We start from the raw sequence: 140061 nt of genomic DNA, 5'->3' as shown, positions 1-140061 counted from the left end.
GGCCAGGGATACGGAAGCGGGGCGCCCAAAGAGTAAGCTACTGGGCTGAAACGAAATCAAGATTTCCCTCCTGGAGGAAGATGATTGTCGGAATCCTTCTAAGTGTGTGACATGTATCTTGGCATTTGGCCTGCCTTCCGGCCTTGCCCGCTGGAGATTCGCTGGGGGGCTTCCAAGTTCAGCACACAGATGCGGGCTGGGGAGGAATTCCGTGGGCTCACCATTCAGATCCTAACACACTTGTGGAAACACATGTCCGCCCACCTACCCGCTCCCCTTTACCGGTCATCCCCACCACAGACCGCTGCCTGAGGACAACCCCTCCCTGGACAACACTAAACCCTTGCCTCAACTTGGCTCTCGAGAGAGGGCCACTCCATGTTCTATGGTTTCTCACTCGCCACTCTTCTAGCGTTCAGGGTCCTAGCACCAAAAGATGCCGGGAGTCTGGCACATACGTTTTCCTCCCTTCAGGGCCGTGGGTCACGACCCAAAGCGAGCTCATTTACAAAGGCATGGGCTTGCTGCAACTTTGGATTCCTTTCTTCAGCTCCTTTTCTCTCTCCGTGGCCTTTTTTGCTTCCTTTTCCTCCTTCCATTTTGTGGGGGGTTTTCGTTTGGTTGGTTGGTTGGTTGGTTTTGGTTTTTTCGGGTTTTTTTTTTTTTTCCGTTTTTCCCTTTCTCTTTTAATTTTTTTCCTGGGTTTTGTGTTCATTTTATTATCTTTTTGTTGCTTTCATTCTCTTTCCCTGTTTTAAATACACTAGCTGCCTCGTAGAGTCGTCTCTCCAATTCAGGGGCTCCAAACGCTCTATAACTCAAGGTAAACAAAAGGTTTCCGTCCTGGGGGAGGATGACTTGTTGGTTTCCTTCTTGGTGTGTGACACGTGTGTTTGTTTGCTCTCCCGTCCTGGACGTTATGCTTGCCTTCCGGGCCTCTGTGGGTTCCACAGTCCACGGGTTTACCACAGCTGAAGTGTTGATTCCGTTGGTCCTTACTAGGAAAGGACGGCCCTGACCCCGCTTTCCTCCTCAGCCTATTGCACCCCTCCCACCTCCCGCTCCCCCACCCCCTCCCAGGACCCTACGGCTTTGTGCCTTATCATCCAAGCGCTCACACCCTTGCTGCCCTTTTGCCTCCTTCCCATGGCACAGAGAAGCCAGATCAGCCGGGCTTTTTCTCTCTTTTGCGCGGATTTCCCCACCTTCCCATGCCCTTGGCCACGCCGCTCCAATCGCCAGTCTTCTCCTTTCTCTTCTTCTTCTTCAGAGGGTGTGGATGGGGCAAGCAGTAAGTCCATTTGAGGCGCTGGGGCGGAGGAAGACGGGTGGTGACGAGGGGGGCGGGCTGCGGGTGGCTCCACTTCCTCGTCCAGGGCACGCTTGCTCGTGTCCTTGGGGCAAGAGACTGCCCCGGCATTCTTCTTCCTCTCCGCTTGGTGCGGTGCAGGTAACCGTGCGGGGGAAACAAGCCATCGGAACGTTCTCCGATCCTCGCCAAGCCGACCAGCGCAGTCAGCAGCCACAGTTGTCCCTCGAGGTCTGAGAGGCTAAATCGCAAATTCCCCGAGCTGCCGTTTGATGGAGGGTTTGGGGGTTTGAAGCCAACAGCCAGGAAAAAGAAATGAAACGCAAGAGGTGACCGGTAAGGGTGCTCGGGCGCCCCTCCACCGGGTCACGGGATCATGAGGCAGTCGAGAAAGCAGCTAGGGGAGGACAGTGTCGCCACCGCCCCGGACACTTTGGAGGCCGGCCGCGTCTCCTCGCGTCCAGCGGCGTTTGTCCGGGGCCAAGCTGGACGAGACAACTGACTGACACACAGGACGGGCAGGGTCGGAAGTCCAGTTGACTTGCTCTCCCTGTCTTGGCCGGGCTTGGGTCTTTCCCCAGGGCGGCGCGGAGGACCTTTGCCTTCGGAAATGCAGGCCGCACGACGTGCCTCCGCTCGGGCACCAGTGCAGTGCTGGTGGAGAGGTTTCTCCGGGACCCGCCGGGTGACCCTTCTCCCCTTGGCCTGCGTGGCGGTGCCGGTAGCGCCCGTGGGGGCGCCCGTGGCACTGTGGGTCGCTGCTCCCGTTCGGCACTTGGAGCGTCTCCAGCATGCTCCGTGCACCGGAAATGGAGCCCCAGGGATCTTTGCTGCCAAGCGTCCTGCCGGTGACGCACGGACGCCCGAGTCATTCGTGCCGCACCCTTTCCCAAAGGAGCCCTGGGCCTCCCAAGGACGGCCACCCGTAAAGACTGCTTGCCCATCTTCTCCCCGGACGCTGCTCGACGTGTGGGGCGTTTCCGAGGGCCTGACCGGCCGGAAGAAGACGATTCACGGACCTGCACCCGCTCCTCCCTGCCCCCCGAAGGGCTCTGGAGATCGTCTCCTGTAAGAATAGGTTAGCATAAGAACGGCCATCTTAGAGGCCGGAAAAACCGTCTTTACTGAGTACGTGACTTGAGGGAGGAAGAACTAGATAAAACCTGGGAGACAAGTTAATCTTAAGTATCAGGAAGGCAAGTTAATCTTAAACACCAAGGATGTGGGCGGCTTCGACACTGAAAATTAGGTAAACAGGTCTGATAAACTTATCTCCTTAAGACCCCAGGAGAGAGATAGGCACAGCTGTGTGTGTGTGTAATAAAAATTCCTGTGAGTTATGTAATTTAGAAATATCATGATTTGAAAATACTATATAACCCCTTGGCTCTGAGTGCTCGGGGTCCTTGTTGAAACCCGCTGCGTCGGGCGGACACTTGGACCCCAGCTATCTGGAAATAAACCTCGCTGTGTGTCTTGCATTATCGTGAGTGTCCTCTGTTCCTTTGAGGAAAGGGTGATTCCGGACTCTAACACTCCGTGCTCGGCTGGCTGACTGTGAGCGTTCTGGCAGGCGTCTCCGGGCCGCGTCCCTCACTCACCAGAGGCCAGCGGTGCGGCCAGTGAGTGGAGACGGGGAAAGAGAGGCAAACCCACACAGGCCCCAGCCAGAGAGGACTCTCCCGCCACCCCCGCAGAAGTGGGAAGGCCCTCGGACCGGGCTCGGGCCTGGTCGTGCACCCCCATCCTCTCCAGCGACTTCCCCTCAGAGCCAGCGCTCCAGAGCTCAGCCGCTCAGGCATGAACACGTTCCAAGCTGAACACCGAGGCCCCGGGAGGCTGCCTCACCCACGCCGCCGCCGAGAGGAACTGGCTCCTCCTGGGAACTCTCGGTGCGTCCCTCATGGCGTGCTGTGATGTGTGCAAGCGTTGCACAGATGGTACAGTTTCAGAAATAATCGTGTTAACTCCTCTCTAATTTTTAGGATTCACCTGTGATACCATCTTTTCCTCGGCTTTTACATTTGAGGGGCTTTTAAAATTACAGATTCAATTTCTTTGCTCTTATTTGTCTATTCACATTTTCTTATTCTTACTGGTTTATTGTTCGGAGATTGTACTTTTTATGGAGTATATCTATTTCTTTTTGGCTCTCCATTTGATTGGAATGAGTTATTTGTAGTAATCGCATACTCCACTGTATTTTCGTGACAGTTCTTGTACTTTCTCCTTTTTCATTTCTGACATTATTCAAGGGGCCCTCCTACAGTTTTTTCTTCATTACTCAGGCTTAAGGTTTGTCAGTTTTCTGTACCTTTTGAAAGGACCACCTTTTAATTCCTAGGCATTTCAAAAAAAAATAAGTTAAGTGCTTTGGTGCACAGAAGGTAATTTTCTGTTTCCAGACAACATTCACTAGATGATTTTAAAGTTTATATATTTCTTCTCACTGTAGCCCACTTTTCTCCATTTTTGTGTGTTGAACTTACAGAAACTGACATGTTTATTTGACAATGAATAACTCTAATGACCATTATATCTACTACTGTGGGCAGGAATCCCTTAGAAGAAATGGAATAACCATCATAGTCAACAAAAGGGTCAAAATGCAGTACTTGGTTTCAATCTCAAAAAAAACAGAATGATGACTGTTCATTTCCAAGCAGGCCTTCCAGTATCATGGTAATCCAAGTCTTTGCCCTGACCAGTAACGCTGAAGAAGCTAAAGTTGAATGGTTCTATGGAGACCTACGAGACCTTCTAGAACTAACACTCAAAAAAGATGTCCTTTTCATTATAGGGGACTGGAATGCAATAGTAGGGAGTCAAGAAACACCTGGAGTAACAGGCAAATTTGGCCTTGGATTACAGAATGAAAGAGTGTAAAGGCTAACAGAGTTTTCCCAAGAGAATACACTGGTCATAGCAAACACCCTCTTCCAACAACACAAGAGAAGACTCTACACATGGACATCACCAGATGGTCAACACCGAAATCAGATTGAGTATATTCTTTGCAGCCAAAGATGGAGAAGCTGTATACAGTCAGCAAAAACAAGACCAGGAGCTGACTGTGGCTCAGATCATGAACTCCTTATTGCCAAATTCAGACTTAAATTGAAGAAAGTAGGGAAAACCACTAGACCATTCAGATATGACCTAAATCAAATCCCTTATGATTATACAGTGGAAGTGAGAAATAGATTTAAGGGACTAGATCTGATAGATAGAGTGCCTGATGAACTCTGGATGGAGGTTCATGACATTGTACAGGAGACAGGGACCAAGACCATCCCCATGGAAAAGAAATGCAAAAAAGCAAAATGGCTGTCTGAGGAGGCCTCACAAATAGCTGTGAAAAGAAGAGAAGCGAAAAGCAAAGGAGAAAAGGAAAGATATAAGCATCTGAATGCAGAGTTCCAAAGAAGAGCAAGGAGAGATAAGAAAGACTTCCTCAGTGATCAATGCAAAGAAATAGAGGAAAACAACAGAATAGGAAAAACAAGAGATCTCTTCAAGAAAATTAGAGATTCCAAGGGAACATTTCATGCAAAGATGGGCTCAATAAAGGACAGAAATGGTATGGACCTAACAGAAGCAGAAGATATTGAGAAGAGGTGGTGAGAATACATAGAAAAGCTGTACGAAAGGGATCTTCACGACCCAGATAATCGTGATGGTGTGATCACTGACCTAGAGCCAGACATTCTGGAATGTGAAGTCAAGTGGGCCTTAGGAAACATCACTACGAACAAAGCTAGTGGAGGTGATGGAATTCCAGTTGAGGTATTTCAAACCCTGAAAGATGATGCTGTGAAAGTGCTGAACTCAATATGCCAGCAAATTTGGAAAACTCAGCAGTGGCCACAGAACTGGAAAAGGTCAGTCTTCATTCCAATCCCAAAGAAAAGCAATGCAAAAGAATATTTAAACTACTACACAATTGCACTCATCTCACACACTAGAAAAGTAATGCTCAAAGTTCTCCAAACCAGTCTTCAACAGTACTTGAACCGTGAACTTCCAGATGTTCAAGCTGGTTTTAGAAAAGGCAGAGGCACCAGAGATCAAATTGCCAACATCTGCTGGATCATCGAAAAAGCAAGACAGTTCCAGAAAAACATCTATTTCTGCTTTATTGACTATGCCAAAGCCTTTGACTGTGTGGATCACAATAAACTGTGGAAAATTCTGAAAGAGACGGGAATACCAGGCCACCTGACCTGCCTCTTGAGAAACCTGTATGCAGGTCAGGAAGCAACAGTTAGAACTGGACATGGAACAACAGACTGGTTCCAAATAGGAAAAGGAGTACGTCAAGACTGTATATTGTCACCCTGCTTATTTAACTTCTCTGCAGTGTACATCATGAGAAACGCTGGGCTGGAAGAAGCACAAGCTGGAATCAAGATTGCCAGGAGAAATATCAATAACCTCAGATATGCAGACGACACCACCCTTATGGCAGAAAGTGAAGAAGAACCAGAGAGCTTCTTGATCAAAGTGAAAGAGGAGAGTGAAAAAGTTGGCTTAAAACTCAACATTTAGAAAACGAAGATCATGGCATCTGGTCCTGTCACTTCATGGCAAATAGATGGGGAAACAGTGGAAACAGTGGCTGACATTATTTTTCTGGACTTCAAAATCACTGCAGATGGTGACTGCAGCCATGAAATTAAAAGACGCTTGAACCTTGGAAGAAAAGTTATGACAAACTTGGCGTATTAAAAAGCAGAGACATTACTTTGCCAACAAAGGCCCTACTTGTCAAAGCTATGATTTTTCCAGTGGTCATGGACGGATGTGAGAGTTGGACTATAAAGAAATCTGAGCACCGAGGAACTGATGCTTTTGAATGTGATGTTGGTGAAGACTCTTGAGAGTCCCTTAGACTACAAGGAGATGCAACCAGTCCATCCTGAAGGAAATCAGTCCTGAAATTCATTGGAAAGACTGATGCTGAAGCTGAAACTCCAATACTTTGGCCACCTGATGTGAAGAACAGACTCCTTGGAAAACACCTGGATGCTGGGAAAGTATGAAGTCAGGAGAAGGGGAGGACAGAGGATGAAACGGCTGGATGGGATCACCGACTGAATGCACATGAGTTTTAGTAAACTCCGGAAGTTGTTGATGGACAGGGAGGCCTGGCATGCTGTAGTCCATGGGGTCACAGAGTCGGACACGACTGAGCAACTGAACTGAAATGATGAAGAAATGCTGCCTCTCTGTGGCCGTTTTCCATAACAACGTTAAAAGCTGCACTGATGGATACTTAATACCAAGAAGGCCTGTGGGGTTGTCAACTGCCCTCAAGAAATGTTCTAGGAGGGTTCATCAAAAAACAGGGCAGACATTCAAGAGGTCAGTTGCAAGAGGATTCACTCATCAGTTCAGTTCAGTTCAGTCGCTCAGTCGAGTCCGACTCTCCGCGACCCCATGAATCACAGCACGCCAGGCCTCCCTGTGCATCACCAACTCCCGGAGTTCACTCAAACTCGTGTCCACAGAGTTGGTGATGCCATCCAGCCATCTCATTCTCTGTCGTCCCCGTCTCCTCCTGCCCCCAACCTTTCCTAGCATCAGAATCTTTTCCAGTGAGTCAACACTTCGCATGAGGTGGCCAAAGTATTGCAGTTTCAGCTTTAGCATCAGTCCTTCCAATGAACACCCAGGACTGATCTCCTTTAGAATGGACTGGTTGGATCTCCTTGCAGTCGAAGGGACTCTCAAGAGTCTTCTCCAACACCACAGTTCAAAAGCATCAATTCTTCGGCGATCAGCTTTCTTCACAGTCCAACTCTCACATCCATACATGGCCACTGGAAAAACCATAGCCTTGACTAGACAGACCTTTGTTGGCAAAGTAATGTCTCTGCTTTTTAATATACTATCAAGGTTGGTCATAACTTTCCTTCCAAGGAGTAAGCGTCTTTTAATTTCATGGCTGCAATCAGCATCCGAAGTGATTTTGGAGCCCCAAAAAATAAAGTCTGACACTGTTTCCACTATATTTCCATCTATTTCCCATGAAGTGATGGGACCAGATGCCATGATCTTTGTTTTCTGAATGTTGAGCTTCAAGCCAACCTTTTCACTCTCCTCTTTCACTTTCATCAAGAGGCTTTTGAGTTCCTCTTCACTTTCTGCCATAAGGGTAGTGTTATCTGCATATCTGAGGTTATTGATATTTCTCCTGGCAATCTTGATTCCAGTTTGTGCTTCTTCCAGCCCAGCGTTCCTCATGATGTACTCTGCATATCAGTTAAATAAGCAGGGTGACAATATACAACCTTGATGTACTCCTTTTCCTATGTGGAACCAGTCTGTTGTTCCATGTACATTTCTGACTGTTGCTTCCTGACCTGCATACAGGGTTCTCAAGAGGCAGGTCAGGTGGTCTGGTATTCCCATCTCTTTCAGAATTTTCCACAGTTTATTGTGATCCACACAGTCAAAGGCTTTGGCATAGTCAATGAAGAAGAAATAGATGTTTTTCTGGAACTCTCTTGCTTTCTCCATGATCCAGCGGATGTTGGCAATTTGATCTCTGGTGCCTCTGCCTTTTCTAAAACCTGCTTGAACATCTGGGAGTTCACGGTTCACATATTGCTGAAGCCTGGTTTGGAGAATTTTGAGCATGACTTTACTAGCATGTGAGATGAGTGCAATTGTGCGGTAGTTTGAGCATTCTTTGGCATTGCCCCTCTTTGGGATTGGAATGAAGACTGACCTTTTCCAGTCCTGTGGCCACTGCTGAGTTTTCCAAATTTGCTGGCATATTGAGTTCAGCACTTTCACAGCATCATCTTTCAGGATTTGAAATAGCTCAACTGGAATTCCATCACCTCCACTAGCTTTGTTCATAGTGATGCTTTCTAAGGTGTACTTGACTTCACATTCCAAGATGTCTGGCTCTAGGTCAGTGATCACGTTATCGTGACTATCTTGGTCGTGAAGATCTTTTTGTACAGTTCTTCTGTGTATTCTTGCCACTTCTTCTTAATATCTTCTGCTTCTGTTAGGTCCATACCATTTCTGTCCTTTATTGAGCCCATCTTTGCATGAAATGTTCCCTTGGAATCTCTAATTTTCTTGAAGAGATCTCTTGTTTTTCCTATTCTGTTGTTTTCCTCTATTTCTTTGCATTGATCACTGAGGAAGTCTTTCTTATCTCTCCTTGCTCTTCTTTGGAACTCTGCATTCAGATGCTTATATCTTTCCTTTTCTCCTTTGCTTTTCGCTTCTCTTCTTTTCACAGCTATTTGTGAGGCCTCCTCAGACAGCCATTTTGCTTTTTTGCATTTCTTTTCCATGGGGATGGTCTTGGTCCCTGTCTCCTGTACAATGTCATGAACCTCCATCCAGAGTTCATCAGGCACTCTATCTATCAGATCTAGTCCCTTAAATCTATTTCTCACTTCCACTGTATAATCATAAGGGATTTGATTTAGGTCATATCTGAATGGTCTAGTGGTTTTCCCTACTTTCTTCAATTTAAGTCTGAATTTGGCAATAAGGAGTTCATGATCTGAGCCACAGTCAGCTCCTGGTCTTGTTTTTGCTGACTGTATACAGCTTCTCCATCTTTGGCTGCAAAGAATATACTCAATCTGATTTCGGTGTTGACCATCTGGTGATGTCCATGTGTAGAGTCTTCTCTTGTGTTGTTGGAAGAGGGTGTTTGCTATGACCAGTGCGTTCTCTTGACAAAACTCTATTAGCATTTGCCCTGCTTCATTCCGTGCTCCAAGGCCAAATTTGCCTGTTACTCCAGGTGTTTCTTGACTTCCTACTTTTGCATTCCAGTCCCCTATAATGAAAAGGACATCTTTTTTGGGTGTTAGTTCTAAAAGGTCTTGTAGGTCTTCATAGAACCGTTCCACTTTGGCTTCTTCAGCGTTACTGGTTGGGGCATAGGCCTGGATTACTGTAATATTGAATGGTTTGCCTTGGAAACGAAAAGAAATCATTCTGTCGTTTTTAAGACTGCATCTAAGTACTGCATTTCGGACTCTTTTGTTGAACATGATGGATACTCCATTTCTTCTAAGGGATTCCTGCCCACAGTAGTAGATATAATGGTCATCTGAGTTAAATTCACCCATTCCAGTCCATTTTAATTCATTGATTCCTAGAATGTCAACGTTCACTCTTGCCATCTCCTGTTTGACCACTTCCAGTTTGCCTTGATTCATGGACCTAACATTCCAGGTTCCTATGCAATATTGCTCTTTACAGCATCGGACCTTGCTTCTATCACTGGTCACATCCACAACTGGGTATTGGTTTTGCTTTGGCTCCATCCCTTCATTCCTTCTAGAGTTATTTCTCCACTGATCTCCAGTAGCATACTGGGCATCTACCGACCTGGGGAATTCCTCATTCAGTATCCTATCATTTTGCCCTTTGATACTGTTCATGGGGTTCTCAAGGCAAGTATACTGAAGTGGTTTGCCATTCCCTTCTCCAGTGGATCACATTCGGCTGTGGTCCATGTGATCAGATCAACTAGTTTCCTGTGATTATGATTTCAGTGTGTCTGCCCTCTGATGCCCCCTCGCAATACCTACCGTCTTATTTGAGTTTCTCTTACCTTGGGCGTGGGATATCTCTTCACACCTGCTCCAAGAAAGCGCAGCCGCTGCACCTTACCTTGGATGAGGGGTATCTCCTCAAGGCCGCCCCTCCTGACCTTGAACGTGGAGTAGCTCCTCTCGGCCCTCCTGCGCCTGCGCAGCCACCGCCTATTGGATGTGGGGTAGCTCCTCTCCGCCGTGCCTCTTCGTGTGGTCGGTTGCGCCGGTGTCTCTCGCGTCTGCGCACAGGAAATGATGTCAATCCCGCTAAATACTAGAGAAATCCAAATCAAAACTACAGGAGGTATCACCTCACACCGGTCAGAATGGCCATTGTCAAACACTTCTACAAAGAACCAAGGCTGGAGAGGGTGGGGAGAAATGAGAACCCTCCTCCATCGATGCTGCAATGTCGACTGGGAACAGCCACTATGGAGACAGCGTGAGTGCTAAATCACTTCGGTTGTCTTTGGCTCTTCTCAACCCCGTGGACTGTAGCCTACCAGGCTCCTCTGTCCATGGGATTCTCCAGGCAAGAATACCGGAGTGGGTTACCATGCCCTCCTCCAGGGGATCTTCCCGACCCAAGGATCGAAGCCAGGTCTACTGCTCTGCAGGTGGATTTTTTACCATCTGAGCCACCAGGGAAGCCTGAACAGGCCTGTTTCCATAGATTAAAGATTCCCCAACTTTGCAGTCTGGAGAGACAATGCTCTGGAAAGCTCCCTGGTATTCTCCGTACTTTGCCAAGTAATACACCTTTCCTTCCCATAAGCTTTGGGTGGGTTGTATCTTCTGGTTCAACACCCCACAAGAGGCAAACCCACTTTTCTGTTAACATCGGTCCATCCAGACTCCCAACCAGCACTCCTGGCCCGCCTTGATAATAATTCTACAGTCATTTGTCTTGCTTTCAATACATGGAAATCATGTTATTTTTTCTGCGAGCAAAGCTAGGTAAGGGTCAGAAACAGTGTCCCTATTTTACCTTGTGGAGCCAGTGAGTGTCAAGCAAACTCTCCTCTGTGGATCCATTGTCCTCCAATTTGATGCCTCCTTTTATGGAAAACACTTGCAGGGCTTTGGGGTTTTATTTACAGTTCATTTCTGCAGCCTTTTAATACCTACATTGTGCTTAGTCGCTCAGTCATCTCTCTTTGCAAACCCATGAACTGTAGCCGGCCAGGCTTCTCTGTCCATGGTGATTCTCCAGGCAAGAATAGTGGAGTGGGTCGCCATGCCTTCCTCCAGGGGATCGTCCCAACCCAGGGATCGAACCCAGGTCTCCCGCATTGAAGAAGGATTTTTGACCGTCTCAGCCACCAGGGAAGCCCATACCTACATTAAATATACAGATTACTCATCAGTACTGCTTCTACTTTGAGGTTAAAAATCCTCCACGTTTTTCCTAATATACTTATTATTCCATTCGTTGCGTTTAAATCTTTGACCATATGCTGTTTAGCTTGTGTCTCGTCAGAATTTAGTTAATTACACAGTTTCCCTAATACTCATCACATATAGTTCTTGCCAAAACTGGGTTTGACAAGGTAGGGCACAGGTGGGCCCAGGAGAAAGTTCAGAAGCAGGACTACAAGTCTGGTGTCGCCCAGATTCTAGTTCAGGGAACTGGAAGGAAACATCCAGCCTCAGGACCCACTGCCCACGCACATGAGGCTCCAGGAGTAAGACGCGACGCCTGGAAACAGGCGATCAAACGGCCAACATGCGCCTGCTCACTGAAGGCCTCTTGACAGACACGCGTGGAACGCAGAGCAGCCAATCCCCGAGTGGTGGGGCGGGGCCTTCTGCGCGCTCCCCACTCTCCCGGCGCCTATTGGCCAGGCTGCTTCGGTGGCAACGCCGATTGGAGGCTCGTGCCTGCCAGACCTGTAGAAGCCGGCCGCTCGCCCTTGGCGTCGCCTCAGCCGCAGAGGATGGGACGAGGCTGGGCTAAAGGCCGCCCAGCTCCGGGCGCCGGAGGACAGCGGGGAGACTGACGGGAACGCACCCTGCGAAACCCTCCTAAACCCTTAGCCTGACGGCTTCAAATTCCAGCCTGGGAAGCCCCAAGCACCGGCAACTTTGAGGAACCCGGGTCCTACCTGAAGGAAGCTCGTGTATAGCCAGCCTAGGGACTACAAGTCCCTTCACCCACAGAAACACCGAATCCCCTAGTGCTGCGATCCGCAAGTATCTCGAGGAACCCCAGTTCCCTTCAGCCTGAGGCACCCTAAAAATAGCACCTGCAGAGAAACCAAATTTCCTTAACCTCAGAGACCCTGAATACCTCAGCCTGGGAACTCTTAGTCCCGTCCTCCTCAAGACCCCAACTGTCCTGCATGTTGGAAACCTAAAGCCCCTTAATGAGACCCCCCCAATTTCCTCAGCCTCAAAGATCCCACGTTCTCTCAACCTGCGCATTCTACATCAGCCAAATGACCCCCCCAATCCCCTCTTTCTGAGGAACCCCAGTTCCTTCAGCCCTTGTGACCCAGATCTCCTCAAGATGAGGGGCTTGTCCCTTAGACGTGGAACCCATGTTATGCCCAGATTTTCCCAGAATATCCAGGCAGAGATCCCCAAAATGCTTTTTGGAGATATCTTCCCTCCCCTACACTGGAACAGAGCCCTGATTTCAGCCTGACCCCAGTCCAGCAGTTAGAGGCTTCCAGGTCTCCTCTGGACTCCCTCCGTCACCCACAGAGACGACTCTCCCACTGCCTTTCCTCAGAGGGGCCAAATTGTAGGGTAATCAAATAAGCCAAATCTAGTTCACATTAGGCTGGTCTGTGATAGATGGTCATCCCGTCCATCCCACCAATACCCCCACCCTGACTTTCTCCACACCTTCCTGCCCTGGACACTCCACCCAAGAAAGACAGACCTGGCTCTGGACAGTGCTGTGGGCTATCTCAGCATCTTCTTCTTCCACAGGCACCTTGGCCTTGAGGTGGTTCAATGGCCATGAGCTCCAACAGATCCCCTGAGGAGAGCACTGAGGGTGATACTGGGAGAACAGAGTGGAAGCCCATGGTGAGAGGCAGAGACACGGAGCTGGTCCCTGAAGGACTACAGACTGCTTGCCTGTGCCACTGAGTAATCTCTGTGACGTACACAGCATGGGCGTGCCTGGTCCTGTCTGAGACGGTGGGGAGTGGGGTGGAACCAGACACTAGCATCGTCAACTGCTCTGTGTCCAGGGAGAGTTAGGAAAAGGCTCAGTGTTTGATCAAAATTCTCCAAGCCAGGCTTCAACAATATGTGAACCATGAACTTCCAGGTGTTCAAGCTGGTTTTAGAACAGGCAGAGGAACCAGAGATCAAATTGCCAACATCTGCTGGATCATCGAAAAAGCAAGACAGTTCCAGAAAAACATCTATTTCTGCTTTATTGACTATGCCAAAGCCTCTGACTGTGTGGATCACAATAAACGGTGGAAAATTCTTCAAGAGATGGGAATCCCAGACCACCTGACCTGCCTCTTGAGAAACCTGTATGCAGGTCAGGAAGCAACAGTTAGAACTGGACATGGAACAACAGACTGGTTCCAAATAGGAAAAGGAGTACGTCAAGGCTGTATATTGTCACCTTGCTTATTTAACTTCTATGCAGAGTACATCATGAGAAATGCTGGACTGGATGAAGCACAAGCTGGAATCAAGATTGCCGGAAGAAATATCAATAACCTCAGATATGCAGATGACACCACCCTTATGGCAGAAAGTGAAGAACTAAAGCCTCCTGATGAAAGAGAAGAGTGAAAAAGTTGGCTCAACATTCAGAAAACTAAGATCATGGCATCTGGTCCCATACCTTCATGGCAAATAGGTGGGGGAACAATGGAAACAGTGGCTGACTTTATTTTGGGGGGCCCCATAATCACTGCAGATGGTGACTGCAGCCATGAAATTAAAAGACGCTTATTCCTTGGAAGAAAAGTTATGACCAACCTAGATAGCATATTAAAAAGCTGAGACATTACTTTGTCAGCAAAGGTCTGTCTAGTCAAAGCTATGGTTTTTCCAGTAGTCACATATGGATGTGAGAGTTGGACCATAAAGAAAGCTGAGGGCCGAAGAACTGCTGCTTTTGAACTCTGGTGTTGGAGAAGACTCTTGAGAGTCCCTTGGACTGCAAGGAAAACAACCCTGAATGTTCATTGGAAGGGCTGATGCTGAAGCTGAAACTCCAGTTCTTTGGCCACATGACGCGAAGAGCTGACTCATTGGAAAAGACCCTGATGCTAGGAAAGATTGAGTGCAGAAGAAGGGGACAACAGAGGGTGAGATGGTTGGATGGCATCACCAACTCGATGGACATGAGTTTGAGTAAACTCTGGGAGTTGGTGATGGACAGGGAAGCCTGGCGTGCTGCAGTCCATGGGGTCACAAAGAGTTGCACACAACTGAGTGACTGAACAGCCACACAGTCAATGGTATTTTGTTACAGCAGCCTCAACAGTCTCTGACAGCCAAAAGAATTGAAAACTGCTCATATAAGCACCAGTGAGCATATATGCACAGGTATAAGCATGTTCGTAGCAGCATTATACACAATAGCTGAAAGACGGACACCACAAATGTCCATCAACGGACGAATGGACAAACAACCTTTGTTATATAATACAACGGAGCATTATTCTGCCATAAAAAAGAGTGAAAGAATAAGAGATACAAAAGGTCACATCATGTTTTATTCCATTTATATAAAATATCCAGAACAGATAAAATCCATAGAGACGGAATGTAGATCAGTATCTGCAAGGGGCTGAGGGGAGGGAATATTGGAAAGAAACCACTTAATGAGGAAGGTGTTTTACTTCAGTGATGGAAATGTTCTAAAACTAGAGAGAAGTGATGGTTACCCAACAATGTGACTGTTCTAAAGGGCACGGCCTTGTGTATTTTACCATGGATAACTTTGGTATGTAAGTTTCACTTCAGTAATATACTACAGAAGATTCAAGGGTGGTGTTCCTGTGTGTCATAATGAAATGACATTTCAGAAGCAGGTGGATCTGAGCAATGTAGAGCTATGTGGCCATGGATGTTGCTGACACCCCACCTGAACACTTTTCCCCCATGCTTTTGAGTGTTGGAACTCATAGCTGCCTTTTCCCCAGAGACCTGCCTTTGCTAAAACAGGAGCCACTTTGAGCTAGACACTACACATCATCCCTTCCACCTCTTCCTCTTCACACTTTGCTAACTGGCACAAAAATCCCCCTGGTCTCAAAGCGGAATCAACCCTGCGGGACAATCTGCCCTCCAGAGCTCCCTTAGGGAGAGGCAGGCTGAAGCTGGTCCCTAGCAGAGACAGAGAACTGCCCTAATATTTCACCTAACCAAGATTTGTTGTCTTCTCAGGCTTTGCTCTTATGACAACTGATGCAAAATGGTTCTGTAAGCCCAATACTTATGGTGAATTTTATGGTATTTGAATCATATCTCAACGAAGCCATTATTTTCTAAATACATTATTCGTCTATAATAAAGGTGTGTTCTTTTTTTTTTCAAAAGCCCATCTCACCAGGGTAACACATTCCTGAATTCAGGTTACGTTTCTTAAGTTGAAATTGTAAGCATCAATAACTTAAAGGGTAAAAATGTTTGTTCTTGATTCCCAAATACCCATTCTTTTAAAACCCTAAATCCCACTGAAATGGTCTCTGTTAAGCAAAGCTAACCTGGTCACCCCTGCTTGACGATCACAGCCACGCCCCCATTAACGCAGCTTTTTTGACTTTGTGACTTTTAGTATAAAAAAAATCCATACCCACAAGGCAGGCACACAGACTCAATGTTTATGTAATTCAATCTTTATTGTAAAAAAAATTTTAATGGAAACGACGTACAAGACGATCATAAAAGTATTCTAGTGAGCAACAAGTCCTGGAGATAAATGGAAAAGGCAGCAGGACAGTTCTCAGCAGCCCGTGCCACCCAAGGAGGTTCAGTGTCCACCTTAGTCCTCAGAAAAATGAAGAAAAGCCTCCTGTTGAAATATGGATTTTAAAAGACACTTCCTAACATCAATTTCACATCATGCCTTATGGTGTGGCTATATGGCCTTTGGTGCTCACACAGTGATGTTTGTCTATTAGTCTGTGGCCAGACCAGTCACCTGCTTTCACTTGATGTTACAGCAAACTTGGGCCTGTGATCTTGGCCTCGCTGTTCATCAAAGCATTGGCTGTATCCAGAAGAGCTCTAAAAAAACACGGAACAAACAGCTCTCTGCTCAAGATCATTCTTAAAATGACTGGTTTAGTTGGGAGCCTAAAGAGGAGAAAAGTCAGGAATTAGAAATCATCCTCTTGGTGGAAATGCAATGAATAGGCCCTGACATCAGCTCTTGGGGAGGGGGTGGGGGGAGACACCTAAATATCCTTGATGAGACACACAGAGAATATTCCGATTCTCTTTACTGTCCCAAATGACCTGGAGGGTCCATCCCTAATTTGGCTTCAGGGTCTGCTACGGGCCTTACACCTGTTAGTAGCATGTACTGAAGGCTCAGGTTTCCCGGGCCATGGAAGTCGGGGTGGGGGTGCAAATGGGACAGCTGGGTTTGTAGGCAGTGTAGCAGGGACGGCCTGGGACAGTGCCTCCACTGAGAGCTGAAGGGCTGCTGAGGGAAGTGAGCCATGGAGAGGCCTCCTGTGGTCACGAGGGAGACGGGCTCTGGATGCGGCCCGGCTGCTCTTTGTCCGGCATCTGCTCCTCCTCCTCCCGCTTCAAGTTGATGTTCTGTGAACAAGGCAGCAGGTGAGGCTCGGACGCCTCTAGGGGCCATGCCCATGAGCATGTGCTGCTTGCCAAGCCAGGTCTGCGGGGCTAGCTCCGCAACCCTATGGAGAGAAGCCGATCTCTCAGTGCCGCCCGACATTTGTGCTGGACCTACCTCCAACTCCTGCAAAACCTCGTCCATGAAGTCCCGGGAGTTCTGTTTGTAAGACACAGCTAGTCGAATTGCATCATTGAAGAGCTGGGGTGGTGGGAGGGAAACAAGGCTGTGGGCACCACTGGCCGGGACTCTGCCTGCCCTGCACCCGCTGGCCCGTCGTCATCATGCGTCCACACAATAATCAGCACCTTTTCCCCGGCCCCTGACCCCATGATGGTCAATACGCCTTTTCTTCACCAGACCCAAACCATCACCTCCCCTTCTGTCAAACACTCACAACGACCCCTTCCTGTCGCTACCTGCTCACCAGGGCCCCCAGCAATGCCGTCCTCATCAACAGCCCTGAAGCCAGCCCTTCTCTTCACCACGTCCCTGGAAACATCAGGCCTTCCCCACCTCACCAGACCGTCTCTGCGGTCTCCTATTACCTTCACAACGTTGGTACCATCAGCAGCTGAGACAAAGTACAGGGGCAAGGAGAACTTTCTGGCAAAATTGAAACTTCTTTGGGTCATCTTCATGTCTGCTGTAGAGAGAAGGTAGGACATTGGCCTGTCTACCAAGGGAAAAGGAAAGCGTTTTGAAGGGTAGGTCACTGGAGGTCCCCATTCCAGGAAGTGGGACAAGCAGGGACAATCAGCAGACATGTCATAGAAAGAGCTCATTCAACTGGGATCTGTGTCTCAAAGAGGCAGGTTGGTTCACGTGGATATTACTGGAAGGGGAGTGATGGCAAGTAGCCAAGAGATCTATATTGCGAGGAACAGACCACTGGTGGTTTGATGGCCCAGGAAAGGAGGGTGAAACGTGTGATGGTGGGTTCCCCCACGAATTGTTGGCGCCCAGGTGTAGGGGTGGCCTCACCATCAATTTTATTGGCCACCACAATGCACGGAATCTCCGGCCTGAACTCTCGCAGCTCTGCATACCAGGTGCTGAGGTTCCTGTATGTGATTTTCCTCTGTACATCAAACACCTGAATCAGCAGAGGAAAGAAGATGGCCCAGGTGCATCACCGTCTCTGCACATACCCCCAGGTGACACACACAAGCAAGCAGACTCGGGCTAGGGGCTCAGACCACAGACCATTCTGAGCTGCGGCTCCTCTGACCACAAGCCTCGCTCACAGTTTGCAGAGAATCCCTCCAGAACCTTCATCTCATCACCTAATTTACCTATTTTAACCAAATAGTATCATTTTACTTATTGTACCATTGATAAGTCTGTGAACATTGAAAGTTTTTGTTTTTTTCTTAGTCTAAGTACTCCCTATCCATTTTTTTAAAACTCCTTTATGATAATCTCAAATGTTTGTGGAATACCCTTTCAGTTGTTTTACCTTTAATAATAAACTTTTAATTTTATACTTTAAACTTTTACAAAGTAACTTTTATCTTTGATTATTTTGCAGCTTATCATTTTATGAACTGTTTATAATTTATACTGTTTACCTATTTAAAACTATCAGCAAAAAGCATGAACACTGACTAGCTCTAAGGGCGAGGAGGCCAGAAGTCCTACGACGCTTGAAGTGGCCGCTACAAGGATCCTTCCAACTCCTCAGAGGAACTCCCCAAAGGTCAGCTGCTTGCCACCAAGCCATCTCCCAGAACAGACTCTCAGGTCCATCTGCCCCAGCACAACCGTGGGTTGAGAGGGACGGCCCTGTACCCTGCTGGAGCAGCAAGTCTTACTTCGAGAGGACACAGCCCTTTGCGGAAGCAGCCGTGCCCAGGGTCGGGGCTACCCTTGCATGGCCGCAGGCTCCAGACAGCAGCAGGCCTACTGACAGGCTCTTGTGTGGTGTTCCCAGGCCCAGCTTCAATAAATGACCGTGTTTTACTGAATTCCCAAAAAAGACTACTTCTAAAATATGCTTGGAGTGAAACATTTGGGATCTCCTTCACTCCTGCCATGATCACCATCATACCATTAGCCCAGGTCTAGTTTCCTGAGCTTCCTTTCCTTGTTTTGAGCTGAGGAGGCGCTGGTTAGGCTGAGCAGCACAGCCTTCACTGCTTCAAAGTGGCGGGCAGAAGCCCACCTCCCTCCAGGGTGATGAGGCCCCCACATGGCCAAGGCCCCTCCAGCAGGCTGGGGCTGTGAGAGGTGCGGGCAGACACGCAGGCAGGCTGGCAGGACAGAAGAGGGCCACAGGGGCGGACAGACACGCGTCATGGGCACGAGGCCACGACTGTCGGCCCCCGCCTGCCTCACCCTCGCCCTGCTCCTCTCGTTCTATCCGTGCACAGGTTGCTGCTGTTTAGTCACGAAATCATGTCTGACTCCTTTGCCACCCCGTGGACTGTAGTCCACCAGGAACCTCTGTCCATGGGATTTCCCAAGCAAAAAGACTGGATTAGGTTGCCATTTCCCTCTCCAGGGAACCTTTCCAACCCAGGGACCAAACCTGCGTCTCTTGCACCGCTGCGGAGCCACCAGGGAAGCCCCCGGTATAGGGACTAGCATTACATTCTGGAGAACGCCAAGAGACTTCGTACCGTAAGCACACAGGCAGGACAGGAGCCCCTGAGAAAGGAGTCTGTGGGCTCCCCAGGGGTGCTGACTCGGAGATGACTGATGGGCAGGAAGCTGCCGACGACGAAGCCCTGACTCTGCTCCTCCTGATGGAAGGGCCGCTCCACACACCCCCTTCCCCCTCACCCCAGACAAGACGCTGGCCCGGGCAGGCTCTCACCCAGAACCTCTGCAGTCTGAAGCCTGCCTTGATCCTTCCCCCGGCACCCAGCCCTGGTGAGGAGGGCTCAGGCCCTCATCCCTTCACCCCTCAGGCCAGACCTGCCCAGAGCCTCTGCCTCCCAGCTGGCTTCATACCATGATGCAGGCGTGGGCCTTGTGGTAGTAGGAGGCGTGCATGCTCTGGAACCGCTCTTGGCCTGCTGTGTCCCAAAAGTCTGCAACAGGAACACAGCTCTGACTGCCCGACGGGGGCGGAGAGGCAGAGAACATGGGCACTGGGCATCTCTGCAGCGGCAGGGAGGGCGGGCAAGCACACCGCTCACAGGTGTGTGGTCAGCACGTGATGCGCCCGGCAGCACGGAGGGGCAGCCGAGGGAGACGGGGGCCAGGAGAAAGGAGAACGCAGACAGGAGACCCCACGAGGGGAAGGCTCAGCGCCTGCCCGCCCCACCCAATAAGATGCAGGGCCCTCCAAGGTCAAAACTAGACCCAATTCCCGCGAACGCTCATCACAGAGGCCAGACGTGTGGCCTGGCCAAGGGGAAGGCTGTAACCCCACTGAAAGCCAAACCTTTGTGGAAGACAACACTCGGGCAACACCTATCACTTTCCTGACTGAAGAGAACTGGAATAGAGCCCTGTGTGCTTCTTTCCACCTGCCCTGGCACCTACCGCCCCCCATCTGAGCCTGGGCTCTCGGTTCCCCCGCCCGACTCTCTCCCCTCCCGACTCTCCCTCTGGAGAGCCGCTGCGGCTCAGCGTTGTTCTGCTCACCCACAAGGACGGTCTTGCCATCTACCGTGGCCGTGTGCTTGTACAGGGTCAGGGCGTATGTGGACAGCTGCTGGGGCTGACTGCATTTAGGTTAGGGAAAACAACGAATAAAGAGAGACATAAGAAAGGTGCTGGGGGGTGGTTGCCGGTGTAACGGAATGCAGCCTCTCTCTCCTTTTTTAGAAAGTTATTCAGATTTTATATTGAATGAGTGTTGCAATCAGAGGACCAACCTCAACCCTCAAACATCACAGGCACAATCTCCATGAAAAATGAGGGGCAGGAGAGGCTGGGATTATGTCCTGGCCACCTGAGTACAAGGGAAAACACGGAATGGACTTCTACAGAGCAGCTGTCCAAAGTGGCATCACGTAGTTGGCAAATGCCACTGTGGATGCCCCAGCTCTTTATGGATGGGGCTCTTGCAGGCAGAGAGCAAACCCAGCCATAAGAAGCAACATAACAGTTCCAGGGAAAACAAGCCTCCTCCTTAAGCCAGACAGCTAGCTGACAAGATGCTTATGAACTGCAGTCTGTGTATGAAGCCCTATCAAAAAGTATGGGGAATACGACTTTCTGAAGTTGCAAGATGCTGTGTGATTTAACTGTCAAAGAGTTGAGACAACAGAGGTTGGGTGAGCGCAAAGAACTTAGGAGAAGGTGAAGTAAGATATACTTAGACTCTGCCTTAGGAGGCTGAGGCCCAGGGCAGGGAGCAGGATGCTCTAGGGCACTTTTTACCAATAGTTCTCAATGAACTCACTTGGGACAATTTTTACAAATCATCCCAGTTGCCTCATTACAAACCTGCGTAATAACAATTCAGGAAAGGAGGGTGGGGCTGGCAGATCCTTCTTCAGAAAGTTGACTCACAGCAGAGAATTTTTAAATTGTAGAGAGCTCAAGCTCCGAGGTCAGAGATTTTAAGTGACTCAGCCACCGCCAAAGCTACTGAGGAGCAGGCGGGGTGTCAGGCCAGGCGTCAGGCAAGGTCCGGTTAGCCACTCCACTGCCTTCCTAATACAAAGCACCTCCAGCTGCGAGTAAACTGCAGAACACACCGCAGCACGCCACGTAGGCCAGCTGGCAAGAGGCCAGCATGAATGAGCCGTCTGCACTCGCTCCCTTGCCCTCCCTGGACCCCTAGAGCAAAGCGGGGGCACGGCGCAGGGGGCTGAGTTGGCATGGGAGTGGAAACGGCCACAAGGAGCATTTCAAACTTGAAGGATACAATGCGTCCATGAGGAACCTCTCCATGAGTCTGCAGGGAGAACGTGCGAGGTGGTCAGCCGCGTCCCTCGGCGCTCCTGCCTCCTCCTCGCGCTGCTGCACCACCCAGGGGTGACACCTGGAAGCCAGCTGTGGCTCCCCCCCAGTTCCTTCCTCAGCCACAAGCTCCCTTTCAAGGACAATGCCCAGGGCCCACCCATCCACCCTCTTCCTGACTCGGGCTAAGTTCTTGACACCCTTTGGCTGTAACACTGAGCAGCACCCACAGGTGCTTCTCCTGTGAGCAGGGACCCCAGTTTACTCCTTACAGGGAGTAAACAAACTGTGGTACATCTACAACAGGGACTACCACCCAGCAATAACAAGGAACAAATTACTGACCTGCCCAACAATTTAAATGAATCACGGGGGTATTTATTATGCTGAGTGAGAAAGGTCACATGTTCTATGACTCCTGTTAGACAATGTTGCCAAGATGACACCACTATAGAGACTGGAGTGTGTTAGCGGGGGCAGGGCTGGGCTGGCAGAGGCTACAAACGCGCAGCGGGACCGCGCCTCCACTGTGCTGGCATAGCGGGTGTCTCGACTCCAGGCATGCTACACAGATCCACACGTGATGAAACGACACGGAATTATGCACAGGCACTGAACGAACGCTGATCTCCTGCACCTGATCTTGTACTCTGGCTACTTAAGAGCTAGCCGATGGGGGCAGTGGGTGAGGGATACGCAGGCCCTCTCTGCCTTCTCTTTGCAACAGCCTGTAAATCTGTTATTTCAAAATGAAAAGTGAAAGAAAAAACAAACAAACATCCCCTCACGGACTGGGAGAAGACACGTGCGATGCCAGTCACTGACAGAGTCAGTAAACTGAGATCATGAACAGCTCTGATGCCCAAGAGACACGCAGACAACCTGGTCCTAAGACTATGAATAGGCGATTCAGATGAACAGCTAACGAACATATGAAAAGATGCTCAATCTTTTAATGATTTTATGCAAATTAAATAAAATGAAGTAGCACACTCATCCATTAGAGTAACAAAATTGAAAAAGTCGAAGGATAGTCACAAAGTTAGGGACTTTATGAAACAACAGAAACTCCTATACTGTGCTGCAGGAGTGAGAATCTACTATACTATTTTGCAGAGAAAACGGGATAACTCAAAATTTGAGCTAATGCTAAAACTGGGCAGTTTCACCCCAGCTCTAATAGAATTTGTGCCCAAGATGATAGGCATAAAATATTCAACTCCGGGAGCTGGTGATGGACAGGGAGGCCTGGTGTGCTGTGATTCATGGGGTCGCAGAGAGTCGGACACTACTGAGCGACTGAACTGAACTGAACTGTATCTAATATCATAAAAATGATAATTTTTCATAACTACTCTTCAACAGAACAGACAGATACAGTTTAGTACAAAAAAGTAAAAAAAAAAATACTGAGTGCTTGCCATATGCTGGATGCTAGGCTAGGCACCAGGCTATAACACTGAACAAACAGATGAAAATTCCTGTCTTTGTGAAGCTTACATTCTAGGGGGGAAGACAGGCAGACAAGAAACACACTCTTAAAATATGTATAGCCATGTGTTTGGTCAATGGATTTAGAACAAAAGCATTACTGCAATTAAGTGGGGCAAAGGACTGTTTCTGGGGAAGGAAATGGCAACCCACTCCAGTATTCCTCTCTGAGTAATTCCATGGACAGAGGAGCCCAGTGAGCTACAGTCCGTGGAGTTGCACAGGTGGACATGGCTGAGCGACTGAGTTCATGCACCCACACAAAGGACTGCTGTATCAACAAATGGTGGAGAAACAACTGAACACCTGTGTATGAAAAAAATGAACCTTGAGGGCATTACACAAAATGGTGGGGTAGGAAGTTCAAGGGGTCACTCCCTCAACTGGTAACTAGAAAAGGTGATCAGAATCAACCATTTCAGAGCTCTGGAACCTGACTGGACTCAAGAACCAGGAGCGTGCTAGAAGAAAGGAGACCGTTGGCCTCGTGCAGAAGAACACCGCGCACAGACCAGCAACAGCTGTGCTCACTGCAGGCCCACTGAAGCCACGCAGTGACCGGTGCCCCACGTGCCCGGCTGGCAGTGGAGACACTGTCCTCAGAGAGTCTGTCTTGCATGTTGTGATCAGTTGGTAGATCCCTAAGGAGCCAGATCTGAGCTCTCTCAGGCTTCAGAGGCTTTCCCTGCAACTACCTGAAATTTAACAGGACAGGACTATCCCTTTTTTTCTTTCCCATTTTGGAGCCAAATATTTAAGGAAATTTTTATCCGATCACTGTCTGACCACAGATAATGGAATGGAAATATCAATGACTACACACAAAAAAGAAAAAACACTTTGCAAAAAGTATGAAAAAGTTACAAGTACACACTCCAGCCCTAAACAAGCAGAAATCAGCCATACCTGAGGAATGGGAATATCTGAGTTCCAAAGTCACCACTGGAGAAGGAAATGGCAACCCACTCCATTGTTCTTGCCTGGAGAATCCCACAGACAGAAGAGCCTGGAGGGCTCCAGTCCACGGGGTTGCAAAAAGTTGGACATGACTGAGCGACTAACACACACAAAGACACCACAGTAAAATACTCAGAATGTCTAATTCTAAACCAGAAAATCACAAAGCATACAAAGAAACAGGAAGGAATAGCCTATTCACATGATAAAAAGAATCTGACAGAAATAATACCTGAGGAAATCCAGATATTGACTAGTCAAAGATGTTAGATCAATTGTCTTAAATAGCTCAAAAAGCTAAGGGAGACCATGGACAAAGGACTAAAGGAGATGAGAAAGCAACACGCAGACAGGATGAGAGCACTGACGAGGAGACAGGGACACGGAAAGCAGCGGCCGTTCCGGAGCCGAAAAGCAGTGACTCAGGGGAAAACGCGCTAGAGGGTTTCACACCACTGGAGAAGGCAAGGACAGTTTCTCTTCAGCAAACCTGAAGTTAACGAAACCAAAATCATCCAGTCTGAGAAGCAGAAAGGAAAACAAGTGAAAACGACCAGTGCCTAAGGATCCACGGGACAGCATTAATCATCCTGACACAGGCACCACAGACAGCAGACAGGACGGGGCAGAGAGGTTATTTGAAGTAATAATGGCTAAAAACTTCCCAAACCTGATGCAAGGCATGAATATACACACCTAGGAAACTGAACAAACTCCAAGCAGGATAAATTCACACTGTTCCACATTACAGGCAAACTGTAGGAACTGAAAGACAAAATCCTCAATAAAATAAACAGCCAATTTCTCATCAGATGCCACTGAGATCAGAAGGCAGTGGAAACATATTTGAAGTCCTGAGGGGGAAAAAAAACTGTCCAGAAAGAATTCTATGCACAGCAAACTATCCTTCCAGAATGAAGGCAAAATTGGGACAACTCCCAGATAAATATAAGCTGATGTGGCTCATAAGCAGTAAATCTGTCCTAGAAGAAACAGTGCAATGAGTCCTCCAGGTTGAAATGAAAGGACTAAACAGTAATTTGAAGCCATATAAAGAAATAAAGATCTTCGGTAGAGGTATCTACACAGGCAAATATAAAAACAGTACTCTCATACTTTCAGTTTATAACTCCTCTTTTTTCTCCTATATGATTTAAAAGACAAACACATAAAATTATAGTTATAAGTCTATGTTAATGAACAATTAATGTATAAAGATGTAATGTGTGACAAAACAATATAAAGGGAAGGGACAGAGTGTATACTATTATAATTAAATTGATATGCAAATATGCTGCTATAAATTTTAGATATTAATTATAATCTTCAAGGTAGCTATTAATACAAAATTTTTAAAATTATACATGAAAGGAAGAGACTCAAAACAGTATACTACCAAAAAATCAACTTAAAGTGTAGTGGAGTAATTGAGAAATAAAACAGGAGACATACAACAAACAGTTAAATGGCAGAAGTAAATTCTTCTTTATCGGTAATAACTTTAATTACTGTTGTTGTAAATGGGAATAGATAAAACTCTCCAATTAAAAGTGAGAGATTGGCAGAGTATACTTAAAAAATATGTACCAAGTATGTGCTAACTGTAACATACTTGCTTTAGATACAAGGTCAAAAAGAGGCAGAAAACAAAAGGATGATAAAAGATATTCCATGCAAACAGTATTCAAGAGAGAACTAGAATGGCTATACTACAGCCAGACAAAACAAACGTTTAAGTGACAAATGTTACAAGAGATGAAGGACATTATATATCGATGAAAAGTTCAATCTGTCAAGAAAATAGAAAAGTTATAAACATATATGTAAAGAACAACAGAGTTGTTCCAAAATATATGAAGTCAACATTGACACAACTAAAGGAAGAAATAAACAGTTGCACAATAATACATTAAGATTTCAACATCCCACTTTCAATAATGAATAGAACAATGAAACAGAGGACTTGAACTACACTATAAACCAAAGAGACCTAACAAACATATACAGAATACTCTAACAACAGTAGAATATATATTCTTCTCAAGTAAACTCAGCTTAGGCTACAAAAAAGTCAATAAAATTTAAAAGACTGAGATTATACAAAGTATCTTTACAAATAAAATGGAATGCAACTAGAATAACAGAAGGAAAACCAGAACATTCACAAAACAATGCAAATGAAATCAACAAGATAACTGCACATTTTAAGGTAGTAGATATGAAAGACCAAACTAAACTCACAGCTAGCAGAAGGAAAGAAATACTACAGATTAGAGCAGAGACTCGCAGAATACCAAACAGAAAGACAACAGAGAGTACCAGGGTGACCAGAAATTAGCTCTTTGAAGAGACCGACAACATCAACAAACCTTTAGCTAGACTAAGAAAAGAGAGAGAGGACACAAATGATTAAAATCAGAACTGAGAGCTGGAGAGTAACGTTTCTTATAGAAGCAAAACAACTACAAGTGAACACCATGAGCTACTGCATACCAATAAGCTGGATAACCCAGGGGAAGTGCACACACTCCTACAAACACATGAACTACCACATTCAAAATGAAACAGAAAACCTGAGTAGACCTACACCAAGTAAGGAGATTATATCAGCATTCAAACACTCCCTGTAACTAAAGGTCCGGGACTGAATTACTTCCCTAATGAATTCTACCAACCATTTCATGAACAAACACCAGTTCTTCTCAAACTTTTCCCAAAAACTGTGGAGGGAACACTTTCTCATTCTTTCTATGAGGCCAGTGGTATCCTGATTCCAAGACCAGATGACACTATTAGAAGAGAAAACTACAGGCCAATATTCCTCATGACCTTAGTTGTAAAAATCCCCCCAAAATCCACTAGCAGACTTCCGTGGCGGTCCAGTGGTTCAGAATCCACCTGCCAATGCAGAGAACACAGGTTTGATCCCTGGTCCGGGAAGATCCCACATGCTGTGGGACAACTAAGCCCATGTACCACAATGAGCCTGCATTCTAGACCCTGTGCTCCATAACAAGAGAAGCCAGTGCAAGCAGAAGCCTGTATACCTCAACTAGAGAGGAGCCCCTGCTCGCTTCACTAGAGGAAGCCCCCGAACAGCAACTAAGACCCAGAACAGCGCAAAAAAAAAGAAAAAAAACAACCCACTAGCAAACCAATTCATATTAAAGGGATTATACATCATCACCAGGGGAGATTTATTCTCAGAATATAAAGGTGGTACAACTTAAGAAAATTAACCAAACATATATAAATAGAATGAAGGGAAAATCCCACATATTCATCACAATAAATGCAAACAAAGCAACAGACAAAAACCAAACACCATCTCATGACAAAAACACTCTATAAACTAAGAGAAGGCAATCACCTCTAGGATAAAGGGCACATATGGAAACCCCAATGCTGTAAAGAACAATACTGCATAGGAACCTGGAATGTCAGGTCAATGAATCAAGGTAAACTGGAAGTGGTCAAAAAGGAGATGGCAAGAGTGAACATCGACATTTTAGGAATAAGTGGATTAAAATGGGACTGCAATGGGCAAATTTTATTCAGATGACCATTATATCTACTACTGTGGGCAAAATTCCTTAGAAGAAATGGCGTAGCCATCATAGTCAACAAAAGAGTCCAAAATGCAGTACTTGGGTGCAATCTCAAAACCGACAGAAAGATCTCTGTTCATTCCCAAGGCAAACCACTATCACAGTAATCCAAGTCTATGCCCTGACCAGAAATGCCAAAAAAGCTGAAGTTGAATGATTCTGTGAAGACCTACAAGTCCTTCTAGAACTAACACCAAAAAAGGAAGTCCTTTTCGTCATAGGGGACTGGAATGCAAAAGTAGGAAGTCAAGAAACACCTGGAGTAACAGGCAAGTTTGACCTTGGAGCACAGAATGAAGCAGGGCAAAGGCTAACAGAGTTTTGCCAAGAGAATGCACTTGTCATAGCAAACACCCTCTTCCAAAAACACAAGAGATGACTCTACACATGGACATCACCAGATGGTCAATATCGAAATCAGATTGATTATATTCTTTGCAGCCAAAAATGGAGAAGCTCTATACGGTAGCTGACTGTGGCTCAGATCATGAACTCCTTATTGTTAAATTCAGACTTAAATTGAAGAAAGTAGGAAAACCACTAGACCATTCAGGTATGACCTAAATCAAATCCCTTACGATTATACAGCAGAAGTTACAAATAGATTCAAGGGATTAGATCTGAGAGAGTGCCTGAAGAACTACGGACAGGGGTTCAGTGACATTAGACAGAAGGCAGTGATCAATACCATCCCCAAGAAAAACAAATGCAAAAAAGGCGAATGGTTGTCTGAGGAGGCCTTACAAACAGCTATGAAAAGAAGAGAAGTGAAAGACAAAGGAGAAAAGGAAAGATATTTCCATTTGAATGCAGAGTTCCAAAGAATAGCACAGAGAGATAAGAAAGTCTTTCTCAATGATCAATACAAAGAAAAAGAGGAAAACAATAGAATGGGGAAAACTAAGATCTCTTCAAGAAAATTAGAGACACCAAAGGAACATTTCATGAAAAGATGGGCTCAAAAAAGTACAGAATTGGTATGGACCTAACAGAAGATATTAAGAAGAGGTGGCAAGAATACATAGAAGAACTACACAAAAAAGATCTTCAGGACCCAGATAATCACGATGGTATGATCACTCACCTAGAGCCAGACATCTTGGAATGTGAAGTCAAGTGGGCCTTAGGAAGCATCACTATGAACAAAGCTAGTGGAGGTGATGGAATTCCCATTGAGATATTTCAAATCCTGAAAGATGATGCTGTGAAAGTGCTGCACTCAATATGCCAGCAAATTTGGAAAACTCAACAGTGGCCACAGGACTGGAAAAGGTCAGTTTTCATTCCAATCCCAAAGAAAGGCAATGCCAAAGAATGCTCACACTACTGCACAATTTGCATTCATCTCATATGCTAGCAAAGTAATGCTCAAAATTCTCCAAGCCAGGCTTCAACAGTACATGAACAGTGAACTTCCAGATGTTCAAGCTGGATTTAGAAATGGCAGAGGAACCAGAGATCAAATTGCCAATGTCCACTGGATCACTGAAAAAGCAAGAGAGTTCCAGAAAAACATCTATTTCTGCTTTATAGACTATGCCAAAGCCTTTGACTGTGTGCATCACAACAAACTGTAGAAAATTCTTAGAGATAAGAATACCAGACCACCTCACCTGCCTCCTGAGAAATCTGTATGCAGGTCAAGTAGCAACAATTAGAACCAGACATGGAACAACAGACTGGTTCCAAATTGGGAAAGGAGTATGTCAAGGCTGTATATTGTCACCCTGATTATCTAACTTCTATACAGAGTACGTCATGCGAAATGCTTGGCTGGATGAAGCACAAGCTGGATTCAAGACTGCCTGAAGAAATATCAATAACCTCAGATCCGCAGATAACACACCCTTATGGCAGAAAGCAAAGAGGAACTAAAGAGCCTCTTGATGAAAATGAAAGAGGGGAGTGAAAATGTGGCTTAAAGCACAACATTCAGAGAATTAAGATCATGGCATCCAGTCCCATCACTTCATGGCAAATAGATGGGGAAACAATGGAAACAGTGAGAGACTTTATTTTCTTGGGCTCCAAAATCACTGCAGATGGTGACTGCAGCCATGAAATTAAAAGATGCTTGTTCCTTGGAAGAAAAGCTATGATCAACCTAGACAGCATGTTAAAAACCAGAGAGACATTACTTTGCTGACAAAGGTCCATCTGGTCAAAGCTAGCTGGACCATAAAGAAAGTTGAACGCCGAAGAATTGGTGCTTTTGAACTATGGTGTTGGAGAAGACTCTTGAGAGTCCCTTGGACTGCAAGATCAAACCAGTCCATCCTAAAGGAAATCAGTCCTGAATATTCATTGGAAGGATGGATGCTGAAGCTGAAACTCCAATACTTTGGCCACCTGATGCAAAGAACTGACTCACTGGAAAAGACCCTGATGCTGGGAAAGATTGAAGACAGGAGGAGAAGGGGATGACAGAGGATGAGATGGTTGGATGGCATCCCCGACTCAATGGCCGTGAGTTTGAGCAAGCTCCAGGAGTTGGTGATGGACAGGGAAGCCTGGCGTGCTGCAGTCCGTGGGGTCGCAAAACGTCGGACATGACTGAGTGATTGAACTGAACTGAACTGATGAAAACCCCAGAGTTAGCACCACACTCAGTTGTGAAAGACTAAAAGCTTCACCTCAAGGTGAGAAATAAGAAGATGCCTGCTCTTGCCACTTCTATTCAACACAGCACTGAGAGTTCCAGCCAGAGCCCTGTGATGAGAAAATCGTTAGTTTGAGTTCCTTCCTAGGCATTTTACAGTGACAGCCCTGCTCCCACCTAAAGTCTGGGCATTGAGATGAAGGCTTAAGTTTAGGACTCCTGCTACAAGTTCCTGCTTTGCTTTTCCCAGGGCATCTTTTAAAATAAACAGAGTTGAGGTTGAGAAAAGTTAAGTTACCACTGTGCCAACCAGCAAAGCCCCTAGGGAACTATTCACAGCTTCCTGATTCCAAGGATATGTTAATAAAAGTGGAAAACAAGGTGGAACTGGGGCTCCTGGAATATAAAACTAAACAAGGTATCTGCTCAGGGGCAGAAATGGGTGTGTGCCCCACAGCCCCAGAAACTGACAGACAGGCTCACAGCTGTGGAGACAGGCTGCTACACTGCAGAGCCTCCCTCAGAGTCTCAGGGGAGTGTGCACAGAGGCACTGCAGTTATGATCGAGCCAATCTTTATGCTGACTACAGTCAGTCATCATTTCCAGAAACTGACAGACAGGCTCAGAGCTGTGGAGACAGGCTGCTGCACTGCAGAGCCTCCCTCAGAGGCTCAGGGGAGTGTGCAGAGAGGCACTGAAGTTATGATCGAGCCGATCCTTATGCTGACTACAGTCAGTCACCATTTCTATCCACTCTTCTCAGTGAGTTCTTTCAAGAAAGTTTCCTCACCACCTTTCTTCAACCTGCTGCTGGTTATGCTAATCACACTTGTCACACTTTCCTCTCCCCGTTCCCACTGTCTGCACCTTGAAATCTCTCAGCCCACACACCACACACAGGAAAACCCCAGTGCTCACCTCACCAGAACTGCTCCAGCAATCTCTGCCAGGACTCACGGGTAAAGCTCACTTCTCAGTTCTGATTCAGCCCTCTCCGGCCCTCCTCCCCAGACACACACAGCTGCTGATGAGAGGCTCCCTTGTTCCCCCACGCCTGGGCTCCCTCACCACACCCACAGAAGCCACGCTCCTCTGTGCCTCTAGAGGGTTTTTCTAAAAACCCAGATTTGTTCTGGGCCTGGCTTTGCTCCCCCAATCCTTCAACATACTTGGACTTGCCCACAGCGCTGTCTCCCAAGCAGATGATTTTCACATTGTCATCAGCATCGTATTTCTCCTGGTCCAGCTCACAGGGTTTGGCTTTGTCCCTAGCCATTGGCTTCTGGCTGTAGAAAGGGCATCAGCTCAGGGGAGGGGGATCTTGTCACTGGAAAGATCAAGAAGAGTCTGTTGGTAAAGAGATGAGAAGTCCCCTCAACCAAATTCCCTTCCTCTTCCTGGACAGGGGAGACAATGACCTGATGAGAGCGGACACTATTCTACTCTATTCACTACCAACCTGGCTAGCACTTGCTGAACCATGGCGTTGCAATCGTGTCCCCAACAAGATCTTCTTAGAGTGGTTTACCCTGTGTCATCTCTTTACTACAGCTATGCTCAGGACCACAACTCCCACTCCCACCTGGAGAGACTATTCTAAAACCATGTTGAAGTTTTACAAGTTTTATGTACAAATATTTGCTCACTTGTAAAGCAGGGGCAAAAATCAGTGCTTACATCACATAATCAATTTGAGACATTGTGTGGGCCTGAATTCTCATCGCTGAATGACAGACCACACAGCCAAAGATGTCTCTACCCAATCCTCTACCTCATGCTTCTCACCTCCACCTCATTTTCCATCCTACTGAAATCAGTAGCTGTTTTTTCCTTTCCCAAACCTGGCATTCCCAGGCCCTCTTCTCTAGGGTTATTTCAAACTCTACTAGTTTCAAGGATTTCCTAAATGCTGATGATGCCAAATCTGCATCTCCACAGAGACAGCGTGCTCCTCAGTGCCAGACTCAAGTATGCAACTGCCTACCAGGTTTTGACTAGCAAACTACTGCACACAGGCAAAAATGACCTGTGACACCTAAGCCCCACCCACCCCAAACTCACTCTTCACATCCCTTGTCTGTACAAGACATCACCAGACACCCAGTGCCAACACCGAAGTGTAACATAATCTCTAGCTCTATTCCACTATCCTCCGTCATCACACCCAAATATATTAATAACTTCACAAACATTACTGAGAATGTTCCACTGTCCACACTCTGAGCTCAACGACGCAACAATGCAGCAGCAGCGCCCGCACTTACTGAGCCTTAAATACGGGCACATCTTGCACAAGACACGAAGGAAAACTCTACTGTGGCAAGAGCTATGACAGAGGCGCACACAGGCTGGAAAATACCAGCAGGACCCCTGAGTTTCCCTGACAGCAACGCTTTGCTTCTGCTCAGGTAGGGAGTCAGCCTTGTTCACCGAGGCACCCTCGGCCTCAAGAGCAGTGACTGGGAAGTGGCAGATACTTAATAAACATAATTAAGGGGCTTCCCTTTCCACCTCCACCCTGCAGCTGGAGCCAAACGCAGCCAGATCTATTCTCGAAGAACTTCAAAGCTCGTCGATATTCTCGCGACCCACTGGATAAGCTCTCTCACTCAAGTAGTGGTCGAGCACCTCAGCCTCTTGGCCAGAATGGGCTGCCTTCGCCCCCCTCCTCCCACCGTTGCCAGAAACACTGTGCCGTTCTTTCCCCCCACCGGGCCCTCCGTCCAGCTGAGGGCCCGAGGACGGCCTTGAAGGGGCGCTTCCCACAGGCGAGGCCGCCACTCGCGCGGTTTCGTCATCTCTGCTGTTCCCGAGCGAGGACTGGAGACTAGCGGCGCCGCAGGTCTGTCCGGCCACGGCCAGCCGCCCTCAGGGCCCCCAGTCGCCCTCAGGGGCCCCAGCCGCCCTCGGAACCCGCCCGTCCCGGTTCCCACTAGTGTCGGACCCCAACAGGCAGCCCAAGGCCCACCGCCCGTCACTCGGCGTCCAGCTTTGCCCGCGTCCCCGCAGCTGCTACGCAACCGTTCAAGGACCTCAGGAGGGCTGCCCGGCCGAAGGCCTGAAGGACCCCGGAGGCTGGCTCGTGCGATGCCGGGCCGGAGTACCGCCGGCGAACGAGCATCCGGATCAGGCCGGCCTGGGGTTTCCAACTGCCAGAGTCTGGGTGCGCTTCACCTGAGGACTGAGCCAGAATCCAGGCGGCTTTAGGTCTCGGGGAGTGACTGGAAAGCGGGAGTCCGGAGTCTAGGGAAGTGGGCCTGAGGCGCGGGGCGGGGCATGCGGGGCGGGGCCTGGGGCGCGGGGCGGGGCCTGCGGGGCGGGGCCTGGGGCGGGGCGGGGCATGCGGGGCATGCGGGGCGGGGCCTGAGGCACGGCGCGGGGCGGGGCATGCGGGGCGGGGCATGCGGGGCGGGGCATGCGGGGCGGGGCATGCGGGGCGGGGCATGCGGGGCGGGGCATGCGGGGCGGGGCATGCGGGGCGGGGCATGCGGGGCGGGGCATGCGGGGCGGGGCCTGAGGCGCGGCCCGGGAGCCAGGCGTTGGCCCCTGGTAGGCGGCTGAGGTTAAGAACCCGAGTCTCCTGCATTGCAGGAGGACTCTACCAACTGAGTTATCAGGGAAGCCCTGAACAACCCTAGAATCTCTATATCCGTGTAGAGACGATATCTCATATACATAGAGGACTGATTATACGATGGATAATGCAAGAGACAATCTTTTTAAATGGGCAAAATAAATGTACAGATCAAAACAATGATTAGTATAGCTAGTTGTCATCCGGTCGAAATAAACCATCAAGTCCACGGGAGAGCCAACTGGAGAATCCAAATTCTGGAAGGATCAGTTCAGTTCAGTTCAGTCGCTCAGTCGTGTCTGACTCCTTGTGACCCCATGAATCACAGCACGCCAGGCCTCCCTGTCCATCAACAACTCCCGGAGTTCACTCAAACTCATGTCCATCGAGTCGGTGATGCCATCCAGCCATCTCATTCTCGGTCGTCCCCTTCTCCTCCTGCCCCCAATCCCTCCCAGCATCAGAGTCTTTTCCAGTGAGTCAACTCGTCGCATGAGGTGGCCAAAGTATTGGGGTTTCAGCTTTAGCCTCAGTCCTTCCAGTGAACACCCAGGATTGATATCCTTTAGAATGGACTGGTTGGATCTCCTTGCAGTACAAGGGACTCTCAAGAGTTCTCCAGCACCACAGTTCAAAAGCATCAATTCTTCAGCAATCAGCTTTCTTCACAGTCCAACTCTCACATCCATACATGACCACGGGAAAAACCATAGCTTTGACTAGACGGACCTTTGTTGGCAAAGTAATGTCTCTGCTTTTTAATATGCTATCTAGGTTGGTCATAACTTTCCTTCCAAGGAGCAAGCGTCTTTTAATTTCATGGCTGCAATCAGCATCTGCAGTGATTTTGGAGCCCAAAAAAATAAAGTCTGACACTGTTTCCACTGTTTCCCCATCGATTTCCCATGAAGTGATGGGACCAGATGCCATGATCTTTGTTTTCTGAATGTTGAGCTTCAAGCCAACCTTTTCACGCTCCTCTTTCACTTTCATCAAGAGGCTTTTTAGTTCCTCTTCACTTTCTGCCATAAGGGTGGTGTCATCTCTGGAAGGATCAGGTAGTGAGAAAACATGTTTCATCTTTGTTTTCGAAGATACAATGTAGCGATTTGTTAATACCTACTTAAGTATGTATCAGCCTATACATACTCCTGTGCACTGGTCTAGCCTATTTCAAGTCCAATCATTCCAAGCATAACCCTCCAATTTGTCACAATTCTATCTAGTCATTTGTCTCCATTTTATAGCAAAAGGACAGAAACCCTAGTGCATTCATATAGGCCAGTCAAAGATGCTAGGATGGCTCAGTCTAATGGGTTGAAAGTACATATTTTGTCCAAATTTCACAAAATTTTATTCCAGTGTCCATTATTTTTTTTCATATCTTATTCAAGATTCCATATTGTATTTAGTTGCATTCAGTAGCATCAGCTGCATGCAACAAGTTCTGATAAATTCTTTTTTCATTTTTATTGTTACAAATATTTTCCAATTTTCCTCGTTATGGCATCTTAGCTACACCCATCATTTAACAGTGGACATTTAATTTCCAATACATATGTTTAAAGTATCTTTTATATTAATTTCTCATTTTGGTATTTATTTATCATTTAACTGCTTTCTCCTCTGCAGTCACTCTCTGTGTTTTTTCAGTCTTTTAACTTCATTGAGACTTTCGATGGCTAAGTCAAAGATCTCTCTTGGTAAATGTCACCTTGCACTTGAAAATATGTGGGTTGTTTTCAAATATCTTTTGACATTAATTTCTAACATGATTGCACAGTGATAACAGAACAGACGTTGTGTGATTTCAATACCTTTATACCATGAGATTTTTGCACCCAACTTTATGTCCCTGTGCGTTCCAGTGTCTCCTGGTTTATAGTCTTTGGGAACTTGAATAGAGTTTATATCCTGCTGTTGTATGCATGCATGCTAAGTCGCTTCAGTCATGTCCAACTCTTTGCATCCCTATGGACTGTAGTCTGGCAGGCTCCTCTGTCCATGGGATTCTCCAGGCAAGAATATTGGAGTGGGTTGCCATGCCCTCCTCCAGGGGATCTTCCTGACTCAGGGATCAAACTCTTGCATTTGGTAGACAGATTCTTTACCACTCGCACCACCTGGAAAGCCTGAAAATTTATCTGTCTGAGTGCGTCAGGTCTTAGACACAACATGTAGGATCTTTAGTTGCAGCATGCGAACTTTTAATTGCAGCATGTGGGATCTAGTTCCCTGACTAAGGATTGAACCCAGCACCCTGCATTGAAATCAAGGAGTCTTACCACTGGACTTATAAATCTTAACTATGTTGAATTGGTTCATAGTGCTTTTCAGGTCTATTGTATCCTTCTACTTTTCTGTCCATGCATTCTGTTAAATTTTGAGAGTTTGATATTGAAACTCCAACTAATTACTTAAAAAATAATTTTAATATACAGTGGAATTGTGTGTAACTTTGTTCTGTATTTTCCAAGTCTTCTGTAAATATGTTATCGTACTTTCATAATTTAAAACATTTAAAAACACATTTACCAAAAAAAACCAATTGAAAAGTGAGCAGAAGAACTCAATAGACATTTTTCCAAGGACAAAAGGCACATTAAAAAAATCACCATCAGGCATGTAAAAAGATGTTCAACATCACTAATCATGAGGGAAATGCAAATCAAAACCAGAGTGAGAAATCACCTCACACAAATCGGAATGACTATCATCAAAAAGAACACAAATAACAAATGTTGGTGAGAATGTGGAGAAAAGGGAACTCTTGTACACATAGGTGGGAATGTAAAATTGGTGCAGCCACTATGGAAGACAGTATAGATCTAAAAAACCAAAAATAAACCATATGACCTAATGTTTTTTCTTGTATGAGCCTTCTGTGTTTAGCAGCACAGTTTATGCAGGTACATACAGTCTTGGTTTTACTGTGAGAATTGTAGGTCTCATCTCAAATTAGTGACTTGCCTTTACAACTATACTTATATTTATTTTATTTCCATATAAGGCACTTTAAAAATGACCTTTCTAGTGGTCTATTATAGAAAATTTTGAAAGAGATTTTAATATAATGCACTAAAACATTTTTTATTTTTAAAGATAAAGCCTTTTTAATAATATCTCATGATGAATATAACTTGACAGTTGAAGCATGATGTGGTAACTATGTTATGCTGTTTAATTCACAGATGTAGGCAAGTGTTTGATTTAAAAAAATATAACTAAGATGAAAATAAAATTAAAAATAACCAGGTGAGATTGCATAGTTATGAGCAGTGAAATACTAGGAAGCAGTGGCTGAAAATATAAAACGATCTCTCACCAGTGGTCATTCATTATTTTGCTTTCAGAAGCCTAGAGGAAATTGTCTTCATTGTTTCACATCTAGTCTGGTAAATCTAGGCATTTCTTAGCTTACTCAGGATAAGCTTGAATTGCTGAAAGAAGTGACTCTAAAGAGCCAAAGGTTTTTTCCTGTCTGAGACAGTCGAAGATGAGCATATTGAGGATTTCCCCATAGAAGTCTACCTCAATAGACTATCAGGTATGCCTGAAATCAGTTTCCACAGGCATTTCATATTCTTGTAGTATGGGTTCCAACCTATGCTCGCCACTGTCTAATGGACATCTCCACTTCCAGCACTGGTCCAGTACTGGCCAATGTCAGTGGATACGTAAGTAGAAAGAATGCTGCTTGTTCAGGAAAGTTAACTGTGGAGAGGCCTAGCTGCTTGGGGCTGCAACCAAAGTGCCACACTACGTAACCATGGCAGAAATATGGCAAGTACCTCAGAAAGCCTCCCGCTCAGTGCTGTGGCCCTGTCCCAAGTTCAGACTAACCCGGGACACACTGTGTGGAGCTTGTCCAAGCCAGCAGTGCCGGTAACAAGCCGATCTTGTACTTTTCTGCCCCTGCTCTTCTCCATTCCTGCATTCTTTTGGATTTAGTTGATTTTTTGTACTATAACTTTTTTTCACTTTTTAAATGTTAAAATGTGTATAACAAAATTAAACATTTTAACTCATTTCTAAATGTACAATTCAGTGACATTAAGAACATTCATATGTAACCTTCACCACTGTCAATTCCAGATTTTTTTGTGATCCCAAATAGAAACTCTAACCATCAAGCAATTGTTCCCCATTCTGCCCTCCCCTAAGCACTGGTAATGCTAGAAAAGTAATGCTCAAAATCCTTCAAGCTAGGCTTCAGCAGTGTGTGAACAGGGAACTCCCAGATGTACAGGCTGGATTTAGAAAAGGCAGGCAATCAAAGATCAAATTGCCAATTTGATCAACTGGACCATAGAAAAAGATAGAGAATACCAGAAAAACATCTACTTCTGCCTCACTGACTACACTAAAGCCTTTGCGTAGATCACAACAAACTGTGGGAAATTCTTGAAGAGACCATCCTACCTGCCTCTTAAGAAAGCTGTATGCAGGTCAAGAAGCAAGAGTTAAAACTGGACATGGAACAATAGACTGCTTTCAAATTGGGAAAGGAGTATGTCACCCTGCTTATTTAACTTCTAGGCAGAGTACATCATGCCAAATGGTGGGCTGGATAAAGCACAAACAGGAATCAAGATTGCCAGGAGAAATATCAATAACCTCAGATATGCAGATGACATTATTTTAAGGCAGAAAGCGAAGAACTAAAGCGCCTCTTGATGAAGGTAAAAGAGGAGAATGAAAAAGCTGGCTTGAAACTCAACATTCAAAAAACAAAGATCATGGCATCTGGTCCCATCACTTCATGGCAAATAGATGGGGAAAAAATGGAAACAGTGACAGACTTTATTTTCTTGGACTCCAAAATCACTGCAGATGGTGATTGCAACCATGAAAATAAAAGACTTGCTACTTGGAAGAAAAGCTATGACAAACATAGACAGTGTATTAAAAAGCAGAGACATTGCTTTGCCTACAAAGGTCCATGCAGTCAAAGCTATGGTTTCTCCAATCAGTTCAGTTCAGTCGCTCAGCCGTCTCCAACTCTTTGCGACACCGTGGACTGTAGCATGCCAGGCCTCCCTGTCCATTACCCACTCCTGGAGTTTACTCAAACTCATGTCCCTCGAGATGGTGATGCCATCCCACCATCTCATCCTCTGTCATCCCCTTCTCCCCCTGCCTTCAATCTTTTCCCAGCATCAGGGTCTTTTCCAATGAGTCAGTTCTTTGCATCAGATGGTCAAAGTGTTGAAGTTTCAGCTTCAGCATCAGTTCTTCAATGAATATTCAGGACTGATTTCCTTTAGGATGGACTGGTTGGATCTCCCTGATGTACAAGGGACTCTCAAGAGTCTTCTCCAACACCACAGTTCAAAAGCATCAATTCCTCAGCCCTCAGATTTCTTTATAGTCCAACTCTCACATCCATACATGACCACTGAAAAAACTATAGCTTTGACTAGACGGACCTTTGTTGGCAAAGTAATGTCTCTGCTTTTAAATATGCTGTCTAGGTCATAACTTTTCTTCCAAGGAGCCAGTGTCTTTAAATTTCATGGCTGCAGTTACCATCTGCAGTGATTTTGGAGCCCAGAAAAATAAAGTCAGCCACTGTTTCCACTGTTTCCCCATCTATTTGCCATGAAGTGATGGGACCAGATGCCATGATCTTAGTTTTCTGAATGTTGAGTTTTAAGCCAACTTTTTCACTCTCCTCTTTCACTTTCATCAAGAGGCCCTTTAGTTCTTTGCTTTCTGCCATAAGGGTGGTATCATCTGTGTATCTGAGGTTATTGATATTTCTCCCAGCAATCTTGATTCCAGTTTGTGCTTCATCCAGTCCAGCATTTTTCATGAGGTACTCTGCATAGAAGTTAAATAAACAGGGTGACAATATACAGACTTGACGTACTCCTTTTCCTATTTGGAACCAGTCTGTTGTTCCATGTCCAGCTCTAACTGTTGCTTCTTGACCTGCATACAGGTTTCTCGGGAGACAGGTCAGGTGGTCTGGTATTCCCATCTCTTGAAGAATTTTCCACAGTTTGTTGTGATCCACACAGCCAAAGGCTTTGGCGTAGTCAGTGAAGCAGAAGTAGATGTTCTTCTGGAACTCTCTTGCTTTTTCAGTGATGCAACGGATGTTGGCAATTTGCTCTCTCATTCCTCTGCCTTTTCTAAATCCAGCTTGAACAACTGGAAGATATCAGTTCACGTACTGTTGAAGCCTGGCTTGGAGAATTTTGAGCATTACTTTGCTAGTGTGTGAGATGAGTGCAGTTGTGTAGTAGTTTGAACATTCTTTGGCATTGCTTTTCTTTGGGATTGGAATGAAAGCTGACCTTTTCCAGTCCTGTGGTCACTGCTGAGTTTTCCAAATTTGCTGGCATACTGAGTGCAGCATTTTCACAGCATCATCTTTTAGGATTTGAAATAGCTCAATGGGAATTCCATCACCTCCACTAGCTTTGTTCGTAGTGATGCTTCCTAAGGCCCACTTGACTTCGTATTCCAGGATTTCTGGTTCTAGATGAGTGATCACACCATCGTGGTTATCTGGGTTGTGGAGATCTTTTTTGTACAGTTCTTCTGCATATTCTTGCCACCTCTTCTTAATATCTTCTGCTTCTGTTAGGTCCATACCATTTCTGTCCTTTATTGTGCCCATGAAATGTTTGCATGAAATGTTCCCTTGCTGTCTCTAATTTTCTTGAAGAGATCTCTAGTCTTTCCCATTCTATTGTTTTCCTCTGTTCTTTGCATTGATCACTGAGGAAGGTTTTCTTATCTCTCCTTGCTATTCTTTGGAACACTGCATTCAAATGGGTATATCTTTCCTTTTCTCCTTTGCCTTTCATTTCTCTTCTTTTCATAGCTGTTTGTAAGGCCTCCTCAGACAACCATTTTGCCTTTTTGCATTTCTTTTTTTAGGGATGGTCTTGATCACTGGCTTCTGTACAATGTCACAAACCCCTGTCCCTGGTTCTTCAGGAACTTTGTCTGTCAGATCTAATCCCTTGAATCTATTTGTCACTTCCAGTGTATAGTCCTAAGGCAATTGATTTAGGTCATACCTGAATGGGCAGGTGGTTTTCCCTACTTTCTTCCATTTAAGTGTGAATTTCTCCAACAGTCACATATGAATGTAAGAGCTGGACAATAAAAAATGTTGCGAGCCGAAGAATTGATGCTTTTGAACTGTGGTGCTGGAGAAGACTCTTGAGAGTCCCTTGGACAGCAAGGAGATGAAACCAGTCAATCCTAAAGGAGATCAACCTGAAATATTCATTGGAAGGACTGATGTTGAAGCTGAAGCTCCTATACTTTAGCTACCTGATGGGAAGAGCCAACTCATTCAAAAAAATTCAGTTCATTAGAAAAGACTCTGATGCTTGGAGAGATTGCAGGCAGGAGAAGAAGGGGACGGCGGAGGACGAGATGGTTGGACGGTATCACCAACACAATGGACATGAGTTTGAGCAAGCTCCGGGAGTTGGTGATGGACAGGGAAGCCTGGCATGCTGCAGTCATGGGGTCACAAAGAGTCGGAGATGACTGAGTGATTGGACAAGAACTTCAAATACTGCTAAAAGGGTTACCCAGGTTGCGCTAGTAATAAAGAACCTGCCTGCCAATGCAGGAGACATAAGAGACACGGGTTCAATCCCTAGATCAGCAAGATGCCCTGGAGGAGGGCATGGCAACCCACTCCCATATTCTGCCTGGAGAATCCCATGGACAGAGGAGTCTGGCGGGCTATGGTCCATCGGGTTGCACAGAGTTGGACACGACTGAAGTGAGTTAGCATGCACACACGTACCATTAGAATAATAAGGAGACGGAAAAGAGAGAATTCTTCCCTGCAGAGGAGTTTCAAATAGTGTAAGTGTGGATCCCACACCGTGTAAGAGCTGATGCTTCACCACCAGAACCACAGAGCGTGGGTCACACTGAAAATGCACTTCCGAAGAATAGACCAGAGAAAGGGGATAGTGAAAAAACTGGGAAAACATTGCCTCAACCAAGGTTAGCATCACCAGTGGTGTCATGTGTCATCATGGCCCAGAAACAGGAGTTGATGTGCAGACTTCATCTCTGTGAGGATGTTTCCAAAATCTTATAATCTCAACAAATCATGAGAAAAACATCAGACAACTCAAACTGAGAGGCATTCCATAAAATATCTGCCCGGCATCCCTCAAGACTGCCGCGGTCACGCAGAGGTAAAGAAGCACTGTGTAACAGTCACCAGGACAAGGAGACCAAGGAGGCCTCACGAGAGAGAAGAATCGCGGCTCCCTGGACCAGGTTTCGGAACAGAAAAAGAAAAGTAATGGAGAAACTGGTGAAATCCGATAAAGTCTGGGATTTGGCTACTAGTGATGTACTAATGTTGCTAACTTGATTTTAACAGATGTGCCATTGTAACGTAAGATGTTAACAGTCGGGGAAACTAAACCTGGGGGAGGGGCGTGTGAGTCCCCTGTCCTACTCTGCACCTTTTTTGTAAATCTGAAATTACTCTGGGGCTTCCCTGGTGGCTCAGTGACAAAGAATCCACATGCCTGTGCAGGAGACAGGGGTTCCATCCCTGGTCAGGGAAGATCCCACATGCCGTGGAGCTGCTAAGCCCCTGCGCCACAACTGAGCCTGCGCTCTGCTGCTGCTGCTGCTAAGTCGCTTCAGTCGTGTCCGACTCTGTGCGACCCCACAGACGGAAGCCCACCAGGCTCCCCTGTCCCTGGGATTCTCCAGGCAAGAACACTGGAGTGGGCTGCCATTTCCTTCTCCAGTGTGTGAAAGTGAAGTCGCTCAGTCGTGTCCGACCCTTAGCGACCCCACGGACTGCAGCCCACCAGACTCCTCCATCGATGGGATTTTCTAGGCAAGAATACTGGAGTGGCTTGCCATTTCCTTCTCTGCACAGAAAGGGTTATGTTATGTTATGTTATGTTATGTTATGTTATGTTATGTTATGTTATGTTAGTCACTCAGTCGTGTCCGACTCTTTGTGACCCCACAGACTGTAACCCACCAGGCTCCTCTGTCCATGGGATTCTCCAGGCAAGAATACTGGAGTGGGTTGCCATTTCCTTCTCCAGGGTTACTGAAGCTTAAAACTGAAAAAAGTTCACAAAACCAGGAGACAAACATGTCTCTGACCCAAGATTAAGAGAGAAATCCTTTGGAAAGATTATGTTATTTTAAATCTATTTAAAAATTCATTTTAAAAGGGCACAACACTACTCAAAATTTTGGACGATTTTTTAAGCTAAATTTCATTCTACAAAATCCTACTGTTCAAAGTTTAACAAAATCAAATTCAAAACAAAGATTTGCATTGAATGAGAGACCAGTAACTGCAACCCCTAAAGCCCGTTTGCCCTAGAGCCTGTGCTCAGCATCAAAAGAAGCCGCCAGAATGAGAAGCCCTCACACTTCAACTAGAGTGCAGCCCCCTCTTGCCTCACCTGGAGAAAAGCCCATTCAGCAATGAAGGCCCAGCACAGTCAGCAAATAAATAAAATTGTTAAAATAAATAAATTGCTCTGAAATAAAAAAGGTCTTTTGAAAAAGAGAAAGCAATATAATTCACCAGATTAACAAAGTGACCCAGGAAAATTATAGGACTACCTCAATGGACACAGAAAAAACTTTAGACAAACTCCAACACTTATTCTTTACAGTAGAAATAAAAGGCTCTTAGCAAAGTAGGTAGAGAAGGCAACATCCTCAACCTAATAAAGGCTATTTGTGAAAAATATTGTACTTAACAGTTAACTTCACTGTTAACATCGCACTTAATGGTGAAAGATAGTTTTGCACCCCTAACATGAGGCCTAAGACAAGGGTGCCCACTCTCACCATTTGCATCCAACATCGTGCTGAAGGTTCTGGGCAACACAGTAAGGCAAGAAAAAGAAATAAAGACATCTGGATTTGAAAAAAGTAAATGAAACTGTTTTTATTCACAAATGACTTGCTTATATACATAGAAACCCAATGGAATCTACAAAAAACTGCTAGAATTGATAAGTGAGTTCAACAAGGTTTCAGGATTAATACACACACACACAAATTGTTTTTCTATATACTAACAGTGAACATTTGGAATTTGGAATTTTAAATCAAAATACGATTTACAATAGTATAAAAATATGTGAAAGACCTGCACATTCAATTCATAAAGCATTGTTGAGGAAAATTAAGTGCTAAGTAAATTTTATTGGTGAGATATACTGTGTTCGTATGCAGAAGACTCAATACTCTTAAGATGTCCTGTCTCTTAGACTGATGTACAGATTCAGCAATCACAATAAAAACTGCAGCAAGAATGTTTTATTATAAATTAATTAGCTGATTCTAAAATTTATGTGGAAATGCTAATAAACAAAACAGCTTTGAAGAAGAAAAGCAAAGTTGGAAGATGTACATTTCCTAGTTTCAAGACTTACTGTAAAGCTGTATATAGTAAGTGTGGCATCTGTGTTGAGGTAAACAGATCAAAGGAACAAAACAGAGCTCAAAAGTAGAACCATACCTATAGGAACAATTGACTTTCTTCAGGTGTGCAAAGGCAATTTACTGGAGAAGGCAGAGGTTCTTCAATATACAGTGTTAAAGTAATTGGATATCCATATATAAAAAATGAACTTCAATTCATAGCTATGCCATATACAATAATTATTTCAAAATGGATCCTAGACCTAAGTGTAAAACCTAAAACTCAAACTTCCAGAAGAAAGCAAAAATATTTGTAGCCTTGGGTTAAGTCATTTCTTAATTGGTGTCACTTCTTAGCTATGGATTAACACATAGATTAATTTTACTTCATCAGATTTAAAACTCTGTCCTGCAAAAGAAAACACTATTTAAAGAACTAAAAGACAACTGTCTGACTAGGAGAAATTATTTATAAAGCATGTATCTGAAAAAGGCAGAGCACCAAAGAATCGATGCTTTCAAACTATGGTGCTGAAGAAAACCCTTGAGAGTCCCTTGGGAAGCAAGAGATCAAGCCAGTCCACCCTAAAGAAATCAACACTGAACGCTCTGTAAAGGGCTGATGCTGAAGCTGAAGCGCCGATACTTTGGCCACCTGATGCAAACAGCAGACTCACTGGAAAAGACCTTGATGCTGGGAAAGATCGAGGGCAGGAAGAGAAGAGGATGAGATGGTTGGATGGCGTCGCTGATTATGGACATGAACTTGGGCAAACTCTGGCAGATGGTGAGGGACAGGGAGGCCTGGTGTGCTGCAGTCCATAGGGTTGCGAACAGTCGGACACGACTTGGTGACTGAACAACAACAACAATATATCTGATGAAGGACTTATGTTTAACATACGAAAATGCTCTCAAACTCTTTAAAATGACAATAAAAATTTTAAGGAGTGCAAAAAAGGTGAACAGACCACCTAAGATGTATGGATGGCAAATAGCACATGAAAAAATACTTATCATCACTACTCACTAGGCAAATGTAAGTTAAGACCACTAGAGTCCTGATTGGTGTACTCATAGAAGTATTGGGAGGGTGGTGGGCTCAGAGAGGGCTTGGAAACTCCACATCCCAGTGCCCTGCACACCTGTCCTATTCATCTTTTCCTTTTGGTTGTTTTTGAAAGCTATCTTTTATAATAAACCAGTTCAGTTCAGTTCAGTCACTCAGTCGTGTCTGACTCTTTGTGACACCATGGACCGCAGGGTACCAGGCCTCCCTGTCCATCACCTACTCCCGGAGTTCACTCAAACTCATGTCCATCACGTCGGTGATGCCGTCCAACCATCTCATCCTCTGTCGTCCCCTTCTCCTCCCGCCCTCAATCTTTCCCAGCATCAGGGTTTTTTCAAATGAGTCAGTTCTTCGCATCAGGTAGCCAAAGTATTGGACTTTCAGCTTCAACATCAGTCCTTCAGTGAATATGAAGGACTAATTTCCTTTATGATGGATTGGCTGGATCTCCTTGAAGTTCAAGGGACTCTCAAGAGTCTCCTCCAACACCACAGTTCAAAAGCATCAATTCTTCGGCGCTCAGCTTTCTTTATGGTCCAACTCTCACATCCATACATAACCACTAGAAAAATCATAGCCTTGACTAGATGGACCTTTGTTGGCTAAGTAATGTCTTTGATTTTTAATATGCTGCCTAGGTTGTTCATAAATTTTCTTCCAAGGAGTAAGCGTCTTTTAATTTCATGGCTGCAGTCACCACCTGTAGTGATTTTGGAGCCCAAAAAAATAAAGTCTGTCACTGTTTCCCCATCTATTTCCCATGAAGGGATGGGACCAGATGCCATGATCTTAGTTTTCTGAATGTTGAGCTTTAAGCTGATTTTTTCACTCTCCTCTTTCACTTTCATCAAGAGGCTCTTTAGTTCTTTGCTTTCTGCCATAAGGGTGGTATCATCTGTGTATCTGAGGTTATTGATATTTCTCCTGGCAATCTTGATTCCAGTTTGTGCTTTATCCAGTCCAGCATTTCTCATGATGTATTCTGCATATAAGTTAAATAAGCAGGGTGACAATATACAGACTTGACATACTCCTTTTCCTATTTGAAATCAGTCTGTTGTTCCATGTCCAGTTCTAACTTGCTTCCTGATCTGCATACAGATTTCTCAAGAGGCAGGTCAGGTGGTCTGGTGTTCCCATCTCTTGAAGAATTTTCCACAGTTTGTTGTGATCCACACAGTCAGAGGCTTTGGCATAGTCAATAAAGCAGAAGTAGATGTTTTTCTGGAACTCTCTTGCTTTTTTGATGATCCAACGGATGTTGGCAATTTGCTCTCTCATTCCTCTGCCTTTTCTAAATCCAGCTTGAACATTTGGAAGTTCACAGTTCACATACTGTTGAAGCCTGGCTTGGAGAATTTTGAGCATTACTTTGCTAGTGTGTGAGACGAGTGCAATTGTGTAGTAGTTTGAACATTCTTTGGCATTGCCTTTCTTTGGGATTGGAATGAAAACTGACCTTTTCCAGTCCTGTGGCCACTGCTGAGTTTTCCAAATTTGCTGGCATATTGAGTGCAGCATTTTCTTTTAGGATCTGAAATATCTCAATGGGAATTCCATCACCTCCACTAGCTTTGTTCATAGTGATGCTTCTCTAAGGCCCACTTGACTTCGCACTCCAGGATGTCTGGCTCTAGGTGAGTGATCACACCATCGTGGTTATCTGGGTTGTGAAGATCTTTTTTGTACAGTTCTTCTGCGTATTATTGCCACCTCTTTTTAATATCTCTGCTTCTGTTGGGTCCATACCATTTGCGTCCTTTATTGAGCCCAGCTTTCCATGAAATGTTCCCTTGTATCTCTAATTTTATTGAAGAGATCTCAAGAAAATGACCTTAAAGTAAAACAATCAACACAGAGATGCACAAATACCTTGAGAGATGCTGAGAAACTTTGTCTTCGGTTTGACTATTGGAGTCAAGTAACTAGCAGTTGCAGCAATCAGAGACTTCCTAAACCCACTGCTGAAGTCTTGCTTGCTAAAGATGTTCCTGTGTAGCTTTTTTCAAAATAACTTCCTACACCTCTTATATACCACATGTGGTCCAGGAGCTCAGAGCAGTTGGAGGTGTGATGATTACTGCGTTTCACAACAGCAAGGAAGACAACAGACAAAGGGTATTGGGAGATGGGGGTTTAGATCACATCTCACGATGGTGCGTGTGATGTGGACCCCATGGACTGGAGCCTGGCAGGCCCCTCCATCTGTGGATTTTTCCAGGCAAGAATACTGGAGTGGGCTGTCATTTCCTTGTCCACCTCATGATAAAGAAATCCAAAATGTATAGGGGATTGTGTGGAGCCCTGGAATGGTTCCTGGAATGATAATTTAGTGGATGCCAGCTTACTGGAGAGAGACCCTCTACAAGACATTTATAAGAGACAAATGGGAGATCTGAAAAACAATGATTTTCACAGGGAATCAAACTCAAAGACTACCTTGAAATTTGTACATATATCATTTCATCGGTCAGACATGACTATATGCAGTTGACTTTGCAAGTGTTTGGTTTAAAGTCTCCAGTTCCATGACCAGAACAAAAGATCCTGATTCTAAATTTTCTACCACTTAATGCCCAAATAGGAAGAAGGAGAATCTGTGCTGGAAAATTCTCTGAGACTGGCAGAGAAAGAAAATGCTCAGATATGCTATCCACAGCTTCTAATGCAGACCAGCTGGCAGAGGCAGAACTTCGGGAGGATGGTCAATGGAAAGTTATCACAGGAAAATTTTTGTTAGCAACTTTGTGTTAGAAAGTTGAGTTAGCAACTTTCTTTGCGGGGAGGGGTGAATATTTGGTTGCTGGAGGAAAAAATCAATCAAGAAGTTCTGATGTGAATAATTATATATTAGCCACCACAGTCTCCTCCAAAATTTTTAATTCAATTGCACTTTTTAAAAAATTTATTTTGAAAAAAGATTACCAGATTTTAAATGGATTAGAAGTAGGATAAATGACCTAGAAAATGAGAAAGAAATCATTTTTGAACTTTAAGAGTCTTTTGGTTCTCTGTGGAACTTCGGTTTTCAATAAAAATGGGGTGAGTACAGCTGCTGTTGTTGCTGAGATGTGATATTAACTGGGAGCCATAACCATAACAGTGAGCAAGCAACCCATTAAGATTCGTGACAGACAGTCATGTTTCCAAACTTCATATTTCTTGTGTTATGCTCTGACTACCAACAAAAGTATATTTGAAAGTCTTCACAATATTGATTCTCCAAAAGAATATCTACTATATTGCATCCATGGGACATTATTTCTTAATATGACAGCAGCCTAATAAGAAATCTGTGCTGCCTGGGAATAAAAATAACCAAATGTTTACATTTGTTACCAAACTCAGGTTCAGCTGTTCAGTGTTCAAAAGACAATAATCAAGAAACAAGTGTCAGCAGACAAGACAGGTGTTTTAATTAGAAAAGCCATCAGTTGTGGAGAAGATCTGCAGAGTAGACTCATGCCCAAGACCAAAGCCAAGATTCTACTTGGCCATGACAGTTTCAAAGGGAAAGGATGATCTTTGCTGAAGGGGGATAACCTCAGTGGCTCACAAGGCAGGAGGCTGGGCTCCGCAGCAGGCGGAGCCTGTGTGCGGGCTGACTCTCCCTGCAGCTCTTGTCTCGCCTACCTGACCTCCCTGCAGGATTGCTAGCGGAGTTTTTGGAGGTAGAGAGTTAGTCATTCTGTAACTACTCAATTATTTATTCTTACTTCTCTTTATCTAGGAAAAGAATAAACAGGTTAATTAAGTTCTTTACAGGTTAGAGGGGAGCAGAAATGGGCAAAAGAACTGCTTCCACATTTGTTTTTCAAATGTCTTCAGACAAGCAGGACAAAACCAAAGGTTTCTGTGCAGAGACGTGCACATCACCCAACCAGAGTGATGCTGCCTACTGAAAGAAGTATCGGAGAAACTCACTGGGGCTCTTTAATTAATCAAGTAATCAATAGTCGATCTAAGAAAGAAAGGGGCAATTTTACTTGGGCCAATTTCAGGATTATAACCCAGGAGAGAGTCTTTCAGAAAACTCTGAAAGCTGTTCTGCCTACTAGAGGTCAAAGAACAGTTATATACATTTTTGAGACTAAGGGTTATATATCAGGTGACATGTTCATAGTTTACACAATCCAGATCTGCCTGTACCAGGCAGTAGTGGGTCAGCGTGACTCTTTACAAGATTAAGAAAGAAGGTTCTCACCAAGGAGGCCTGGCTAATGCAGCACACACCAAAGGGGAGGGAGATGCCCAGACTGGGGGAAAGTTTAATCTTCTTTCTTGTCTTACAACAAAATGTGAATTTTATTTCATCACTCTGATTAAAGATGTATTGAGCCCAGTAAGAATAAACCGGCCTGGCACCCCTTTTAGGTGTGAACCAGTTAGTCGCTGCTTTCACTGGCACAGGGGACAGAGCAACAGGGACGCCTGGACCTCGGGTCAGCATCCTGTCTCTTATCTCATCTGACTGAGTGTCTCCTTTCATGTTATTTTATTCAGTTTTGGCCAACTAACTAAACTGTGTAAATTTGAAATGAAATGATCTGGAGGGAAATTATTTAAACTTTTCATAATCTTGAACAAAAGTCACTACATTTGAAGTATCATAATAACATGTTGTTCTTCCTTTAATAAAAACATAACAATACAAAAGTGAGTTTCCTAACTAAAGTATGATTAAGCTTACTTTCAGTCTTGTAATTGTGTATAGCACACTTTAAAAGAGGTATGTGTTATGTGTAATTGCAGAGTTAGTTAAGGAAATTAATCCAGTTAGCAATTGATGCTTTTGAACTATGGTGTTGGAGAAGACTTTTGAGAGTCACTTGGACTGCAAGGAGATCCAACCAGTCCATCCTTAAGGAAATCAGTCCTGAATATTCATTGGAAGGACTTGATGCTAAAGCTGAAGCACCAAAACTTTGGCCACCTGATGCGAAGAGCTGACTTATTGGTAAAAATCCTAATACTGGGAAAACTGAAGGCAGGAGGAGAAGGGGACGACAGAGGATGAGATGGCTGGATGGCATCACCAACTCATTTGACATGACTTAGAGCAAGCTCCGGAATTTGGTGACGGACAGGGAAGCCTGGCATGCTGCAGTCCTTGGGGTCACAAAGAATCAAACAAGACTGAGCAACTGAACTAACTGATTGGCAAGAAAATAGCACTGTTCCAGGATCACTGTGGAAACGTGTTAATGTTGCATCACAGGTATTTATTTACAACTGAGGATGTCCACAGTAGGGCATTCAGCATGTCTCTGTGTGGTTCAGCACCATATAGCACCAATGCAAAGCTGCATATGGTCACCCCGCTTATTTAACTCACATGCAGAGTACAGCATGAGGAACGCTGGGCTGGATGAAGCACAAGCTGGAATCAAGATTGCCGGAAGAAATATCAATAACCTCAGACATGCAGATGACACTACCCTTATGGCAGAAAGTGAAGAGGAAATAAAAAGCCTCTTGATGAAAGTGAAAGAGGAAAGTGAAAAAGTTGGCTTGAAACTCAACATTCAGAAAACAAAGATCATGGCATCTGGTCCCATCACTTCATGGCAACTAGATGGGGAAACAGTGGAAACAGTGAGAGACTTTATTTTTTCAGGCTCCAAAATCACTGCAGATGGTGACTGCAGCCATGAAATTAAAAGATCCTTCTTGAAAGAAAAGTTATGACCAACCTAGACCACATATTAAAAAGCAGAGACATTACTTTGCCAACAAAGTTCCGTCTAGTCAAGGCTATGGTTTTTCCAGTAGTCATGGATGGATGTAAGAGTTGGACTGTGAAGAAAGGTGAGCCCCAAAGAATTGATGCTTTTGAAGTGGTGTTGGAGAAGACTCCTGAGAGTCCCTTGGACTGCAAGGAGATCCAACCAGCCCATCCTAAAGGAAATCAGTCCTGAATATTCACTGGAAGGACTGATGCTGAAGCTGAAACTGCAATACTTTGACCTGATGCGAAGAACTGCCTCACTGGAAAAGACCCTGATGCTGGGAAAGATTGAAGGCAGGAGGAGAAAGGGTCAACAGAGGATGAGATGGCTGGATGGCATCACTGACTCGATGGACATGAGTTTGAGCAAGCTCTGGGAGCTGGTGATGGACAGGGAGGCCTGGCGTGCTGCAGTCCATGGGGTCACAAAGAGTCGGACACGACTGAGCGACTGAACTGAACTGAACTGACATAAGTGCTCAACACTTGGCTCACAGGACAAATTCAATACCCAGGCCAGCCAGGATAGACAAGCTGTAGCTAGCAAGTCCAAGCCTTGTTTTGTTTATATTTTTCTCTAGGAATGACACCACGGGAATGAATGTGTTCTCCTTGATTGTGCACATCAGAACTCAACTTTCTGGAATTTGGGGAAAAGGAATAATGAATGGGGCAAGATCGAAGCATACCTTAGAAAGGAACAGTGAAAACAAACAACAGAAAGGTCAGTAAGGCCATACAGGATATGCTTCTTGAGAAGGGTAAACCTACAACCACCCAAAGGCAGGGACAGGCAGACTGTGGGCAAGTTGTTGACTTGTGCTTATTTGTTACTATAAGAGCAGGTAGTGAGTCAGTTGTTGTCCTTTGTTAGCAATCATTAGAGAGAGACCTAGCTTTAGGAGGTGGTGTTTTTGTAGCTCGGTCGCATAGCCGTGTTCGACTCTCGGCCGCCTCGTGGACGGCAGCGTGCCAGGCTTCCCTGTCCTTCGCCATCTCCCAGAGTTCCCACGGTCGGCGATGCCGTCCAGCCATCTCATTCTCTGTCATCCCCTTCTCCTCCTGCCCCCAGTCGTTCCCAGGATCTTTTCTAGTGTGTCAGCTCTTCGCATCACTTGGGCAAATGATTGGACCTTCAGCATCAGCAACGGTCCTTCCAATGACTATTCAGGGTGGGGTGGGTCTCCTCTGGGAGGTCGGGAATTACGAATCCAGTCCCTGCTGGCATGTCGTCTCTTAGGGTCCTATAGGAGCTCGGAAGGAGATTTAGGAGAAATAAAAAGGAATGAACTACAGATTGTAAAATAAGATCTCTGAGAAAAAGATAAAAAAGTTAGACCATTTTGCTGTGGAGAGGAAAAAGCTGTAGATGTGGTTTCATGTCTTGTTATTGAGACTTCTATTAAAGGACTCAAAGTAAGAAATAATTTAAGCTGTGCTCTATCTCCATTGAGGACAGAAAATGAGGGAATCAGTATCTATTTTACTGGGGGAGAAAAAAAGCGTGAAAATTTGAGATTTAACAAGCGGGAATTGCCATGAAGTCTTCTATTTGAAGTCTTTTTTATTTTAAAGACAATAAAAAATTAAGAACTTTCCTGGTTGTCCAGTGGTTAGGAATCCGGCTTCCAATACAGGGGACACAGGTTCAATCCCTGGCTGGGAAGCTGGGACCCCACAGGCCCCAGGGCGACGAAGCCTGCCTGCCGCAACTGCTGAGCCCGCGCGCCACAGCTGAGCGCTGACGGAGTCAGAAACAAATGAATAATTTTTTAAAACAGCAAGCAGAGCATTTTAAACCTTAAGAAACATCCGGATGACTTTTGAAGGTCCCTTCAACACTTGCTTTTTTAAAACTCATGTGGGAACAAAGATGTTATAAAGAGCACTGGACGTATGAATAAACTTTTAGCTCCATACCTAGAAGAATTAACCCATAAAACAGGTGTGTGTAGTTTGTGTAGTAAACGCATGAGCGTAGGGAATTGAGACCTGCTTGGATATTATTTTTAATTTAACGTGGCAAATTGAGACCTGAACGCCATTTTCCTCACCTTGAAAAATGTAGAGCACTGGAAGGACACCTGAGGATTTAGTTTTAAATATAAAGTGTTATTTGGATGTAGTAACATCCACAGACAGAGGTTCCAAGAGGTTGGATATTTTGGAATAAGAAATGGACTTCTCATTTCTTAAGCAGGTTGCTTCTGAAATTAGTGTTGTACTATGAACTGTTCCTAACATTATTTCTTTCCGTTTTCCATTGATGTCTGTAAAGCTTGAAAAATCCGAATTCTGCTTGGATATATTTATTTTATGCCTTTTTCTACCTACCTCTTTCCCTAGGAGTCCTTCCATATTTTGCTCTAGTATCAAGAGTTATTGCCCTATTACATTACTGATAACAAATCTTAGCTGTGATCCTTTAGAATGCTTTAAACTTATTGATAGACTACATTTTTTTGTGGGAAAAACTCCGCAAATGAAATACTACTACACATCTCTCAGAACGCCTAAAATTAGAAGGACTGATCATACTGAGAGAGTAAACTTAGGCAGGTTAATAAGGAATACAAGCCTAAGGCCCCTTTAAGGAGGAGGTAAACATTCTTTTTCACATTCTTTGCCTTAGACAAGTAGGCCTTGTAGGCAACAGTATCTCTTGTTCAAAGGCATGCTTTTTTTTTTTTAACTTTATATGTTATGGGAAAAGCTCTGGGTAAAAACTTCCACAGCCTTGAGCTCGGAGTTTACCTGTTCCGTCTGACTAATCTCATGCTGATGTCATCCCAGGATGTATGTTACAGGAAAGGGTTTGAATAAAATTCTCACAACCTTGAAATATTTTTCATCTATTCTCAGCAACTAGTTGAGAAGTATAAACCACTTAAACTAGTGAAGCGGGGACTCTCCTGTCCCCTTCTGATGTCTATGTCAAAGGCTTTTTCTGTCACTTTCACTTTAAATAAAATCTACAGAAATACCCACAAAACTCTAAGTGACCAAGAATGTCTTTGGTCCCAGAGTTAAATCTTCTCTTTCAGAGACCACAAATCCAGTGACACCGTTTACCATTCGCCACTAAGCTATCAAGACCAGGTGTTGGCGAGGAACTCAAGAACTGAAACTCTCTCCCACTGCTGGCGGAATGTGAAATGTTTAAACCATTTTGAAAAAACACTTTGGCAGTGTTTTAAAATGCTAAGCATACACCTACCATAAGATGCAGCCATTCCACACACACTCAGCCAAGAGCTATGAAAGCACATGTCCACCCAAGGACTTGTATACAAATGCACATCGCTGCTTTATTTCACATGACCAGACAGCCACCAACAATGAATAGGAAAACTGTGGTATAGCTGTATGATGAAAAGGCCAGCAATAAAAAGGAGTAAACTGCTGAACACACTGCCATATAGATGCATCTCAACATGAATTGTGCTGAATGAAGCTAGACAAAAAGAACTACTTGATGTGTGATTCCATTTGTATAAAGTCTTTAGAAATGCAACTTAAGCCATAATGAGAAAAAACAAATTGGAGACAGTCTGGAGCCAGGGAGGAAAGGGTTGGAGGGATTACAAGGTCCCACAAGGAAACTTTGGGGAGTGATGGATATGTTCACTACATTGATTGCACTGCCGCCTTTGGGGGTATAGTCATAGAGCGCAGCTTACACCTGTCATACCACCCAGCCATTCCACTCTGAAAGCACGTCTCCACGCAAAGACTCATCTGTAACCAGAGGGGGTCATTGATGATTCTTTACCAAGAATGGAGTTTCTTCAGAAAACATCAATAAGCTAGCTTCTGCTTCTTGATCATATTAAAAATGAACTACCTCCATTTTTTACACTCCCATTTAAAATCTACCACAATTATATTCATTGGTTCATTCAGCTTTTTCTTTGTAAATATTAGATTTCATGTACCGATCAAATCCACAGTTAGAACTTCCGCCCCTTTACATCTGTGATGCCTGACGTGCCTGGTTTTCCAGCGTCTGGCTTTTGCCCTGTGCAGGCTTAGCCATTGTTGAATCCTTTTCTGCTATTCTTCCTAGCAATAAGCTTCATTACAAATTCTAACTTTTGAGAATATCGGTCATTTGCCTGACAGTCCCGTAAGGAAGTGAGCATATTCCTCAGATGCCTGAACCCCCTTTCGTGGTTCTGCACACAGCTGTTCCGTTTCCTCCCTGCTCCTCCTGTCCCTGTGCAGAGGCTTCTGCTCCAGAATCTGTGAGCCATTCTCAGGGCTAGAGTGTCCACAGGAACATGAAGGCAGATCAAAGAGTCTCACTTCACTTATAAACAGCTTCATTCATAATTTTAAAAATGAAAATTTAAGCATCGATTAGGTTGGCAAGGATTGATGAATGTGCTGTGAACCAGTGTCGGCTTAGATGTGGGGAAATGTGTTGAAACACTAGAAGTCCCCTCTGGGACACCACCGGCTCATGAATGCCCCCGTTGTGGAGCGCAGTTAGAGACGGGGTCCCCGTGTGCTATATGGAAGTGTCTGCATTTGATAAATGGAAAAGGAAGTCAAAGAGTGATATGAGCAAGGAAAAGAGAAGAAGGGGATCAGGTTATATTCACGTGCATGAGAAGCTTGCACAAGGCATACGAGAACCCACCCTGGACTCTGCAGGCTCCCGTCAGAGTGTGCCTTGAGCTTAGCCCTGTCTCTCCAGGAAGGAGACCCAAGTGTCAGCTGCAGATCACAGACCCAGGGGAAAATTTTCCACCTCAAGGAGGAGAGAAGTAACAAACTAAGGACAGATTCCTCGCATGGGTCTGTCTCTCTGCACCCGGAGAGCATGGCCTCCAGCAGACTTGGACGGACATCCTTCATGTTCAGTCAGCTCACTGCAAGGGAGCTGTGCGGCCCCTTGACTTAATATGCAGAGACACCAGCATTTAATAATTACCTGGACTATATGACCCCAGGTCATCTTGTTCTAGTTAAAAACCGCAACTGACATTGTCAACTACAAACTGGCACTTGCCATCCACCTCTACAAGAATGAACTCAGGTGCCACTCCAGCCACTGACTTTCAACACCCTCTGAAAGGAGCTCGGGTGGAAAGCAGAAATGAGGCTCTTGGTGCTCCAGGAAAACTAACAGGACAGGTCTTCAGACAGATATTTTCAGGAGCTGGCTTTATGAACCCAATTCTTCAATCTCCTCATATCTAGAAAAGCACTAAAATCCTTCAGGATAAGGTCTGCTCCTCATGAGTAGCAGTAATCTTCAAGAGACCAGCAGAAACCTCTAAAAAAAACGTGCTTGGTTGCATGTACGGACCCTTCACCAAAAATCTCACATTTACTGACCTTCCCCTGCCGCCTCTTTGGAGCAGTGTCTCAGAGCTATCTGAAGTGCCGTTTCTCATGCTAGAGTCTTCATTTTGCCCCAAATAAAACTTAACTCACAACTCATGTTGTGCAATTTTTCTTTTAAGTCAACATCATTAATACAATACAAGGGTGAATGGAGGCAGGGTAGATTTGATGAGGGATTAAGTTGGGGAGGTGAGCATATACGAAGAAGTCCAGAAAGCATCTCTTAGTGTATATATATTTATATTTGTATTTATATCCATTTATTTCATCTTTTTTTCCCTCAGGAGTGAGGGCTTCACTGGGTCCATTGAGAATGGGTTCAGATCAGGAGAAGGCATGTTGTTCTGGAAGCTCTGTGATTTCCATTTCATAATTGCTCTTTTCGTTAAGAAAGGTCTTTCCCTTCAAGACCTCTATGAGCTGCTGCAGTCGCTTGGCAAAGGAGAGTGCCTGGGGAGGCCTAGTGGAAGGCTGCGGCGGGGGTGGTCGTGGGGGTCGGGGGGTCGGTGGGACTGAGGGTCGGGGGCTTGAGGGACGTGGGGATTGGGCCACGTCAATAGCTTGCTGAGAGGGAGGTGGTCGAGGAACGTGTTGGAAGAACCAAGGTGGGCGAACAGAAGGCTGAGAGGAGCCAGGGCTCGCTTGGGCTAGTGGAGTAGAAGCAGGGGCAGCGGTGGGCAGCTGAGCCATGTGCACCGCGTTGGGGCCTATCTTGGAGGCAATCCAGTTCAGATAGGACCAGGTAGACGTGTAGACTCCGGGGCGCTTAGCTCGGGCACAGCCTACCCCCCAGCTTGTGATTCCCACGACCACATAGCTGTCTTCCACGCTGTCTCTGCACATGAGAGGGCCGCCGCTGTCCCCCTGCCCAGAAGGACACAGAAGTCACGCTCGGCCTGAGCCACTTTCCCTGCCCAGAAGGGCCAGAGCCTCTGGGGGGGGGGTAATTTCTGCAGTCACATAGTCTCCTGCTGCCATGAACACATGCAGTTATGGCAGAGTTTGAGGTGCTGCCAACAAGTTCTTTGGGGCTGTGAGAAGGGTAGAGATTTCCTTGAGGTTTCGTGCACTGATAGGGAAGCCAGACAAACCCAAGCGTCTGTGTGCATGGTTTTACACGGGTACACGAGTGTGTGTACAAGTGGATCTGACCCTTTTGCATTCTGGAGAAGAGAGGGAAACATTCTCTTCTGGGCAGTGTGTGGATGATATGACCGCTGTGTGAGGGCGGAAGAAAGCTCTAAATATGGTGACTGAGCCTTTGCTGGGCAGCTTATGCGTGTCACCACCCAAGCGCAGAGTGACTGCTGACAGCGGAAGACAGGACCAGGGAGGTTTGCTCAGGGACCCACAAAGGACATGTCCACGAGCGCACCCGGCGGAGAGTTACCTGGCACGTGTCGATCTTGCCTGCAGGGTACCCTGCGCACACGTTGGTGGAACGGATGCGCCCATTGTACCACCTGGTCGAGTTACACACGTCGAGGTCGATAAGGTCCACACGCGCCTCCTGCAGTACAGGCGATGTCCTGCGGGCTGCAGCCGGGCGACTCAGTGGTCAGGAAGGCAGAGGACGTCTTTTGGGAGAGCCCTGCCTTCCTCCCTCCGCTGAGCCCTCCACGGCCCGAAATGCTCCACGTGAACTGAAGACCCACGGAAGCCTATGCTCCTGGCCTCTCCTTATCCACTCTGGACGGAAAGAGAACGCAGCTGGAAGAGCAGCTGCAAGGCTTGGGAGATGGGACTGGAGGGGAGAGGACGGAGGGGGACTGTGGCCAGATGACAGACGGGGGCAGCGGAGGCAGCGCAGCGTCCGGCACGTTAAGGGTGGAAGCTGGCTTGTGGCAGCTCGCCATGACATTAACAACTGTAACAAGGGCAGGCTGAGCACTTACTTTGAGTCCCACAGGCTTCATCTCACTCATACCTCACAGGCACTGCATGAGTTACAAACTGTTGTTCCCCTTTTCTCCAATCAGGAGACTGGAATAGCACTTCCCAAGGTCACAGTAGGGAACCCTGGACTCACATCAAGGGTTTTCCTCTCTAGACTCAAGTCCAAGACACACCTTTCATTCCGGCTATACGTCATCCCCTGTATTCCATCCTCCACTCAGCTGTGGACGGGACCCGCAGGACTTGGGCTGATGAATCCCTCCATGTGCCTTAGATCTTTATTCAGATATGGAGGCAACAGACCTATGGTGGTGCCTCCACACACAGGCAGACCTGTCAGGGGCACAGGTGGTTGAAATGACCGCTGAGGCCAGGTCAGAACTTCCTTTATAGCCTCAGATGCTTGGCCATGATCAGGGGTCAAGAAAACCCCAACCTGCACTGTGGCTGGAGCAGCCGACATTGCATCTGGCTTGGAGCCCAAGCCCAAGGCCAGGTACTAAAAGATGATGCTGTGAAAGTGCTGCACTCAATGCGAGCAAATTTGGAAAACTTAGCAGTAGCCACAGGACTGGAAAAGGTCAGTTCTCATTCCAGTCCCAAAGAAAGGCAATGCCAAAGAATGTTCAAACTACTGCACAATCACACTCATCTCACACGCTAGCAAAGTAATGCTCAAAATACTCCAAGCCAGGCTTCAGCAATACGTGAACCATGAACTTCCAGATGTTCAAGCTGGATTTAGAAAAGGGAGAGGAACCAGAGATCAAATTGCCAACATCCGTTGGATCATACAAAAAGCAAGAGAATTCCGGAAAAACATCTACTTCTGCTTTATTGACTATGCCAAACCTGTTGACTGTGTGGATCATAACAAACTGGAAAATTCTGAAAGAGATGGGAATACCAGACCACCTGACTTGCCTCCTGAAAAATCAAGGTCAAGATATGCAGGTCAAGAAGCAACAGTTAGAACTGGACATGGAACAACAGACTAGTTCCAATTTGGGAAAGGAGTATGTTAAGGCTGTATATTGTCACCCTGCTTATTTAACTTATATACAGAGTTCAGTTCGGTTCAGTCGCTCAGTCGTGTCTGACTCTTTGGGACCCCATGAATCACAGCACACCAGGCCTCCCTGTCCATCACCAACTCCTGGAGTTCACTCAAACTCATGTCCATCGAGTCGATGATGCCATCCAGCCATCTCATTCTCTGTCGTCCCCTTCTCCTCCTGCCCCCAATCCCTCCCACCATCAGAGTCTTTTCCAGGGAGTCAACTCTTCGCATGAGGTGGCCAAAGTATTGGAGTTTCAGCTTTAGCATCAGTCCTTCCAATGAACACCCAGGACTGATCTCCTTTAGAATGGACTGGTTGGATCTCCTTGCAGTACAAGGGACGCTCAAGAGTCTTCTTCAGCACCACAATTCAAAAGCATCAATTCTTTAGTGATTAGCTTTCTTCACAGTCCAACTCTCACATCCATACATGACCACAGGAAAAACCATAGCCTTGACTAGACGGACCTCTGTTGGCTTTTTAATATGTTCTGCTTTTTAATATGCTATCTAGGTTGGTCATAACTTTCCTTCCAAGGAGTAGGCTGCAATCAGCATCTGCAGTGATTTTGGAGCCCCAAAAAATAAAGTCTGACACTGTTTCCACTGTTTCCCCATCGATTTCCCATGAAGTGATGGGACCAGATGCCATGATCTTAGTTTTCTGGATGTTGAGCTTCAAGCCAACTTTTTCACTCTCCTCTTTCACTTTCATCAAGAGGCTTTTTAGTTTCTCTTCACTTTCTGCCATAAGGGTGGTGTCATCTGCACATCTGAGGTTATTGATATTTCTCCCGGCAATCTTGATTGCAGCCTGTGCTTCTTCCAGCCCAGTGTTCCTCATGATGTACTCTGCATATCAGTTAAATAAGCAGGGTGACAATATACAACCTTGATGTACTCCTTTTCCTATTTGGAACCAGTCTGTTGTTCCATGTCCAGTTCTAACTATTGCTTCCTGACCTGCATACAGGTTTCTCAAGAGGCAGGTCAGGTGGTATACAGAGTAGATCATGTGAAATCCCAGGCTGGATGAAGCACAAGCTGGAATTAAGATTGCTGGGAGAAATATCAGTAACCTCAGATATGCAGATGACAACACCCTTATGGCAGAAATTGTAGAAGAACTAAAGAACCTCTTGATGAGAGTGAAAAAGTTGGCTTGAAACTCAAGATTCAAAAAACGAAGATCATGGCATCTGGTCCCATCACTTCATGGCAAATAGATGGGGAAACAATGGAAAAAGTGGCAGACTATTTTCCTGGGCTCCAAAATCACTACAGATGGTGACTGCAGCCATGAAATTAAAAGACGCTTGCTCCTTGGAAGAAAAACTATGACCAACCTAGACAGCAAATTAAAAAGCAGAGACATTGCTTGACCAACAAAGGTCCATCTAGTCAAAGCTACGGTTTTTCCAGTGGTCACGTATGGATGTGAGAGTTGGACCATAAGGAAAGCTGAGTGCCAAAGAATTGATGCTTTTGAACTGTGGTGTTGGAGAAGACTCCTGAGAGTCCCTTGGACTGCAAGGAGATCCAACCAGTCCATCCTAAAGAAAATCAGTCCTGAATATTCATTGGAAGGACTGATGCTGAAGCTGAAACTCCAATACTTTGGCCACCTGATGCGAAGAACTGACTCATTGGACAAGACCTCAATGCTGGAAAAGATTGAAAGCAGGAGGAGAAGGGGACAACAGAGGATGAGATGGTTGGATGGCATCACTGACTCAATGGACATGAGTTTGAGCAAGCTCTGGAAGTTGGTGATGGACAGGGAAGCCTGGCGTGCTGGAGTCCATGGGGTCGCAAAGAGTCAGACACCACTGAGAAACTGAACTGCCCTGAACTGGAGCCCAAGAGCCAAGGCAACTGTACCCTCTGAATCACGTGGTCCCACAGGCAGGAGAATCCCAACAGCCCCGCCACAGCAGCCCAGTCACTGCGCAGTGGGTTTGAACACTGTGTGCAGTACAGGTGGGAAGGGGCAGACTTGGAGCATAAGGCCAGCAAGGAAGCCCATGGAGCACCATGGCTGGGGAGGGCACCAGCAAGCATTCGGTGGATGGCTGAACGCATGTCTGCAAGGCTTCAGTTATGTTCCCAACCTCCTTAGCACCCCCCTTTTCCTTCCCATCTAAGCAGCAGTGAGGGCTTCATACATTCCCTGCCCTTTAGGTACAGGTAACATGGAACAAGAAAATCAGAGACACCAAGGGAACATTTCGTGCAGAGATGGGCTCAATAAAGGACAGAAATGGTGTGGACCTAACAGAAGCAGAAGATATTAAGAAGAAGTGGCAAGAATACACAGAAGAACTGTACAAAAAAGATCTTCACGACCAAGATAATCACGATGGTGTGATCACTCATCTAGAGCCAGACATCTTGGAATGTGAAGTCAAGTGGGCCTTAGAAAGCATCACTACGAACAAAGCTAGTGGAGGTGATGGAATTCCAGTTGAGCTATTTCAAATCCTGAAAGATGATGCTGTGAAAGTGCTGCATTCAATATGCCAGCAAATTTGGAAAACTCAGCAGTGGCCACAGGACTGGAAAAGGTCAGTCTTCATTCCAATCCCAAAGAAAGGCAATGCCAAAGAATGCTCAAACTACCGCACAATTGCACTCATCTCACACGCTAGTAAAGTCATGCTCAAAATTCTCCAAGTCAGGCTTCAGCAATACGTGAACCGTGAACTTCCAGATGTTCAAGCTGGTTTTAGAAAAGGCAGAGGAAAAAGAAATCAAATTGCCAACATCCCCTGGATCATGGAGAAAGCAAGAGAGTTCCAGAAAAACATCTATTTCTGCTTCATTGACTATGCCAAAGCCTTTGACTCTGTGGATCACAATAAACTGGAAAATTCTGAAAGAGATGGGAATACCAGACCACCTGACCTGCCTCTTGAGAAACCTGTATGCAGGTCAGGAAGCAAAAGTTATAACTGGACATGGAACAACAGACTGGTTCCAAATAGGAAAAGGAGTACATCAAGGTTGTATATTGTCACCCTGCTTATTTAACTGATATGCAGAGTACATCATGAGGAACACTGGGCTGGAAGAAGCACAAACTGCAATCAAGATTGCCGGGAGAAATATCAATAACCTCAGATATGTAGATGACACCACCCTTATGGCAGAAAGTGAAGAGAAACTAAAAAGCCTCTTGATGAAAGTGAAAGAGGAGAGTGAAAAAGTTGGCTTGAAGCTCAACATCCAGAAAACTAAGATCATGGCATCTGGTCCCATCACTTCATGGGAAATCAATGGGGTAACAGTGGAAACAGTGTCAGACTTTATTTTGGGGGGCTCCAAAATCACTGCGGATGCTGATTGCAGCCATGAAATTAAAAGACGCTTACTCCTTGGAAGGAAAGTTATGACCAACCTAGATAGCATATTAAAAAGCAGAACATATTAAAAAGCCAACAAAGGTCCGTCTAGTCAAGGCTATGGTTTTTCCAGTGGTCATGTATGGATGTGAGAGTTGGACTGTGATGAAAGCTGATCGCTGAAGAATTGATGCTTTTGAACTGTGGTGTTGGAGAAGACTCTTGAGCGTCCCTTGAACTGCAAGGAGATCCAACCAGTCCATTCTAAAGGAGATCAGTCCTGGGTGTTCATTGGGAGGACTGATGCTAAAGCTGAAGCTCCAACACTTTGGCCACCTCATGCGAAGAGTTGACTCACTGGGAAAGACTCTGATGATGGGAGGGATTGGGGGCAGGAGGAGAAGGGGATGACAGAGAATGAGATGGCTGGATGGCATCACCGACTGGATGGAGGTGAGTTTGAGTGAACTCCGGGAGTTGGTGATAGACAGGGAGGCCTGCCGTGCTGTGATTCATGGGGTCCCAAAGAATCGGACACGACTGAGCGACTGAAGTGAACTGAACTGAACATGGAACTGACAAACACAAGCCTGGCTTGTTGGCCATTAAGGTGACCCTTTAAATCTATGGCAGAGCCTACAGCCCTGAAAGCCATGCAATTCATTGTTAAGAGACAGGTGGCCTGAAACAGAAAAGAGTTTTCTCGATCTCGCACCTTGGCTTTAAATATCAAGTGCCAAAAAAAGCCTGCTGAGACTAAAAGTCTAATGGAAAAAGAGACCGATTCCCAAAAGTACTCTTCCAGCCCTAAAGCATCTGAGTTCAAGGAAGAGGTAGGTCAAGATAAAGAAAGGTCAGAAGGAGTATCACAGGAGCCTGGGGGTTTAAGACTTGACCCTGGGAGACCCAGGTTCAGTCGCTGGGCTGGAAGATCTCCTGGAGAAGGGAATGACTACCCACTCCAGTATTCTTGCCGGGAGAATTCCAGGGACAGAGGAGCCTCGCGGGCTACAGTCCAGAGGGCCCCAAAGAGTCAGACACAACTGAGCGACTAAACACTTTCACTTTTTAGGGGATGGGTTTGCATAAACAAACAAACAAAAAAGGATAGAAACTGCATTAAATTTAAGGTGATTCTAGAACAAAGAGGCCTTATGTGACACCCAGGATATAGATGGGAGCCTACAATTCTCCTGACCAAAAGGACAGCAGAGGTGGGGTTGAGGGGTTGTTGGATGGAGACTCTGAGATCAGCCTCCCAGGGACTGCAAGAACGCCCGACAGCTGAGGACAAGGTTGGACAGGTGGACAGAGCAGGGCAGCGGGTGGAGCAGGAAGAAAGTATGTGCTTGCTCTGGGAGCCACGGCAAAGCCACAGACACCAGCAGCCAGACAGAGGCTGACACCCCAGGCCAGGGAAGAGGCTGTGAGATACGCTTCCCCTCAGGCGGCGCAGGTAGCAGTCCTACCAGAAACCAAAATCAACTCTGAGAGAGGAGAGGAGAAGACACAAAAAAACACTGATGTTTAAACCCCAAATGACTGATCTGCCTTGAATCAGGAGGCCCACATTTTCCATCAATGAGCAGAGGAGGCTGAGCGCTAAGTCAAGTCCAATCACACGTTCACACCCCTGACACGACTGGTGGAGATTCACGTGCCCACCTACGGGAAGCTGAAAGCACAGCTCACATACGAGACCTGTTCTACTCGATCTTGCCCCACTGGCAGAAGCTTGCTGCCCAGGCTGCTCACCCGCACAAAGTGACGCCCAGCAGCAGCGCCTGCCGTGGGCTACAGAGGACGCCCGCAGTGACAGCTGGGTGGGACTGACGGACAGGGTGGGGGCAGAGAGTCGCAGAGCTTGGAGACCATGTGACCTGGCCCTTCCATTTACAGATGGGAAAACTGAGGCACGGAGAGGGAAATCCCATCCAGAGCCCTTCTCCACATGCTGCCTGCCTCACAGCACGACCCCCCACTTCCAGAGGCAGCCCTGGAGCTCCAGGCCCAGCCTTGACCCCTCTCCAAAGATGCCGAGGCGCTCTTCTGGGCCTGCCGCCCAGCCAGCCCTGGAGGCCACACCAGCCACTGGCGAGGGGCCCTGGACGCGGAGCTTCACCCTCAGTTTCTCTGGCTGTGAAAGCGGACAGTTACAGGATCCACTCGCAGCACGGGGCTGCACGGGTAGGGCTCAGGCAGGCATCAACATATTTCCCCTTCACCTAAGACCATAGCAAGGGGGTTTGCCCCGCCCGCACTCACCGTTCTCCTGTAAGAATCCCCAGCCAGCCACCCAGCATGTCTGGGGAACTCTGGGTGGGCCTGCCCTAAACTGAGGCAGGCAGCCTGGTCCAATGAAGTGCCCACAGGGAACAGGAGGGGTGATCTTCATGAGAGCAATGTCGTTGGCCTCTGAGCTTGCAGAGTATCTCTCATGAATGATGATTTTCTCAACATATCTCTCCTGCAGAGGCGGCTTCACCGGCTTATTGCTCCCCCACTCAACTTCCTTAGCTCCAAAGATCAGCCTCCAGTCGGTCACTTTTCTGTGGGCACAGAGGTAAGCCAGGTCACACTGGCTGCGGACTGGCTGGTGACCATGACCCTCGGAGGGCCCCATCCCCAGCAGGTCCGGGTCAACCCCGCAGTCTGGTTGCCACTAGGCCCAGAGCCTCAGGGACCTTTGGCACTGAGACCCTTGGAGAATGCCCGGTTCTGAGAAGAGCCTTTCTGAAGACCCCTTCTGCGAGTTTCCACACGTACTTTTTGATCCTGAAGCAGTGAGCAGCAGTGAGCAGCCAGTGGGCGTTCAGCAGGGAGCCCCCGCACACGTGGTACCGCCGGTTGTTGTGGTACGTGAAGATCTGGAGGCTGACCATCCAGGGCCAGGACCCGTGGGAGGCATCTTGCCCACCGACGATCCGCATGCCCCCCTGCCGGTTCTGCCTGAACCGTATCCCACAGGGGCCACTGAGGAGAGACGACGGGCACGGTTCAAGTCAAGGCCAGCCCGGCACCTCCGCAGCAGGGGAGAGGGGCCTGAGGCTGGTCACAGGGGGAGCAGCCGTGGGGTCCTGGGCCAGCAGGGGCAGCCCCAGGGTGGGGGTCCAGGGGGGCACAGTTGAGCAGCGGTGCTGGGGGCCGTGCTGGGACAGGCGGCCAGGGGCCCTGGGAAATGTTCGGAGGGGGGAGTTTCTCGGGTCTTGTGGTCACACAGCGGGGATAGAGGGGCCACAGGCAGCTAGGACAGACCCAGGGCCCTAGCAGTATGGGAGATCGCTGGGCAGGAGCGGGAGCTAATGTGGGCGTGGACGGGGTGATCCTGGTGGAGGCTCAGGAAGGAGTCAGAGGGGCTCGGAGCTGCAGGGCTGGGCTGGGTGGCGGCAGGAGGAGAGCAGGGCCGGTGGAAGTGACCCGGGGGAGGCATGCGGGGCGGGGCGGAGGTGGACGTTCCAGGCTCTGTGTTGCTGGTGAGAAGGAGGGAGTTTCTGGGATTGCAGGGCACCTTGGGGGCTTGGGAGTCTACACACGGAGTGGGGGTCCCTGAGGTGCTACATGAGGACGCCCTGAGATCTCTGGGGGTCAGCACAGGGCTGGGGGGGGGCGGTGGGTCTGCAGGACTCAGTGATCAAGAGGCAGTGAAGCCGGTCACTGGTTGGGTGGGGTGGGGGTGGAAACTGACCTGTGCTTTGCGGAAGCCCCAGAGTTCCTCTCGGGAGGAAGCTTTAGATGCCAGAGGCCCTGGGGGCTCCAGGCTGAGGACGGTGGGAGCAGGGAAGGTCCGAATTGGCAGTGTGGGGCGCAGGTGCTGTGAGACCCGGGGGATGCTAAGGCCCCAGCCTGGCTTCCTGCAGAGCCCAGACAGAGGGAGTCTGGACGAGGTCTGTTGCTCAGAAGACACTCTCCCCCCCCCCCCCACCAAGTTGTCTGACACTTACTCACACGTGGTGTTATCTCTGGCGACCACAGATACTGCCAAGACCAGCAGAACGGCAGTTGGCAGCATCTCTGCCAAACTCCTGCCCCAGCCAGGCCTGGAAGCCCAGTGACCTCACAAAGCTTCATGGCCTTCCGACCAATCAGCAGGGTGACGTCCCACCCCCACCCTCCAGAAATCAGGCCAGGCGGTTCACACTGGAGCGACTTCCCGATGTCTTGCACAGCCTCCCCCAGCCCTCATGCAAACTGTAACCACGGTCCCATTCCGACTCACAGACCGCGGGGCAGCTCAGCCCCTCTGTGAGCAGACGGGCCAGCACATCAGCAACTCAAGGGAGCCGGGCTCTACAGGCTGACAGACCTTAACCCTGCAGGAGGCAAACTCTTTCCCTCTTCCACGGGCGTGCTTTCAGCGCACTTTCTGAAGACCATTTGACGTTCCCCAGCTGAGAACTACGGAGCCCACTTTCTGCCTCGTATCTTCTAGCTGGACGTCTCCAGGTCTCCTTTCCGGGACCTGAGCAGAGCAGAAAACTGTCTGCTGTACCTGAGTGTCATGAAATAATGCTGCTTCTCATTGTCAGGAGACAGCGTCTCGTATCCCAGAACAGAAAAATGCTCACCTCACCTTACCTGGATGTTAAAAAGTTCTACCTTCCCTGCAAGAGCGTGATGAGGTCACATCTCTACCTGCTGGAGGAGCAGTCTCAGGGCCCGTACCCGGGCACAAGGTCTCAGCTGGCCTATCTGAATGCCAAGGAGTCACTCCTCACTTACGTGACCGTCACGAGGCACCACCTACCTCTCCTGCCCACGTGTCAGGACACCTCCTGTCCTCTTTCCAGGCACAAAGCGTTTCAGATAGTCAGATGACGTCACTTCTTCTACCTGAGCATCTTCTCTAACTGAATGTTCTAACTGCGAGGTAGGTGGATGGCATCACCACCTTGATGGACATGAGTCTGAGCAAGCTCTGGGAGTCGGTGATGGACAGGGAAGCCTGGCGCGCTGCAATCCATGGGGTCGCAAAGAGTCGGACACGACTGAGCGACTGAACTAGCTGAATTTTTCCTCTCGTGTAACTGTCATGTCACATCCCCCTCAACTGAACACCCAGGAGGCCACATGTGTCTTCCTTGCTGATGGAAGCGCGTCTCCTCTCCCTGACTCTGCGGGTCTCTCTCCTTCCAGCTCAGGGCCAGAGACCTCAGACAGGAGAGTGGCTCTGTCCCATCTCCTCTACCTGAGGACCGAAAGGTCTCACATCCTCGGAGTGTCAGGAGGTTGCATCTCACCTCTGTGAATGCTCTGCGGCCTCAACTGACACAATGAAAGGCAGGGGTTTCCGTGTCCCCACCTGCCTGCTGGGCAGTCTCTCGGCTCCTGCTGGAGGAGGTCCTGGTCTCCCTGTCGGAATCCTGAGCTTTCATCTTCTCTACCTGCGCACCATGAGGTCTCCTCTCCTCTCCGTAAGTGTCCGAATCTCCCATCTCAGCCCCCGGTCTGAAGTCTTTCTCTGCCCTTCCTGAGTGTCCTGAGGTCTCATCTCCACTATCTGAGGGCCATGAAATCTGGTACCTCCCATCTGAGCACAAGCAGGTCACACAGGCCCTGAGTGTCGGGGGTCTCACCTCCGCCTGACGCGCCTCTTCTGCTCTGTATCTGGAGGTCCAGACTCTGCTCACTGAGTGACCAAGGGGTCTCCTGTCTCCGGCTGCAGTACAAGCATGTCTCATCATCCCTCTCTGAGCCCTCCTCACCCCTGGGCATCAGGCATCTCCGTCTCTCCTATCTAATCGTCAGGACGTATCATTTCCTCTCTCATGTCCAGAGACAACCTCTCGTGCACTTTGTTCGTTGTCAGGAAGTTACCATTTTCTCTACATGACTGTCCCCAAATCTACGCTCCCTGAAGGTCAGAAGGTCTTGTCTCTCTTATTACAAAGCCAGAACATGCCTTTCATCTTTATTTACTGGGACCTATCCCCCTGGTGAGGAGCAGGATGATTAAATTTCCTTACTTGAGTTCAGTATTCATTGTTTCCCTTCCTATCAGGCAAGAGGTTTTATTTCCCTGATAAAAATGCAATCGGATCTCAAGAGTATCAACTATTGGAGTGGCACAAGTGTTTTATCCCTGCTGCTGCGTGTCAGAGGCCTGCTCCTCCTCACCCTGACTGTGAGGGGCTTTGCCTCCCCTCCAACGGTTTCAGAGCTCTTAGGTACCGTGTCTGCCAGGGGTCTCTAACTTCCCATGCCTGAGTGTCACAGGACTTGTTTCTGCTACTTGAGTCTCAGGAGGACTCTCCTCCCACACACACGTTTCCAAGGTGTCTTTCTTCCTCTCTCATCACACGTGGCCTCACCTCCTCTATCTGAAGGTCTGCAAGGTTGTATTTCACCTCCCCGAGAACTTGCTTATTTTAACTCAGTAACAGATTGTGCCTAATAAAGTAATCAAAAAAAGACTGAAAATACAGTTCAAGAAATGGCAGCAGGAATTCAATAAGTGATGTTACAGTGCTGACTGTTAGAGATTATCCAGGTGTTTTTACAGGATTTTGTTGGGCATAAAATCGAAATGACATTTAGATTCATGTGAATCGTATAACAGAATGATGTAACCATTTATTTTAAATGTAATACGTACAATTTTCTGGAAATCATAACGTTTGCAAGCTTGTTTGCAAGCTTTTTAGTATATAAGATGAAAATGTAAGATAAAAGCTTCAAAATGGAAAGGGGTACCCAGATTTTCAAAACATTTAGGGGTTACACAATAACAAAGTTTGAAGATCCAGTGTCTAGATTTTAGAAGAAAACCATCGTGTGACTCTGCAGAGCAGTGGCCACTTCTGACCCTTAAACAGGTGGTGGGCTGCCGTCTATGGGGTCGCACAGAGTCGGACATGACTGAAGTGACTTAGCAACAGCAGCAGCAGCCCCTGCTCCCAGCCACAGGGATATGTTGACTGTCAGACACGCAGACCAGCAGGTTTAGCTGTGTCATTAAATTTAATGGAGGAGTGACTTTGTTTGCCTTCTCCACACTGTTCTGAAGAGCAAAGGAGAGACAGGAAGGGACAGGACAGTTAGGCTTCTGGGACCACAGGATGGGGTCTCAATGGCTCCTGGTGGCTTGGCTCAGGCCAAGGTGGAGCTCCCAGCACAGGGGGCAGGACAAGGGGTCCCCCCCACCTGAGGCTCCTTCTCCCTATTCTCGAGCCCCACCCTCCCCATCCCCGCGAGCCCCTCTCTCTTCCCCAGCCTCCTTCCCGCCCTGGCTCCCTCTGCACGCCCCCACCTGGGCCGTCCAGTGCCCACCTCCAGCCCAGCCCCAGCCGGCTCCCGCCTGCCCCGCCTCACTCCTCCCAGCCTGCTAACTCCCACCAACCCTGTCATTCTCCAGCATAGGATTCTCCCTGCAGAGCAGGACCTTCCTCATCCATCCAACCTCAGTGCCCAGAGCTGCCCACAGGACCTGCAGGGTGGTCAGCGGTGAGGGCCACCTGCAAAGCGCTCTCTGCTCCAGGCCGCAGACTGCATGCTGGTGAGATGCTTAGGGCCCCTGAGGGGATAAAGCTGGGACATTCTGAGGTTGTGAGGAGCCAGGAGGGAGCAGGGAGTTCACCGTCCTGAGTGAAGGACGCGGGGAGGCTGCAGCTCACTCCGCGCCACGACCCTCTGCCATCCCTCCACCTGCTTCTCTGATCACGGCGTCTCTCGAAAAGTCCCGGTCTTGAAAGTTCTGACGCATTTCCTGAGGCACTGAGGTGTCTTCTGACCCACGGGATATCTGCCTTCTCCCCAGGACCTGGGGCCAGTATGGCAATGCCATTTCCACGCTGCGATCCCACTGCCGTGCCTGCTGGACTGGCCCCCAGTTCCAGGCCCAGTTCCAGCCGGACTCAGGGTCCCACATGCGGCTCAGAAGGGACCGACCCACGGCTGCCACAGCGCTCGGGCTTGGGGGACTCAGAGGCCCCCTTTTCCTCCACATTCAGACCCTCCCAGGTTCCCACTTCCTTCGAGGCCACTTCTGTGGGACGACCACAGTTTACAACTTGAAAATGAAGCCAAAAACGTGAAAATATGAAAATTAGAAATTGTGGAGCTTTCTAGACAGATTCCAAGCCTCTCTCAAGGTCCCAAAGCCAGTGGTCACCATCTCAGCCTGCCAAGGGCCTTTGCCTTCCCGAGCAGGCCTTCCAGACGCCCACCTGCTTCTCAGAGCTGCTCTGCCTTCCGCCCGCCCTAGGTAAAGTCACCTGAGTCCACTCCCCTTCTGCACACAGGGCTTCACTCCATCCACCGTTCTTATCCTTCCTGGCATCTTCTCGCTTCCCTGGAGGCATCACCCAGGTCCCATCCTGAGTCGAGGTCTACATGTGCCATGTGTGATGTTCACACTCCACCTTGACCCAGTGTGGCGTGGCTCTGCACGCATTGCCCTCCTAGAACCCCACCAGGTGCCCAGCTGGTCTGATGGCCCACCCCTGCAGTTTCTGGCCCTCTGTCAGACCTCAGCCACAGTCTCCACCCTCCACGGCTCCCTCTGGGTCTCTTGTCCACTCGCTTCGCTATACCTCCCCCTTCTCTCTTTGAGGTGCCCCTGCCCTTCCTGGAAGCTACTACCCTCCCCACCAGATACCATACCAGATTTGCCACATAAATGGCTGGTGGCAGCTGGCTCAAGTGGAGATCTGAACTTGGGCAGAAGCTGTTGGGGCAGGAGAGCACAGGTAGACAGGAAAGGGTTCAAAGACAGGAGCAGCAGAATTTAGGGACAGCTGGACACTAGCGGGAAAAGGACAGAGGCTCCGGAGGATACCCGCACTTCTAGCTCAGGAGGGGTCACTCACTGGGCTGGTGAGCGGAAAGAGAAGCTTCCAGCTCAGGAAGCACGGGCTCAGGCCCAGGACAACTCGGAGACAGCGAGGCAGAAAGAAGCCAGGCACGCGGGCGTGGAGCAGCAGGAGACCAGGTCGGAGACAGGATCTGCAGGTCATCGGTGGAGGCGGCCGGACGCCTGCTGAGGGCCAGGGAGGCTTGTGCGGCCTGTCCAAAGGAGGGCAGAGTCTGCGCTTCCAGTGTCTCAAGCAGGCAACTGAGAAATGGTTTCATTTCTTATAAATTTATTACATAATAATATTATAATTATTATCAATAATAATAATATAAGAAACATAGATCTCTGTGGGGTGTATCACAACGTCAGGGTCAGCAGGCCTCGGGGCTGGAGCGGGGGGAGAAACCCCCCAGGTGGAGCTCCGTACAAAAGGAGGGCGAAGCGGAACTGACCCTGTAAAGTTAAAAACCCAAACTGAACGGAACCGAAACCCACAGGTGAGTGAGACGAGTGTGTATGTGGCAGCCTGTTACAGTGACTGCTGTGTGTGTGACCTGGTCTGTCGGTGAACGGGTTACTGGGTGTGAATCTGCCCAGGGCATGGGGCCGGTGGGCCTGGGCGGGGCAGGTGGGCACAGACCGGCGTGCCAAGCCCCTGGGCTGTGAAAACTTCTGTTTTCTGGGTTTTTTAATTTTTATTAAAAAAAGCTAGAAATATAAACAGAAACTCGTGAGTGACGTGGATGGAGCTTAGTCCAGACTCCAAACCCTAGGTTTAAAAACGTCCCGGGCCCCCCACCCCACAGGTCATTGCTGAGTGTGAGGAGTCACAGTAAGGGGGGCTGGGGTGCCCACTGGGGTCTTTGCCTCTCCCCAAGGCTTGCAGCGGCCTGATTCTAGGGGTGCCCCTATGATCTCCCCTAGAAGCCCAGCGGGGGCGGAGCACTGCCTCCAAGGGCCCTTGGGGGCCTCTCCCAAGCAGCAACGCTTCACCCAGAAGGCCCACTCAGGCTCCGCGAGGCTCTGGAGGGACAGGCTGGGCAAACAGCAGGTCCCAGGGTGCGAGACGACCTCTGACTTTCTTTGGAAGTGGAGACGGGGTGCTTTCACAGGCACACACCCATGCACGCACCCTGTGCAAGCTTCCGAAGCCCCCACACTAGTCCAGAGTGGCCCTGTGGGACCCCCCTCCAGTCAGGCACACAAGGGGCTCCAATGCACTCAGTCGCACCCCGAGTTTCACACACTCGCACATGCGCGCACACACAGGGCTGAACTGGCGACTTCAGGTCTGAGGCAGGGAGGCGTCTCTGCTGTGGTCGCCCAGCAGCGTGGGGAGGAGGCTAGACCCCTGCTGGGGGGAGACCCTGTGAGGGAGGCGGCCGGGGGCAGGTGCCAGGGCCCTGCGCCCACACCCGCCCCGGGCGGCCCTCCCAGGCCGCGTGGCCGTGCCAGCGCCCACAGGAGTTGCCGCCTGCGCCCCTCCTCCACGCAGCACCTGAAGGGTCGGTGGGGATCACCATAGCTCAGCGAGGGGAGGGGGCCCAGCGGGGCCCCGGGGCGGGTACGAGGACCCCGGCCAACCCCAGACCAGCTGGAGCGTCCCCTGCCCAGTGTGGGGCGGCAGTGGCAGTTGAGGGGCCAGAGATGGAAGACTGGGCAGCCGCAGCAGAACTGGGGGCTGGAGGGCAGGGGAAGGGAAGCTATTAAGGACAGAGATATTTGTTCCTTTTCTTGTTCCAAATATAGAGTGGATTAAAATATGCAAAACAGGGGGCTCCTTGGCCCCCAACCGAGAACCCCAATGTCTTCCCCCCTCCCCCCGAGTCACCAAGGTGTGTCTTGACCTCGCATGCTGGACTAGGTTACCCCCTCTGGGAAAGTAGCCACCAGGAGCTCAGCGGGAGATGGTCAGGCTGGGGCACCCCGCCCCGACCCCCTCCCGCTCCAGGCCCCCACGGCCCGCGCCCTTCCTGACCGTGTGCTGGGTGGGGCTCGACGGCCTGGGAGGGCGCTAAGCAATGTACAGGGCAAGTCTCCGAGCGACAGCGAACAGGACGATTCATGCAACATTCCTGGCCCGGGCGCCGGTAGGGTGGGGGCTGGGGAGTGGGCCGAGCCCGCAGCCCGGGGGCGGAGGGGGGCCCTGCCCGCAGGGCGCGGCCGGGGCGCGGGGAGGGGGCGGGGGGCGTCAGCTGCCGTCCAGCTGCCTAAGCGCGCGCTCGATGTTCATGCGGTGGCCCACGCGCGTGACGCCCAGCTCCACGAAGTCGTCCTTGGTGAGCGCCGGCAGGTGCGCGCCCTCGATCTCGTGGTCCTCGAAGCGGTCGCGGTGCTCGCCCAAGTGGATGCTCTCCAGCCAGTCGCCCACGTCGAACTTGCTCCAGAGTTGCAGGGGCTTTTGCTGGAAGGGCCGGCGGGGGCCGGGGGCCCCAGAGCCCGGGCCGGGCGCTGGCGAGGGCAGCGGCGAAGGCGAGGGCGAGCGGCTGCGCGCGCTCACGCTGCGCACCACAAACCGCACCTCCTTCGGCTCATGCGGGATGGAGAGGCTGGACGACTTGAGGATGGTGGGGGGCGCGAGGCCGAAGGGCCGCCCCGCGCCCCCCGCCCCCGCCCCCAGCCCCTCCACCCGCTCCAGCGACGCGGGCTTCACTGGGCTCGGGGCGCGCCGCGCCACAGGGTAGCGGCCGCCGGGCCGCACCGGGTAGGAGGCCCCGCCGCCCGGGCCCCCAGGGCTGCGCTGCTGCGCTGAGATGGTGCTCAGCTCACCGAGGCTGCTGAAGAGCCTGCGGAGGGAGAGGGGGTCAAGGCCAGGTGAGGGGTACCAGGCAGGGCGGGGCCGGGCGGAGGGGCGCGGGGCCAGCGGCCAGGAGGACGCTGGGGGCGGGAAGCGGGGTGGCTGGGACCGGGGGAGGGGGGGGCCTTAGGGCCAGAGGGAGAAAGGAGGATAGGATCCTGTGGTTACTCTGGCCTGGCCCCCAGAGTCAGAGTCAGTGCCCTGCTGGGGGATGGCGAGCCCTAGACTGAAGGGAGTAAAAGTCCTGGCCCCTCTACTCCATGGGCGCTCAAGAGAGCAGGCTGCCTGAGCAAGGGCAGTCTCTGGGGCAAAGCGCTGACCCCCCCCCCCCATTTCTGACAGCCCTAGACACCAGCTCTGGACACCACCCCATCACCCATACCCTAGAGTAGGACTGGCAGTACCCCTCACCACTTTCCCCTCCGTTATCATGAGACCCAGAAAGACCTGAGCCGGCTGCAGGGCTGGCTGAGTCGTGATACAGGCTGGTGGCAGCACAAGACTGAACAGTCCATGAGGTCTGAGACAGACACCAGGCGGCGTTCACACCCACACAGAGCAGCAGCGCGTGCAGGACTGGTGTGAGGCCGCGGTGCACCCATGACACGCGGCCTCGCTGTGCAGGACAGCACGCAGCAGCAGCCACGGACGTTACACACATGCAGCGGCAGCGGCGGCGGCCTGCCCATGGCAGTGACAAGCAGCGTATGTGCAGAAGCAGCGCACACTCACAGACACGCGCAGGTGGTCTTCACTCCCCAGCGTCGCCTGACAGGACCCGGCCTTCAGCCCCTCCACCCCCCAGCATGGCCCGACGGGGAGGACTCCTCCAGAGAAAACCCACTCCTGTATCCCACATCGCCCCCGCCCAGTTTCTCTCCCTAGCCCCTGCTGTGGCCAAGGGAGGCCTCGGGGAGCCGGCCATGGCACCGGAGCCCCACGAGGCCAAGCACAGCAGAGATCCAGGCGGGCAGCGCACGGACGGTGAGAGGCATGGGATGGGCATGCTCACTTACACAGCCGGCGCTCAGGACCACCGCGCAGCTAGACAGAGCAGCCACATGCAGATGGGCAGGAGAGAGCAATGAGAGACAGAGTTAGCGCTGGCGGCCGAGCGGGCGCGGCCCAGCACAGCGCGGACCACAGCACGCAGCCAGGTGGGGGCCCGCTAGCCAGACACCCAGAGAGGAGGCTCGGAGGCAGTGGGCCGGTGCAATGGGAGGGAGCACGCTGGAGCTGCAGGGCGAGGGGAAGTGGAGGCCAGACGTGGGCGGGTCTGGGCGGGCCTCTGGCCTGCCTGTGGCCTGTTCTTTGCTCTGTGGCCTTCACCCACAGGCTTCACTCGGAGCCGTGTGTGCCAGATGCTCAGCAGATGCCTGGCACTGGGGGTGCTCTGTGGCCTGTGCTGCTGCTGGCCTGAGGGCTGCCCTCCAGCTGCTGGCCCGCCTCCCTGTCTCTGCCCTTGCCTGAACTGGGCTAAGGACCCCTCCCCTGGGTTCCCCCACTTCTGTGCCATCCTGACTGGCACCTGCCCCACATTGCGGAGGGCACCCCGAGCATCATTCCTCCCCTGAAAGCAGGTCTTGTCTTTTCCTCTCTCACCGGTGCGCGGCCAGCCTCTCCCAGGAGACCCGGCTCTGTCCTACTCGACCTGGTTTCCGCTGCCTGGCCCCCTCTCCTCAGCCTCTGTCCCCGCTGCCTCGCCCAGCTGCTCAGATCCAGAGCAGAGCCTCTCGAAGAGGCCAGACCGTGCTCTCCCCACCCCAGCAGAGAGGGGCTCCAAGGGCACCTGGGTGACGCTCAGGGAACAGGCACCGGTCATTCGAAGAACCCTCTTCTCCCCCACACCTGGCCTCCGCGGCACCACCTGGATTTCGGGGCAAAGAAGTGCAGCAGTGGAGGGTGGGGAGGGCCCCAAGGGGCTGGAGGGAGCCCAAGAGGTAGAGATTGCTAGGGAGGGCAAGGGAGCGGAGCTGGGGACAGCACTCCCGTCCCCGTGCCCAGGCCCCCACACATCCCACCCAGGCCCGGGGACCAGCGTCGCAGGATGGAGTCCTGTGTGCCCACCCCAGGCGTCTCCTGGAGCGGGGTCAGGAGCCCTGGCAGGAGGTCAGCTGGAGGCCAAGGATGAGGGCACAGTGGCTCAGAAGCGCCAGGGAGGCCCTGCCAAGGGGAGATCCTGGCTGTGGAGCGGGGCACCTGCCAGAGGCTAGGGCTGGTGCCAGGAGGTGAGGGAGGGAAGGACTAGAGGGCCACGATCCCCTGGGGCCTCGGAGGGAGAGGGTTCGTCACACTCCGACAGCTGTCCCCCCGAGGCCCCAGGGCCTGGCAGGAAGTGTCCAGGGATGCCTTGGCCGGGGGTCTGCTCCTCCTCCCCTTCCCCTTGGGAACAGGGAACTGCCCACATTGCCCCGGGCCGGGACCCCCGGGGTGTCCCTGGTCAGGTCCACGTTTCCACACCACCTCTGCACGGCCGCCACTGTCCATCACCGCTCTCCGCACTCTGATGGCCTCCCTGCCAGGCCCTGACCATGGCCCGGCCCGGTCACAGCCCCGCCGGCCTCCCAGAGGGCTTCTGGCCACAGTCTCTAACACGTGTCCCTCACGAGTCACCTGCACCCCCGGACGCCTCCTGGTCTTTCTCCAGACAGCTCAGCCAGGCTCCGCGGTCCTCAGCACCCCTCCCACCGGCATCTGAGTCTTGTGCTCTCTGGCTCACTCCCGACGCCGGGACCGGTGAGGTCTGCTGTCACGCTCCCCTCCCCTTACCCAGTCCCTGCAGTCGCCGCGGGTGTCAGCAGAATCCCCTTGCTGACCTGCGCACCAGTTTCCCTCCTAGGTGCCTTCCCCTTCCTTTCTAGATGGTCCCCCAGTTGGTTCGCACTTTCTTCCAGGCCACGGCATCCGCTCCCACCCTTAGCTGCAACCAGTGTGTCCACGAATGCCGCATGTCAGAACAAGCCAGTCTCTCCTGAGCCCCAGACCTCTGCTGGGGCCTCCACACGTGCTCTCCTCCCCAAGTCCTTCTCGCACCAGAGGCCTTGGAGCCCCATCAGCTGCTCCATCTCTTCACCCAACTCCCAGCATTAACCCAGGCCTTTCTCCTCATCCCCCAGCAACCTCTGACCCCAGGCCTTTCACGGTCTCGCTCAGGACCTCTTGCCTGGCTTCCTAATTGTTGGCCTTGACTCCTGGCACATAGGTCAAAGCCAGGAACATGATATGCGGGGGCGGGGGGCGGGGCGGGATGCTTCAGTCTCAGGCCTGACTGCCTGTCCACCCAGCGGCGCCGACAGGCAAGCCAAAGCCCACCCCGGCCCTGGCTGCTGCCTGGAACATTCCACCACTACACTCATGCAAGGTAGGTCTAGGCCTGTGGCCTCCTGCAGGTTAAGAGCCTCATAGAGGGAAGTAACCCTTAAGAGGAGCTCAAACGATTCGGGCTGGGACACCGCGGGGCACCCTCTCTGGCATCAGCATCACACTCCAGCCCTGACGTCTCACTGCCCACACCAGCTCACGGCTCCAAGCTTGACACACTCCAGACGCCCCGGCCTTCCTCCAGGACCCCTTCCCACTCCTCCAGTGGAGTTCATGGCTCCTGAGGCCCTGATCACGTTCCCCTGCAAACACACCTCACAGGTCTTCCACCTGTGAGGACCTCCTCAAGGACAGAACACATCCCGGCCCCTGTGTCCTGCTCTGGCAGGCACACGACAGGTCCAGTTTCAAAAGAGCAAGTCCGGTGGGCCTCGAGGCACCTGCAGTCACATCAGGCTCCAGCCAGACTCCCAGATGCAAGCAGGACAGGGCTCACAGCGCGTTCCCCGAACAGGGTTCTCCACCACAGCAGAAATGTACGTCTTCTGTGGGATGATAACTAGCGACCCCTAAGGAGGCGGTCAGACCACAGCACGCCGCACAGCAGAAGTTCTGAGAAGCACCGGCTGAGAAGAAAGCTTGCCAACTTTGTGTCCAAAGCCATTTCACCACGAATCTTTTTAGGTAAAATCAGACGTGCAGGGTCAGACATGAATAAAACTGAGAGCCAGAGCAGAACTGAGTGTTGCGGTGGGGCTCAGAGACAGGCAGCCCTCAGGCCACATGTGGGATTCAGATCCAACCACAGGGTCTGGAAGACAGAGGGAGTTTAGAGCGGATGTGGGGCTCTGAGAAGATTGTCCTGCTTGTCAGGCTAGACTGAAAGCTAGAAGCACACAGAGAGAGCTGGTCTGGGATCAAAGTCTGAAGCAGCCGAGTCCATGGGCCTTCCAGATGCATTTCCACAAATTACCAACCTTCAAGGCCTTGACATAAGGGATAACCTCACCTTCCCCTTCTGAGATCTCTTTAGATCTCCAGGCCACAGAGTGTCTTGCTGCTAAAGGGACACAGAGCCTGGACTGAGCCGTCAGTGGAGAAGGCGGGCAGAGCGAGTACTTCTTCCCCTGTGGTGTCTCTCTGGTGAGGAGATGGGCAGGCCTGGAGCCAGGCGACAAGGCTCGGGGGTGTGACCCACCGAATGCCCATGGCAACTGCCCTCGAGCTTCAGCTGGGATCAGTCCTGGAAGGAAACAGCCCCACCTGGACACCAGAACTTCCTACATTTGAGACATGTCTCCAGTAGACAGTGTCAGCAACAGCTTTGTCATGACGTAAGAAGTGAGGGCCACACTCTAGCCACTGCTGGCTGCAAAGAAGAGCTGCCCAGCAGCCCCAACCGGTAACACAGCCGCTGTGGCCACACGGGGGGCGGACTGCCTGTGGTCTCACCCAGAGCTGAGGGCAAGGAGGACGGAAGGAAGGAAGGAGTGTGAGCAGGAGCGGAAGGCAGCGCAGAGGGGAGTGGGGGAGGAAGGGGCTAAGGCCACTGGGCCTGCCAGGTGGCACTGACTGGACTCAACTGCAGTGACTTCAGAATCCATGTGCTGTTTGTTACACACCGGTTGATAAACAACGGTGCTGGTCTACAGAACGAACACACGTGCATTTCTGCGCGAGGGAAATCGTTGCTCAGTTGCAACCCCATGGACTATACAGTACGCCAGGCTTCCCCGTCCTTCACCATCTCTTGGAGTTGGCTCAAACTCATGCCCACTGAGCTGGTGATGCCATCCAACCATCTCATTCTCTCTCACCCCCTTATTCTCCTGTCCTCAATCTTCCCCAGCATCAGGGTCTTTTCCAGTGAGTTGGCTCTTCGCATCTGGTGGCCAAAGAATTGGAGCTTCAGCTTCAGCATCAGTCCTTGCAATGAACATTCAGGGTTGATTTCCTTTAGGATGGACTGGTTTGATCTCCTTGCTGTCCAAGGGACTCTCAAGAATCTTCTCCAGCACCACAGGTTGACAGCATCAATTCTTTGGTGCTCAGCCTTCTGTATGATCCAACTCTCGCATCCGTGTATGACTACTGGAAAAACCATAGCTTTGATTATATGGACCTTTGTTGGCCAAGTGATGTTTCCGCTTTTTAATACACTGTCTAGGTTGGTCATAGTGTTCCTTCCAAGGAGTAAGTGTTTTTTAATTTCACGGCTGCAGTCATCGTCCGCAGTGATTTTGAAGCCCAAGAAAAGAAAATCTATCCCTGTTTCCATTTTTCTGTATCTATTTGCCATGAAGTGATGGGACTGGAGGCCATGATCTTCATTTTCTGAATGTTGCATTTTAAGCAAGCTTTTTCACTCTCCTCTTTCACTTTCATCAACAGGCTCTTTATCGCCTCTTTGCTTTCTGCCATTAGGGTGGTATCATCTGCATGTCTGAGGTTGTTGATAGTTCTCCCAGCAATCTTGATTCCAGCTTGGCTCTAGCCAGCATTTCACATGATGTAGTCTGCATATAAGTTAAATAACCAGGGTGACAATATATACAGCCTTGACTTACTCCTTTTCCAATCTGGAACCAGTCTGTTGTTCCATGTCTGGTTCTAACTGTTGCCTCTTGACCTGCACACAGGTTTCTCAGGAGGCAGGTCAGGTGGACTGGTGTTCCCATCTCTTTTAAGAATTCACCATGGTTTGTTTTGATCCACACGGTCATAGGCTTTAGCATAGACAATGAAGCAGAAGTAGATGGTTTTCTGGAACCCCTTGCTTTCTCTATGATCCAATGGATGTTTGCAATTTGATCTCTGGTTCCTCTGCCTTTTCTAAATCCAGTTTAAACATCTAGAAGTTTCTTGGTTCACATACTGTTGAAGCCGAGCTTGAATGATTTTGAGCATTACCTTGCTAGCGTGTGAAATGTGAGCAGCTGTACCATAGTTTGAAGATTCTTTGGCGTTGCCTTTCTTTGGGATTGGAATGAAAACTGACCTCTTCCAGTCTGGTGGCCACTGCTGAGTGTTCCAAATTTGCTGGCATGTTGAGTGCAGCACTTTCACAGTATTATCTTTTAGGATTTGAAATAGCTCAGCTGGAAATCCATCACATCCACTAGCTTTGTTTATACTAATGCTTCCTAAGGCCCACTTGACTTCACACTCCAGGATGTCTGGCTCTAGATGACAAGGCAAGAATACAAAGAAGTGTACAAAAAAGGTCTTAGTGACCCAGATAACCACAATTATGCGGTCATTCACCTAGAGTCAGACATCCGGGAATGTGAGGGGAATTACTGCACATTAACACCATGTCTGTCACCAGAAGGGGTTTAATGACAGAGACTCCAGATTATAGTGGACAAAGAGCAGGGCTTGAGGTCAGATGCCACCATTCACTGGCTGGATGGCCCTCCTTAGAGCCTCAGCTGTACTGTCTGGAAAATGGAGGTTACATTAGTATCCATCTAAGAAAGGCGGTGAAGACGAAGTAACGCGTCTTGGTCCCTCCCACTGCAGAGCATGCTTATTTTCCCATAAGGACGCTAAGAGTCCACCTGCTGGCCTGGCAGAGTACCTGCGCACCTCCACTATTTCACAAGGGAGGGACCGAAGTTCACTGAGGCTGAGTAGTTTGTCCAAGACTACAAACCCAGATGCAACCCGCTGAGGGTTGATATCCAGGGCCATCTGACCCAGGCCGACATCAGGGAACAAAGTGAGTTGCTAAAGCTGATGAATGCCATGGCACACCGGAGTCTCCTGTTTTAGGCTCGCTAGCATTTGTTACCTCTGGGAACATCACCTGAGTCCCCTTTGGATATCACCCCCACCCCCACTTTAGCACCTGTCCAGTAGTTAGGCTGACCACAAGCCCTGACCCCTAAGATAGCACGTGACGCAGGCCTGGCCAACAGCAGCCCTGCATCTCCCTGACTCAGGTGACCATTTCAGGGGACACAGGGGACCCAGATGAAGCCAGTAGGAGTCTGGAGTTTTGCAGGAACTCCTGAGGGAAAGAGGCTCACTCTGCCATGGGCCTGCAGAGCAGATGGGATATAAAAGCTGGAACTGCTGGCCTTGCCCCAACCCCCACATCCAAGAAAGGAAACACACGCAGGTCCTGATGCAACCCGGAGCCACTGGACGAGAGAGCCTTGCCACGACAAACGGCAATGCTGAAGACGAGTGCGGGAGACACAGCAGGAGGCTCCTGAGAGACCGTCTTCTTCAGCCCCACAGGAGCCCAAGGAGCGAAGACAGGGCCCGGGCCGCCCTGAGCGTGGCTCCGGGTCTCGACAGCCAGCAAACTGCAACCGCGTGTCTGTCCTTCTGTGGCATCTGCCCTACGCTGCCTGCCTAGACCGCAGATCACAGCAGACAGCACTTGCACTTGGCAGGTGTTTTATTAAGGCCTGCACTGTGCCAGGTGTGGTGCTGCCCACTGTCAACGGCCTGAATTTTCATCAGGAGGGGCACAAAGGAGTGCAGGGGCTGGTGGAGGCAGCAGAAGCAGAGCGAAGATGGTGGCTGGTCCAGGCTGCATCAGGGAACCCCCGCCTTCAGGAGTCTGTTCCTGAGAGGCCTGGGCTGCTCACTCCAACTGGACACCCCTAGCCACACCCCTAACACCCTCTCTAAGGGCACTGTAAACATTGTCCTGGTAGGAATAAGGCTTTCACATTCAACTGGGAGTTGTAAGAGGTGAAAGCAGGGAGGGCCCCAGAGCCAGCCCAGGATGACAGGAGCTGGAGGGTAGCTCCCCAAAGCACTTAGGAGAAGCATCACTAGTTTCCCAAGCCCACATCTATGTTTTGAGTCCCTAGCTGGGAAAAAAGTAGATTGGACAAGCCCTTGTGAGTAAGACCTGGATCCCCTCACTGCTTTGTGAACTCTGCCTTCCAAGCCCGGCAGGAAAGACTCACGAGGTTGGTCACATGGTGGCAAGGAGGAGGAGTCTGGAGGCCGTGACACCACAAAGCTAGAAGTGGGGGCGAGCTGCCAGGGTGCGGAAGGCAAAAGCAGACAAGGGCCGACCGGGGGTGGCCAGCTCTGACTCAGACCAGCTCTCCTACCAGCAGCCATGGGCCCACAGGCCCAAGGAGGTCCTCTGTGGGGCAGACTCTCGGGAATGAGGTCCTCAAGGGATGAGCCCAGAGGCTGTGGCAGCTGACCCCAAGCCAGAGCAGCCCCCCAGCCCCTCGCCCACGTCCAGAGCAGCAGGTGGCCTCTCTAAGCCCACCTTGTGTAGGCGATGGGCGGGGAGGCCAGAGGAACGGGAAAGGTACGGGGAAGAAGCAGACGGAGGTGTAGAGAGGGGATGCTCTCCACCTAATAACGGCTTCTTAACGCACTCTGAAAATCACGCAGAGGAATCGGCATTTGAGGGACTCTGAGGCGGTGCTGAGAGACAGAAATGTTTCCGGGGCAGACGACAGGAAACTGGTGGTTGGTCTTAGGAGGAAAAGGATCCAGTGTATTTTCTAAGTTTCAAAAGGAAGTGAGGAAAGATGGTACCAACCGCATGGGACAGCCACACGGCCACAAGAGGACGGGGGTGGGAGTGGTTGGCACAGGGCACCAAGAAGTCAAACAGCTGGGGGCGGGGGGCAGTGGCAACTTTAGAGTGGACCACAGAAGGGCCCTTAACGGCAGAGGCACCTATGGTCGAGAGACAGAAAGTCCTCAGGGATTCCTGGGGGCACAGAGCCTCAGGAGGGTGTGCAGGTGCTCACGCCCAGCCTTCACTGCCAGCACCAACAGGGATGCAGAGAAGAGCACCTCTGACATCTCAGGTCCCTGAAAGAGCCTTGGGTCTCAGACAGACGAGGCCAGGTAAAGGACAGAGGGGTGGACAGGACAGCACAGGGCGGGGTGGCACGGACAGGTGACAGAGTGGACGGGATGGGCGGCGGGGGGGACGGAGCCACGGGAGGACGGAAGGAGGATGGGGCGGGGCGGACGGGGCCCGACCCTCCCCACTGCCCTGCTCACCGAGCTGCCGCGATGGGAGACTTCTTGGCGGGGTCCAGCAGGCCGCCCAGGCCGCCGGCCGGCTCCTCCCCCAGGGAGCGGGCGTCTTTATTCAGCTGCTGCAGGCGGGAGCTGAGCTCGGTGATCACAGTTGGCTTGTCGTCTTCAGGCCCAGGGAGCCCCCGGCTCTCGACGGGGTCCCCCCACAGCTTGGACCTTCTCTGGAAGAGGTAGCGAGGGCGAGCAGGCCCGGCAGCAGAGGCCAGCCCGGCGGTGGCGGCGTGGTGCTGCTGGGCCATAAGCTCACTGTCGGAGGACTGCTTCAGCAGCGGGTCCCTGAAGGTCACCGGCCCCTTCCCCAGCGGGGACTTGAGCTTGGGCTTGGGAGGCACTGGTGGCTTCTCGAGTAGAAAAGTATGTCCGTCAGCGAAGGAGGTGTGGGTGTCCGTGAGTTCCCCGCTCTCCGAGCTCAGGGTGGACATGCTGGACACGGTGGAGATGGTGCTTGTGGTCTCCAGGTGGGGGTCGCTGGAGCTGCGCGTGTCGGCCTCCTCCACCCCCGAATCCGCTGCGGACTCCGGGGCGGGTGGCGGCTCGCTGCTCGGCTTCCCTGAGGCTGGGCCTGGCACCGTGGTGGGCGAGGGGCCGGGCCCGGGGAGTGGCGTGGCCAGCAGGACCCCATTGGCAAACTCCTCGGGAGGTGGCACGAGTCCAATGCGCGCCAGCTCCTCTCTGGTTTCCTCGTCGCTGGAGGACAGCTGGGCGGGCGGCAGGTTCACAGCGAACACCAGCTCCGGCTCCTCCTCGGAGCTGCCCTGGCCCTGCCCCGAGTCGGCGGGGGCACTGCCGGGGGGCTGGGCCCGGGGGCTCGGCAGGGGCTCTGCGACCACAGCGGACTGAGTGGGGGCCGGGGCCAGCTCCGGGGTGCCGGGGCGCTGCTCTTCGGCCCCCAGCCCACTGGGCTCGTGCCCATTGCTGGTGGCGTGCACGACGATGAGGCCGGCGGGCCGCTGCAGGGACGTGTCCAGGACGCTGAGGATCATGGACTTCTTGTCTTCCGGGGACTTGCGCTCCTCCCGGGGCGCCTTCTCGGGCTCCCTCCGCGCGGGCACGGGAACCCAGGCTGGGCTCCTGGGGGAGAAGGCTGGCGAGGCCAGAGGCCCTCGCTCCGAGTCCCGGGCCTGCACATCCACAAATAAGGGCCCGGGCCGGTCGGTGTCGGGGCTGTGCACAGGTGTAGCGGACCGGGAGGGCACCTGGGAGGCCAGCGCCCGCTCGCGAGCAGCCAGGGCCAGGGCCAAGGGCGAGCTGGGGTCCAGGGGCTTCCCGGTGAGCGGGTGGATGAAAGTGGAGCCGGAAGGCCCGAGGCTCGGGCCGCTGACCAATGGCTTCAGAGCAGAGACCGGGGAGGGCAGCAGCAGGTCACGGCCGGTGGTGGTGGCGCCGGCTCCCAGGAGGCGCTCGTCGATGGAGCGTGAGGGCTGCAGGGAGGGCATGTCCGCGCTCGGAGGGCTGCCCTCGATGGCGCCCACAGACAGGAACACGGTGGAGCGCCGCCGCTCCTCCAGCCGCCGGTCCTTGCTTGGGGCCGGGCCGCCAAACGCCAGCCCGGGGCCGTCTCCAGGGCCGTAGTCGAGGCCGCTGGGCCGAGGCCCGCGGTGCGTCGGGGAGGGCTCCCTGGCGAAGCTGCCGACGCCCGGACCGGGGCTGCCCACGGCCAGGGCCGCGCGCTCCTGCGCGTCCTCCACCTGCAGCTGCTTCACGAGCGGGCTCTTGCGGCGCTGAGGTTTGGACGGCGCGAAGAGGCTGGCGCTGAAGGCGCCCAGGTTGGCGTAGGGGCTGTCGGGGCCCGGCGGCCGCGGCCGCCGCTTGGGGCGTTCCGGCGGGGTGGCCGCTGGCGGGGGCCGGGAGGTGTCGGCCGCCTCTGGCGCCGAGTCCTGCAGGATGATCATGGAGCGCGCGCGCTTCTGCCGCTCCGGGTAAGGCAGCGGACCCAAGGCCGCGCCGGAATCATACAGGCCCGGGGCGCCCGCGCCCAGGCGCGCCTCCAGACCGGGTTTGAAGCTGGAGCGCACGGTGTCGTAGGCGCGGCCCGGAGGCGGCGGTGGCGAGAAGGCGGGGGGCGGCCCAGAGTCGAAGTAGTAGGGGGCGGGAGGGGGCGGCGGCGCGGTCTGCGGAGGGGGCGGGATGCCACGGCCCTCGCGCAGCGAGTCCTGCATCGACGTGCTCCTCGGGAAGCGCCCCTCCAGCAGGGACGCCAGCTTCTCGTCCTCCCCTGCAGACAGAGGCCCTGGTGAGCCCAGCCATGGCTCCGAGGGTCAGGGCCCGCGAGGAGGCCTCTCCGGACCCGGGCGCCTGCCCGCCCCCCACCCCCGGGGGGGGGGCCGCCCAGGTCCCGGTCGCAAAGGCATCTTCAAAATCTGCTAGAGCTGCTGGCCTGCCCGCCGGAGGATGGAGTCAGGGTGGGTGTGGGCACTAGGGTTACAGAGCACAGAGAGACGGGGAGCCCAGGGCAGGGGGTCTGAGTGAGGCCCTCAGCCTGGACCGGGCCCGGAAGGCCAGGCTCTGCACCTCAAGCCCGGCCTCGGGTTGGTAGGGCTCCTGCGGACTGCGGAGAGGGATGGGTTCAAATACAGGGAAGAGGAGGGCCCGGCAGCAGAGGCTCTGAGAGAAGACTCGAACTCTGACCCACGGAGAGGGCCCTAAGACAGCAGCCCCCACCCCACCCCCACCCCAGCAGTGGGGACGGAACTGCAGAGCAGGGCGAGGGGTGGTCGGAGCAGGCCTTCCCACCCAAGACTGAGCAAGGCCTCCTCTTGAGCCACCAGCAGCGGAATAAGCAGGTGTCACTGGGAGGCCCTGGTGGCAACCGGGTTGGAGGGAGGGAGACGGTCAGATATAAGGGGGAACTCTCCCAAGCAGGAGTGCTTCACTGTAGGCAAGGGGGCAGCAGGGCTGTGGCCAGGAAGAGAGAGCTGAGGCCCGGGCGAGTGGTGCTCTGTGAAGACACAGGTCCAGAGAGGCTCCATCCTAGCGACCGATGGGCACTGGACTGGGGGAGGCTGCCAGGAGGTCACTGCCATAGCCCTTGTTGTTCAGTCACTAAGTCGTGTCCAACTCTTTGCGACCCCATGAACTGCCGAAGCCCTAGTGGCAGAAATTCGGGAAGGCTGGGCAGAGGAGGGGTGGCAGGCTGAGCACGTGGCCCATGTTTCAGCTTGACTCCTTACTGGCTGTGTGAGCCTGCGCCAGGCCCTGAGCCCCGTGACGCCCCAGTTCTCTCGTGGGCACACAGGGTTGAAACGAACCCCACCTCTGCCTCAGTCTGATGGCATTAGGGTCTGCGCAAGAGCAGGGCCGGAGCGCGCAGGGCCCCCACTGCCCTGCCGCCGCGGAAGCAGCTGGCGGGGCCTCCCGGGTGTCCCTGCGCGCAGTGCGGACTCCTGGACCGCAGGTGCGCTCAGGCTGCAAGTGAAACACGGCCCAGTGCAAGGAGGGCAGACACACGGGGCTCTGGGAAGACTCCGCGCGAACCCACACCTGGCCTCGCTCGGGGCTGGGCCACATTCCTATGCAGGCCGCCCGTGTCCCACCCACCGGCGCTCTGGCCGCCGTGGCGCTCTACCAGTCCTCCCACACAGCGCGGTCTGCCTGTGTCTGCGTAACAGCACAGCAAGGGGCACGCGGTGCGGCTGGGGGGCTTCGGTGCATGGCAATAAGGCCTGAACTCCAGCTCTGCCAGCTACTGTCTGCTGTTTCTTCACATCCTCACACCTCAGTTTCCTCATCTCTGGAGACCTGCACCCTCCCACGGAAGCGTGACGTGGAGCCATTTAAAGCTTACAGCACAGGGCTGAGCACCCAGAGGCGCCCCAGGAAGGCAGCTACGGTCGTCATCACCATCGCCATCATCATTTTTAGGCCTGCCTTCCACCCCCACTGCTGGACACAGACTCTGGGCCAGGCTCGGCCTGGGTCTCCTCCCCGCCACATTTCTTGCACAGCATGGATGCAGCTCAGCACCCAGCAGCCTGGGCACAAGCTGGAGCCACGCGGGATGAGCTAGTGCTCCTGGAGGATGCAGGGGGTTTGGCACACTATGTTCTAAGCCAGGGTGAAGACAAGCCACTTGCCTTGGGGTGAAAATGGGACTCTGTTCTGATGCAGAGCAGGTGGGGCCCTCTGCCCACTCCTGCAGCACCTTCTGTGCACCAGCCTCAAGGTGCAGGACCTACAGCTACTATCAGCTGTAAGGACAGCCCTCGGGGTGAACCTCAGAGTGGCCTTAGCAGGCAGGTACTAGCTGGGCTGCATGTTTACGCGTCAGGACCCTCAATTTCAAGGACTGAGATGTGTGCCCAGGGTCACACAGACGGGACCAGGGGTTAGGAGCCCCAGAGTCTGGACACCGCAATCAATGTTCACGTGAGTGACAGGTGGCAGGCTAGGGCATGGAGGATTAAAGACGAGCTCCCTGTGGACTGAGCCCAGGAGTGTCCAGGAAGGGAAACAGTGGCAGTCTCCAAGGAGAGGCTCACAGCCTGAAGGACAGGCACTCAGATCTGGACCTGCGGGGCTCAGTGCTGGGGCTGGGTGGGACTGAGGGACAGGTCATCCAGCCAGAGTGAGAGTCGGTGGGTAAGAGTGCGTGCCAGAGCCGAGTCAGAAGGAGACAGGGGCAAACAGCCCCACATGAAGCAGCAGAGGACGGCCGAGGGCCCCGAGGCAACGCGGAGCCCACAGAGGATCAACTCCAGGGATGCGAGGTGATACCTGCTCTGCAGAAAGCCCCCTCTGGCCAGAGAGGTGGGCTAGAGCGTAAACAGAGGCTGAAGCTGGGGCAGGCGGTCCCGAGGACCCGAGCTGGGTCTTCAGAGACTAAGGCACAAGACAGCGCGGCCTGGCCAGGCAGGGCTGCCAGGAGTGTGAGGAGGCACACCTCTCCTAGCTCGGTGGGGCAGCCAGAGGAGGAGGGGGAAACAGCACGCCCGGGGCTTAGGCCAGGGAGCGGAGGGGCACTTGCTTCTTGGCTCCAAAACAGCTGCAGCCTCCTGCGCCCTCTTCCCCAACCTTCCACCTACAGAAACGACCACGGCAGCCTCTGAAGGGCCACTGCTGTCAGCAGCTCACCCCATGACCTCCCAGAAACCCCTGCACGTCTGAGCCCAAACACACACTCCCCAGCCTTCCTTGACGCCCAAACATGGCTGGTCCTCCCTAGTGAATATGCCTGCATGCCCACCATGTGACTGCTGAGCCCCCAGACCCTGCCCAGCATCAGCGCAGAGTGTGTACTAATCAGCAGGGGCCCTGGGGGGAACAAGGGACTGGGCTCGCAGTTTGCAGCTGACTGGCCAGATGCGTGAACGGGAGACAGGCGAGGCGGCCGTGTGAGCCGGGGCAAGTCGTTTCCCCGCTTTGCCTCGGTTTCCTCGTCTGCAGTCCAGAGGCCCTGACAGTGTCGCCCCGGGAAGGCCACTGTGAGTGCTCAGTGAGCCAGTGCTGGACTGAGCGCGGAGGCACCCACTCCGCTGGGCATCGCGGGTACACGGGAACAAAGCGATGACGAGAAGAAAGGCCAGCGGGTGAGGAGATGGACAGAAAACTGGACATGTCTGTGGGTGCATGGGTGGACAGGAGGGGAGGTCATGGCAGGGAAGGCTTCTTAGATGATCCAGCCCGTGGTCAGGAGAGGAGGTGGCCAAGGGTGAGGGGCAATGAGGCCCCACGGGACAGGTGCCGAAGGCACAGAGGCCGACACAGCCTCGGGAAAGACCCGCGTCCCGCAGGGGAGAGATGGAGACTCATAATGGAGGGGGAAACAGCAACTGTCCTCCAAGTCCTAGAGAGGAAAGCGTCACGGAGGAGGGAGCAGGAAAGCCATGTGTGTCCACTGGGAGGGATCCCCCGGTGAGAACAATTTCAGTTTTAGGTATGGACAAAGCTGGCTGCCCCAGGCCAAGAGGCAGGGGGGGAGACAGCAAGCAGGGCGACTTGTGGAGAAAACTGCCTGTGGAGGAGAGGATGCACGCAGAGCAGCAGCTGGGGTGCTGGAGAGGGGAGGAGGCGGGCTCCAGGGGAGGGCAGCTGCAGCATCAGGGCTGCAGCACATGCTCGGGCTGCAGGGGGCACAGCCAGGCAGGATGCAGGAGGGCCGGGCCGGGGACGCTGGCGTCTGTGCGAGGGCGGGACGTTGCTGCCCTCTGGCGGGGAGGGACGGGGAGAAGCCCCGGGGGTGTCTTTCAGCAAAAGGTCTCTTGGTTGGGTGAAGGACGGACTCCCCCTCACCCCCATATACGGCCACAAACAAACGAGATTCCTGGGCTGCCGCCAGGGAGAGGCTGTCAACCTCAGTTGGCGGATGGGGAGGGAAAGGGGCCTCCAGCCCGGCACCCACCCCAGCCCCCACCCAGTCCTCATGCGGCCCCCAGCCCAGCCGTACCTACAGACTTGGTCCGTGGAATCCCCTTCCGCAGGGAGCCTGGCAGCTTCTCTGGGCCTGGGAGGCCCTGGCGCTCAAGCAGTGACTGTGAGGGTTGGAGGGGGCAGGGGCATATGGAGGCTCCAGGTGCCGGGGCCCCTAGCTCCCCATCCAGCCCCACCCATCCTCCTCCTAATTCTGAGGCCAGACACCCCATGCGCTCGTTCCAGCAGCCCTGGTGCCCGTGGTGGCTGACGCAGAAGCAAGACCCACGTCCTGCCTCCAAGGAGCAGGGCCATCGCTGTGGGACCCAGGCAGCCCTGGGGAGGGTTCTTGCAGACGGGGCCAGAGCAAACAGGGGGCCTCGGTGAGGCTGGGGGGTGGGTGGAAACAGCCCAGAAGTGGGCGGTGGGGGACAGAGACACACCATGCTGTGGCCTCAGCTTGGTTGGGGTTCCTGCTCTAGGGGGCACAGGGGGGCAGGAGGCATCGAGCACCACAGCCAGAAGGGTGAGCACTCAGCACACATCGAACTGTGGCTGCTATGGGGGCTCAGATGGCCCCCAGTGTCTTTGGAAGAGGATTTGGGGTCCTTCACCCCCACCCCTGAAAAGTGGAGTCCAAATGAGGGACCCTCACCCTCCACAACCACAAGCGGCAGGGAGGGGACATGGCCCCTGTGCCCCGGCCACGCCCCTGCCCCCAGCTGCCAGGCGGGCTTACGCTGATCTCAGCAGGGGTGATCCTCCGACTGGTGGGCCGCTGCTTGACGGTGGCTGCTCTCGAGTCCGCGTCCGCGATGTCGGGCCTCAGTGCTGGCTCCGCGGCAGCAGCCAGGATCTCGTCCAGCTTCTCTGCACAGCCAGAGAGGTACCGCCTCAGCCACAGGGGCCCTGAACCTGCGATAGCCCTCTGCAGCCCCAGACACAGTCTTCCCCAAAGCTGGTCCCAAAGCTGACAGAGGCCGCCCAGCCCGGCCCGGCCCGGCCCGGCCCGGCCCAGCCCTCACTCCCCAAGGCATGTGTTCCTGACCCAAGACAGAAAATCCGGGACTCGTGTCCCACCCAAGCCCCGCATACGCCAGAACCAGCCCCCACTCAAGCCTGGCCTCTCCCCTCAGGGAGACTCCAGGAAAGCCTGGCTGGCCATGAAGGGGAGGACCACAGCAGGGGCAGGAATGTCCGGAGCCTGATGGAGACCTCCTGAGTTTCCCAGTTCCCCGCTGCCCTTCCGTCATTCCCGTCTGGTGCCCTCACTGCACCGAGGCAGCAGCAGCTCCAGAGCAGACCCTGGTGCGCAGCCAGCGCCCACAAAGAATGTGCATAAACCAAAACCAGGGTGGGGGGCGGCTCACTGCCCCAGGCTAGAGACCTAAAGCACAGCTCTATGCAGATGAGGAGGCCCCGGAACCTACAACTCGAAAAGGCAGCTCCATCTAGGGTGGGAGATGCTAAGAAGAGGCTACTGGGAGAGGCAATGCTGAGGGGCTTCCAGCAGCCCCTCAGAAAGCTGCCCCAGAAGCTCGGAGGGAGAAGGACCAGCCTGGGGCTGAGGCCTAAACCAGGTGCCCTCGGGAGGCATTCTTTTCAAATCTGTTATGAAAGAAAAGCTTTGCTTGCTCCTTTTTCTTAAAGCTATTTAATGTTTTGGAAAGCGGTAGTTTTGATGAACAACATGACTTGGAGATTCTGTTAAACAAGTGTCTGGATGACTGGGGAGGGTCCACTTAGGGCCAGCACGCGGGACACAGCAGAGGGAGAGGCACCTCTACTGTCTACCTGGCTGCCACCTGCCTGTCTGTAGCCCCACTGCAACCCACCTGTCACTCAGCTGCCAACCTCCCGAGCCCCACCCCCGCCACAGGAGCACATATCTGGTTACGACTAGTCCCCTGAGGCCCCAAGTGCCCCCGTGGGAGCGCGGTGGTCAGCCACGACACCTCCTCCCAGCACTGCTCAGCAATTGCCACAGGGGCGGAAATAAACTCCTCTGAGATGTCCAGTTCCATCCTATATACTGACTGTCCTGACCTAGTCTCTTTGTAACTTGATTTCCTGATCTGATAAAACAGGCATAAAAAGGTGCCCGCTTCAGCGTCTGCTGTGAGAATTAGCACGTACGGCCGAAGTGCTGCAGCTGCGCCTGGCTCAAGGCAAGCACTAAGCATATACTTTCTACAATCCTTCTTGTCTCTGCAACTCGCCTCCCCAAACAGCCTGTGGGGAAGAGAGCAAATAGCCATCCGTGCTTGCATGTCCTGAGCGTCCAACCTAGGCCCCAAATACACGGAAGTTCAACAAATGCTGCAGTCACTAGCAAAACACACTTTTATCTGCAGACCAGCCCACTTGGCCTGTGCATAGCTCTCAGCAACCCCAGGGGCAGGGGGGTCAGAGGGGCCTTCCTTTTGCTTCTGGAATGAGGTGAGTGATTTCCCTTTGGAAGCTGAATCCCCATCAGCACCATTTGCTGAGTCCCTTTTGGCTCAGCTGGTAAAGAATCCAGCTGCAATGTGGGAGACCTGGGTTCGACCCCTGGGTTGGGAAGATCCCCTGGAGAAGCAAACGGCTCCCCACTCCAGTGTTCTGGCCGGGAGAGTCCCATGAACTGTACAGTCCATGGGTCGCACAGAGCTGGACACAACTGGACGACTTTCACTCTCCACCTGGTGACTTCCAGGGTGAGAAGAGAATCCATGATTCCTCTCATCCCGCAACAACCTCAGGCAGAGCACACAGCGACTGTCTTCACTTCAGCAGGAAGAATCTGAAGCTCTGGGGAGAGAAGCTGCCCCAAATCATAGATCCAACAAGAGATCAGACTTCCCAACCAGATTATCTCCAAAGCACAGACATAACGACATGAGCAGAGATAAAACATTTCCATGTGCCACACAGGGCACATGCTCACCTGAGCTGGGTATTGACGGGCTGCATCTCTAGGTCCAGAGGAACTCAGTTCCAGAGACACAAAGCCAGTTAGCAAAGCAGAACCACCGCTGGCCACCGGCAAGGGGGCCCGAGGCCAGACAAGACTTATTTTCAAAAGGAAAAGAACCAAGAATTCTGCAAACTACAAGCTGGTGAGGTTGCCCACAATCCCCAACAAAACGAGAAAAAATGTATTCTTAAATAAATTACTTTAGATTCTTAAAGAAAAAAGAAATGAAGGCCATTAGGAACCAGGCCTGGGGCGCTGGAGCTGCTCAGCCCCACTGCCCACAGGCAAACTGGGTGTGGGGACCGGACACAGCAGGGGCGCAGCTGGGGATGCACCTCTCTGAACCAGGCCCGAGAAGGGGTGAGGGGCCTTCAGGGGCGACGAATCATCACCACGTCCCTACAACCGGAAGCAGCATACAGGCCGCAGCAGCGCACCCTGGGAGCCCCGCTAATGAGCTGAGGGCAGAACCAAAACATTCCTAAAATAGCATCTGTGTCTGCCTCAAAGGTGCGAAGAAAAGTGTCCCCAGAGGAGACCTAGTCATCTGTTTTCTACCTGAAAAGACCCTGGGGAAAACTTCACCCGGGACTGGGGCAAGGACAGTGGGAAACTTCAGGGGCAAGCTCACTGGTCACAGGGGAAGCTGGCTGAGACAGCTGAGCATGCCCCGAGCACAGGGAACACCCAGCAGACCCAGGAACGGGGGGCACCAGGTACAAAGGAGTGGGGACACACATCGAGCCCTCTCAGGCTCCCGTCTGGCATGGACGGCTGCACAGCAGAGAGGCTCACGTCCACCCGACAGGCGGAGCCACCAGACGTGGGAGCTCAGTGCCCAGGCCCAGCCTCTCTCCCCATGGATGCTGTGCCCGGTGCAGCCAGGCCGGACACATGGACGTGCAGGAAGGAGGCTCAAAGGATGGGGCAGGCAGCCTGATGGGAGGAACGGGGTGCTGAAGGCCACCCAGCTGTGGGGCCCAGATCCCTGCCCTGAAAGGATGTCAGCACTCGCCCAAACCCCACAACAGAACAGGGCAGAAACAGAAGCCACACACCAGGCACAGGAGTCCCAGAAAACAACCCGAGCTGGGGCTGAGCACCCGGGCCGCAGCCCCACCGGCCCAGCCACTCTTGTCGCCTCAGGGAGCTCCTCAGCTGCGCCCCCTGGAGCCCTTCCTCCACTCCAGGCCTGGCACAGGCCGTGGCCTCCCCTGGGGGGCTCTTCTAACTCTCAGACTCCCACACCCTCACACCACCGTCCAGACCGCCCAAGCCCATCTGACCCTTCCCAGGTCTTTCTACTGTGCCCCTAAACTGGAGGGTACAGCGCAGGCCTCCAGACCCCCTGACTTGACACACCTTCCCTCGCCAGGGGTCAGGCAAAGCTGGGCCTGGGGCACAGCAGGTGACTCACCCCCTTTCCTTCTCCGAATGGAGGCTTGGAATCAAGAAACAGAGCAAATGGGGTGAGAGGCAGACTTTGTCCCTCAGCATCTGGGCTCCACCCTCCCTCCCTCCCTCCCAGCCTGTGCCCCCGTCAGATTGTGAGTGGCACATCTACCCATATGCCAAGTTGGTACAGGAAGTTCACGGTGGGAACACAAGCAGGGACAATGCTGTGTGCATGCACACACACGCTCACACACACATGCAGGCATGCACACGCAAATGCACCACTAAATCATACTCGGTCGAATCAAACGCTTGTTCAGAAAACAGCCAAACCTCACAGAAACCCACTTCAGAGACCATCAGTGGCGCAAGGGTCGCCCATGAGCATTCCTGACGTATGTTTCCAACACGGGCGGGTCAGCATGTCCGCCGGGCCACGGCCAGGCAGGGAGCACGCCCCAGCACGGCGCCTGCCCTGACATTCTCACCCCCAAAGAACGAGGAGCCCAGCAGTACCAGGTTTCTTGTGAGGAAGAGGATGAACTGCAGGTGCCCCGGCCCCTCGGGGCCCCCGCTGGCCGCTGCTGCCCCAGGACGCCCGGGGCCAGAGCTGCGCACTGGGCACTTGGTGCCTGCGAGGCCCTGCCCGCCCTGCCCCTCCTCCTCCTCCCTTCTCCTCACAGGGAGAGTCCCCACCCAACTCCTTCCTCCTAACCCAGCTGCCGCCAGCCCCCTCGGCCCCCTGTGCTGGGACACCACCCCCAGGACGCACGTCCCTTCCTCTGCCTGCTGAGGACCCTCTGAACAGCAAGGCGCCACCTGGCCTGAGGCCGGTCCTTGCCCCCTGCTTCTTCTGGGGCCTCACATTTTCATTGTTTTCCAGTGTTCAGGTCATCTTCTCAATAGACTGCAGGACACCTAAGGACCCTATCCACCCTGGGTGCTGTGACATAAAAGTAATGTGTCTATGCTGGCAAGGAACCCACAGGTCTTGTTTCTGCCTTTTAAAAGCACAGTGACTCATGGGATGACTGCTTGGGTACCTGAGAAGACCCCGATGCCAGCCTGGCTTTCTCAAACCATATGTGTCAAGAGAAGGTCAGCAAGTGGGCTGGCTCCCCAGAACAACTGTCTTCGGGGGCAGGCGTGGTCTTCCTGTGCTCCTGGCCGCCCAGGCCCTTCCTGCAACAGAGCCACGGGAAGGGCCCGGGTCCAGTTCAGCGAACACTGCGACCCCTCACTCAGCAGCACTGTGCACGCAGGCTCCGTGCGAAGCTGTCCCTGCCCCTTCCCCAGACTCTGTCCAGGAAAAGCTGGTGAAAGGACGCTGGCCTCTGGCCCAAGAGCGGCCCCTTCCCTCTGGAAGACGGGTCTGAAGGCAGCAGAAGAAACACCCAGGCCAGAGAGGAAGGAGGCGCTCCTTCCGAGCACTGGTCTCTGCAGACAGAAGCAGCCCAGAAAGCAAAAGCAGTTCTTCTGTTTCTGCAGGGCAGAGTCCCTGAGTCCCTGGATGACAGACCCCAGGCTGTCCAAGCACCTCTTTGTGCAAAGCGGGGAGTATCCCTTCTGAATGTGCAGCTGAGCAGGGCCCCTGGCAGGAGATTGCTGGGAACCACCACCAGAGCCTCGCGTGGGGTCCAGCCACATCCACTGCCGACCGGCACTGTTTCATTGATCGGTCTGGAGCCTCAATCAGCGTGATGGATCAGCTCCCCATGACTAATCTCAGACCCCTGTGATCCTGGGACCCAGAGTCCGCCCACTTCTCTCCCTTGCTCTTGAGTGAGGAGTTTACTGGACACAGAATTCCAGGTGGAGAAGCATTCTGACTCCAGACTTTGAACTTCCTGTCCCATTGTCTTCCACAGTCTGCTGTTGCTGACGATGGCTCTGCTGTCAGTCTGACCCCTGCTCCTTCCTAAGTCATCATTCTCTGGCAGTTAAGATTTCCCTTCATCTATGGTGTGGTGAACTTTTACTACCAGAGGTAGCTTTGTTTTCACTTCACTGCTTCAGACTTAGGCTCCTGCAAACTGGACTCTCGTGTCCTTGTTCAATTTTAGAAAATTCTTAGTCATTTACCCTTCAAATATTGCCTCTTCCTCAATTTTTTACCCTTTCCCTCTGAGACTTTATTTAGGCTGTCTGGTTTGTCCTCCATATCTCTTTTCTGCTCTTTGATAATTTCCATCTCCTTATCTTTCTGTGCTGAATTTTGGGTAATCTCAGATTTATCACTTAATTCATAGTTTCTTCCTTCGGGTAGGTCAGTATACTGTTCCCCAGACATGGATTTTTAAAATCTCAGTGGCTAAACTTTGTTTCAGGAACAGATCTTTAGGAACCCTCTTAAAAACGTGCTTACTTTTCCCACAGCCCTGTCCTTGCCTGAGCTCTGTTAAACTTGGCGTTTAAACACCTTGACCTGTCTCTTTCACATCATGCTATGATTCCTAGCTCTTCTGATGCTAATTCCAGTTTGGGGCTTGGTTTTAGCTTCTCCACATCTCTCGGGTTTTGTAGGGGCATCAGAGCCCTGATCCCTTGCCCTCAGGATTTGTGTCTGTCCCAAGAACTCATGGATTATGGAAGCATCAGCTTCCTCTCAGACTCTTGGCTCTGATTTCTCTGTTCATTTTTGAGAACTGGGAAATTCCTCTCCCTTCACTTTGAGTTGGCTGTGTATTTTTAAAAGTTTTGCTGTATTCAGAATATTTGTGGGGAGGACGGTCCTGACCACATCAGGTCAATCTGTCTTGGTGGCCGTCCTGCACACTGAACTAAACTGTAGTCAAGAGTACCTGCCTGGAAGGGGGTGGCTCGGCAAAGGGCTAGGGTCAGGGATCAGACCATGAGGAAAGTCAGAAATAATTTTAGGGGACAGATAAGGGCTCTTTCTATGGCTGGGGCAGAACCAAGCCTGAAACCAAGGTTGGGGCTCAGTCTAGAACCATGATCAAGGCCCTTCCTGTGCCCAGCGCTGGGTCATAGCCCATCTCAGGACCAGAATCAGGGTCCTTCTATGGCTGGAACCGGACTCGGATTGAGTCCAGATTACAGAAGGATAGTGCATGTTAGCAGTCATGTATACTGGAACACACCATGAAGAAGATATTCGTGGTCATATAGGTTAGGGCATGACCACTATTAACTGTCCATATGTCAGGACATGGCCATGTGTATCTGAACACGCCAATGATGAGGCTACTGATGGCCATCCTGAGACTGTGGCCCCCACGTGCCCATCAGAGCCCCAGCACACTCTTCTTTCCTCCGGCCACTCGTGAGGGCCTGTTGCATCACTGTACCAGCAATTCACACGGCCCTGTGAGGTCAGCGGCTCACTGTAATTACCCTGCTTAGCAGGTGCTAAGAGGGTTGGGAGGCACAGACCACACAGCGCCTGGAGCAAAGCTCAGGGCCCCTCTTCTCACCCGGATGAAATGAAGGAGCAAAGCCACACTGGAGGCGTGGGGCCCGGGGGCAGCACGTGCACATGCAGGCGAGCACACTGGCGGCCAGGCCCTGCCCCCCTGCCCCCAGACCCAGGCACCCCACCGTGCGTCTCCAGCCCTGCCACCCCACCCCTCAGCCCCCAGTCCAGCCACACACCGCCTCCCTCTTCAGCCCAACTCCCCGACCACTCCAGCACCCACACATTTACCTCCGACCTATTCATACATCCATCCGTCCATCCGTCCTCCCTTCTGTCTCTGCCTGAGTGTGGCCAGCTCCCCCACCCGGCCCCCCACCCTGGGCTCTCTGCCCCACACCGGCCCGGCCGCTCACCAAGCTCCTCAAGCTCTGCTGTCATGGACTTGGAGCGCAGGGTCAGCGTCGTGCTGGGGGCTCTCTTAGGGGGCGGCGGGGCTGCAAAGAAGAGGGAGGCCTTGGACCTCCTGTCCAGCAGCGGGCAGCGTGGCGTGGCCAGGTGAAGGTGCCACCTGCGCTCCACTGCCTGGATCTCCTCGTACTCCCGGGAGGACGAGTCACACTGAGCCAGGATCTTGTTGAGGCTGCGGCTGGATGCAAACTTCTTCATGGTGCTGGGAGCTCGGCGGGGCTGAAGGTCAGGCTGGGCCAGGGCCGCTGGGGCCTCAGGAGGCGGTCAGGGCCCCAGGGAGCTCACAGGCCGGCCGGCCCCAGCCCGGTACCCAGGCTGCAGTTTCAAGGGCTGAGCAGGGGACCCCAGAGCCATGGGGTGGGGGCTGGGAGGGGTCTCCCACGAGCGGGGCTCCTGCCGCTCCAGGGCTCCCCCAGGCCCCGGAGGCCACTGCCCCTCTGGGGGCCGGGGTGTGGGCAGCCAGGCCAGGGCCTGGGTACGGGCGGCGGGCGGCACAGCCCGGGCGGCGCCGGCGCGGGGAGAAGACGCTTTTCCTGTTCCCGCAGGTGCCGCCTCCCCCTTCCCTCCGACAATAAGCGGCGGCGGCAGCGTCAACCTCACAGTTGCCATGGCAACCCCGGCCTCCAGGCAGCTGCTGGCAGCGTTGGGAAGGAGGGCTCTTCCATGCCAGGGGCTGGGGGGGCACCGGGAAGGACGGGGCAGCAATCTTAGGAGGGCAACCTGGGGTCAGGGGTCAGAAGCTGGGGCAGGGCTGGCCGTCTGACGTCAGGGATGGGCGCCCAGGCCACGCACGTGGGTGTTCGCCTAGGCTCAGGCCCCTGAGGTCAGGAGTGCGGGCCCGGGGTCAAAGGTCGAAGGTCAGGGTCAGAGGGGGAGGCCCAGCACTCACCTCTGCGTCGAGCCCCGTCCTCCTCCGGCTTCCTGGTCACGGACACCACCTTCATGACGAGGCGGTTCCCGCCCTGGCGGATCAGAGCCACCACCTGCTTGTGCCCGACCTTCACCACGTTCACGCCGTTCACCTGGGCGGCCAGGGCGAGTCCAGTGAGGCCTCCCTGGCTCGGAGGCCGGTGCCCACGGCGCACGGGAGGCCCAGCCTCACCTCGATGAGGAAGTCTCCGGTGCGCAGCCCTGCCCTCCAGGCCACGCCCTCCACATCCACCGACTCGAGGTATTGGAGCGCAGGGAAGGCCGGCGTGGGCGTGAACTCCTCGATGGGAGTCTCTGCTGTGGGGCCGGGCGGGGGCGGTCAGCTGGGGCGCCGCCAGGGCGGTCCTCCCAGGCACGGCCTGGGCCGGGCCTGCAGACAGGGCTGCCCAGGGCAAGAAGAGCCGGCCCAGCGATCCGGGACACACCTCTCTGAGACGCCCACCCCACACCCCACCAGAAAGGCCCCAACCCCATTAGATACCCTCAGCAGAGGCCCGAAGATCAGGGAGGGAACAGAACTGCTGCCTCCTACCAACACCCCAAACCCAGAATAGAGTCACCGCGGGGAAACAGGAAGGGAGCAGGCAGTGGGGGAGAGGGGGCAGGGGCCAGGCAGGGGCGGGCATCGCCAGCGGGACAACCCCTGGCCATTACCTTTGGCCCCCCGGAGCACAAAGCCAAAGCCTTCGTGATCTCGTTTCTGCAGGACAGCCACCTTGTCGTCAATGACATAGTCACTGATGAAGGGGAACGGAGAGGTGAGGAGAGCCCTGCCGAAAGCACTCGGGTCAGGCTGCCCCCACGCGCCCCGGACAGGGTCCCTGGTCAGCGCCCGCTCTGGGAGTCGTCCCTGGACTGACCCAGGAGGCAGCAGGCGCATGGGTTGGGCACCCCCCCCCGGCTGACTGCTTCCCCCGGGGTGTCCCCAACCCTGTCTGACGCCGTCACCCGCCTGCCCGCCTGCCCCTTCTGTACCTGTGTGCAGAGAGGCTGTCGTAGGAGCCCACCGTGTAGTGGCGGAAAAGTCGCTTTGTCCGGTCCTCCCGGGTTTCTGAGGGGAGTTTGAGGAACTGACGGAGGGTCTCATCCTCCAACTGGCCTGAACCCCCCTCACCTGTGCGGGCCACCAGCCTCTGCCCACACAGATGCCCCTGGCCTGGCTGTACCCACATGGAAATAGGGGTCCAAATCCTGGGGTACTGGGCCCAGCGGTCCTAAGGTAAGAAGGCTGAGGGGACCACGCAGGAAAGGGTCCAGGGTCCAGAATGGGCAGGGGCTGTGGCTCACCCTTCTCCTGAGAGGCTGCAAAGAGCAGACCAAACAAGGCCAGGGCAACCACAGGGAGAGCCAACGAGCCCCAAAACTCAGGGCAGAGAAGGTAAGCACACACACGTGAGTGGCCTGGAGCCGTGGCCAAGCGCTGTGTTCAAACAGGCATATGTCTGTGTGGCCTGCAGTCACGTGCCCGTGGCTGTGCGCGTGCGTGTCTGTGTGTGCAAGTGCGGGTGTCACTCCACATACTCTGATGCTCGGCGAGGAGGCAGCCTTATGTCTTCAGTGTGTCCCTCACCACAGGCATGCTCACCCTCACAGGGCTTTTGCTCCGGATCGTTTCTCTGAGTGGGCAGGGAGGGGTCCCCCTGCCTGCTCTCACTGCCTCCCACAGAGCCTGACCCCATCATGCTCTCCCTGCAGAGCTGGCCAGCTACCTGCTACTCCAGCTCGGCCCTGCTGATGTCCTACAAGCCAGCAGGCCCCAGCCCACACCTCTAGTCACAACCGCTCTGCTCCAGACTGACTTCTCCCGCGGCCTGTGCGCTGGACTCTCCAGCACCCTTGCACGCACTCCTGCCTCCGGCTTCCCAGGACCTCTGCTCCAGCTTTCCAGCTCCACCACCACCTCAGATTTCATCCCTCAGTTCCTCCTTCCTTCTCTACCAGCTTAGCATTTCTCAAGATTAACTTATTCGTTAAAGAAACATGTACTGAGCTCCTACTATGTACCAGGCTCCGCGAACACAGCAGAGAACAGAAAGAAGCCTCCACCCTGCGCAGTTTAGTCCACACTGCACAGCTGAAGAGACAGAGGAGTCAAGAACCAGGGACACACAGAGCATTCCAATGCGGGCAAGCAGCAAGAGAAAGCAAGCAGATGGGGACGCGGCGGCTCTAGGTGGACACGGGAAGGCCTCACCACGAAGGGAGGGCTGAACGAAGGAAAGAGGGCATAAGGGAGCGTCTCTTTATGTGGGAAAGGGCCTTCCGGGGGTGGGGGTGCTCAGGGCAGAGTCACGCCAGGTGCCAGCTCGGGGTTTTCAAGGAACAGTGGGCAGCCTGGGCAGCTTCAGCAGAGGACTCAGAGACAGCAGCAGGGAAGGAGAGCCGAGAGGGGCCCACGCTTCTGGCGGCCGGCCTCCTCCACTGACTGTGAGCTCCCTGCAGGCAGGAGCTGTGCCACGTTTCTTCCTGCAAACCTAGCACCAGGCGTTCCGAGTGCTACCTGGGAGGGCAAAGCGGAAGACAGCTGACCGGCTGGCTAGTGGACAGCTGGATGGCGCAAGGGACAGACGGAAGGGCGGGTCAAACAGTAAATGCGTATATAAGTGGGTGGAGGGAGAGAGTGTGGGGTGGGGGCTTGCTGGGTGAGTAGGTGGACGGCAAGATGGCTGGGTGAGTCCAAGGACAGAAGGAGCAGTGGCGGGAGAGGAAGAAGCAGTCGTGTTACTGTCAGAAGACAGATGTCGGGAAAAGCACTGATCTGCATTTCAGAACCCACAGATGTTGGGAAAAGCACTGATCTGGATTTCAGCACCCTACCAAACTTGTGTGATTCTCTGCACGTCAACAGTCCCTTTTGGCCCTCTCCTTACAGAGCAGGACAATTCACTTTGGAGGCCCCCTCGGTTCTGACGGCCTGGAGTTTCATCTCATGGCTCCCTCCCAAGTGCTCGAGTCTCTCTCCCCTCTGCAGCACACCCGCTCCCACCACCCTGCTGTCCCCAAAGCCAGGCCTCGCCCAGCTCCAGTGGGGCCCAGACCACTCTCCCCTCCACCACACCGTTCTACACACTGACCCAACTCTGGAAATGTTCAGTGCCTGACTGCAGAAGGACCGCCCCCACCCCCCAAAAAAAAGAACCTCTGCAGATTACTGGCCTCCTATTTTTATATTTATCGACCAAACACAGTATATTTATTACATAAGCAAATTCATTTTCCAGTTTTATTAATCAGACATGTAAAAGCCAACTAAAGTGAAAACACATAGCATGGTCCCCCAAGTACTGGAAGGAAAGGGAGAGGAGGGAGGAACCAGCAGAGCCACAGCCCAGTGTCCCACAGCAGCCTCCAGAACACTCAGGGCCGCCCCCAGCTTACCCCTACCAGCTCACCCTCCCTGCCTGCACCTGCTCCCTTCACCCAGACAGGCACCGTGGGAGCCATGCTCTGCTGACCCGGGTGTCGCCTGGCCCACACGTGTTGGCAGTGTCCCCTCCTTGGCCTCTAAGTTCCTGCTCCAGCCTCAAAAACAGATCCTTCTTTGGATCTGGGCCTGTTGGAAGCAGGTTTGTGTTCCTGGGCCGCCCTCTCACCTCTGGCAGAACTCAGCCCTTGGGTCCCAGACCAGAGGCTCTGTCCAGAGCAGCTGGGCCAGGTCTGCGGGTGAGGACAGAGGTGATTCCCACCCACCAGCAGGCAGCCTGGCAGGCCTGTCTCCCTGCCAACCTATGAAGCACTCCCACCTACCCAGTACCCTCTGACCCGATCAGATTGCAAAGCCCAGAGCCCCAGCCCTCGTCCAGGGGCCCCACCATTGCCCAGAGGCCTACAGCCCCCTCAGCAGGGTATTCCGAGTCCTCTCCCTTCTCCACAACCCTGGCCCAGCCCTGCCCTCCCCGGCTCCATCTCCTTGCTTTGTCCTGCCTGGACCATCACCCTAATCCTATATGAACGGCACAGTCAGGACAGCAACCCCTGCCCCCAGACTCCTCCTCCTGTGACACCGCCACGAACTAACAGTCCCTGGTCCCAGGACCCCTGCCTCCAGCCCCGCCCCTGCCCCATTCAGAGTCACTGACACCAGAGCCCGGGAAGTGTGGCGGTTACAGCACAGACCCTGCAGCCCACTGCCTACACTGCAAACAAGACTCTGCTCCTTGGACTGTGGACCCACCCTCCCAGAGATGGACTAACAACAACTGTCCCCACCTCCCAGGCCTGCTGGGATGAACCAGTGAATTATTAGGTGTCAAAGAGCGAAAAACCCAGCCAGGCATCCTGACACTGCTTGGAGCACGCTGGGTGCCAGCACGTGCAGAGGCAGCAGGCCATGCCACACTCTGACCAACAGGCTCTGCCTCACCCCGTCAGCTGACCCCTTGGCAGGCCCCAGCCACCCTTCAAGGCTCAGTTCAAACAACCCCTCTGCTTTAAAGCCCTCTCTGACTCCTTCAACCAACTCAGGGAGCCTCCCTGGGCTCACGCCGTCACAGTGACACCACAACATGCCTGCTGGAGCACAGCACACACCTGCTCCTCGCTCGGCGCAGAGCCAGCCCCTGTGATCCCAGCTCCCAACACAGCATCCAGCACATGCCAAGCACCTAAGAAACGTTAGATGTTCTCAAATTCTGAGTCCAGTCCAGACCTCTCTCCCTTCCTCCCCAGCTTCAGACTCAGCTCCAGCTGCCCCTGGACCCACACAGCACTCAAACCAGAACCTTCATTCCCCACCTTACGGGGGAGCAGAGAGTTCCTCCCTAAGCAGGTGTGGAGGCTTCCTCCCGCCTCTCCGATCCACAGTTGGCACCAGCGCCCAAACTGCTGAAATCATTTTCCACCTCAACACACCACCCCACCTGCCCACCCTGGGAAGATTAGAGGGGATCATGTCCCTTCCAGGCTCCTAGCCACAAGGAGAGCCATGAGGGCAAGGTGGTGAACAGCCAAGGATAAGAGTAAAGGATCCTTTCCAGGAGTGGATCAGTGGCCACGTTCCACCCAGGGCAGAGGCCCAGGCCACACGGTGGGCTGCCCTGGGGAGATTCTCACCCCAGGATGAGGAAGCACGGCAGCGCTGGGTCTGAGCCCCTCGTGCGCAGAAGATGGATGCATGCGCCCTGCGTCCAGACACACCATCAGTGAGCACCACGAGCCACCGCTCAGGAGGGGGCTCCCCTGTCCCACTAGCTCTTGGGGCCAGAAATAATACCTGCGGGTCGAGAGGCCTCCAGGGCTTGCAGTCAGCTCTGGCTGGAATTTGAAAGGACCAGTCTCTCCTTTCTACTGGCAGGACCGCCTCAGATCCCAGCACCCAGAGGGCTCCTTCCTGGAGGGGCAGGTGGTCAGCCGGGTCACACGGAGGCTGCTGGCCAGCCCCAGGAGCCACGGCCTTTGCCCTCGCGTCCTCCCTGGCGGCTAAGCATGCGGTCGTCCCCTGCCTTTAGACCACCCTGGCCCCGGGGCGCCCGGGGCGCCCGGGACAGCCCCTCTGGGCCCCGCTGGCCTCGTTTCCTCCTGGCTGGCCCAGGCCTCGCTGCACTGCCCACTTGGACAATCTGTCCACTTTGGAACAACGCCTCTTTTCTCACACTGACCTCCTTACTTGCTTGCCAGCCACACAGCAATCACACACTCCAAGTACCCAGCGCTGATGGGAGAACCTTGTCTGGGGAGGAGTGTGGTCACGAGAGCCACATGGGGGATCCCAGACTGGTGCACGTTCACAGGAGTGCATCCTGTGGGCATGTCACAAGTGTCTCCACAGCTGTCCAGGGTCCAGATGTACACGCGTGTGTTAGCAGTGTGGGGTATGTGGCATGTCTGTCATGTACATGAGTTTGCATCTACTTCTGTGTGTTTGAATTTGTTCTAGTCTTTTCTCTGTGAATATAATCTGGGTTTGCCTGCAAACAAGAGCAATGGGAAGCTGGAAGAGGCGGCGCCCTCAGGAGCAGCCCAGGGGAAGCAGGGGTCACTCACCGTGCCGGCTGTCATACTGTCTCATCTGCACTTCCTCCACGCAGTCAGCCGGGAACCAGCCCGTGCGGCCTTTCACGGTCCCCTCCCAAAAACCGCCCTCCCCAATGCTGAGCACTGGGGGGACAGAAGCCAGACAGGCTGTCAGGGCAGAGGGGCGCAGCCGGAGCCCACCATCTCCACTATCACCACCCAACCTTCCCCTCTCTCTCCTTCTCTTCCCTTCCCTCCCTTCATCCTCCTGGCTTCTTCCCTGGGAAAATTTTGGGATCCACATGGAAGAGAGAAAAGAACAGATGGGCACAGCACAGGATGGGCATGTGGGGGACACAGAGATGCACAGATGGACACGCCCGAGGGGGGACAGGAGGCAGAGGCAGGGGCCACAGTCCCGCTCCTGAACCAGCTCCCATCCTCGCACTGGTGCCCATCCCAGGGGCCAGTGCCAAGAGCTGAGGGTCACTGTGCTGTGGCCAGGAGACTGGGCCCCATGATGGGCCATGGAGAGCTGACCAACACAGCTGCTTCTTCCTCAGGCTCCCTGGACAGAGGGCACTCATGAGGGGCTGACCCTACTGATAACAGAGGCCCCATAATGGGAGGAGCCTGTCACAGCACAGGATCCCCTCATTACAGACACCCACATAACTGTCAGAGATACCCCTTAGAATGGCAGAGAATTCCACATATCACAAACGTTTCCAATGAAGAAAGTCCCAGAAGTGACACAGGAACCCCATAATTCAAGGAAGCTCTGTAACAGGATAGGGTCCTACGAACATGAGAACCCCAACACCACCAGCTCCCGGAACGACACAGAAACACCCTCGTGAGGAGAGGAGCTCCGGTGGTGACATTTTGGGGAGCCCAAGATGACAGAGGATGGAGAGAAACCCACATGACAGGAGCCCCATAAAGACAAACAGCCCTCCCTTCACAGTGACACCAGGGATCCCCAGTGGCACAGACATCCCATAATGACCGCGGCGGCTCAGAGTTCCCGGGGACACCCCTGATGACAGACCCTCCACGGTGGCCGAGAAGCCGCCGGGCGCCCAGAGCGGCGCCGCGCACCCCAGGAGGCCCGGCGCCGCGCCCCCCGCGACCGCGCCCCCCGCGCCCCCTCACCCTTCACGGCCTCGCCGCGGTGCAGCGGGATCTCGCCCTCGCCCTGCGGGCTGTGCGCCTTCACGGCGATGAACTTGCGGCCGGGGACTGCGCTGTAAAGTTTCCGCTTCGGGCCCCGGGGCGGCGGCGCGGGGGGCGCGGGGGCCGCCGGGCCGGGGCCGGGCGCGGGGCCGGGGCCGCCGGGCCCGCTCGGGCTGTAGACGAACACGTAGGTGACGGACGCGATGCCGGGGGGCAGCGGGCACGCGAAGCCGGCGCCCGGGGCCTCCATGGCGCGCGGCCCGGCCCCGCCGCCGGCCTCACCGCAGCCGCCGCCGCAGCGCCCGCCGCCCGCTGCCCGCCGCCGCCGCCCGCCCGCCCGCCGGGGGCCCGGCCCGGGGCCGCTCCATGGGCCGCGCCGCCGCGCCCGGCCCGCTCCCGCCAGCGCACGAGCCGCGCCCGCTCAGGGCTCCGGGGCCGCGGGGCTGCGCTCCCGGGCGCGCCGGGCTCGCTCCATGCCGCGGCCGCTCCGCGCGCCCCGCCTCCTCCGCGGCCCGGCTCCTCCCTCTGCGGGCGGCGGGCCCGGCTCCCTCCTCTCCCCTGCGGCCCGGTCGCCGCGGCCCGGACGCGGGAGAGGCCACCGGGCCGCGGAGGGCCACGGCGCGCGGGGGGAAGGCGGGGGAAGGGTCGGCCCGACGGAGCAGCGCGGGGACACCGGCAGGCGAGGCCGGCCAGGAGAGGAGGTCCGAAGGGGCTTCGGACTGGAGAAGAGCGTCTCAGAACCGGTTCAGGGTGCGCCGAGCCTCCAGGAGGGGCTCCCCCGGCGGGCCCGCGCCCCGCTCCAGCTAGCGCCTTGGCCACCACCTCACACCGTGGCCGCCGCGAGTGCTGGGCGCCGGAATCCCCCTCTGGACCTGGGTCCGCTCCTCCCGGACATCCGCCTCGGATGCTCATGGCCTCTCCACGCTGACCGCCTGGGCACCAAGCCCGAGGCCTCAGCCCGAGGCCTTCGCCTGCTCAGAGGCCTGCACCGTCTCCCTAGCACCTGGGCGGACCACGTCCACAGTCTTCGCCAACAGCCAGGCTCTCGGAGGCGAGAATTAGCTGCGCTTCAGTGATACGGCTGGTGCCTCCCTTTCTCTGCCCTGGCCGTTCCCAGAACCTCAACTATCCCTCTCCTGCTGGTCTGGCCAACTGTGAAGTTCCCGCTCAGCTTCGAACACAGCCTTCCCTGCCCTGCTCTGTGAGGCGGGTGGGGACGCTGACATTTCAGGCCAGGCTTTGCCAAGAGGGGGCGCCACCTCCCCCACCTCTGTGCCACCCCCGCCGACAGCAGCTCAGACTCAAGACACTTCCTCTCCTGCAACCAAAGGTGATCTCCCACTGAGGCCCTCTCCCTCCAGAGTGTGCCAGACTTCCTCAGCCCACTCTTGGCCGCTCACTGGGAGGCTCCCTTACCTGGATCATTCCCCACTTAATTGCTTCTGAGCCCTGGGCCCCAGCTGTCAGTGTCCTGAGACTTTTAGAACTCCCTGCTATTAGCCCCCACCACGGTTGGCACCCTAGGCACCTACTAAATGTTTGTTGAAAAAAGAGTAATAAAAATTCTATTCTCCCCACAGAGCAGTGAGCTGGAGCCCCACCCAGAGCAAGTCTTAGTTTGTGTTTGCTAAAAGGCTGAGTGAATATACAAAAACCAAATGAAAGCAGGGCTTCCGCACAGCTTCAACTCAGGAGCAGACTCTGCAGAACTGAGACATCCCAAAGTTTGTTCTTTTAGCCACAGGGCTATGCAAAATTTGGGGGGAGAACTGAAGTGATCTGGGGCAGGACAAATAGCCTTGCAGTCTGGGTAGGGACACAGAAAGACAGAGAAGACATCACAGGTCAAGGCTGTATGAGCAGGGACAACAGCAGAGGAAGAAGTGGCTTTTATAAAATCCTGTTGCACCCCAAGCCCTCTGCTGAACGCTCACACTTAGCGAGTTTGGGAATCAGGTCTACCTGGGGGCAAGTGAAGCTGCTTCCTAGCTCTGTGGCCTTGGCCAAGTCATTTACCCCACCTGAGTGTGAGGACCCTCATCTGTAAAACAGAGCATAGCCTCATACAAGGTCAAGGTTAAGTGAGATGATATACACTATGCTGTTCGGCCCAGCTGTCATGGTGAAAACAAAGTGCTATTTATGTAACTCTTTCATTCAACATGTCTCCGGAGCACCTTCTATGTGACTGGCTCTGGAGCAACTGCAGGAAACAAGAAAGACAGCTCCTGCCTTGAAGGTGTGGGAAAGAGAGAGGCCTTAATCAGCAGTGTTGGCTTGTTCTGTGGGCCAGGGGTCCAAGTAGGGAACCTTCACTGCCAGGCTCCAGAAGGCTTCCCAAAGGAAAGGTTTTGGGTAGGATCAGTCACACCTAACTGATGAGAAACCCATGCACAGAGTGGCTGGCTAATGCGCTCAAGGCCACACGGGCAGCTGATGGAAGTGCACTGGACTCTGACCGTCTGTAGCCGTCTGTCTGACCGTCTGTCTGACCGTCTGTAGCCGTCTGTCTGACCGTCTGTCTGACCGTCTGTAGCCGTCTGTCTGACCGTCTGTAGAGCCAGTAACCACCTGTCTGTAACCCGTCTGTCTGACCGTCTGTAGAGCCAGTAACCACCTGTCACTACCACTGCTCGGCTCAGTGGGGTTCTAGCCCAAGAGTCTAGGGGGGCTTCTGCCCAGGCTTTTGCTGTAAGTTCTGGGAATGACTCATGGTGAAAGGTAAAGAGGAGAACCATGGAGGCCTGTGGTTATACAGGGCCAGAAGGGTTGGGGAAAAACCAAAACTCTCCTCTGGGAGCAGGCTTGGGGTCCACCTATGGATCTGCAGCCCTCATGGAGAGGACATGCCAGTCCCTAAGCCCTTAGCACAGTTCACCCAGCCCTGCCTCATCCCAGCCCTCGTCCTCCTCCCTGGCACGAAGCTTTCTAAACCACAGGTCTGACCAGACCCTCTCCTCCCAGCGCCCTCCCGCAGCTGCCCACTGCCCTCAGCACAAGTCTGACTGCAAACAGAGCTCAGTGTGGGGGAGCCTGCTCCAAGCCAGGGGACCTCACCGTTTTCCCTTCCCCACTGGGGGAGGCCCCCACCCAAACCTCAGCTCATCCCTGCAGAGCCACACCAGCAGGCCTCCCCAAGCCGCTTGCCCGCCCCACGCCGGCCCTTCAGGGCTCAGGCCCACCTCCTCCTACCTGATCTCGCTCTGGCTGCCCCTGCCCGTGGCGGGGCCGCCGTCGCTCTGCTGGTCCCCACCCCGGTCCCGGTCCTTCTCCTGCAGTCTCTGGAGCAGCAGCTGGTGGGGGAGGCTCCGCAGCGACGGCCCGGGAGAAGCTGCCGGCTGCACCTCGCCCTTCAGGTTGATGTCACTGGCTGAGCGCTGCAGGGGCCGAGGCGAGGCCAGGGCGCTGGGTCCAGCCAGCCGCCGCCGCTTCGCGTAGCTGGGGGTTTCCCTGAATGGCACTGGGGAGGGGGAGGGGACAGGTGAGACTCCGGGCGACCAGATTAGGGAACCAGCTTGTCCTGCTTTGCCTGGCACCTCCAGATTTCAAAAGCAAAGTCTCCTGTCCCAGGGTCTGTCTCAGTCCCAGGCAGAACAGGTCAGTGGACCACCCTGTGACTGAGGCTGGGATGGCTGGGAGAGGGCAGGGTCACATACCAAGCTGCCTCTAACTCTAGCTTCAGAGGTAAAAGCCTGCCCTTCCTGTCAGCCAGATGAGGTTTCGGGACTGCTTAGATCTGCTCTTGGAACTGCCCATCTCACAGGCTTCCAGAGAGACAAAAAATCGGCCACATGTGACAAACCTCACCAGACTACCACTGTATGGAACTATTTGCAGTTGACTATCACCAGAGAAACTCTAATTCTAGACCAGGGGTTGGCAAACATCTGTAAAGAATCAGATAGTAAACATTTCAGACTTTGCAAGCCATTCAGTCTCTGTTGCAAGGACTCAGCCCAGCCACTGCAGTGTGAAAACAGCCTCAAATAATATATATGAGCAAATGGGTGTGGCTGAGTTCCACTAAAACTTTATTTAAATAGCAGATGGTGATTAAAACATGATCCAACTATATGTTTTTACAAAAGAGTCACTTTAGATCCAAAGATACAAGTAGGCTTAAAATAAAAGGATAAAAGAAAATATTGCATGTAAATAGTAACCAAGAGATCTAAGTAGCTACATTAATATCAGACAAAATAGACTTAAAAAGTATTAAGAGAGACAGAGGACATTATATTTGATAAAAGTGTCAATTTGTCAACTAGATTAACAATTATTAACATATATGTAACAAACAACAAAGCATCAAAATATATAGAAGCAAACATTGATAAATTTGGAGAAATAGACAGTTCTACAATAATATTTAAGACTTCAACACCCTGCTTTCAGTAAGGGATGGCGCATCCAGAGAGAAGATCAGTGAGAACACGGAAGACTTGGGTCAGTGAGGCCTAACAGACACATACAGGACACGCCACAAAGCAAGCAGAATACACGTTATGCTCAAGTGCACGTGAAACACTCTCCAGGATGGGTCATGTGTGAGGTCACCAAAGAAGTCTCAATAAATTTAAAAAGACTGAAATTATACAAAGGATCTTCTGCAGAGACAATGGAATGAAGCTCGAAATAAATAGCAGGGGGGAAAAACCTGGAAAGTTCCCAAATATGTGAAAACTTAAACAATGCTCTTAAACAACCATATGTCAAAATAGAAAGTATAAGGAAAATTGAAAACACTTTGAGAAAATAAAAACAAAAAGACAACACACCAAAACACGAGATGCGGCAAAAGCAGCACTAAAGGGGAAATTCGTAGCTGCAACAGTGACAATGAAAAGGGAAATCTCACAAAGGGGGTGGGGAGCCTCAAATCAATAACCTACGGAAGGAGCTAGAAGAAGAGAAGCAGCGCAAACCAAAGGAAGGGGGTCGTAAAGGCTGCAAGGGGCACACAGAGCAGAGATGAGAAACACAGAGGGGATCAATGACAGCAAAATCTGTTTCTTCAAAAATGTCAGTAAAATCGACAAGGCATTAAGTAGACTACGGGAAAAATCAGATAAGGCGGCACAAACAACTGAAAACAGCAGTGAGGACTCAAGTGTCACTACCTGATGTTATGCGATTAGAAAGGAGTATAAGAGGACGCTATGAGCAACTGCATGCCAACAAATCAGATAAACTAGGTAAGGTGCACAAATGTTTAGGAAAACGCAAATTACCAAAACTGACTCAAGAAGAAATAGAAAATCTAAACAGACCTATAAAAAGCAAGGAGACTGGATCAGTAATCACAAATCTCCCAACAGAGAAAAGTCCAGCATCAGATGGCATCACTAATGAATTCTACCAAATATTTAAAGAGGAATTAGCAAAATCCTTCTGAAATTCTTCCCAAAAAAAACAGAAGAGGAAGGAACACTTTCTAATGGATTCTATCAGCAATTTAAAAACGATCAAAGACCTTGACTTTCCTCCAAAGAAGATATACAAACATCCAATAAGCACATGAAAAGATTCATCAACAGCTGTTAAGAAAATGCAAATCAAAACCTCAATGAGATACCTCTTCAGTTGGACTAGAATGGCTATAATTTTTTTAAGGAAATAACAAGTATTGGTGAGGATTTGAAGTATTTGGAACCATCATGCATTTCTGGTGGGAATGTAAAATGGTGAAAAACAATTTAGCAGTTCCTCAAAAAATTAAATATAGAATTATCATATGACACAGCACTTCTACTCTAAGTATGTACCCAAAGTAAGTAAAAATGGTATTCAAGCAAATACACTTCACACATGTCCATACAGCAATATTCACAACAGCCAAAGGATGGAGTCACTCAAATGTCTACCAAAGGATGAATGGAGAAACAAAATGCCACAGAGACAAACAGTGGAATGTTATTCAGCCATGAAAAGGAACGAAGTAGTGATACATCCTACAAAATGGATTACGTCGGAAAACATGCCTCAGCTTGTTGGAGGAAGCCGAACACCAAGCGTCATTCCACTTACATGAAATATCCAGAACAGGTAAATCTATATAGACAGAAAGTATGTTAATGGTTGACAGGGACTGAGGGAGAGGGAAATGTGGAGTAATTGCTTAATATACACAGAGTTTCCATTTGCAATGATGAAAATGTTATGGAATTTAATAGAGTTGGTTGTGAATGTCTTAAATACCGCTAAATTATTCAATTTAAAATAGTTAATTTTATGTTACATGAATTTGATTTTAACTGAAATTTAAATCTTTGATTTTAAAGCCTCGATTAAAATAAACAACAGACAGAAGGCTGGATTTGGCTTGGGGGCACTGTTTGCCAAGCCCTATTCTAGACTCGGGTTATGCAGACCAGCAGCCTCACCTCCAGCTCCTTAGGAAATCTCAGGCTCCACCCAGACCCTCTGAGTCAGAATCTACATTTAAGTAGATCCCTGGGAGACACAAATGTACACTGCAAAGTGAGAAGCACTTTCCTAGGGCACTCTTCAAAAGCAGTCCGGGACAAGTCAGTGAGAAGCGTCCTTCAGAGTGTGTACAGCAGAGGCGGGAGGAGGGCCTGAGGACCCAGAGGCAGCCCGAGGCAGCAGGGAAGGAAGCAGAGGTGGCTGCTCCCAGGCAGGGTCCCTGCTTCCTGCGGGTCGGTCTAGGGGGGGCCGGGGGGCTGCCAAGAGGCTTCCAGGTGATCTGTCCCCTGAAGAGTGACGACAGGATCAGCCTACAAGATCCCTCCAGGTGGCTTCGTGCCGGAGGAGAAGGAAGGCTGGCTGGGCAGAGCCTCCCTGCTGCTCCTCCTCTGTTTGCAAGTCCCACCTGGGTCCCCAGGTTGCAGAGAGAAAGGCCACTGACTCCCAGAGGGAGCATGCGCCGGGGCAGGGGGACAAGGGCGGATCTCCAGATCGCTCTGGTCTGAAGACAGGCTCTGCTGTCAGTCCCTCCGTGCCCGGGGTTTCCTCCTCTGTTAACAGCAATCACTCACCAGGGGCTTGTTGACAGGGTTATCATAAATGCTCAGAATATACTCCCCTGTAGCTCAGGCGTATCTGGCTGTGTCATCTGAGTGTGTGTGTGACACCTGAGCTAAGGGAACGTGGCCAGCAGAGCTGATGCCAACAATGGCACTCACTGATGTGGCCTCTCAGCTCGGCCACAAATGCCTGACCCCAGCCAGGTGAGCGCAACCTGGACCAGCCAGCCAGAAGCTGACATGGTGACCACAAGAGCCCCAGCATCTCTGTCCAAAGAGGAGTGGCAGCTGAGGCCTTCCTGACTCTCAGCCTGGACCACAGACAAACCCCCACCCTCCCTCCAACCAGCAGGACCAAGGCTACCTGCCAGAGTGCAGACCCATGGAATCAAATACTGCATAAGGTCAGCGGGGGAAGGAGTAAAAAACCATAAAGGACTTTATTTTACCTAAGGAAACTAAGGCACAGACGTCCCAAGGTGACATCACAAGCAGAAGATACAGCCCCACACATCCAGAAACCAAGCTTGTCCCAGGCTGACGACCTCCTCCAAAATAAGTGGCAGCCCCAAGCAGACCATAACTGGAGCCCTTGCTCCGCCTCCCACCCCAGTTCAGACCTCAGCTTCACCACAGTTCTCTCCCAGGCAGGGCCTGGACCGCAAGTCGGCACCATTTCATTAGCTCAGTTACGTGCTCAACACGCATCAGCTGCTGCTGCTGGAGGGGACGGGGTCTGCCCCATCACAGACCCCTGACCCTGCTTGGAAACAAGGGGCTCACAACCAAGCCTCACTGCCGGCAGGTCTGTCAGGGGAGCCTATATACGAAGACTCCTTAAACATGAACTTGACCTTCTCCTAACCGTAACCGACCATAACCTCACATGAGAACCGACAAGGATTCAGACCCTGGGGCCGGCGGCAGCCCTTTGCTGTCCACTGTCACTTTAAACTTTGTAAAAATGGGGGCATCAGATACTGCAGTGCCAACAGAGAGGGAAGCCTGGGAGCCTATGTTCCCAGACGAGCCGTGGGCAGAAAGCCTTATTGGCCCATGGCAGAGGGAGCAGAGACGGGGCTCACTCTGTGGCCAGGTGGCTGGAAGGGGCAGGCAGCCTCTGGCCAGAAAATACTCTTTTCAGGAGGAGAGGCCCACCCCCAGCCACTCCACATGGGGAGGGGAGGCTCAGGATTTGCGGGACAGCTTCCTGGCCAGCCCCACAGGCAACACTGCCCTGGGAGAGGGTGGCCCCTGAGGCCTGAGGTTCAAACTAGACAGCAGCTCCTGGGTTCCCTCTGGGGCATGTGCTGGGCCCCCCCAAAGCACTGGCTGCCGAGTGCTCAGAGCCCCTTGTCCCGAGACGGCTGCCACCCTTCCCCACATGCATCCCTACCACTGCGTTTTGATTTCTTCACACACTCATATAGGTGGTCTTGTCGTGTAAGGAAGCTTGCTGTGGGCCACGTAAAGTGCGTTATGTTTCCAGCTGAAGGGAAACACTGAGTCTGTGATGGAGTTCCACTGCCACATGTCCTCTGCTGGCCCTTCACATGACTCACAGGAAAACAAACCTTGACCTAACTCCAGCCCTGCTTCCAACCTAAGCTGATCCCTAAATCCACAGTGGTAACAATTACAATTGAGGGCAGGAAGAGAAGGGGACGACAGAGGATGAGATGGTTGGATGGCACCACCAACTCAATGGACATGGGTTTGGGTGAACTCTGGGAGTTGGTGATGGACAGGGAGTCCGGGTGTGCTGCGGCCCATGGGGTCGCAGAGTTGGACACGACTGAGCGACTGAACTGAACAATTACAACCATACCCTTAAGGCTGACCTGACTAACCGTGGTCCACAGCGTTCACCCAACCGTGACCCTAACCTGACCCTCTGTCACCTGCACAGGCCCTCCGCTCAGCCCCATGTTCCCTATGCCTGCAGGGCCCACTAATGGGACCACTCCCAGTCACACTGGGAGAGTTGGAGGAAAATGCTCTGGGTTAGGGACTCCCTTGTAACAACCCCACTCACTCTTGCCCTGTTGGGCCCCAACAACATCCACAAGTCCACATCGGCAGGGCCCTCGGTGGGCAGAACTCACCAACGTCCGAATCTTTGTGGGTCTTGATGACCTCCGCGAGCTCAAAGTTCCCCGCTATGATGGCCACCTGGCAGGGGGTGGGGGGGGAGGCTCAGCAGCACAGACTCGCCTCCCCTCAGCCCTGGGGGCTCCCTGAATGCCCAAGCGGGCTCGTCCTCGGTTGGGGGCCCCAGGCTCAGACCTTGGCCCCTGTCCGACCCACCGCCCCAGTCTGTGTGGGACTAAGGGGTCTCTTGAGACACAAGACTCTCAGAGCTAAAGCTGGAACACACTGGCCACCCTGCCCATTCTCAGAATGGCCCCTCCACATGCCTGCTGTCCCCACGTGACCTGTGAAGGCCCCTGAATGGACAGTCACGGGCCAGGCCGGCTCTCCCCACGTGACCCGTGAAGGCCCCTGAATGGACAGTCACGGGCCAGGCCGGCTCTCCCCACGTGACCTGTGAAGGCCCCTGAATGAACAGTCACGGGCCAGGCCGGCTCTCCCCACGTGACCTGTGAAGGCCCCTGCATGGACAGTCACGGGCCAGGCCTGCTCTGCCCACGTGACCTGTGAAGGCCCCTGAATGGACAGTCACAGCCCACACCTGCTCTCCCCTGGCCTCAGAGCCCTCTGACCCTCTTCTCCTCTCCCTGGAAGGGGGCCCGAGAGAGCCGAGAGCCGGGCACTGCACTGGCTCACCCCCTTCCTCCACCTCACCCTGGGATGACCCTGGGCCCAGAGCTCCCTCACTGCTTTACAGGGAATAGGACAAGGTCCAGAAAGACCAAGCCACACAGAAATGGAGAGGTGTGCCCTGGGGAGCCCCGCGCTCCTGCAGACATTCACGTACCTGGAAGGCTGTCTGGCTGTTGTAATTGCGGACATCCTTGTTGGCTCCACGGAAAAGCAGGACACGGGCACAGCTCTCCTGCAGGAAGATTGGAGGAGGGGTCACAGCTGGGGACAAACATGCACACTCAGGGCGCAGGGCACACACAGGGCCCACGGCTGCGTGTTCAACAGACACACGTGGAGCACAGGGACGAGCAGGTCAGGTGTAAGTATGCAGGTCCCAGCGAGCCCAGAGAGCCCAGATGCACACAATGCACATGTGGTTGTTCAGAACACACACATATGACACGCGTGTCCAGGGAAATGATGGGCACACAGAGACCTGCAGGGCCACCCCGCTCACTGCAGGAGGCAGAACACGCAGCTGGGGAGGTCCACGGGGTCGGCCGTGCACACACGAGGTCCCTGTGTGGCATCACCCATGCGCACACGTGTGCAGACACACAGACCGACCTGGTTGTAGAGGGCGCAGATGTGCAGGGCCGTGTTCCCAGAGGCGTTCTGAGCCCCCGTGTCGGCTCCGTAGAACAGCAGGTGCTCCAGATGCTGCACGTGCCCGAAGCGGCAGGCCTGCAGGAGGGGGTTACTGCTGGAGCTGGACCCGCAGGCCGGCCCCGGGGCCCTGGCCCTGTGCCCCCACCTACCTGGTGGACTTCCTGCCAGCCGTTCTCGTCGGTGGTCCCCAGCTGAGCATGATCGTGCAGGAGCAGCTCGCAGCAGAGGGCATCCCCTCCGCCCAAGGCGCTGTGGTACAAGGGCGTCAGACCGCGGCTATCCTTGTAGTCCGGGGAAGCGCCCAGGTCCAGCAAGGTCTGAGGGCAAGAACCTCAGTATTCATGCCAGGCCAGCCTCTTTCCGCTCCCGGGTCCTACGACGCTCCGGCGAGGGCTGGGCCTGCACTGACCGTCAAGGCGGCCGCGTTCCGCTGGCGCGTGGCGCAGTGCACAGCCGTGAGCCCGTCTCGCGTGCGGAAGTCCAGGTGAGCGCCGCCGTTCTTCAGCACCTTCAGCAGGTCGGTGGCGTCATCCAGCTGGGCGGCCAGGCTCAGCGGACACTCTGGGTTCAAGGGACGGGCGAAGGTCACAGTCCTGGCCATCCCCAGACGGTGCCCCTCCCTGATCTGCTTCTCACCTCCCGAGTCAGGATCGTGGAAATTGGGGTCCAGCCCCTTGTCCAGCAGGCGGGCCACCTTGTCCGTGCTGTGCAGCTGGACGTATTCCATAAACTTCTTCAGGTTCGCCTGGAATACAGCCAGCCATCCTGATCAGCCCACACTTGATGACCATCATCTGACCATCACCCACGTCCCCCAGGAAACTACCGTGCCCCTCAGTCTGACCCAACAGCATACACCACAACCTTCTCCCTTTCCCGTGTTATCCTGAGCCTGCACTCCCACTGTGGCCCCAACCCCAGAGCCACTGGATCCGCGTGCTGCTGCAGGCCCTTCTTCGCCCCCCAGGCCCAGCTAAGTGAGTTCCCTCCCTCAGCCTCAGCCTCTGCCCTGGCTTCTCTCCCTGGCCCTGATGCCCCAACCTGTCCAGCCTGGAAAAGCCTGAAGCCACATGGGCAGGAGCCAGCCGGGGGCAGCCCGCACCCCGCTCCCAAGGCAGCCTGCTCCTTCTCCAGTGAAGCTTTCTCACGAGCTCACCCCACGACAGAGTCCAGCTCCAGGGCCCTCCTCTCCCGCCAGGTGTCCCCTCCTGTGGCGTGACTCTGACTGCTTTCCCTTCACGCACCAGTCACTGTCAACTCACTCAGCAAAGCCTCACTAAGCCCCCGCTGGCACCACAGTGCTGCCTGCAGCAGGCAAGGCGCCCCGGCCTGAGGCCCCAGGCCCTCTAGAGAGAGAACGCATCAGAAACAGGGCAGGTGGCCGTGGGGACAGCTCCACGCGAGGGGGCGCCCTCTGGCGGGTGAGGACGACGGGACAGGAGGGAGGATGGTCAGAGCTGAGAGGAAAGACCTCGGCCCCACCAGCGCTGGGTGTGGGTGGCGGGGGGAGGCTTAGTGTGGTGCTGGGGGCCGGCCGGAGACCAGGCAGGCAGAAACACAGGACTGTGGCCAGAGCTGAAACTCATCCTAAAAACAAGTGAGACTCACTGAAGGTCAAGAGTCACTGGTGCCCTGCAGGTCGCTGAGGTCAGCTTTAGAGCAGAGGTAACTACGGGAGGAACCCAGGGTGATGGGTTACACCAAGACCAGTGAGGGAGTCCCTGCCCAGTCATGGAACCAAGGCAGCAGAGGAATCTGGCACAGAGACTCTGGGGTCACAAGGGGGTCACTGGGGCACAGGGGTGAATGTGCAGATCCCTCTCTTAGGCCCCAGAGACTGTCAGTGAAATGTTCAGCAAGCAAATGTCCACTGGCCCACGGGAGCCTGGGGTGGGAACTCAGGGAGTCTGCCTATGGAAAGGGCCAGGGTACCCACCCTGCCCCTCCTACATTCAGAGGAGGCAGGGAGGTGCCCCCCTAGCAACAGTACCCAGGAGTAAAGACCCTATAGGTAGGCCTAGGAACAGAGCTCCGGAGTCAGAAGATCTGGGTCCAACCCCAACATCACTAGATGCAAGTCACTTAAATTCTCTGGGACTCAGTATCTTCATCTATGAAATGGGATAATAATAGTTCCTCCCAGAAAAAAAAATAATGAGACGCCTAATTTCAAGTCCCTAGCACTGGATGACCACTAAGTCCCAGATGGCCTGTTCTCCCCACCCCAACCCAGCTCCCCTCAACAACCACATCCGCTCACGTTTCCCCCACAAAGACACTGAGCCCTATTGCACTCCACCCCTTAGCCAGGGGCCCACCAGAGGAGTCAGCAAGAGCCTCACCTGAGTGGAACCCATCACCAGACCGACCACCCCAAAGTCATGGTGCCTGGAGTCTGCATCCGGCCCTCTAGCCGCCCCCCCAACACCCACTCTGGGTCCCTGATGACAGGAGAAAGCAGACTGAGCCAAAGCTGGCCAGCCCAACCAAGCTGGGGTGGCCGTTCTGGGGACAGGCGGAGGCCTCAAGAAGGGAATTTTTCAAGGACATTTTTGACATCAGAAAATTCAGTTAAGGCTGAGCTAGGGGAGCATTGGCCATGGCGGGGAGGGGACTGGAGGGAGTGCCGAAGGTGACCTTCGAGTACCCTCGCTGTGGCTGCCTCCTTACCTTTGTGTGAAGCTTTGCAAACTGCTTATCATCAATGAGGTTCTGGGCATAAACTCGCCTCTTGTATCGAAACTGCTCAGGTAAAGACAAGGCAGAAAAAGGCACCCACCTGGACTGAGTAAGTGAAAGCAGGCACAGAGTGGAGTCCTGCCCACTGCTGTGTGGCCAGGGCCCCACTGCTCATCGCCCCGTCACAGAGCTCCTGCCGGGCGGCCTCACCAGCCCATGCACCCTCCATGGACACGACCTGCACCGAGGGCAGCTGTGCTGCACGCCCAGCGGTCCCTCTGCCTGCTGTGCCCTTCCTGTCCCACCCCCACCCCCAGGATTCCCTGAAACCTCAGTCCTCTTCCAAGACCAGGTTCCAGGCCTACCTTCCTAGACACCCCTCTCTGGACAGAACTGTGCCTACCTGCCTGTGCCACCAGGGAGGCCCAGTCAGCTGAGCTCAGCGACCATAAGGCTTGTTCCACAGCCCACTGCACTTGCCACCCCCACCTCCAAATGGACCTGGTCCCCTTGCTCACAGGGTGCTCAGCTGCCTTTACATCATGAACAGGTGAGCAAACGAGGAAGGCTGAGACTGTCCTTAGGACAGCTGCACGGCCGGCGGCAGGGAGACAAGACACAGAGGTGCACAGAGCCCGCGGCCGGCATACTCCACGCGGCGCTCCGGGCCGTCACGCCCGCTCACACCCCTCCGCACGTGCTGCTGACCGCGCGCCTGCACGCGGCTCACTCCTCACTCGCCCCGCACACACTAACTCCCCGCGGCCGTCCCCCTCGCTGCTGTGCCCTCTGGAGCTCGGGGCTCTGCCGGTCCCCGGCCGCGGCTCACCTCCAGGTAGGGCAGGGGCGTGTCCAGGTTGGGCGGGTATTCCTGCAGAAGCCGCTCCTCGTCCAGGAACTTGCCGGCGCGGCCCCGGGAGGGCGGCTGGAAGAGCCCGTAGTTGAGCGCGTCCTGGAGGCTGTGGTTGAGGGCGCAGAGCACGCGCTGCTTGGCGGCCCAAACGGGCGCGGCCGGGTCCAGGCGCAGGCACTTCTGCAGCGGAGCGCGGTCGTGAGCCGATCGGGCCGCCCGGCCAGCGCGGGGCACGGAGGCCCGGGCGCCGCCCGAGCCCCGGCGCGGGAGCGGAGGCCGCGGACCCCCGCCGCCTCCGCGCCCCGCTCGCGAGGCCTCGCCCCGGGGGCGGTGCTTCCCCGGGCCCCGCCCCCGCGCGGCCGCGGGGAGGGTCCGGGCGGAGGCGGCGGGGGAGGGGCGAGTGGCCGGGGCAGGGGTCTCCCGCGCACGGCTCGCGGCGCGCGGCTGGGGGGCGGCGAGAGCGGGGCGAGGGTGCCGCCGGGACCCGGGCGGCGAGGCTCACCGTCTGCTGCAGGTCTGGGATGCCGACGCGCACAATCACGGCGCTGGCCCCGGGGCCGTCCATCCCCGCGCCCGCGCCGGGGCCGCTAGCGGCCGGGAGCTGGGCGCCCCGGGGCTCCTCGCCGCGCCCCGGCCCCTCCCGGCCCCCCACCGGAGCCCCGTCGGCCGCGCTGCGCGGGAAGGGGCCGGGGGGAGCCGGGGCCGGGGCCGGCGCCGGGGACAGCGGCTCCGAGGGCTCCGCAGGGGCGGCGGCGGCGGCGGCGGCGGCGGCGCGGCTCAGCTGCATCGGCCCCGGCTCCGCTCGGCGCCTGCCTTCCCCGGGGGCGGGGGCGGCGGGGGGAGGGGGCCTGAGCCGGGAGGGAAGCGGGGGTGGCAGGGGGCTGAGCCGGAGGCGAGGGCCGGGACGCTCCGGGCCGGCGAGGGCGAAGGGGACTGTCTGGGGTCCCGGGGTGCGGAGGGGGGGTCGTGCGAAGGGCGAGGGCCGCGCAGCAGGGTGGGGACCCTGGGGGCTGTGCTGGGGGTGTGGGGACTCCTAGGCCTCGGTGTGGGGGGAGTGGCTGAGCGGCGAGGACCGCGCCGCCCTTCGGCTGCGGAAGAGCATCCGTGGACCGCCGGGGAAGATGCGGCGAGGAGGGGGCTTGGAGCCGGGCTGGGGGCCGCTGTGGGCACTGGGGCCAGAGGCAGGGCAGGAAGGGGAGAGAAACCGCGGAGAATTAATGTCCGGGGGTGGCAGCCTCTCCCCACTCTACCGACCCCCTCTCCCCACCCTACTCAAGACCCGGGGGTGACACGGACCGACCCGGCCCCTGTCCTGGGGGTGGGACGGCACGAACCTCGGAGCCCCCGGTCTCTCCCACAGCCAGAACCATTTAACCCTCCAACTTAACCCTTAGGACCTCGCCGAACTGTGTTCGGCGCGGCGCGCGGCTCCCGCATCCCTGGCCGAGTTTGCGGAGTTCGCTCCGCACTCTGAGGCCCGCCCCTCCTCCAGCCCCCTGCCCAGGCCCCCTGGTTCGCCCAGCTCCGACGCCTGGCACCCCCTCCCGGTCACCTTAGCGACAGCAGGATGGGGGCGCGACCTAAGAGGAAGGGCTGAGGGGAGGGGGCGCTACTAGTCTCCACCTGCAACCGGGAAGTGAATTTTAGTTTTACGCGTTGTCGTGGCAACGCGGGAGGGGGTGATGAGTAGGCGGAGGAGAGGGGAGCGCAATAAAGAAACTAGCTCAGGCACCACCGCCCCATCGGAGCGCGCCAGCTCCCCCCTCAACACTCGTCAGCCTCACAGAACTACCCCAGAGCTGGGAAACCCGAGCCCTAAAGGTTCTTAAAGCAAAGAGCAGCCCCTTCACGTTGAAATAGCCCTGATTTCCCGAGAAACAGCTTCTGACTCCCACAAAGCTCCCCCACCGTGCTGGACTCCTCCCCAAAGAACAGGCCCTGACCCCCATGGCCATGGCCGCTCCCCTTCTCAAAAGACACACTTGCTAACCTTCACAGAACAACCCAGCCTGGGAACACCTTCTGGTCCTGGTAGAAAATACCCCAGCCTCACCCACCTTCTCCAAGAGCAGCCCTGGATCCCCTGAGCCTCCCAGGAATAAACTTGAATAAACCGCCCCCCACACACACACTCACACACAGAAAACCTCCTTACCCTCCCCCGACATCCTGGAAGCACCCCCCTACCCCCACACAGACCGGTTCTTGACACCCCTTTGGAGAACAGCCCCCACCCCAAAGAGTACCCACCGCTCTGCCCCTGGAGCAGCCTCCGGTCACCCCAGAGCGAGACCAACTTCCTCAGGACCAGCCCTGACCCCTGAGGGAAACCTGACTCTCTCCCTCCCCAGCCACCACCCCTCCAGGAAAAATCTCTGCCTCCCAGGACTCCACTGACCCCACCAAGCGTGTGTCCAGCGCTGTCCGCAGTCTGCTCCTGCTTTCTTCTCGGGCCTGGATGGACCCTCCCTGCCTAGGAGTGTGACCTCAGGATGTTCAGGCTCTTCCCAAGGCCACTGGCCTGGCCTGAGCCGGGGAGCTGAGGGTCCCCAGAGGCTGGGGCGGATGGGAGGGGTAGGGGAAGGGGGGAAGCAGGAAGGGGCTGCCGGAAGCCCACTTATCTGCAGGAAGCACCTTGGGAAGCATGTGGCTCAGCCCTGGAGAGAGGAAACAAGGGCTTCCCGGCCCCCCTGTCTCCACCATCTTCCTGCCCCTGGTCTCCCCGCCCTGAGTCCCCCGCTCTCCTGCTGTGCCAGCTGTGCGGCCATGGCCACATTCACCAGAGTCATGATGGGACTGAAGAAGGAGGCTGCATCTCCCCACAACCAGCCTCAGAGCAGCCCTAGGCCTCCAGGCTCTCCCTGCAACCCTGCCCTTGACCTGGGTGGCCAGACAACCACCTGTCCACCGAGACGATCTCATGGGGACCCCTTCAGCCTCCCCAGGGGCCCACTGTACTTGATACACCCAGGACCACGAATGCCACGCTTTCAGGAGAAAACCTCACATCTGAGAAGCGACCAACACATCCCTGGTCTCCAGGCTCAACTGGGCCTGCCCTGCCAGGGCCAGGTCCACAGAATGAGCACATGATAAATAAATTCCAAGCTGGCACCACTCCCCAACCCACTGCAAACGGCAAAAATCCAAACCCCCAGAAGCACCTTTCCCACAGAATGTCCTCCTGGTCCTGCAGCCTGGTGGGTTGACGGAGCAGGAAGCCCAGGGACAGGCTATTTTGTTGAGAATAAAAGACCCCAGGCTCCCCAGCACCTCCCAGCCCAGCCCTGCCTCTCCTCCCTCCTGTCTTACTCTTTGGAGGCAAGGAGTCCCCAGACCCCATGGCCCTTCATCAGGGCTGAGATTCCAGAAAGACCCATGGCTCTCCCATCCCCACTCCCTCCCAGCACAAGTGCGGGAGCCCAGGGCCTGTGGAAGCTCGCATGGGCAAAGCGTCCGGAACGTGCCTGGCACAGGGTCAGACCTCTCCGATGGAACACTACCCACCACTGCGTGGCCCCCCAGGCCCCCAGCCACTGCAGAGGCCGTCTGTGCCCGCGCCCTCAAGGTCCTAAGCACCCCCGCCCTGCAGCGTGGCCAGAGCACCCCCACCTGCGGCGCCCTGTGGGCCCCTCCTGGTAAGGCTGCGTCCCCTCCCTCACCACGCCCTCCCGTCACTCCTGGGCCACTTCCTCACCCACATCCCAGCCTTTCCCTCCCTCTTGCAGTCCGCCCACAGAGGCCTGGCCCACAGCAAATCCCGCAGGCCTGCTGTGTCTCCTGCCGAGCCTCACGCCCCCGTTTCCATGACTGGGGCTGGGGTGCGGGGCAGGGGGCGTCCTGCTGTCTGACCCTCCCCAGGGGCCTCTCTCCCCCCCAACTCTGGTCTTCCCTCCACAGCACCCTAGTGTCTGCCTGCCCTGAAATCACTTGTTGCTTATCGTCTAGGACCTGTCTTTCCCCCCAGGATGCAGACTCCCTGTAGGGCGGGAGCTTTCCTGATTTGGTTCACTGCTGTGTCCGAGGCCCCGGGCTCAGTCCATGTTCAGTGGGCACTAGCTGAACTTTCATCTTCAAACTGTTCGCACCCAACTTCGTCTGTTCAGGGCAGACCCTCTCCAAGCTCAGAGCAGGTTGCAGGGGCAGAATACCTGAGTATTCCGACTGTCTGGACCGGGTGCAATGTTTCTGGATAGCTTTTTGTTTTGTTTTGTTTGCTTCAAGTCATTTAACATCTATCAGTATATTTAGGTTCAATTTCATCCTAAGTCTGATAAGTTTTATTTTTCTAGGAATACAAATCTTTTTCTAAAGAATCAACTTTTCATTCTGCTAATCTATTTCTATTTTGTTTTCTTCTGTTTATTTCTTTCTACTGCCTTGATTGTTTTTAGGATCCTTCTTCTAATTTTTTCAGCTGGGTACTGAATTCAATGTTTAGTCTTTCTTTTCTCTGATAATGAGTGCTTAAGGTTATAAATTTCAAAGTTCCACTTTAGTTATGTCCATTAAGTTGGGTCTTAGTTGTGGCATGTGGGATCTAGTTCCCTAAGGGATTGAACCCAGGCCCCTGCATTGAGAACTCTGAGTCTTGGCCAGTGGACCCCCAGGGAAGTCCCCCGTTAAGTCTTAATAAGTAGTATTTTTTATTTCACCTTGTTGATTCTCTAATATCCATTGTATTGCTTGCTTTAGGGATTACTGAAAAGTGCTACTTTAAGCTTTCCAATGTATACTCGGTTTCTTTCTATTTATTTATTTCTTTTTTAGGAAGGACTCACCCTTAGCTACTGATTTCTTTTTTATTGTGTTATGGTCAGAGAAGATGATCTGCATAATACTGACCTTTGAGTAGATTTGAGTACAAATAAAAATATAATTTATTTGTAAAAACTGAGCAATAAATATAAAACATACATATATAAATATATTTGAGTATATTTGAATAATACTGATTTTATAAAGACTTTCTGGTTGCCATGTATGTGGTTCAATAGGAATTGTTGGATGCAAGGAGATATGTATGTATGTGTGTGTATATATATCCAACAATATACACACACTTAAAATCATAACTCCATTATATCAAGTTTGTTAATTGTGTTACTCCAATATTCTATGTGTTTTCTAATGTTCCCTTTGCTTGATTTATAAGTTACTGAGAGAAGTGGGATAAAAATTCCACCGTAGCAGCCTCTCCATGACATTTTGCCAATTTGGGATTTAAATGTCTTTTCAGGCTTTGTTCTTAATGCTAACAGATTTAGAGTTATCACAGCTTTCTCGTTTTACGGCACCTTACTTACTCTTAATGCTGCTGCCTGCCTTAGTTTTGCTTCAGTATTCAGCCTCGGCAGCACTGCTGTGTGAGTACTGGCCTCATATGTCTCTTCCCCTCGTTCTCCTTCTATCCTTTCTACATTTCATATTCTTAGCTGTGCTTCTGGTAAATAGTACGGTAGCCATTTTTTGAATTAACCTTTAATGGTGTTTCATTGTGATTATCGATGTGGTTTACTGGTTTTTGCCTTCTCCTTTTGTGTTGCCAGTCAGCATTTTTCTGTTTTTTTGTCTCTGCTGCTTTTTTCTCCCTTTGGGCTCTTCCTTTGATTGATCACGTTATCTTTATTCCTCTTTCCCTCAACTCCCTTTGTTTTTGGAGTTAAACATTCTTTCTATCATTTTCATAAACACACTTGAATTTGTGGCATGTGGGATTAACAAGCCCAAAGTAAAATCTGCTTCCCCTCCGGTCCCTGCACTAGAGGGACTTTCACTTTGGCCTTGGGCCTTTGTCCTGTCGTGGTTCTCACCTCCTGGAGCCACAGGTCAACCCACTCTTCACTCACTTTCCTTCTGACTTGGATTTTCTTCTTCCTGAAAGTAGTGACAAAGCAGTGACTTTGAAATGTCTTATTTCACCCTTATTTTGAGTGATAATTGAGCCAATGTAGATTGCTAATTGACAAGGTACTTTTTTCTCAATACTTTGAAGACTTTCCTCTCTGTGTGCTGTGTTCCGGGTAATTTTTCCACTTTTGGCTTCCATCTCGCTGGTTCTGTTTGAATTTAATCAGTTATTAATCTCATCCATAGGTTTTATTCCCCCCCATAGAGTTTTAAATTTCAGTGGCCATAACTTTTATTTCTGCAAGCCCTATTGGTGCGTTATCAGATCTGCTTGTTCTTTGTATTGACTTTTTCTGTAATGCAATCTTTAGATTTCTTTTGTCTTTGTTTTTAAAACACTTGCTTTAAAGTTGTAGTCAGTGGTTCACAGGTGTGAGTGCTCTGGTGCTCTAATCCCATTTGCAGAACCTACCGGCTCACCCCCACGCGGGGGCTGCCGGTTCGTTCTGTGACAATTCTGTGGCTTGGGGTTATGAACTCAGCTGGGCCTGGGAAGCCTCGATCTGTCCCTCAGAGGAGTATAACTAGCCCAGGAATTGCTTCATGCTAATTTCTTGGCTTGGTGGTCCTGGGGACTACAAAGAGTAACATAATTAAGGCTCCAAACTTTGGGGGACCAACGGTGGTTACAACTTAATATGGAGACTTCTTCACAGAGAAACCACCGCAGAGCTTTATGGAAACGGCATAAATAAAAGAGAAATATATAGTAATAATTATGAAAATAGATTACTCCCCAGATTTTTGAGCACTACATGTCATCCCAAGTGTATGGCATGTACTAGCTGATTCAGTCATCACTAAATCACTGAGCCAGCCCGTTACCGTCCTCATGGAACAGATGAGGAAGCAGAGCAAATTAGAAGCAGCTCACCTTGTCCGAAGCCGCATGTGGCAAGTCAGTGGAGAAACCAGGACTTGAGACACCATAGTGGGCATGTGACCCAAACACGGCCGATGAGAACCCTGTTCTGGGGGCTGAGGTTCGTAACTGAGAAAGAAACCCTTTCTCCACGCTTGGGACACGCGGGAGAAATGAAGCTCGACAGATGCTAGTGACCAAGACTGCAGCCTTGGGAAGAAAGCAACCTGGGAGGAGTACAGATACGAGAGACAGGGAAGGTTCTGAAGAGGCTGTGAATCTCCAAACTTAGTCCCTGAAACCTGCTGTTCTTTCTTTTGGCTTCAAGAGCCAAGGGTACCTGAACGTCCAACAAAGGAGAGTGGAGAGGCCTCTCTAAGAGGGAACGTGACTGCAAGAGAGGCAGAAGGGCTGGCCTTGGGGCAGGGCCTGAGCTGGCATCCCAGCTCTGCCACCAGGTACCCTGGTGGCCTGAGAAAACTTGCTGGCTCCACTCTGCCTCCCTGTGAGCTCTGGTATGTTAGGGACAATGGTAGGACTTGCTTCATTCCCCCCCTCATTCAGGCCACATGCCAGGCGCCTGCTTTTGGGCTCCCCCTGGGCCCTGGCACGTTAGGAGAGCACATGGGTGTGACACGCTCACCATGTACCTGGTACTTAGTGAACACATTCTAATATAACCATAAAGCTATTTCTATGAAGACCTCCAAGACCTTCTAGAACTACCAAACAAATCCTTTTCATTACAGAGGATGGGAATGCAAAAGTGGGATGTCAAGAGACTCCTGGATGGAGGAGGGTGTGGCAGCCCACCTCCGTATTCTTGCCTGGGAAATCCCATGGACAGAGGAGCCCGGTGGGTCCTCTGCAGTCCACGGGTCACAAAAGAGCTGGACATGACTGAATGACTACATAACAACGGCAGACACAGACATATGTATATATATGTATGTCTGTATGTATTATAACTGAATCAACCTGCTGTATACCTAAACATTGTGAATCAATTATACTTGAATAAAAGATAATTTTAAAAAGAACAAGAGATACCTGGAATAACAGGCAAGTTTGGCCTTTGAGTACAAAACGAAACAGGGCAAAGGCCAACAGTTTTGCCAAGAGGAGACACTGCTCATAGCATACTGGTCTGCCAGGAACTCAAGAGGACCGCACACACGGATGGCACCAGACGGTCAACACTGAAAGCAGACTGATTATATTCTTTGCAGCCGCAGATGGAGAAGCTCTCTGCGGCCAGCATAAATGAGCTGCGGCTCAGGTCATGGACTCCTACTGCAGTTTCACACACTAGCAAGGGAATACTCAAAATCCTTCAAGCTAGGCTTCAACAGCACGTGAACCAAGAACTTCCAGTGTACACGCTAGATTTAGAGAAGGCAGAGGAACCAGAGATCAAATTGCCAACATCCATTGGCTCATACAAAAAGCAAGAGAATTCCAGAAAAACATCTACTTTGTTGACTATGCTAAAGCCTTTGAGTGTGTAGATTGCAACAAACTGGAAAATTCTGAAAGAGATGGGAATACCAGACCACCTGACCTGCCTCCTGAGAAACCTGTATGCAGGTCTAGAAGCAACAGTTAGAACTGGACATGGAACAACAGACTGGTTCCAAACTGGGAAAGGAGTACATCAAAGCTATATATTGTCACCCTGCTTATTTAACTAATATGCAGAGTACATCATGAGAAACGCTGGGCTGGAAGAAGCACAAGCTGGAATCAAGATTGCCAGGAGAAATATCAACAACTTCACATATGCAAATGATACCACCCTAATGGCAGAAAGCAAAGAGGAACTAAAGAGCCTCTTGATGAAGGTGAAAGAGAAGAGTGAAAAAGCTGACTTGATATTCAACATTCAAAAAACTAAGATCATGGTATCCCTTTCCATCACTTCATGACAAATAGATGGGGAAAAAATGGAAACAGTGACAGATTTTATTTTGTTGGGCTCCAAAATCATGTCAGATGGTGACTGCAGCCATGAAATTAAAGATGCTTGCTCCTTGGGAACAAAAAGCTATGACAAACCTTGACAGAGTATTAAAAAGTGGTGAAAGTGAAAGTATTAGTCACTCAGTCATGTCCAACTCTTTGCAACACCATGAACTGCAGCCCGCCAGGCTTCTCTGTCCATAGAATTCTTCAAGCAAGAATACTCGAGTGGGTTGCCATTCCCTTCTCCAGGGGATCTTCCCCACCCATGGATCAAACCCAGGTGTCCTGCATTGCAGGCAGATTCTTTACTGGGGAAAACCAAAAAAAAAAAAAAGCAGAGACATCACTTTGCTAACAAAGGTCCATATAGTCAGAGCTATGGTTTTTCCAGTGTACAGGTATGAGAGTTGGACCATGAAGAAGGCTGAGCACTATAGAATAGATGTTTTCGAACTGTGGTGCTGGAGAAGAGAGTCCCTTGGATAGCAAGGAGATCAAACTAGTTAATCCTAAAAGAAATGAACCTTGAGTACTCATTGGAAGGACTGATGCTGAGGTTGAAGCTCCAATATTTCAGCCACCTAATGCATAGAGCTGACTCACTGGAGAAGACCGTGATGCTGGGAAAGACTGAGGGCAGGAGGAGAAGGGGGTCACAGAGGATGAGATGGTTGGATGGCATCACCGACTAAATGGACATGAGTTTGAGCAAACTCTGGGAGACAGTGATGGACAGAGAAGCCTGGCGTGCTGCAGTCCATGGAGTCACAAAGAGTCAGACATGACTTAGAGACTGAACAGCATCAGCATTTCCAAGTGTTTTACAATAGAGGTGCTTTAGACTGTGTTGTTGGAAATCTGTTTTGTATTCTGTCACAGCAGCCAGAACACAGCAATGCTTAATGATGGCTAGACAGATATTAATGAACGAATAAATGAACAGAAGGACATCCTGCGTTTAAAATGTTCGTTACTCACAAACACACACACCAAAGTACGAGGGCGAGGCGCGAGGAATACAGCAGTGACCAAGCAATCCCCCGCGGCCAAGCATGTCCTCTGCTCACCGAGAGCTCTGGTGACAGGCTGTCTGCTCACCCCGAGCTCTGACATCATCCATGTCTCTCCAAGGGACCCCTCACCCTATGGCCTCCCAGTCCCTCGCCCTCTCATCTCACTAACTGTAAAAGTCGGGGCTTAGGTATGGATTATGGACACATGTGTGACTGCTGCGAGCTGAAAGGGATTGATACAGGTAGTGCCTGCAGAGTCACTGGAGTACTGAAAGGCGCACCGAGCCTGAGCTCCTGGAGACGCCCTCTCCCTCAGCAGCGCCACAGAGCACGCCCCCAGGGCCTGACTTCTCGCCACACTCGGCGAACTGAGATGTCCGAAAGCTGACCTGCTGACTCCAATGGACCGCCCCTCTGAGTCTGTGTTCCCAGCCCCTTTTGCATCTACGTAGGGCCAAGTCAGGAGTTCTGGAATCGCGGCCACTCCTAGGCCTAACCAGTAAATCCCTCCTTCTTATCCTGCCTGCTCTTTGTTCAGCCTTCATCCAGGATGACCTTAAATCCATGCATCAAAAATGGCAGCACTTCCTCAGCTACCCGGGAAGGCCCTACTTGCTTTTCTATGGGTCCCTAAATGCCTACATGGAGCAGAGACTCACCCAACCCTATTTCTGCTTATGTTGCAAACTGGATTTTCTGTGGGCAAGAAGTAAATACCTGTTGTGTTAAGTCACTGAGATTTGGGGGTTTATCTGTTAAGGTAGCTAATGTTTCCTCAACTATTATAGCTAATGTTTCCTCAACTATTATAGCCCTCGCTTTGGGCTTACTACCTTGAGTCCTTGTCTAGATCAGCAGGTAGTGTTGCTTTGGCCTGCTGCTCAATACATCTGTTAGAATGATATGCTTAAGACCCAGGGAAATTAATACAAAATAAATTCACATAATCACTGCATCCATGGTGAGATGGACCGTGGCCCTATACGCTTGTCCTGTGTGACCCCCAAAGCCCTCTCTGATCAGTGGACTATGGGGCATCAGAATGTCTGAAGTGGTATCACTCAGAGTTAGTGGCCAACAAGCCCTGAGAACCTGCCTGTCCCTTCCCCTAGAGTATGGCCAACCCGGCTGAAGGCCACACCTCCCTCAAGGGAGGCCAGGGAGAAGACTTAGTACAGCCTTGGGTGTTTCCGCCAGGTCCTTCCCTCTGGCAGCTCCCGGTCTGTGAGCAACTCACGTCCAGGAATTGGAAGAGGAGCTGCATTGTGAGTCAGGTCTGGGCCGCATTCCCGAAACCTAGGTTCTTTCCACCACCACCCCGCTGCCGCTAGTGCCACCCTGTTTCTGTCCTGGAGAATGACTCTGTGGCCAGGGAGCCAAAAACCTCAGGCCATGCCATTCCGCCTGGCCCTGCGGCCTCTGCCACCCGACAGTAGCCAGCTCCCCGGAGTCTAAAGTGTGTTTCTGCTCCCCACTCTACTCCAGAGTCTGCTCGCTGCCTCAAAGAGGGGTCCTCCAGACCCTCACCCAGGACAGTTGGGGGACAACTGACCAGCTCGAGCACAATACAATTCTATCTCCCTCTGTCTTTGGGTGCCTTTTTCTCTATTAAACCAAAGAGGTTTCCAGCAGTTTGGCTTCATTCACATGGGCTGTTGTGAACCCTGGTTTTAAAAACCAGAGTACAGTCAGCATCATCCAAGCCCCTGGATCTGAATCCAGAACCTGTGCTCCCTGTTAGATCTGACTGATTTAGGATCTTTTGCCTCCAATATCCTGGGGTTAGGAATGATGGTTGTTGAGGCCACAGAGGAGGGAGCAGAGCCAAGAGGGAAGTGGAGGCCTGCACAGAGGGCCCTTAGTGTCCTGGATCCCTGACACCAGCCATTCCCAGGAACCACCACAGAATACTTTCAAATGGGCCAAGTGCTGCACCAGCCCCAGGCAGCCCCAGGAAATGGAGGACCCTCCCTTGTTCCAGGTGTAGAAAGACCAGACCGGCACCACTCACAAGGCCCCTCTCCTAACTGTGGGTGTTAGTTCCAAATTAACAGTGTCCAGAGCCAGTTCCCGCACCCTGGCAGGCTGCCTCCCACCGGGGCTCTGTCCCAAACTGACCCTCCTGCCGATTCCCACAGCACTGCCAAGAAAGGCCCACAATCGCGGAAAGACTCGGATGCCCACAGAGCTCAGCTTTGAACAAACAAAGATGGAGGCACACGCGCCCTCTCCCCACCCAGAGGTCAGGGCTGCCTGCCGTGGGCACACGCCTGAGCAACCTCCAGAGTCTGCAGGGGAAAGTGCCGGCCATTTGTATAACATTACAGCTGCAGGCCGGCTCTCCTGGAGAATAAGGGTAGTTCCCAGCTTGCAGCAGAAAAGGAAGAAAGGGCCTTTGGCTGACTCCTTTTAAACTCCAATTCACAGCGCCAACCAGCTGTGATAGTTCCAATTACAGGTTCAAAGATTTCTGGGCCATGGAAAAACTTTCTGTCCTGGCCACCCACCCCATCCTGCTCCCACGCACAGGCACAGAACCCATACTGGAGTGTGACTCCAAGGGGATGGTTCACAGGAGCCCCTTCCACTCCCGAGGCCAGCAGCAGCCTGGAGCCCAGCCCTGCCTCAGGGAGTCCCTGCCCTTCAAATTTTGCTCCTTCGTACTGCCTCTAGTCTTAGCGTTCATCTTTCACCAGGAAAATGCCAGATCCACAGCAGGCTTCAGTGGAAGCTGTGTCTTGGCCCCACCCCAGTGACCAGAGGCCTTTCAAGGACCCTGTCCATCCTCCCGCTGGCTCCAGGGGCAGGAACTATGAGAAACCCTCCACAACAGCAGCCCACATCCTGCTGGTCCTGAGGTCCGACCCTGTTGGGGAGCCTGAGGCCAGAGAGCTGCCCTGGGGAGGGTTCCAAGGAAGAGATGTCCTAGGGGAGCTGCTGTGGGGAGGCACTCTCAGGGAGGCACTGACCTTGGGGTGTTTAGTTGCACTGAGTAAGATACCCGCCTAACCGCCTCTTGGGGCTCTCTCTTACTTTGAAACAGCTAAACAATCTGGGGACCAAAACTGTGAAGTCATTCGAACAAGGCTCTCCAGTGATGGAGCCAGGGCCGCCATCTCTTTGGATGAGCCCTTCCCATTGGTGTGACCCACGTGCAGAGAAGTCACTGCCCTCCAGATGCCCCACCCACACACACACACACCAAACACACCACACACATACACACACCACACACACACACTCCCCCACCACACACACCACACACACACCACATACACCACACACACACAACCCAACACACACACACACCCCACACACACACCCCACACACGACACATACACACCACAAACACACCGCACCACACACACATCACAAAGACACACACACACCACACACACCCCACACACACACCACAAATACACCACGCATACACCCCAGACACACACATACCACACACACACCCCCCATACACAACACAAATACACCACACACACACACAAACACACCCACCACACACACACGCACACACACTGCCCACCACACCCCCACCACACACACACACACGAACAGAGGGGGAAAGGTTGGAAAGAATTTTTGATCTGTTTCAAGAAAACACCAAACATAGCGTTGAAGGAAAAGCCAGCAGCTCGCGGACTCCACGGTTTCCGTTTCGATTTTCTCATTCCACACTCCCCAGGCTCAGGGCCTTTAAGAAACCCAGCGCGCAGAACGCCAACACTAGGATCCGTCCTGCGCGTACCTCACACGCTTCCCACCTCCAGCGCCAAAGGCCTCGGGGCGCAAACCCGGGCGCAGCTACCGCCCGCCGCCCAGCCGAGATCGCGCCCCGCCCCGGTTCGGAACAGGCCCCGCCCCTCCCAGCGCCGTGCCCCGCCCTCCCAGCGCCGTGCCCCGCCCCTTCCGCGCAGCCCGCCCCTCCCGGCGCCGTGCCCCGCCCTCCCAGGGCCGTGCTCCGCCCCTTCCGCGCAGCCCTCCCCTCCCAGCGCCGTGCCCCGCCCTCCAAGGGCCATGCTCCGCCCCTTCCGCGCAGCCCGCCCCTCCCAGCACAGTGCCCCGCCCCCCCAGCGCCGTGCTCCGCCCCTTCCGCGCAGCCCGCCCCTCCCAGCACAGTGCCCCGCCCCCCCAGCGCCGTGCTCCGCCCCTTCCGAGCAGCCCGTCCCTCCCAGCGCCGTGCCCCGCCCCCCCAGCGCCGTGCCCCGCCCCGGGGCGTGCCGCGCGGGAGTCAAGGGTCAGGGGGCGGGGCGGGGCGGGGCGGGGCCGGCCCGGGCCGAGGCGGAAGCGCCCGAGGAGGGCCCGGCTGCCCGGTGTCCTGCACTTGCCCCGTCTTCGGCCCTGAACTGCTTTTGTCCCGCTTCGTGAGCCCCCGCGGGTCAGTTTTCTGGGACTTCTACCCCCTGACCACGAGCCTAGGCGGGACCTTTAGCAGAAGAGGGTCAGATCTCCGCCTGAGAGTCTGAAGGTGTCCTGACCCTTTAGGGTCTCCAGGGAGTTAGATCCCCGGCTACAGGCTCCTGGGTTTTGTTGGGGTCAAGGGTCTCTGAGTGCCAAGTCAGTTGGAAAGGAGTTGTCTCCGTCGAGGGAGTATTTTGGTCTGGGGTTTCAGTGGAGGGTAGTGCCTGAGCCTGGGTTCTTGGGAGATGTTAATGTCCGGGTCAGGGGGGTGGGTAGCGCTCGAATCTGGGGTCTCGGGGTTAGAGCTTGCGGGAGCCAGTTTGCCTTCTCTCCCAAGGGTTCTGTTACAGGCCTGTCTGTGCGGTGAGCCATGGAGGCTCTGTGGACCCTCACTCTGACCTTGGCCACAGGCCTGGCTGCTGCCAGCCCACCTAACATCCTGCTGATCTTTGCTGATGACCTGGGCTATGGGGACCTGGGCTCCTATGGGCACCCCAGCTCCACCACCCCCAATCTGGACCAGTTGGCCGCAGGGGGTCTTCGGTTCACGGACTTCTATGTGCCTGTGTCTCTGTGCACACCCTCCCGGTGAGGAAGGAGACCGGGAGCCCTCACCCCTGACCATTTGGCTCCTCCCAGATTCACTCTGGAGAGCTCAGGGAGGAGCAGGGTCTCTGTCTCTATGGGGAAATTCACGTCTCTCTGTTTTTCTCTTCTCTCCCCTTGCATGCATCTTGGTTTTGCTCTGTGGCATGGACTCTGACTTGCCCTGTAGGGCTGCCCTCCTGACCGGCCGACTCCCAGTTCGGATGGGTTTGTACCCTGGAGTTCTGGAGCCCAGCTCCCGAGGGGGCCTGCCCCTGGAGGAGGTGACCTTGGCCGAGGTCCTGGCTGCCCAAGGCTACCTCACAGGGATAGCTGGCAAGTGGCACCTTGGGGTGGGGCCTGAGGGGGCCTTTCTGCCCCCCCACCACGGCTTCCATCGATTCCTGGGCATCCCGTACTCCCATGACCAGGTAGGAACCACCAGGGTCCCTCCCCTTGACCCCAGAGCCCCGCCCCACAGCCTAGACCGCTGAAGGCGCTGCTCCCTCAGGGCCCTTGCCAGAACCTGACCTGCTTCCCGCCGGCCACCCCCTGCGAGGGCCTCTGTGACCAGGGCCTGGTCCCTGTCCCACTGCTGGCCAACCTGTCGGTGGAGGCACAGCCCCCTTGGCTGCCTGGACTCGAGGCCCGCTACGTGGCTTTTGCCCGTGACCTCATGACTGATGCCCAACGCCAAGGCCGCCCGTTCTTCCTGTACTACGCCTCCCATGTGAGTGACCGTGGCCCCCCCGTCCGGGCTCCCTGTGATGCCTACCTGGTGCTAACTCCAGTCTCCATCCCCAGCACACCCACTACCCCCAGTTCAGTGGGCAGAGCTTTCCGGGGCATTCAGGCCGAGGGCCATTTGGGGACTCCCTGATGGAGCTGGATGCAGCTGTGGGGGCCCTGATGACAGCTGTGGGGGACCTGGGGCTGCTCGGAGAGACGCTCGTCTTCTTCACTGCAGACAACGGGTACTCGGCAGGGGCAGGGGGGTGCTGGTCAACCCCACACAGTGCCCTGGGTCTTCCCATGTTGACGCTGGCCAAGAACCTAGTGGGCTAAGAGGGTCTCGGGAGTTGTTGTCCATATATGGTGACACCGAGGTGCGTGTGGGAGGCTGGCAGCTGTGAGTACATGGAGGTGCAGGTCTTGGGAGGACAGGGAGTATAAGGCACATGCTGGCCATTTCTGCGCAAAATGTGTGACTTATCAGTCTACTCTGGGGTCCCCAGTGCTGGCCGGAAACCCTGGGCTCCTCATTGCTGACGTCCTCCCTGTGTGTCCCAGACCTGAGACGATGCGGATGTCCCACGGTGGCTGCTCTGGTCTCCTGCGATGCGGAAAGGGAACCACTTTCGAAGGGGGCGTCCGAGAGCCTGCCTTGGCCTTCTGGCCAGGTCACATCGCTCCCGGTCAGTTTTCAGGCTTTCTGCTCCTGGACTCTTGGTCCCATCTTCCCGGCCCTGACCAGAAATGGAGTGACGGTACAGCCCTCTGCTCCCAGGTGTGACCCATGAGCTGGCCAGCTCCCTGGACCTGCTGCCCACGCTGGCAGCCCTGGCGGGGGCCCCACTACCCAATATCACCTTGGATGGCGTTGACATCAGCCCCCTGCTGTTGGGCACAGGCAAGGTAGGGCCCGTGAGCAGATAGCCACAGCTCCCCTGCCCCCAGCAGCCACTCACCCTCCCCAGGAGTGAGTGGGGGCGGCCCCTGAAGTCCCTGGGGCCAGGTGGACCCTCTGTTGAGCTGCATCCTATTGGTGCCGGCTGGGGGCTTCTGGGTGGGCAGGGAGCCACTACACGCCCAGGGCCCAGTGCGGAGCTGACGGTGCTGGGCACATGCAGACCCCCGACTCTGCCCGCAGAGCCCCCGGCACACCCTCTTCTTCTACTCGGCCTACCCGGATGAGGTCCGAGGGGTCTTTGCTGTGCGGAGCGGAAAGTACAAGGCACACTTCTTTACGCAAGGTAACCTCCTCTCCCCCAGCCCCGCCTCCCCCCGTCCCCCAGAGCCCCGCCCCCAGAGCCCCGCCCCCGAGCCCAGCCCCGCCCACCCCTCCCAGCCCCCCTGCCCTGTGCATAGACGTGCGCCCCTCCCCAGGCTCTGTCCACAGCGACACCACTGCGGACCCTGCCTGCCATGCCTCTAGTCCTCTGACTGCCCATGAGCCCCCGCTGCTCTTTGACCTGTCGGAGGACCCTGGGGAGAACTACAATCTTCTGGGGGGTGTGGATGAGGTCGCCCCAGAGGCGCTGCAGGCGCTGAAGCAACTTCAGCTGCTCAAGGCCCAGTTCGATGCCGCCATCACCTTCGGACCCAGCCAGATGGCGCGGGGCGAGGACCCTGCCCTGCAGGTTTGCTGTCAGCCCAGCTGCACCCCCCGGCCGTCCTGCTGCCACTGCCCCGAGTTTCAGCCCTGAGGGCGCAGACGGAGGCCAGCTGGGGCAGTGATGGTTCCTGGCTGTGCTGTTGGGGTGTGGAGGTGGTTTGTACCCGAGAATTGTAATAACACCAGCTGACACTTGTGTGATAATTCACGTGATCCTTGCGGGAGCCCTGAGCGAGGTGGTTTCTCCCTGTTACACATGAGGGACCTGAGATGTGATAATTCACGTGATCCTTGTGGGAGCCCTGAGCGAGGTGGTTTCTCCCTGTTACACATGAGGGACCTGAGGCGTGGAGAGTGCAGCGACTTGCCTGAGGTCACCCAGCCCGAGAGGCAGCCACCGTCCTCCCCCGGGTGATTGCCTGTGTCAGTGCAGACGAGCGTGGTGGCAAACGTGGGCACAGCGTTCACGGGAGCAGCACTAGGGGCCTTTGTGTGCCAGTGGAGGGTAGGGACGGGGCGAGAGAGTGGCGGAGAGCAGACCCCGAGAACACGGCGCCCATAAGAGCCCGCTGTCCCTGGCCGAGAAGCACAGGAACCAGACCTGCCTGGCTCTGAGAAGCCTGTCTGAAGTTGGGGGAGGAGCTGCACATCCTACGTGGTGGAGTGGCCAGCCGGCGTGGTGACGTGGGCTGGGGGGCCCGCACTCAGAAGGTGCAGCAGCAGCTCCAGAGACTGCCCTAGGCCCCCAGTGCCGCCTCCAAAGCTCCGTGTTTCCCGCCTGCACACACATTTCCAGTCTCCTGGCTTCACCTCTGCCCTCACAGGAGCCATTCTCCGCCAAAGTAATCTCTGAAGAAGACGTGCCGGTTTGGCTCCATCTGCTCAGAACTGCAGACTCCTCGGGTGACCTGCCATGCCTCACCCATGCCCTTAGCCCTGGCAGCTGGCCAGGACACCCATCCTTGACGCTGTCTGGCACCTTCTCTGAAGAACGTGCCCCCTGCCTGCCCACTGCACGCATCTGCACAGCAGCATGTAGCCTGCATGGGTCACCTGTGTGTGTACTGATGTCAGGGCCCCCCACTCCCTCATGGTTGAGTGAGAAGAGTGCTGTGCGCAGGACCCCAAAGTGGGTGTACTGTCTTCATGGTAGACCAAACAGCCATCCCCTTTCTACTGATGGATTCCACCCTTTTGTTGGTGGGCTGAGACCCCTTGACCTCTCAGGTGCAGCCTCTCCTAGTCCCAGGAGAGTAGTAGCCAGTCTTAGCCACTCACAATCCAGTGATTGGCCCGAGAAGGGTGTGTAACCAAGGATCCTTGTCAGAGAAAGTTCAGGGCATCTGCTGGAGCCCAGGGTCTTGTTCAGCGTCATCCACAGAGATGGTGAGGACGATGCTGTGTCATCGTTGGCCCTGACCAGACACTGTGCAGCTGCTAATCAGCGTCCCCAGCCGTGTCCCTCCGGAGCTCATGGTGTGAGAAGAGAAACCAGCCTCCTAAACCACGGCTACTGGCTTGTCTGTTACCTGCAGCCAGAAGCAGTCTTGCTGGTTGGACATGTGAACGGGACGTGCAGAGGACACGTGTCTAGGTGCAGGAGCCCCTGCTGTGTTCTCCATGTGCCCCGTCACTTCTTGTCTGGCTTGGGCACTGCACTAACCATGCCCGTAACCCACTGCGTCCTGGAACTGCGCCTCTGAGGCTGGCATAGGGAGGACCCAGTGAACAGGTGCTCTGGATGTGCCCAGCCCCTGCAGCTGCACCCGCTCCTCCAGGGGGCCTGCAGTCACCTCAGGGCGCCTTGGTTTCAGGATGAGGACAGAGAGGAGCGGACGCAGGTGCACGGTCTCCGTGTCGAATCTACACTCCAGCGAGACTGGACGAATGCCAGCACTCAGGCACAACCTGCAGGCACCTTGTTGCCCAGCTGGGTGTGAGCATCACTGCATTAGCTCCACAAACCTTTACTGGCATAGGGCTAGGGCACGGATCAATAGAGGGGACTCACCTCTGCTCCTATGGGTTTTTTTTTTTTAATTAAACGTATATTTATTTGGTTGCACCGGATCGTAGTTGCAGCACACAGGATTTTCATTGTCTGTGGGATCTTTATGTTATTTGAACTCTTAGTTGTACCATGCAGATCTAGTTCCTGCACCAGGGATCGAACCCAGGACCCCTGCATTGGGAGCGTGACGTCTTAGCCACTGGGCCATCAGGAAAGTCCCGTTCTTGTGGTGCTTAATGTCTCGCAAAGGAGATGAGCATCAATCCCGAGCACCCAGAGTGGAGTTCAGTGCACAGAAACCTAGACTCCCCAGGTCTTGGTGGGTGGGAATCGACTGGGTGCAACATGAGGGAACCGTCAGATGCTACTGAAGCGCCCTCCTTGACTAAGGGCTAGAGACGTGGTGTGTACACAGGCATGAACACTGAAGCTACACACTTGAGATTTGTGTCCTTGTGACACCAGCCTTACGGCCAAAAGCGGAAAGGAACTAAAGAGCCTCTTAATGAAAGTGAAAGAGGAGGCTGAAAAAGCTGGCTTAAAGACATTCAAAAAAATCATGGCATCCAGTCCCATCACTTCATGGCAAAGAGTTGGGGAAATGATGGAAACCGTGAGAGACTTTATTTTCCTGGGCTCCAAAATCACTTCAGATGGTGACTGCAGCTGTGAAATTAAAAGATGCTTGCTCCTTGGACGAACAGCTATGACCAACCTAGACAGGATGTTAAAAAGCAGAGACATTACTTTACTGACAAAGGTCCATTTAGTCAAAGCTATGGTTTTTCCAGTAGCCATGTATGGATGTGAGACTTGAACCAAAAAGAAAGCTGAATGTCGAAGAATTGATGC

The 140061-nt window shown here is 52.7% G+C and overlaps 4 protein-coding genes and 2 pseudogenes across 30 annotated transcripts; 2 read left to right on the top strand and 4 right to left on the bottom strand.

The window, feature by feature from the left end:
* Positions 1-15688: 15688 nt before the first annotated feature.
* RABL2B (RAB, member of RAS oncogene family like 2B) lies at positions 15689-33477 on the bottom strand. 19 transcript variants are annotated; one of them, XM_088837618.1, is made up of 10 exons: positions 33139-33276; positions 31364-31521; positions 30228-30303; positions 21504-21533; positions 20273-20348; positions 19634-19713; positions 17663-17774; positions 17227-17324; positions 16796-16879; positions 15689-16641 (listed from the first exon to the last, which is right to left on the bottom strand). In XM_088837618.1, the coding sequence occupies exons 2-10, from the start codon at positions 31468-31470 to the stop codon at positions 16558-16560; spliced, it is 747 nt and encodes a 248-aa protein (XP_088693744.1). In that variant the 5' UTR covers positions 31471-31521; positions 33139-33276; the 3' UTR covers positions 15689-16557. The 19 variants fall into 19 exon arrangements, 18 of the variants coding, with proteins under 18 accessions (XP_088693744.1, XP_088693741.1, XP_088693742.1 ...); XM_088837615.1 differs by lacking the exons at positions 30228-30303; positions 33139-33276 and adding an exon at positions 33369-33477 and having other exon boundaries at positions 20273-20352; positions 21504-21620; XM_088837616.1 differs by lacking the exon at positions 30228-30303 and having other exon boundaries at positions 20273-20352; positions 21504-21620; positions 33227-33345.
* LOC148777758 (riboflavin kinase pseudogene) lies at positions 33169-37697 on the bottom strand (annotated as a pseudogene).
* Positions 37698-41785: 4088 nt separating this feature from the next.
* Positions 41786-48901, top strand: LOC129536169 (glucose 1,6-bisphosphate synthase-like; annotated as a pseudogene).
* Positions 48902-56648: 7747 nt separating this feature from the next.
* ACR (acrosin) lies at positions 56649-66633 on the bottom strand. The gene is made up of 5 exons (XM_055396739.2): positions 66563-66633; positions 65388-65594; positions 64887-65170; positions 57715-57860; positions 56649-57188 (listed from the first exon to the last, which is right to left on the bottom strand). The coding sequence occupies exons 1-5, from the start codon at positions 66628-66630 to the stop codon at positions 56649-56651; spliced, it is 1245 nt and encodes a 414-aa protein (XP_055252714.1). The 5' UTR covers positions 66631-66633.
* A 5048-nt stretch (positions 66634-71681) lies between these two features.
* SHANK3 (SH3 and multiple ankyrin repeat domains 3) lies at positions 71682-122670 on the bottom strand. Of its 7 annotated transcripts, none has more exons than XM_088837606.1 (22): positions 122516-122670; positions 120620-121286; positions 120094-120297; positions 119256-119327; positions 117222-117330; positions 116995-117146; positions 116735-116902; positions 116544-116660; positions 116089-116166; positions 115256-115322; positions 109357-109624; positions 106144-106337; positions 105019-105132; positions 100012-100087; positions 99691-99806; positions 99209-99333; positions 98996-99128; positions 98052-98132; positions 90651-90781; positions 89949-90033; positions 83528-85781; positions 71682-74198 (listed from the first exon to the last, which is right to left on the bottom strand). In XM_088837606.1, the coding sequence occupies exons 2-22, from the start codon at positions 120902-120904 to the stop codon at positions 73604-73606; spliced, it is 5424 nt and encodes a 1807-aa protein (XP_088693732.1). In that variant the 5' UTR covers positions 120905-121286; positions 122516-122670; the 3' UTR covers positions 71682-73603. The 7 variants fall into 7 exon arrangements, with proteins under 7 accessions (XP_088693732.1, XP_088693734.1, XP_088693735.1 ...); XM_088837608.1 differs by having other exon boundaries at positions 99209-99330; XM_088837609.1 differs by having other exon boundaries at positions 99691-99773.
* An 11454-nt stretch (positions 122671-134124) lies between these two features.
* ARSA (arylsulfatase A) lies at positions 134125-137402 on the top strand. Of its 3 annotated transcripts, none has more exons than XM_055396076.2 (9): positions 134125-134255; positions 134629-134866; positions 135054-135294; positions 135375-135593; positions 135668-135837; positions 136154-136278; positions 136371-136498; positions 136734-136836; positions 136970-137402. In XM_055396076.2, the coding sequence occupies exons 2-9, from the start codon at positions 134649-134651 to the stop codon at positions 137287-137289; spliced, it is 1524 nt and encodes a 507-aa protein (XP_055252051.1). In that variant the 5' UTR covers positions 134125-134255; positions 134629-134648; the 3' UTR covers positions 137290-137402. The 3 variants fall into 3 exon arrangements, with proteins under 3 accessions (XP_055252051.1, XP_055252052.1, XP_055252053.1); XM_055396077.2 differs by having other exon boundaries at positions 134127-134255; positions 134616-134866; XM_055396078.2 differs by having other exon boundaries at positions 134141-134255; positions 134689-134866.
* Positions 137403-140061: the final 2659 nt, after the last annotated feature.

Source organism: Moschus berezovskii, chromosome 6 (assembly GCF_049115385.1).
Source record: "Moschus berezovskii isolate FMDL1 chromosome 6, NW_MosBer_1.0, whole genome shotgun sequence".
Classification (NCBI taxonomy): Eukaryota; Metazoa; Chordata; class Mammalia; order Artiodactyla; family Moschidae; genus Moschus; species Moschus berezovskii.
The sequence above is the reverse complement of the archived record's forward strand: the minus strand, read 5'-3'. Positions and strand labels throughout refer to the sequence as shown.

Excerpts from the sequence above, each read along its gene's own strand:
- RABL2B (XM_088837615.1), bottom strand. The coding sequence starts at position 31,470 with ATGGCTAGGGACAAAGCCAAACCCTGTGAGCTGGACCAGGAGAAATAC. Across the intron at positions 17,325-17,662 it reads GGTGGCCAATAAAATTGATG|CAGACATGAAGATGACCCAA; the intron begins GTGAGGCCACCC and ends TTCTCTCTACAG. Across the intron at positions 16,880-17,226 it reads ATGGTACCAACGTTGTGAAG|CTCTTCAATGATGCAATTCG; the intron begins GTAATAGGAGAC and ends CCACCACCCCAG.
- ACR (XM_055396739.2), bottom strand. The coding sequence starts at position 66,630 with ATGCTGCCAACTGCCGTTCTGCTGGTCTTGGCAGTATCTGTGGTCGCC. Across the intron at positions 65,595-66,562 it reads AGAGATAACACCACGTGTGA|TGGCCCCTGTGGGATACGGT; the intron begins GTAAGTGTCAGA and ends GTCTCTCCTCAG. Across the intron at positions 57,189-57,714 it reads GCAAGATCGACACGTGCCAG|GGGGACAGCGGCGGCCCTCT; the intron begins GTAACTCTCCGC and ends CCTTCTGGGCAG.
- SHANK3 (XM_088837606.1), bottom strand. The coding sequence starts at position 120,904 with ATGCAGCTGAGCCGCGCCGCCGCCGCCGCCGCCGCCGCCGCCCCTGCG. Across the intron at positions 99,129-99,208 it reads CCGGAGACTTCCTCATCGAG|GTGAACGGCGTGAACGTGGT; the intron begins GTGAGGCTGGGC and ends CTGGCCGCCCAG. Across the intron at positions 90,782-98,051 it reads AGCAGAGCTTGAGGAGCTTG|AGAAGCTGGACGAGATCCTG; the intron begins GTGAGCGGCCGG and ends CTGGCTGTGCAG.
- ARSA (XM_055396076.2), top strand. The coding sequence starts at position 134,649 with ATGGAGGCTCTGTGGACCCTCACTCTGACCTTGGCCACAGGCCTGGCT. Across the intron at positions 134,867-135,053 it reads TCTCTGTGCACACCCTCCCG|GGCTGCCCTCCTGACCGGCC; the intron begins GTGAGGAAGGAG and ends CTTGCCCTGTAG. Across the intron at positions 135,838-136,153 it reads TTCTTCACTGCAGACAACGG|ACCTGAGACGATGCGGATGT; the intron begins GTACTCGGCAGG and ends TGTGTGTCCCAG.